At 47.6% G+C, this 127,709-nt stretch overlaps 5 protein-coding genes across 31 annotated transcripts; 2 read left to right on the top strand and 3 right to left on the bottom strand.

Moving 5' to 3' along the window:
• The first annotated feature begins 10,610 nt into the window (after nt 1-10,610).
• On the top strand, nt 10,611-14,197 carry Rasl10a (RAS like family 10 member A). Of its 4 annotated transcripts, none has more exons than XM_087198118.1 (3): nt 10,611-11,948; nt 13,262-13,386; nt 13,584-14,197. In XM_087198118.1, the coding sequence occupies exons 1-3, from the start codon at nt 11,730-11,732 to the stop codon at nt 13,924-13,926; spliced, it is 687 nt and encodes a 228-aa protein (XP_087054244.1). In that variant the 5' UTR covers nt 10,611-11,729; the 3' UTR covers nt 13,927-14,197. The 4 variants fall into 4 exon arrangements, with proteins under 4 accessions (XP_087054244.1, XP_004843453.1, XP_021112830.1 ...); XM_004843396.3 differs by having other exon boundaries at nt 11,200-11,948; nt 13,659-14,197; XM_021257171.2 differs by having other exon boundaries at nt 11,482-11,940; nt 13,248-13,386; nt 13,659-14,197.
• A 161-nt stretch (nt 14,198-14,358) lies between these two features.
• On the bottom strand, nt 14,359-19,673 carry Gas2l1 (growth arrest specific 2 like 1). The gene is made up of 6 exons (XM_004843397.4): nt 19,546-19,673; nt 18,024-18,676; nt 16,594-16,701; nt 16,412-16,508; nt 16,158-16,329; nt 14,359-15,672 (listed from the first exon to the last, which is right to left on the bottom strand). The coding sequence occupies exons 2-6, from the start codon at nt 18,654-18,656 to the stop codon at nt 14,646-14,648; spliced, it is 2,037 nt and encodes a 678-aa protein (XP_004843454.1). The 5' UTR covers nt 18,657-18,676; nt 19,546-19,673; the 3' UTR covers nt 14,359-14,645.
• A 6,052-nt stretch (nt 19,674-25,725) lies between these two features.
• Ewsr1 (EWS RNA binding protein 1) lies at nt 25,726-55,043 on the bottom strand. 6 transcript variants are annotated; one of them, XM_004843380.4, is made up of 18 exons: nt 54,865-55,042; nt 50,675-50,711; nt 50,491-50,542; nt 48,470-48,593; nt 48,050-48,067; nt 44,065-44,251; nt 41,581-41,748; nt 39,759-39,970; nt 38,354-38,534; nt 35,557-35,594; nt 34,992-35,024; nt 34,006-34,124; nt 29,636-29,765; nt 28,460-28,582; nt 27,840-28,002; nt 27,316-27,413; nt 26,379-26,631; nt 25,726-26,118 (listed from the first exon to the last, which is right to left on the bottom strand). In XM_004843380.4, exons 1-18 carry the CDS (start codon nt 54,875-54,877, stop codon nt 26,079-26,081), a joined length of 1,989 nt encoding a protein of 662 aa, XP_004843437.1. In that variant the 5' UTR covers nt 54,878-55,042; the 3' UTR covers nt 25,726-26,078. The 6 variants fall into 6 exon arrangements, with proteins under 6 accessions (XP_004843437.1, XP_004843438.1, XP_087054234.1 ...); XM_004843381.4 differs by having other exon boundaries at nt 35,557-35,591; XM_087198108.1 differs by lacking the exon at nt 35,557-35,594 and having other exon boundaries at nt 38,385-38,534.
• A 185-nt stretch (nt 55,044-55,228) lies between these two features.
• Rhbdd3 (rhomboid domain containing 3) lies at nt 55,229-61,064 on the top strand. 8 transcript variants are annotated; one of them, XM_013071987.3, is made up of 7 exons: nt 55,229-55,472; nt 55,651-55,801; nt 57,601-57,793; nt 58,763-59,146; nt 60,126-60,288; nt 60,371-60,658; nt 60,741-61,064. In XM_013071987.3, the coding sequence occupies exons 3-7, from the start codon at nt 57,646-57,648 to the stop codon at nt 60,916-60,918; spliced, it is 1,161 nt and encodes a 386-aa protein (XP_012927441.1). In that variant the 5' UTR covers nt 55,229-55,472; nt 55,651-55,801; nt 57,601-57,645; the 3' UTR covers nt 60,919-61,064. The 8 variants fall into 8 exon arrangements, with proteins under 8 accessions (XP_012927441.1, XP_004843452.1, XP_087054241.1 ...); XM_004843395.4 differs by lacking the exon at nt 55,651-55,801 and having other exon boundaries at nt 55,326-55,472; nt 57,604-57,793; XM_087198115.1 differs by lacking the exon at nt 55,651-55,801 and having other exon boundaries at nt 55,340-55,472.
• A 289-nt stretch (nt 61,065-61,353) lies between these two features.
• Nucleotides 61,354-108,170, bottom strand: Emid1 (EMI domain containing 1). 12 transcript variants are annotated; one of them, XR_002394441.2, is made up of 17 exons: nt 107,963-108,138; nt 100,475-100,588; nt 99,945-100,048; nt 91,480-91,563; nt 90,349-90,410; nt 88,918-89,005; nt 88,582-88,632; nt 88,410-88,499; nt 87,688-87,834; nt 86,600-86,698; nt 86,418-86,470; nt 85,950-86,012; nt 85,802-85,846; nt 73,078-73,122; nt 67,427-67,511; nt 66,431-66,521; nt 61,354-62,164 (listed from the first exon to the last, which is right to left on the bottom strand). XR_002394441.2 is itself a non-coding variant. In XM_004843375.3 (16 exons), exons 1-16 carry the CDS (start codon nt 108,061-108,063, stop codon nt 62,037-62,039), a joined length of 1,365 nt encoding a protein of 454 aa, XP_004843432.1. In that variant the 5' UTR covers nt 108,064-108,133; the 3' UTR covers nt 61,354-62,036. The 12 variants fall into 12 exon arrangements, 10 of the variants coding, with proteins under 10 accessions (XP_004843432.1, XP_004843433.1, XP_087054235.1 ...); XM_004843375.3 differs by lacking the exon at nt 67,427-67,511 and having other exon boundaries at nt 107,963-108,133; XM_004843376.3 differs by lacking the exon at nt 66,431-66,521 and having other exon boundaries at nt 107,963-108,131.
• Between the last annotated feature and the right edge of the window lie 19,539 nt (nt 108,171-127,709).

The raw sequence follows: 127,709 nt of genomic DNA, 5'->3' as shown, positions 1-127,709 counted from the left end.
TCCCTGCAAACCAGAGGTACAGGGTGCTACACCCTTGAAGAGAATGTCACCCTGGCCTGTTGTGTCACTTGCCTCCCCTACCCATACATTGAATGCAGTCTCAGGAGCAGCTGCAAGGTTCACAGTCATGGCCTGCTTCCCTCGTCATCCAGGGGCCTCATAGGCTTCCTGTCTCCACCCCTCCACCCCTGAGGCCAGGAGAGTTGAATTATAGGATGACTGTCCCCACTGGAGTGGCAGTGGGCAGCTGGAGGCCCAAGGCAAATGGCCTGTTTGGATGGAACACATGGACTGTCGTTGGACACATTGGATTCACCCTCCCAGTCTGCCTGTGCCCACATTCCAGGTGATGTTGGATAGAATTACCATGAATCTGCCCTCAGCCACCCACACACACAGCACCCAGCAAGGTGGACTCAGCTTACATTGAATAGGCTTAATATACACAGGGGAAACTGAGGCAGAAGACCTCAGGCTCCCAGTTTCCCAAGTCTGGGGCACCCAGGGCCACCAAGGCCTTTAGGAGAAGTGCTTTAAGGGTATCCAATCCATGCCCTTCCATTTCCCTGCCCCTCCACATGCCTCCTCTTCCCCTCAGCTCAGGTGTTCCTGCCACTGGGCCCTGGGTGTCCTGAAGCTTGGTGAACTGCCCTGGCTCTCCTTGAAAAGGTTCAGCATCAGCCAGGCATGGTGGTACATTCCTGTAATCCCAGCACTAGTAAGGCTGAGGCAGGAGATCACTGCAAGTTTAAGGCCAGCCTGGGCTACAGAGCAAGACCCTGTTTCAAAAAAAAAAGATGCAGCATCTTGGATCTTCCCAGCCAGCTGCATGAAGCAGCAGCAACATTTTCTGGAGACAGACACCCAAGGCCTAATAGGTTCCCCTTGAGTGCCAGTCATTGCTAAGGCCTGTACTATTACCTCTCTTTGCTTTTGTTTTGTTTTTTGAGACAGGACTGGCTATATAGTTCAGACTGGGTTTGAACTCACTGTGTAGCCCAGGCTGGCCTTGAACTCATGGTCATCCTCCTATCTCAGCCTTCCAAGTGCTGAGATTACAGGCCTCGGGGGCAGGGATTTAGCTCAGTGGCACCGCGATTACCTTACAAGTGCAAGGTCCCACTTCATCCCCAGTACCAAAAAAACAAAGAACAGAGATTACAGGCCTGTGCCACCACACCCAGCTCATCTTGCTTGCTTATTTACTTATTTATAGGGAGGGGATGAGACAGTCTTGCTATGTAGTCCAGGCTAGCCTTGAACTCACTATGTAGCCCAGGCTAGCCTCCAACTTGTACCAGTCCTCCAGCCTCAGCCTCCCAAGTGCTGGGATTACAGGTGTGTGCCATCACGCCTGGCATCCTCTTGTGTTTTTAAATCTTTGAATAGTGGTTTGTGTTCTTTTTTTTTTTTTTTTTTTTTTTTTGGTTCTGGGGATCAAACTTGGGACCTTGCAATTTCAAGGCAGGCGGTGGAATCACTGAGCTAAATCCCCAGCCCTTGTGTTCATTTTTAGGGAGAAAGTCAGGAGACAGGAAGGTCAGCCATACATGGGATAAATTTCTCCCACCATTCCTCAGTCTTAGTTTTCCTCCCTGGAGGCAAAGGTTGCTCCTAGATTTGGTTTTTGTTTTTGTTTTTTTAGGTACCAGGGATCAACTCAGGACCTTGCATTTGCAAGGCAGGTGCAGTGCCCCTGAGCTAAATCCCCAGCCCTAGATTTGGGTTTTTTAAGGTCTTATCTGTCAGGAATTTCTGGAGCTCTTTCCCTATCAGTACAAACAGACCCACTTCATTATTCCTTGGGTGGATGAGCCAGTTCCTGCCAATGCATGGACAGTCAGGTTGGTCATCTTCAAGGAGTCCCAGGAATGCTGCAGCCAATATGTTCCCACCTACATCCTTGTGGGCACGAATCCAACTGTAGGATCTAACACCAGAATGGGTGCACCAGAGGTATAAACAGTTTCACATTTAAATTGGAGTTCTAAGGCTAGGGAAGGGATGCAGCTCAATGGAAGAGCACTTGCATACTATATGCAAAAAAACCTCCCAAACAATCCAAAAAGAAAAGACAGGAACTTTCCTTTTCTCCCAAAGGAAACAAATGTGATGTACTTTTCCTTTGTACACATATGGTAGCACTGAATATGCACTGTTCTGCACTATACTTGTATCTTGGAGGTTTTTCCATTACAGAGTGTCCATGTGCCTTTTTTCTTAAGACGATTGTGTGGTATTCCATTCAAACTAGCACCCAGAAATGTGCATGGACTTGTCACAAGGTGATGTTACAGTGATCCTGCAAAGAATATCCTTATCGTGTGCACGCATATATCAATTCCTCAGTATAGGAATTGCAGGGACAAAGTGAGGGGCATTTGTAATCTTGGCAGCTGTTGCTAAAATGTTCTTCAGGATTGAAACTAGACCCATATCTTTCACTATGCACTAAACAAATCAAATGGATCATCTACTGGAAGACAGAACTCTTGAAGACATTGGTCTAGGCAAAGACTTCATGAACAAAACCTCAATTGAAATATCACAAGGAATATCACAGGAAATATCAGAAAGAATCAACAACTAGGATCTCATTAAAAAAAAAAAAAAAAGCTTTTGCACACCAAAATAAAACATCAACAGAATGCAGAGACAATCCACAGTATGAGAAAAAATTTTTGCCAGCTGTTCCTCAGAGGACTAGTATCTAGAATATATAAAGAGCTCAAAAAAATCAGACCCCCCCCAAATTTAAAGATCCAGTCCAAAAATGGACATCCAAAATGAACAGAAACTGCTCAGATGAAGAAACAGAAATGGCAAATAAATATATGTAAAAATGTTCAACATCACTGGTCATTCAAGAGATGAAAATGCTGAGATTTAATCTCTTTTTTTTTCTTAAATTCTTTTATTGGTACATTTTAGGTATACAACACAATTACATTTCTCATTGGGAACTTGTACCTTTACATGATGCATCTTGGTTCTTATTGTTTCCCCATTCCTAGCCCTTCACCCCCTCCAACCTTCTCTATTTACAAAGACTTCATTTCCATTTTTTCCATTTCTCATCATTTTTCCTTTTCCTTCTTTCCTTTCCCCTGCCCCTCCCACTACCCCTACCCCTTTGGAACTTTTCTTCCTATTTTGTATTATCGATTATTCATTCTAATCATTGGCACATTTTAGGTATACAATATAATGACATTCATCATTGGAAATTTGCACCTTTACATAATCTCTCTTGGTTCCCATCTTTCACCCTTGCCCAGCCCTCCCTTCAACCCCTCCATTCCTCCCTATTTACAGATTTTGTTTGTATTTTTCCATTTTCTCATATTAATTCCACTCCCTTCTTTCCTTTCCCCTACCCCTCCCACCTCCTTCCCCTTTGCCCCTTTTCTTCCTATTTCACATTACCTATCATACATTTTAGTCCTTATTTACACTTTCAGTTTCTCACACTAGAGAAATTATTTGGTATTTGTACATTTGTGTCCTATTTATTTCACTTAAGAGTATCGCCTCAATGTGCATCCAATCTCACTCCAGAAAGAATGGCTATTATCAAAAAATTAACCAATAACAAATGCTGGCGGGGCTGTGGGGGAAAAGGAACCCTTTTACACTGTTGGTGGGAGTGCAGACTGGTGCAACTGCTGTGGAAATCAGTGTGGAGATTCCTCAAAAAAGTAAAACTAGAGGTTCCATTTGACCCAGCCATTCCTCTTCTTGGTATCTTCCAAAAAGAATTGAAAGCATCATACCACAGTGATATATGCACACCCATGGTTATAGCAGCACAGTTTGTAATAGCTGAATCTTGGAAAAACCCCAAATACCTATCAACTGATGAATGGATAAAGATGTAGGGTTTTTATACAATGGAGTACTACTCTGCCATCAAGAAGGATAAGTTGAGACATTTCTAACTAAATGGATGCACCTTGAGACCATACTCTAACAGATAAATCTGACACACATATTTAAATACCACATTGTTTCTCTGGTGTAAGAAACTAAAAGTGGAAATAAGGACCAAAATGTATAATACATATTGAGAAATGAGGAAAAAAATGTTCAAATGAAAAGGGGAACAAGGGAGGGAGGAGGGGGAAAGGAAAGAAGGGATAAGGAAAAAGAAGACAATAGATGGAAAAAATGGGAACAAAGATTTTGTAAATAAGGGAACGAGTGGTCGATTGGAGGAGGAAGTGGGGGGGGGGAGCAAAATATATCATGTACAGATGCAAATTCCCTATAAAATGTCCTTCAGGTGGCTCTCTCACCACCAGGATAGAGCTTTCCCATGCCCTTGCAACTCAGAATATTACCAACGCTAGCAGGTGAAAAATGGCATCTGTGTTTTAAATGTACCTCTTTCTGTGCGTTTCTGAGCCATTTACCTTTTGCTGTGAGCTCTTTTTTTTTTTCCCTTGTCTACCTCTCTCTGGTTTTTGCTTCTTGCTGATTTGTCATTATTTTTCCCCATTTTGTTACTGCTTTTTTTGCATTTCCATGCTGACACTGGGTTTTCATGTAATCTTTTCTTTCTAGTACTTCTCTGGTTTTAGTGTTGCATCTTATTCCTGTTCCATCTGAGCTGTATAGTGGAGTGAGGTAGGGATCCAACTTCTCATCTTCTCTTCTCCCCCAGATGGTTGCCAGGTTGTCTCTACACCATATACTGAATAATTCATCTTTCTCCCACAGACATGAAATGTCATTTTTAATCATATGCTGAATTTCCCCCATATATTTGGGTGTTTTTCTGAATGCTGTTTCATGCCAGAGAATTTGACTATTCATTTGCTTCTGCCTTTTACAAAAAGTACTTTCAACTGCCACATGCCAATACTGCTAGAACTCTAGGAGGATGAAGCAGGAGGATCACAGCTTCTTGCTCAGCCTGGGCAACATAGTGAGACCCTGAACCCTAAATACAAAGCAAAATTTAATAAAGGTTAGGTATGTAGCTCAGTGTGAAAGCATACCCAGTACCAAAAAGAAGGACCTTTATGTTTTTGAGACAGGGTCTCGCTATGTAGTTCATGCTGGCCTTGAACTCACAGTGATCTTCCTGCCTCAGCTTCCTGAGTGCTGGGATTACACGCATATGCCACCATGCTTGGCAGTATTTATGTTTTTGCAACTTACAATACTCTCTTTTTTTGTTTTTGTTTTTATTTTGAGATAAGGTCTGCTACGCAGTTCAGACTGGCCTTGAACTCCTGGTGATCCAGCTGGCCTCAAACTTGCAGCAATCCTGCCTCAGCCTTCCAAGTACTGGGATTACAGGCAGGCACCACCATGCCCTCTTTGTTCCATTTGAACTTTAGAACTAATTGTGTTTTTTCTTTGTTTTGTTTTGGGGTTTTTTGTGTGTGGTATTGGGAACCATACTCAGGACCTTCAGCTTGCCAGGCAGACATGGCGCCACCGAGCTACATCCCCGGCCCCAATTGTGTTTTTTAAAAAATGATGGTATTTTTATTTGGATCACATCAAATGTTTATATTAAGTTATGGAGAATTGAGCTTGCCTAGCATGTGCAAGACTGGGTTCAGTCTCCAGTACCACAAAAAGAAAAAAAAAGAATTGACATCAGTAATAATATAGGAGAGTGAATGAGGATGTAACTCATGTGCGAAGCCCTGGGTTCAAACCCCAATGCCACAAAAAAATACTAATAGTAATAGTAATGGCCAGGTGTGGTGGTGCTTGGCTGTAATCCCAGCTCTCTGGAGGCCGAGGCAGGAGGATCACCACTAGTTTGAGGCCAGCTTGGGGTACACAGTGAGTTTGAGGCCAGCCTGAACTACAGAGCAAGACCCTGTCCAAAAATTAATAATAACAGGGCTGGAGATTTAGCTCAGTGGTACTGCCACCTGCTGCACAAGCATAAGGTCCTGAGTTCGATCCCCGGTACCAAAAAAATATATAATAATAACAATGATGATAATAATGGATCTTTACATACACATACAGAAATACAAACCTTTTCATTGATAGAGGTTTCTTTTATAGTACTCTGTAAGATTTTAGGTTTTCTTCATTTAAAAGTTCTAAGTCAAGTGTACTGGTATGTACCTGTATTCCCAGCTACTCAGGAGGCTGTGGTGGGAGGATAGCTTGAGCTCAAAAATTCAAGGCCAGCCTAGGTAACACAGTGAGCCCCTATCTTGAAAAAAGCATCACTCATAAATATTTATTGGTTTGTTGATTTGTGCTGGGCATGGAACCCAGGCCCATGCACATGCTAAGCACATGCTCTACCACTGGGCTATCTTCACAGCCCCATTTTCAATGTATTTATGAGTATTTTCCACTCTGGGGTTCCTTTTGTAAATGAGCTCTCTCTCTTTATTTTCCATATATCTTTATAATATAAATGTGTATAAATATATAATATGTGACTATAGAATTAATATATTTAGCTGCGCAAGCACAAGGACCTGAGTTCGATCCCCGGTACAAAAAAAAAAAAAAGAACTAATATATTTAGCCAGGCATGGTGGCACACACCTGTAATCTCAGCACTTAAGAGGCTGAGGCAGGAGGATTGCTGTGAGTTTGAGGCTACCCTGGGCTACATAGTGAGTTGAAGTTCAGCCTGAATTACACTGCCAGACCCTTTCTCAAAAAAAAAATTTCATGTATTTATAATATAAAAATAAGTAATAAAAAATAAGTAATAAATTTATAACATCGTTTTAAAACTTTATTCAGACATTATTCAGATTTCAGCAGTTTTCCTGTTCATGTTCTTCTAATCCAGAACGTCACATTCCATGTCATATCCTCATGCCTCCTTGTGTCTGTGACAGTTTCTCAAGGACTTTGTTTCTCATGACCATGACAGTCCCAAGAAGGACTGGTCAGCCACTTTGTAGAATGTCCTTCAATTTGGATTTGTCTGATGTTTTCCTCATGGCCAGCCTGGGGTTATGGCTTTTTTGGTTTTGGTTTGTGGTTCTAGGGATGGAACCCAGGGCCTCATGCATGTGAGATAAGCACTCCACCACTGAGCTACATCCTCAAACCTATTTATTTTTGGAAAGAACTTCACTAAGTTGCTCAAGCTGGCATTGCATTTTGATCCTCCTGCCTCAGCCTGCAGAGAAGCCAGGGTCACAGGCATATGTGCTGCCACACCTGGTGGCTTCCGGGTTTTTAGGAAGAAAAGCACAAAGGTGCCCTTCTCATCCTCATCACATTGTCTCACAGGGAGCTGCTAACCCTGTCACGGCAGGGCAGCCTGCATCCGCCCCTGAGGGAAGTGTTTGAAGGCTGCCTTACTTTGAAACTTTTCCACATTTCTGTCCCCTTCTCTTGGGAAGCAAGACACTGCATGCAGCCTACACTCAGGAAAGGCGTTGGGGGTGGGAGGAGCTACATAATGTTTTTGGAATTCTTCTGTAAGAAAGACTTCTTTCACATTTATCTATGCAGTCAAACATTTCTATCAGTTTGGACTCTTGGGTATTTATTTTATAACTTGACTTTAATCCAACAGAATGTAATTTATTTTGTTGCTTGATATGTTTGTTTTGGTGGTCAGGGAACTCTTCCCTGCAGGCTCTCTGTTCCTTTGACATGCCACCATCCTTTTACTTATTTATGTGCAGCACTTCCTTATTCCTGACAGTACAAGATACTTCAAGCTCATCTTGTATTTGTCCTCACTACCAGCCATTTTTCCAAGGGGCATGGTTCCTGTCATTGGAGAGTGATATTAGAAACCAAGATCCAGGGCTGAGTGTGCTTACTAGTGGAAAATATACTTACTATGCTTACTGGGGAAAATATATGTGTGCATGCTTATCCATGTATATGTACATATCTCCCATTATATCGTATAGCTGGTAGCTATTTACTTATAAAAGTGGAATTTGCCAGGTGTGGTGATACATACCACACTGTAATCCAAGCTACTCAGAGGCTGAGGCAGGAGACTCCAAATGCAAGTCTAGCCTGAGAAACCTAGCAAGATCCTGTCTCAAAAATAAGGGGAGGGTATAGGGATATATCTTAGCACTCTCTGGGTTCAATCTCTCCTACTCTACACACATGCACACACACAAAAAAAGTTGAATTGTTTTATATATGTAAATTTTTTTCTCCTCAACCTAAGCTGAGGCTCAGAGACTTCAAGTAACTTGCATAGGTGACACAGCTCTGGGAGGAAGGTTTTAAACCCACAAAGTCTCATGCTCGCTTCGGCAGCACATATACTAAACCCATGAAGTCTCACTGTGCTGCCTCCTTGGGTCCGGATGGCTGTAAGACCTGGCATGGCCTTCATGGCCTTCACTGTGATGATGGCAACATAGCGCTGGGCATCTGGGCCACAGGGCATTCAAGAATCTGAGCTGCTGCCAGAACAAGTGGGGTGGAGCCATGATAAATGGCAAGACAGGCTGTAATTCGTAATCAGTGGTGTGGCCCAGAGGCACCCAGGACAGATGCCTCCTGGGGGCTGATGGAGTCCAGGATGCTTGACCCCAGGGAAGGGCTGGCACCAGGCCATCCGGGAAGAAGCCATTCGAGAGGAGGCCCTGTAGTGGAGGCTGCCTGCTGGCTGGTACTGGAGGCTGTGGGAAATGAACTAGGGGAAGTAGAATCCCACACACACTCTGCCTGCCCCTGCCCAGGGCTGCTCAGCTGCCTCCCCGCCCTTTCCACCACCTGGGATTCCATCCTTCAGGGCCAGGCTTAAGTGTATCCCCAGACCCTTCCCAAGCCCCTTGCCCTCAGCCAGGCTAGTGCCTCCCTTAGGCCCCTCAATCCCACCCTCAGCCAGCCCAGGGCTCCTGTCTCCATCTATCTGTGCCTGGCTGCAGGTCTGTCTCACATGACAGAGATAAGAGCAACTGGCCTGGTAACTGTGTACTCAGAACCAGGTCCCCTCTGCCAAGGGAGCAGACGTTGATGTGTTTGATGGGTAGTCCCTGAGACTCTGGGCAGAAACCTGTGAGGAGGGCAAGGGGGGCCCCTGGGGGAGTAGGGATTGGGGTGGCACAGCAGGCAGCAACCCCACAGCCTCTCTTCGGGGAAGGAGAGGGGCTGATGAGAGAGACTGAAATCCACATCCCAGGCAGCCCAAGCTGCCCAGCTTGCTAATCTTTGGGAAGCCTGGTCCAGGGCCACCCACTCCATCATAGCTCAGCTCAGCCACCACCGATGACAGAGGCCTCTCCCTACTCGGACAGAGGGGAGGTGATCTAGCAATCACCTCCTGAACCCTTTCTGGCCCCCGGGTCTAGAAGAAGCTAAGATTCTTAGAAAGTGAGGCCCAGGAGCCCAGAGCCTGACTTCCAGTCCTCTTTCCTTCTGCACACCACAGTCAAATTATGACATCACTTTGGGAGCCTCTGTGAGCAAGTGGCTGGGGATCGAGCTGCATATCACAATCCCTGCTGTTGGTGATGCTAGTGTGAGTCCCCCAGGGAATGTCACCCTTGCACAGTGTGCAGGACTTTGTGGGAATCTTGGGACACTCCCAGTCCACAGTGCCTTCCATGATTCCAAATGCACATGTTGAGAAGCCACGCTGGGCCTGGAGGGGCCTCACACAGTCCTCCTTGCCGTTTTTAGAGATCCCCTGCCCAGGAAGGTTCTGTATCAGGACAGGAAATGAGGGAGCTTTCCAGAGAAGAACTCAGAATGGACTCTGCTCCTGCAGCAGTGATAAGAGATTAGCAAGACCATTCTGGTGTCTACCCACAACCTGCTGCACGCCAAGTGAGAAGAGGACTGAGTCTATTCCCTGCTGTGTTTCTCCAAAGGAAGGGACGAAGTTCACAAAACCCAGAAGCCTAGCTGGGCATGGCGGCACATGCTTGCAAACCCAGCTACCGGGGAGGCTAAGGCAAAAGGATTGCAAGACCCTTTCTCAAAATAAAATAAAAAGGGCTGAGGATGTAGCTCAGTGGCAGACCACTTGCCTTGAATGCATGAGGCCCTAGGTTCCATCCCCAGTACTGCAAATCAAAACCAATACCAATACCAAAACCAAACCAAATCAGACACACAAAACCAGAAGTCTGAAAATTTTTAAAATTCAGAAGTCTGAAAACTACAGTGTAAGAGGGGAAATCGAGTGAAGGGAAACATTCAGTCATGATGTCACATGCCTATAATCCCAGCACTTGGGAGGCTGAGGCAGGAAGATTGCCCAAGTTCAAGGCCAGCCTGGGTTACATAGTAAGTTCAAGGCTAGCCTGAAAGCAAAACTCTATCGTGAAAAGACCAAAAAAATCCAAGCCAAAACAACAACAACAACAACAACAACAAACTCCAGTCAGTGCAGAAACAGACACCTGTGCATTTCATCCAGTACCTGGGTGAGGGCAGAGATATGGGAGCCCCCCAGTGTACAGGGGAGGGTTCACAGCCACACCACGGGGGTCATAGTGGAAGGAGCTCCCCCACCAGCTCTGGGAATCTGAGAGGGGTTTGAGCTCTGGGAATCTGGTTTAGAGGTTGCACCCCTTTTCAGGGAGGCTACAGGTGAAGATTCCTGTAGGAAATATGGTCTTTGCAGCAATGGGGGCGGTGTTGCTAATTTTTGGATTTTTCTATATTTATTCACCTCCAGCCTTGTTGAGGCAGGGATTTGGGGCTGAGCTGCTGTGTGACTCAGTGTGTGCCAGACTCAGTCCCTCCTGTCAGCCCCTACCTCTCCTCCAGGACAGCCGTTTGAAATATTCAGTGTGGCTATTTACCCCTTGGGTGGGGGATGGCGGGCAGGTGTCAGGTCCCTCAGAGGAGATGGCAAGGCCGGCCGAGGGCCTGGGGCTTCCCTGCCCTTCTAACCGTGGAGATCTCCTTCTCCAACCTGTCCCACCAGGTTGGGACAGAAGGTTCAAGGATCACATAGCTTAGAAAAGGGTCTGGCACTTAGTAGGTTCTCACAGAGCCCGTGGAGGTAGGTGTCTGCTTTTGTTGCTGCAGAGCAGGGATCCAGCGCAGTGCGGTTATTCATCAAGGTCACACAGATGGGACCCGATACGACCCCGGGCGGCCTGACTCCAGGGGCCAGGTCTTGTCTGGAGGCAGCTTGGCCAAGTGGTGTCTGGAGGAGCAGACGCAGAGGTGGGAGGGAAGGGGCTTCTGTTTTGGAGCGGTGAGAAGAGGGCGGGTCGGTGGGGGTTAGGCCCCACCCGGCTCCCCGCCCTCCACTCACCTTCAGGACCCTTCCCGGGAGGGGCGTCAGGGGCCGAGAGGGAGGTGGGAGGGACAGGCGGGCCGTTACCTCATCGCTGCCTCCGGGAGGCCGGTCTCGCTGGGTCGCGCCGGCGGCTGGGGCGGGCGGCGACTCCCCGCGCGGGAGCGAGAAGGACAGAAGGACCCAGGCGCCGCTGAGGGACCCGCGCTGGGAGGAGGCCGGACCTCGGGGCCCCGCGCTGCCGGTAGCGCCTCCGTTCGCGCGCTGCGGGCGGAGGCGGTGTCTGCGCGCGGCGCGCCAGGTCTGTTCTTTCCCGAGCTTCGGCACTCGCCGGAGCTCCTGGTGAGTCCGCTGCCGTCTGCCCGCTGTGTTGTCTGACCGCCCTCCCGCCGCCAGTCTGGTCCTTGGGCCTGGTCTCCGCCGGCCTCGGGTGCTCAGGTGGGCGACGACGAGCGCGGCGGGGTCGGAGCGCACTGGGCAGGGCTCACGGGGCGCACGGCCGGGCGCGCACGGTTCGGCGCCGGCCCATGAGGCTTCCCGGCACAGGCCGGCCATGGGGGGCAGCCTGCGAGTGGCTGTCCTGGGCGCTCCGGGAGTGGGCAAGACGGCCATCATCCGCCAGTTCCTGTTCGGTGACTATCCCGAGCGCCACCAGCCCACGGACGGACCCCGCCTCTACCGTCCCGCGGTGCTGCTCGATGGCGCTGTCTACGACCTGAGCATCCGCGACGGCGACGTCGCTGATCCCGGCCTGAGCCCTGGAGGTCTGGAGGTAGCGGTTCGAGGGGCGGGCAGTAGCTGTGCCAGTGTGTGGGGGGGTGTGTGCTTGGTGCACATGTGCAGTCCACGTGGACTCCCCCGGGGCGCCTGACCAAGACCAGGGTTTGAAGGAAGAACAGGAGGGCTGATCTATGTGCATTTGAACCCTCCCAGCCGGCCTGGAGGTGCCCAAGCCCAGGGACCCTAAACCGGGCGATTTTTTTTTTTTTTTTTTTTTGAGACAGGGTCTCCCTATGTGGTTCAGGCTGGCCTTGAATTCACTATGTAGCCCAGGTCAAACTTGCAGCAATCCTCCTGCCTCAGCCTCCTGAGTGCTGGGATCACAGGCGAGCTCCACCATGCCCGCCAAACGAGGCGATTTTGCTAAATGGATTTTTCTTGTTCCGTGGGCGCTTTTGTTTTCTTTGCCTGCCTCCGCTGGTGGGTTTAGATCACCGCATGGTGCAGCATGATGGTGTCGCCTTGAGGGCGCAGCTTGTGTTGGGGCCCTGAGCAGAGCCACAGTGGGAGAGATGGGCATCAGGCAAAGGGGTGGACTTTTCTCTGTTCCCTTGTTCCTGTGACCTGGAGTGAAGACTCATTTAGGAGTTGTGCAGAGTCCAGGACCAACCTCTAATCTGTGCAGCTGGACGCTTCCCAGAGGTTGAGAGGAAAAAGCAGGCAGGATTAAGTTGGGCTTTTGGAGGGGGTGGCAGTTGACCTGAACAGGGAAGGCTGAGTGAAGAGTTGAGTAAAAGAAGTGGTGAAAGCATTAGAGATGGAGAGAACAACAGGGGCCAGAGGCTTAAACATGCATAGCTGCCGACAATCCATAGTCCCGGGCACTGGTATTATGTGGGGGCTCCTGGCCAGGGGCTTGGCAATTACTCTAGAGGTGGCAGCTAGGAAGAGTTGCGCTGGGGAAAGGTGGGAGGAGCAAGAGGCAGATGGGAGTGGGGGGATGGAAGTGAGGATTGAGATGAAGGACGGCTGGTGGCTGACAGGCTCCAGGGGCATTTTATGCTGGTAGCCATTGGTAGGGACCCAGGGAACTTGGGATGGAGTGACCGAGGCCTAAGGATGAATTGTGAGTTATTTTTATTTTTTTATATTTTTGAGACAGGGTCTCACTATGCAGTTCAGGCTGGCCTTGCATTCACTATGAACTTGTGGTGATCCTCCTGGGTCAGCCTTCTGAATGCTGGGATTACAGGCATGGGCCACCACGCCTGGCTGAACTGTGGGTTTGGTGTCAAACTCCTGTAGAGGGTTTGGGTGCAGGAGAGTGAAAGGAGATTCTGTCAAACCCCAGCCTCCCACCCCCAGGAGCGGCCAGACCCTAAGGACTGGAGCTTGCAGGATACCGACGCCTTCGTGCTTGTCTACGACATCTGCAGCCCGGACAGTTTTGATTACGTGAAGGCCTTGAGACAGCGAATCGCGGAGACCAGGTGAGGGCGCGGCAGGTGGTGATGGTGGGGAACTGTACCCTATGGGGGCGAGTAGTCTCCCTCGGTTGTCGTCGGGGGCCGGGTTTTGGATCAGGCCTTTCTTTGTTTATGGGGAGGCCTCCAATTGCGTGAAGTCTTAGACCCACATGGGCCTGGGGTTGATATTTACGGGGGGGGGGGGTTGTCTCTGGCTGTAGGGGATGCGCCTGCGTGTACAACTTCTTGGTGGGAGGATTCTCGGATCCCCAACATTGTGTCTGTCGGGCCCCCAGGCCGGCGGGCGCGCCCGAGGCTCCTATCCTCGTGGTTGGCAACAAGCGGGACCGGCAGCGGCTGCGCTTCGGACCTCGACGAGCGCTGGCCACCCTGGTGCGCAGGGGCTGGCGCTGCGGCTACCTCGAGTGCTCTGCCAAGTACAACTGGCACGTGCTGCGTCTCTTCCGCGAGCTTCTACGCTGTGCTCTGGTGCGCGCACGTCCTGCGCACCCGGCCCTGCGCCTGCAGGGGGCGCTGCATCCAGCGCGCTGCAGCCTCATGTGACCTGATTGGATGAGACTGCTCAACTTCACACGGACTGGACAAGGCAGTCTCCTCCCTGACTGGATAAAGAATCGCTCCTGGGCGACAGGCCTCTCTTTGAACTTCATTGAACACCCACCCTGGACAAAGATAACTTCTTTCTGGGACCTCATCAGATCAGTCCCACTGGATAGAAAGGGCTTGGCTATGAATCCGATTGGAAGCCCTGAGGCTGCCCCTGACACTTCACTGGACACACACTCTAGCGAGGTAATAAACAATTTATAGTGCACTTGGTATTTCTGTTCTGGGATGGGCAAAACAGCTTTAACTCTAAAGGTCAGAGCTCCCAGGCTTGGCCCCCTGGCAGTTAACTCCAGAAGCCCCACTTGTAATGATAGTGGTCAAAAGAGTATGATGGCCCCAAGGCTGAGTCCCCAAGAAACAGACAGGTGGCTGGAGCAAAACTTTACTGTCAGAGGCTCTGTTGGACCACAGGTCCTCAGGACACCGGGCTTGCCGGGCCTCCTCTAAGGCATTCAATAATATTAGTAATTAAATAGCAATGCTCATTCCCCAGCCGGAATGTACAACAGAGGTCCCATTGTGCCATGTCATCCCGAGGGGTCTGGTCCCATGAGGTCTGGTACTCCAGAGTGGAGGGGGCTCCCTGATGCAGAGGGGGGGTTAAGGCCACAAAGGAAAAGGGATCTGGGAGCAGCTAGGCTGGTCCATCATGTTCAGGAATCTGGCTTGGCCCTTGGGGTGACCGAGTGCAGGGCATGCCAGGCCCCAAGCTGCGTGAGTTCAGATGGACGGCGGGGGCCTCGTGGTGTGGGGATACGTGAGGGTTTGCCATCTGGCTGTGTGTCCATCCGACCCCGTGCCCAGGTCTGTGAGGGCTCTGGGCCAGCCAAAGAGCTCCCAGATGCATCTAGTGACACCCCCATGCCAAGACAGGGGCTGCCTTCATCAGAAGAGCTGGACAGGGCTTGGGTGCGGGGCCCAGGCAGCCCATTGGCTGTCCGGCCAGAGTCCCCAGGTTGGCCACACTTGCCACCCAGGATGCTGAGGGAAGAAGAGGAGGAACTGGAGGAACAGTAGGCTGAGTCAGGAGCTGGAGGATCTGGAGCTCGAGCCAGGTCAGGGGCTGGTTCAGGGGTTTGGCTAGCAGCTGCCTCGAGGGCGCGGGCATTGGCCAGGAATTCTTCTTCCAGCCGACGGAACAGCTGCTGTTCTTGCTGTAGGTCAAGCTGCAGGGGTGTGCGGAACACGCTGGCTGGTGTGGCTCCCAACTCTGGCCCAGGGCTGGAGAGCCGGGAAGGCTGCCCTGTGGCAGGGCTTCGGGCTCGGGGAGCTTGAGGGGTGCTCCTGCCAGAGCCCCCACTGCCCTTTCCCCGAGGGACCCAGGAGTGTTGCCCATCTCGGTCCCTGCGCACCAGCAGTACAGCCTGCTCCTCACGGCTCTGGCTGCGGGCCCGCCGGGTGGGGCTAGGGGCGGACAGCTGGGCTCCTCTGCCTCTTGGAGCTGCTTGGGGCTGGCCCGGATCCAGCCGGTCTCTGGACTGGCTGCGAGGGGCAGGCGGCCGTCTCGGAGAGGCTGGGATGCCAGTGGTCAGCCGCCGGCTAGGCCGCTCCCTCCGGGAGCCAGTGCCTGTGTCGTCACTGCGGGCACCAAGGGGCCCACTCTGGGCTGAGGAGGCTGAGGAGTCACTGTCACCGGAGTAGCGGCGGGAGCGGGGGAGAGGGGGCAGCTGATCTCGGGGCCTGGGACAGGGGAATGAGAGAGGGAGCATCATTGGAATGCAGAAGGGACAGGGAGAGGACCCGAAGGGCAGGTAGTTCCTGGACAGATGGGGAGAGCTGGTGGGAGTGGCAAGGGATCCATCTACCCTGGGGACTTCCAGGGAGAAGTGAGGCTTGGCGGCAGCTTCCTGTGGCCACTCAGATCCCGGAAGGCAGCAGAAGAAAAGAGGTCTGCTGAGCCTGTAACTCCTCCTCCCCAGGCCTTCGGTCTCCCCCAGGGTGCCCAGAAGGAAGCTGGGGGTTGGATTGCCCGCTGCCCAACCCCCAGGGCCCGCCCCAGCTGTTGTTGGCTTGGTTGCCATGGAGATGGGAAGCCAGGCCTGCCCCCACCCACAGGAACTTTTCCCAGGGTGTGAGTCACTTTGGAGCACAGGCAACTTCGTCATATGGGCCAGTCTGCCTCTACCCCAACCCTCTGGGCAGCTCTCCCAAGTCCTGCACCTCACCTGAGTGGGGTCTCAGGCTCCTCCTTTGTGCTTCGTAAACTAACAGGTGTCACTTCTGGACGAGAGCCCCTTCGCTCACTCCCTGAGACTGGGCTACCAGGACGGGGGCTGGGGGTTGGAGACACCCTCTGGGGGGAGAAGGTTCGAGCCCTTGGCTGGGATGGGCGGTGGGCTGTGGGAGGACAGGCAGGATGTGAGTGAGGGACACAGCCAGGGAGAAAAGCCCCTGCCTATCTGCCCAGCCCAGCACTGACCAGTGGAAGAGCAGCGGCAAGGGTCATGCTTGTCCAGGTAGTGCTCCAGCGTGTCCCAGCCGCCACCCACGCGCACCATCACATGGCTCCTCAGCACCTGTGGGAGGCGATGTGGTCATGTCACAGCTGTATCCTGTGGGCCCACCAACCCACCCTCTTGGCTGCTGCTGCTGCCTTCTCACCCGCACAAAGATAAGCAGGCTGGAATCTCCCACTCGGTACTTCCCCTCGGAGACCTTGATCATGGGGAACTGGTCTGGACAGGTGCAGTGGCCCAGGATCTCCCTCACCTGAGGCCAGAGAGGAGAAGCTGTTGGTCAGAGGTCAGTCCTTCATCCTGGGCTTATTGTCAATAGATCCAGGGTCAGGAGGAAGTAAGTCCTTCCGGGGAAATGGGGGTGGAGATGTGGGTACAGCTTCCACACAAGACCTCTCGATAGCTCCTTTTCCTGGCCCTCAGGGTCCAGGAAGCAAATCAAGATGAGATGATGAGGCTGGGGTCAGGCCAGGACCAAGGACCCCAGTAAGGGATATCCTTGTAGCCCCTAAGCCAAGGGGGCCCCTGAAGCTGGTCCTCACTCCCCTTGTCACCCTGAGAGGAGATAGGTCATGCAATACCGGTACAGGGGAGCCCATCCCCTGGCTGAGCACTGATGTTGGGAGTACCAAAGATACAATGGGACGACACATGTATACACCAGCACTTAGACACAGGCCGCCCGTCTGGTGAGCACACAAACTGCTCACGTTACCCCAGGCCTGGAGCTGCCAGGCTGGCTCTGTGGGAGGCCCTGCCCACCTCCCTGCCCACAGCGGCGCCAGAGGAAATGAGCAGGTGGGGCCCTGGGTGACCCAGGCCCAGACCCAGGCTGGGGGTGGAGTGCCTGCCTCTGCCTACAGCTATACTGCTGCCGGCCTCCTGGGCAGGCACATCACAGTCTAATCTCCTGATAAGAAAGAAACTCTTGGCTTAGCTGTGGGGGAGGAAGGAACACCTAGGTCCTGGGATGGGGGAGGGAGCTGGGGGCCTGGCTTGCCACCTTCTATGCTCCAAGCAGGACTCCTGCAGCTCCATCAGGGCTTCCTGTTCCTACCACCAAGCACAACTGGGCAAGGCTTCCCAGAAGTGTGCTGGAGCATGCAGGTGATCCCTCCCAGGCACCTTGCCCAGGGCCTTCCACACTTTGTCTTAGCCAATTGCAGCACCCATGGAGCTGGGGGTTGTGGATATATCTGTCTAGCACCTGAGAGCAGGGAAGACATAGAGGAGGTGCCCAAATCAAGAGGCCCCCTCAGATGGACTGCACAACACTCAAGTGGTGGACATGTAACACATGAAAGGAGAGATGGAGCTGTGAGCCAGGATTCTGTCTCAGGACCAGATGGGCTGGTGACGCGACCCTTCCTGGCCGACCTGTTTCCTTGGGGCCAGGCATACATTTGGCACTCAACATGTGCACCCTTCCTTTGGTGCACCCTGTAGATGCTGTACCAAGGTGGGGCCACAGGAGGGTCAGAGATAGGTTATGGGCACTGATTTTGCCACTTGGTCCCAGTGTTGGGGAAGCAAGCAGGAGCCATAGCCTCCCAGTGTGAGCATCAGGGGACTCACCAGCTCATCGAGGTTGCGCAGGTCACTGGGTGTCATGCGGGGTCCTCGGGCAGGAGCCCCTGGTGCAGCGGTGGTTTCAGTGCCTTCCTCTGAAGCACTGGGGACATTGGGGGCTGGGGGTACAGCATGTAGCTCCTGCTCGATCTCCTGCTCCAACTGCACGAGGCGGGGGGCGAGCAGGCCCAGGCGGGCCCCACGTCGCGCCACCTCTAGCAGGCACAGCACCACACTCTTCTCATTCTTGCGCAGCACCAGGTCCTCAGTCTCAAACATGAGCACCTCGGGCACACCCAGCTCCGTGCGGCACCAGCCGATGAAGGTGGCTACATTGTCCCGGGCCATGAAGGAGCCAGGTGCCACGCTGTGCACCTGAAAGGCCACACCTCGGGTTGGGCGGGCGGCAGCCAAAGCACGGGCAGCGTCAGTGACAGCGTTGGCATGTTGGCACAGGGTTGTGCCTGTGGCCAGTCCTGTCAGGAAGCCATCACCGCCGCCCGGCAGACCCAGGCCATACAAGGCATTGAGCCACTCGGCCAGGTCTTCCTTCATGGCCTCCACGTAGGCCTCACTTGAGCGGAATGGCCGCACACTCTTGGCCGCTGAGCCCGCGATGCTCGCCACTGGGTCTGCCATCTCCCGGGCCAGCCAAGTCACTGTGGGCAGGGACATAGGTCAGGGTTGCTGTGAGGACCCAGCAAACAGTACAGACCACCAGGACCAGCCTGTCACTCAAACCAAATACCTGGTTTAAGTGCAACCTGAGAAATTCTCTGGGCCTCAGGTGCCTCATCTGTGAAAGGTAGTGAATAACACTGCTTGCCTCAAAAGATTCAGTGGGATAAACATTCACACCTAACTTAGTATGTTTGCTGTTTGTCTCTTTCTTGGGGTGGGGGGTGGGGACTGGCTGAAGCTTCCCTTCCAGCCAGGCTGGTGACCATCATAAAAGTTGGGACAAGCCAAAGACCTGGGCCCCAGTTGACGAAGAGGAACCAGGTGTGGACCTCAGGGAGGGGCCGTGTCCACTGCTCAGCGCTGGTGCCCATCCCATCTGCTGTCCCAAGGTCCCCTGCTCCTCCCTCGACGGCCCCCTTCTAAGGGAGTGTGCCATTATAACAACCACATAACCACAGTAATAACAGCAAAAACGGTGGGGAGACTTGGGTGGGAGGTGTCTTCCCATTTTACAGGCGAAGAAACTGAGGCGCAGAAAGGGTACGAGCTCGCTGAAGGTCGCAAAGCAGAGGGTGGAGGAGTCCAGCGCCTCTGGCGTGGTGGTGATGCTGGTTTTGGCCCAGGCCCCGCCTCCCTCTAAAAGCCTTCCCAGTGCCCCAAGCCGGTGCAAGCAGGGCCAGGATTCTTAATGGCCTCTACGAGCCTCGGTGGTCCTCCGGGGCCTAGCCCAGAGAGGGTGCAGGGCCGCCCAAGGTCACACAGCCCGGGCGAACAGAGGCTGAGGACGCCGCCACTAGGCCCCATCAGTGAGCACCCGGGAGGGGTTGCTGGGGGTCTCCGAGCTTACCTGGCTCATCCCGCGGCCCCGGGGAGCATCGCAGCGGCGGAGGCCGGAGCCAGGTCGGCCGCCGCAGGGAGGCGCCGACCGCGAAACCCCGGTGCCGCCGCGGCCTCCGCGCCGCCCGCCGTCTCCGCCCCGCCCTCCTGGAATTCGGATCCGGCGGGGAGGGGCCGGCGGGGAGGGGCGGGCGGGGCCCGCGCTCTTAAAGGGGCCTCGCCTTTCCTGGGCGCCTTTCCTGGGATGGGGGAGGAGATGAGTCTCCCAGCTGAGGACAGCCGGGAACCTGGGTCTCCGAGCGGAGGGTTCCTCAGGCGACAGCGGTCAGTCTGGATATCCAGCCCAGACGCAGGGTGGTCCCCATTGCCCCGTGCATCTTCTTTGGGAGGGGTTTGGACCCTCCGTCCGCCTCCCCAACAGCGACCTTCCCGGGCGCGCCGCGGCACCGCTGCCAGAGATGAAGTCAGGAAGTGATAGGGGCCGGGGGCTGCAGAGTCACCTCCGTCCCGGGTGGGTGGAGCTCGGCAGGCCAGATAACCAAGGCGACCCGCCGAGGCCGGCGGCGAGGGGGAGGGTGGCACAGTTTTATCTCTGAGGACACGGAGGTTCAGGGGCTGGTCAGTGGCCAAGGCCCGAGTCTGCTGCTGCTGGGGCTCCGGGGCCGAACAGAGGGGCGTTGGGGGCTGCCTGGGTCGGCCGGGTGCGTCAGGGTTAACCCAGCCCGGTCCTCTTCGAACTGCAGAGGAGGGACCTAACCCACACCAGCGGGAAATCCTGCCCCCTGCTGCTGCCGGCTGGGCGGGTCACTGATGCCAGGCTGGTCTGGGCGGCAGCCCTGCTGTTGGGCGGCCCAACCATCCGCATGCCCAGAGCTTTAATAAAGTTCCCACTGTGTGCCAGGCCTGCTCTGTGTCCTTGAGGGACAGTTATCGTGCCTGAACGGGGATGCAGGCCCAAAAGCTGCTGGTGGAGCTGGGATTTGAATGTGACTATTAATGGGAATCCTCATTCAAGGATCAAGGCATTTGTTGAGCACCTACTGTGAGCCAGACTTCTTGGTGTCAAGTTACTGACATTCTGTTACTGAGTCCTCAGGACTTATTTGGAAGGTGGTTTCAAAAATGCCCTTAACCCAGCTATTCCCTGCTGGGTATCTTCCCCAAAGAATTAAAAGAATCATACCACAGTGATATATGTGGACCCACGTTTATAGCGGCACAGTTCTTAATAGCTAAAGCTTGGAAACATCCCAAGTGCCCATCAACTGGAAACTGGATAAAGAAGATGTGGGGTTTTTAAAAAAAATAAAATGGAGTACTACTGAGCCATAAACAATGAGAAACTAGAGACATTTGTAGCTAAATGGATGCATATTGAGGCCATACTCTTAAGTGAAATAAATAGGACACACGTGTAAATACCGAACAGTTTCTCTAGTGTGAGAAACTGAAAGTGTAAATAAGGATTAAAATGATTAAAACGAATAATTGATAATAGGAAAAGGTCCAAAGGTATAGGGGTGGTGGGAGGGGAAGGGGAAAGGAAAAACTATGAGAAAAGAAAAAGGAAATGAAATCTATGTAAATAGGGAAGGGTGGAGGGGCTGAAGGGTGCACAGGTAATGGGGAAAAAATAAGAACCAAGATACATCATGTACTGTATATCTAAAATGTACCGATAAAAGAATTTTTTTTAAATGCCCTTAATACTTTAGATGACACGTGCCCTCCCTTTCCTCTCTGGAGTGAGGAAGCAGATAGCAGTAGTAATGGCTGGTACATGGCACCTCTTCTGACACTGAAAACCCACAACACAATGGGAGACTGACAGAGGGAGTTCTCAGGGATTGCAGTATGGCAGGGATACTGAGTCAGGGATGAAGTGCCGAGGAGAAGAGAAAGGTTGGAGCCAGGTAACAGAGGGGAGGAGCCTGTGGCTGTGTAGGAAGGCTGCAATTTTATTTGTTTGTTTGTTTATTTGTTTATTTTTGCAATTTTAAATCAGAGATCAGGGAAGGGATGAGACAGGCTTATTGGAGGAAGAGTGTTTCAAGCCAGGGAATGGCCAATATAAAGATCTTCAGGTGGGCATGTGCCTGGTGTGTATAAGAAGAGCAAGGAGGCTCCAAAAGCTGGAGTGGAGGGGTCTGGGGCAGAGACACTGGGGCAAATCGAGGGCCTTGTGGGCCTTACCTCTTGAGGGATATGGGAGCCATAGAAGGATTTGGAGCAGGGGAAGTTGGTGTAGGTCTCAACAGGATGACTGTCACTGTGGTGGTGGGGGGCAGGAGTCAGAGGTCTTTTTTTTTTTGGTACGGGGATTGGGGCAGGCAGCGGCACCACTGAGCTAAATCCCTGGCCCAGGGAGTCAGCGTCTTGAGGAGACCAGGTGGTGGTGGTAGTAGCACTGGGGCTGGAGAGGTGTTGGATTTGGCTATTTTGAGGGAAAATCTACTGTGCCGTGCTAGTGATTGGGTTGCCAGGACTGTGAGGTCTGACTCCCAAGTTTGGGGCTGAGCCTGGGAAGAGAACTGCTGCAGGTAGGGCAGGGATGCAGTTTGGCAAGGGAGGGAATCAGGGAGTGGGTATTAAATAATTTTTAAAATAACTTGATAAATGACAGTATTTTTATATGTTCTCATTTTATAATTTTGTAATTTGGAGAAATAGGCCCAGAGAAAGTGAGGTACCCAGCAACTGTGCAGGAATTTTTTTTTTTGTACTGGAGAATGAACCTGGGACCTGGTGCATGCTCAGGAGCGCTCTACCATTGAGCTATATCCTCAGCCATTTACAAAATTTTTATTTTGAGACAAGGTCTCGCTAAATTGCCCAGGCTGGCCTCAAATTTACAATCCTCCTGCAATCCCTAAATAGCACACCACACCCGGCTATGTGCAACAGTTTGTGTGTGTGTGTGTGTGTGTGTGTGTGTGTGTGTTGTACAGGATTTTTTTTGTTTTTCTGAAATAGTGAGTTGGCCTTGAACTCACTACATAGCCCAGGCTGGCCTCAAACTTGCAATGGATCTTCCTGCCTCTGCCTTCTGAGTGCGGAGATTACAGGCATGCACCACCATGCCTAGCCTTTTTTGTGTGCAGGAATTTGACTCATGCTTGTACCTACCCTGCAAACTTTGGGGTTCTGGTCAGAGGAGAGATGGGACAGAATCCAGACCTTGCTATTGGTTGTTGGGTGGGATGATTAAGCTGAGCTTCAGTTGTGCCATCTGTAAAATGAAACAATGGTAGTAATCTCATCATAATGTAAAAATAATAGCCTAACTCATCTCATGTGGCCCAAAGGATGGGGTGCGCTCCCAGTATTCCTCTAGAGGGGATGACAGAGGGATGTTTCTCCTCTCCATTCCCATGAGATAGGGGCCTGTGATTAGACCAGAGGCCTGTTCCAGACCATAGCCTCTAGTATTCTGATTCTAGGACATGTAACAGTGTTGTGCAGACCTCACTGGTACAGCCAGAGCCTGGCGTAAGGCCTGAAAGGCCTTGGCCCTGATACCCTTTTGTGAGGTAGCCCAGGGCCCACGAGGGCACCTCTGGAAAACTTGTCTCTGCAGGGCATCCTGAAGAATCAAGGGAAGTGACTGAAACAGCTAGAGACCAGAGTGCTGGATGCTGGATGCCTGAGCCCATTGCATGGAGTCTAGAGGCACCTGTGTGTGCAGTGCAGTGGCTGCTGTGCCAATTCATTCTGGCTCCTGCCGTGGGCACATGGCCGTTTGTGTCAGCTGCTGGTGCCAGGGAGCAGCCTGCTGGGTCTTAGGTTGCAGCTAGAGGTCTGGTGGTTTGTGGAGTCTTCTGGCTAAGGCCTCACTGGCAGGCCACAGTCTGGTACTAACACATCTTTTCAGGCTGGATTGAGTCTGTAAGCCCTGTGCAGGATGAGTGAAGGAAAGGCAGGTCTTGGGCTGCTTTGTCCAGATGTGGGTCCAACTGCAGGAATTCATGCTGGTCTGCTTCTGCCTTGGCTGTGGGACAAGTAACCCAGAGCTGCTTCCTGTGCCCTCCCAAGAGAAAGAAGCAAAACAACGCCTGAGTGGGCCACTTCTAAACCTGCCCCATCACACTATGCTTGTTGCTCACCCTAGGCCCATCTAGAGTGGGGTGGGATGGGGCAGCATAGGAGCCAGCTCCTGGCCTTGTTCCTGACTGCACTGTTCTCAGCCCCATAGCCACTTCAGCCTGAGCCCCACGCTGTTTCCTGTTGGGGAAGGGAAGCTACTTCCTGTTGAGCCTGTCCTTGGGGTTCCATCTTCGCATTGGCCCTACAACCTTTGCCCTTTGTGAGGGTACAGCCTAGTGGGACCAGAAGGCTGTGCTAGAATTTTTTTTTTTTTTGGTACCGGGGATCAAACTCAGGTCCTTGCGCTTGCGCAGCAGGTGGCGAAACCACTGAGCTAAATCCCCAGCCCTAGAATTTTTTTTTTAAAGGAGAGGTTTAACTTGGTTCACATTGGAATTTTTATTTTAAGTGTTGACTTACCAGGGGACTTTGGAACAGAGTGCTGGACTAAGACTGTTGTCTTCCTCAGAGAAACACCTCCATCAGGGCTAGTGTGGACAAGCCACTCAATGCAAGGACTTACAGCCCCTCCTGGGCAGCCTTACACAGTGCCTCCTGGGGGATGTGATCATCTGTGTAATGGCAGCATCCTGGGAGGGCTGCTGGTCCAGGGGCCCTTAGCACTGGTCACACCTTTGCTGCTAGAGCACCCAACCTTTCTGGAACAGGGTCCCGTAACTCTCCCCTTGGGTTTTTTTGTTATTTCAGGCTGGCCTCAAACTCATGGCGCTCCTGCTGCCTCGGCCTCCTGTGTGCTGGGATTACAGGTATGCACCACACTTGGCCCCTCAGGGTCCCAATGGCAAGTCCCTTGACCTCTCTACGTTTATGTCCAAGAAAATGTGAGGAGGCACTTGGTGCAGTGCCTGGCACAGGGACCTGGTGCTGAGGCTCAGCTGAGATGGGAGCAACCATGTCCCCTTAGAGAAGCAGCACTGTCCTGTGGAATTAGACAAGGAGCAAGACAGAGCAGGGCAGCTGGTCACAGGTGCCTCGTGGCCTACAGCAAGCATGGTGGGACTTACAAAATGGTTTTTAGAATCATGACTGGTGTCCATAGTCACTGGCATCTGAGGAAAGTCTAAGGGGCTGAGGGGAGCATGGGGCCCAGGGTGTCAGTGCAGAGGCAGTAAAGGAGGTAGGGGTGTGTGGATGGATTTCTATATAAGCTGACAGGCGGGGGTAATCACAGGACAAGGTTTGCTGAGATGGGGCAGGCCCAGGCCCATGTAGATTCCCATGCAGAGAAGGATGCAGGTCAGCTGTGGGATAATCTACAACCACAAGGCGGGAGATCAGCTAGGCAGTGGGGTAGACAGCAACATGGCCTTGGGGGCCTCTTGCTATTAGGGGTCAGAAAATAGAAAACAAGGAACCACCACCCATTTACACCTGCAAGGGATGTGGGTGATTTTCAGAGCTGTTTCAAACTCCTGACAAAGGGAGGAAGAGGGAAAGAGGGAAGATATGCACTTCCTCCTAGGAGGGAACAGGAACATGGCTGACAGCTGCAGGGACTGACAGGATAGGGTTTTCCAAAGATGGGAGAGCAAATGCACACTAGCGTAGAAAATGGGAGATGCATGTGAAACCTCTGTCCAAAAGTCAGTCCCAGCCTATCTGCGGGAGGGCTCGGGGAGCTATTACTGTGGCCCTAGAGATGCAACCCCCCCCCCCCAGAACATCTGGGCCGCTTCCTAAGAACCTGCTTCCATTCAGCAAGGGATAAAAGGTGAATCCGTTCCATGTTTACATCTCCCCTTTACCCCAATGTCTCCCAGACAGCAACCATTTTGGTTTTTTCTGAGACAGTGCCTCACTATGTAGTTCAGGCTGGCCTCAATCTCAGGGCAATTCTTCTGCCTCAGCCTCCTGAGTGCTGGGATCACAGGTGTGGGGCACTACACCTGGCAACAACCAATCTTTTCTGATTAAAGGTGTGTCAGGCCAGTTTGTTACTGTGACAAACAATGTTCGGGTCCGCTCTTTCATGCCATGACCATTTTAGATTATCCCTCAAATGACATTTACACAAGCTGTTTATCTAGATGGCACCCTACTCCCTGGGGGCCAAGGCATGCGACTGTGGAACAGAGGCTGAGAAGGATGACTGTTTATAAACATTTGGAATTTTATTTAAAAAAAAATCACAACCATGAACATTGTTACAGTTAGAGGCCCTCTTGGTTCTCCACAATGATAACTGAGCATGCTCACAAGGGTTCCCATTGTTAAATCTTAGTTAAACAACCATCTTTAAAAGAAGGAAAAAAAAACTCAGCACACTACCATTTAACTTGTTTTAATGTTTCTTCACAAATGGTGAAAAATACTAAAGTACAGACAAGGAATAATCATAATGTTGTGGCCAACATTATAAATATGGAATTATAAATTTAAAACATTTTCTGGTTTAAAAAATAAATCTGGTAGTCAATGCAGCTCTGCGGGTCTCTGCGTCTAGTAGGGCCGGTCTCTGCGCTCCTGACGGTGTTCACCTCTGCAAGTCAAAGAGGGCTTCGTTAGAAAGGGGGGCCGGGGATTTAGCTCAGTGGTGCTGCTGCCTGCCTTGCAAACGCAAGGTCCTGAGTTTGATTGCTGGTACCAAAAAAGGGGGGAAAGGACGGCAGTTCCTGCCAGCACCCAAAGGTGCCCGGCCACTCATCCGCCCCCACACTGGCACCACAGCTCCAGTTAGAGCTAAGAAGGGGCTGTGTTCTCCCTGAGCCCCACAGCCTGCAATTGTTCCCCACCACGTACTTATCCATTTTCCCAGGTCCTCCACGTCCGCCTCTTCTTCCTCCCATTTGTTCCATCAAAGGTCCAGGGGGGCCCCCTGGACCACCTCGTCTTCCTCCACCAAAGCCACCTCGGTCCATGCCACGGCCACCACGGAAGCCACCTCTGTCTCCACCACGGCCACCTCTGAACATTCCACCAGGACCGCCACGGTCCATTAGGCCACCTCTTCCTCCCCGCATGCCACCAGGGCCACCTCTGCCGCGATCACCACCTAAGGTGAAGAAGAGCAACAGTCAGTGGCCAGAGGCTCTGAGGACATGCTGCACAGGCGTCTACTTCCCTGTCCCAGAAAGCAACTCAGACACAATCTCAACATTTAAGGTCCAAAAGCATATACTGAGAACAAGAAGTCAGAGCAAACTCAGAGTCATGGAAGTGAGGTCTCCTTTTTGGGGGGGGGGGGGTACAGGGATTGAACTCAGGACCTTGCGCTTGCTAGGCAGGCGCCAGAACCACTGAGCTAAATCCTCGGCCCTTTTTTTTTTGGGGTACCGGACATCGAACTTGGGACCTTGCGCTTGCGAGGCAGGCAACAGAACCACTGAGCTAAATCCCCGGCCCTCCTTTTTCTGAGACAGTGTCTCACTCTGTAGCTCAGGCTGGCCCTGAACTCATGGTGATCCTCTGCCCTAAACCTCACCCTTTCTTGAGTCTCTTTGTCAATTTCCCAGAAATGCTTACACAGAAAATTCTTCCTGATTGTTACCTGGCTTCTACCCCCACCCCCGATCCTACCACCTCCTCAACCTCAGTATCTGGGTGACATTTTAGAACTGATAATACAATTGTAACTAAGGTTCTTAGTAATGGGCAGCTGGTTTCCCAAGCCCACTAAGTCAGCACAAGAGGTTCAGCACCAGAAAGCTGAGATGATGTTCACAAAACCTTTACCTACCTGGGGGTGGGAAGGGTGGTGGGAGGAAGCCTTCAGGTTTTGGGGCCTTACACTGGTTGCATTCTGTTCTCCAGGCAAAGTTCTGGTTTCCACAACCCCTGAATAAAGTCACAGCACAGTAGAAATCAAGAAGTGAACTAAGGAAGTGGAATGAGCAAAGGCAACATTTGCACTCTATACCATAACCATCAGGTCTGGGTCCCAAAACATTGAGAGGATCTGTCCTCTCACAGAAAATAGCTTGAGTCACAGCCTCAGGCAGCAGTGCACCCATAGGACCAGAGGGAGCACTACGGAGGGGCAGATTGTTGTTCTCACCTGGACAGTCACTGAAGTCTTTTTTTTTCTTTTTTGAGACAAGGTTTCACTATGTAGTTTAGGCCAGCCTTGAACTCACTATGCAGCCCAGGCTGACCTCAAACCTGTGGTGATCCTCCTGCCTCAGCCTCCCAAGTGCTAGGATTACAGGTGTGTGCCTCCGCACATGGCAGTTATTACACTACTCTAAATAATGAAGTACATACGGATTGGGACACTGCCAGTCTCCAGCTCGATGCTGAACATTTCCTCCTCCAGATGGGTTTCCTCGGGAACCCCGGGGTCCTCTTGGAGGGAAGCCTCCTCTGTCTCCTCCACGACCTCCCATGCGACCCATGGGTCCCCCAGGACCTCCTGGGCCACCTGGACCTGCAATAAGAAATAGCCAATCATCTTTTTATAGAATCAGCTTTGCTATAGAAAACAAACTCTCCCACAGGCCCAGTGACCTAGACAGGCATTAGCATCATCCCCACAACTACCAAGCCATGGACCAGAAGGCTGTCCATGTACAATACTCTTTCCATGTGTATTATTTCACTTCGCTCCCAACAACCCTGTGACATTTTCATGCAATGAGACCAAAACAGAAATCGCAGTCCCAGAGCTGACACCAGGCACTACACACATTTTTTGGGTACTGGAGATCAAACTCGGGTCCTTGCGCTTGGCGAGGCAGGCGCTGGAACCACTGAGCTAAATCCTCGGCCCTCTACACACATTTTTATTACTTCATCTCCACACTGATCAAGTTTCTCAAGGGCAAAAGTTGGGCTGAAAAACACTTACAGGAATAAAGAAATAGATCAGAGGAAAGCATAAATACCTCCACGTAGTGGTGGTGGCATCCCTCTGCCCTCACGGGGCGGCATGCCACCTCGCATGCTGTTCATTGGAGGCTTCTTCCGCGCAAGGGAGACTTTAAGTTTGCTTCCTTGAAAATCTTTCCCTAGAATAAGGTAACATCAATGCACCCCAAACTCCAACTCCTCCCTCACAGAGGGACTAGAGTTCCTCCTTTTCCATCAATTCAATCACTTATCAAATTTGGTGTCCCCAGAGCCATCAAGCCTGCCTCCTCTTGTAAATCTCCAAGATTTTTACCAATGAGTCCCCATGACCTGAAAAGGCTTTAAAGATATTTAAAAATCCCTCTACCCCCAAACAAATCCCACCAAGCAAACAAACCCAAACAAAACAATACCTCACTATTTAAAGAATAGCTAGCTGAAAGGAGCAGAATGTGTACTAGGATCCTTGCAGTACATAGGCTGAGAGACTGGACAAGAGCCATGAAAGGAAAGCCAGGACTTAATGGCTGACACTTTCAAGTAGGTTGTGAAATTCTAGCATTGATGTCCAGGCTTTATTTAAAATATAGTCACTCTCAAATATACACTGGCTATTTCTTTTTTTTCTTGTGGTGCTTGGGACTGAATCCAGGACCTTGTGCATACTAGGCAAGTGCTCTACTACTGGGCTACATTCCTAGCCCTGAGATGTTTCTTATGAAGAGTTTTCTGTACGTTCTGATAATGCAAGGAGAGGAATCTGCAGTTTTAAGTGAGGCTGACTTATAAAAACACCTGAATATAAAATGACTTCCCAATCCTAGGTGACCTGGCCCTCCCAATATTAAAGAAAAATAGACAAGCAGCTTTCTCCAGAAATGCATTCCTTTTGCTCCCATGGTTCTCAAGTTTCTCCCTCCTGTCAAGCCCTATTGTGATGTAGAGAGTATTTCTGTCTCGTCCCTAGATCTTCCAGAGAATGATACTCTAACGGCATCCCATATTAACAGGAGCTTTTCTTTCCTGCAAATTGACACCAGCATTTATTTGCTCAAAGACCTTATGCGAGGCTGGGGATTTAGCTCAATGGCACCGTTCCTGCCTCACAAGTGCAAGGTCCTGAGTTCAATCCCTGGTACCAGGAAGAAAAAATAAAAGAACCCAAGTGTTCCTGGTGAGCAGGGTTTTGACTGCTAGCAAGCACACCCTACCATCAAACCACTCCACAGCAGCCTTGGCAGTCGGTGGATCTTCATAGGACACTGTGGCATCACCTTTGGGCTTTCCTGTTTCCTTGTCCAGGTAGATGTGGATCATGGGTTGCCCAGTTCTCTTGTTAATCTACACATAAAATTAGCACAGTTAGGATGTGACTATAATATACTAGCTTGGGAGTACAAGTCCATGTGAAATTCACAGTCCCACAGACTGTTGAAAGCATTAACTTTTCACAGACAGATAAGCATCTACTAAGACATCAGTATGTTTGTGTTTTAGAATTATGGGTGTCTTTAATCAGCCACAGTGGTTCGTGCTTGCAATACCAGCACTTGGGTAAGAGAGGCAGGAAGATTGCCATGAGTTTGAGGCCAGCCTGGGCTACATAATGAGTTCAAGGCCAGTCTGAACTACATAGCGAGTCCCTGTCTCAAAACACCAAAAAAAGAATTTTGAGTGTCCTATTTCCTCCTGTTTTTCTGTTTTTAGGTACTGGGGATTGAACTCAGGACCTTGCACTTGCGAGGCAGGTGGCACCACCACTGAGCTAAATCCCCAGCCCATTTTGTTTTTTTGAGAGGGTCTCACTATGCAGTTCAGGCTGGCCTTGAACAGGTGGCTAATCCTACTGCCTCAGCCTTCTGAGTGTGGGAATTACAGATACACACCACCACTACCACACTCGGCTGGCAAACATTTCTATTTTTTTTTGAAATGGTCTTGCTATGCAGTTCAGGCTGGCCTTGAACTCATGGCAACCCTCCTACCTCAGCCTCCTGAGTGCTGGAATTACAGGCCAGTGCTGGGATAAGAATGCGCCACCATGCCCAGCCAAACACTACTTTCTTTTTTTTTTTTTGGTACCAGGGATTGAACTCGGGACTTCCCACTTGCAAGGCAGGCGGCGGAACTACTGAGCTAAATCCTCAGCCCTAAACATTACTTTCTTAATTGGTACAAACCCCATATACCTGGGCAAACAACATATATACGCATAAAAAGAAATCTTTAAAATACTACCTTAAAGCCCACTGTGGGGTTCATCTTTTCTTCTTGGGTGGTACTGGGGAATGAACCCAGGAAACCCCTAACACCTCCAGCCTTTTTAAAGCTAGGGTCTTGCTAAGGCTGCCTAGGCAGGACTTGAACTTGTGATCTTCCTGCCTCATCCTCTCAAAGTAATGGGATTACATGCGCATGATACCTTCCCGGCTGTGGGTTTCATCTTTGGGAAGAGTACATTATGAGAAACTGAAACTATGTAGCTTGTGTAGGCATATATGTAAGCATAAACAGAGAAAAATTATCTTATATAAGATACCAAAATCAACTAAGCTTCTATATAGCTCTCACCGGGAAATATCTTCGTTTTTTTGAGACAGGGTTCCACTATGTAGTCCAGGCTGTGATCCTCCTGCCTCAGCCTCCCAAGTACTAAGATTACAGGTGTACACCACCATACCCAGCTGAAAATATCATTTATCTCAAAAAAAGGACTGGGGGATATAGCTCAGGGGTAGAGCACTTGCCTAGCATGCATGATACCCCAAATTTAATCTTCAGTACCTATCCCTCTCAACAATGCAACACTTTCTCTTCTACATATAGTTGGTCCTAGTATTCACAGATTCAGTATTTGTAAATTTGCCTGCTTGCTAAATAATTCTGTGCCATTCTCTATGGTACTTTCAGTCATTTACAGATATGAGCAGGGTGGCAGAAAATTTAAGATGCCTGATGTGCTTGTTCCTAGCTGAGGCTGAATAGTGTGACAGTTTGCCCTCTAGTTTCAGCTCTCTGAAAAGATGAGCAGAAAGCTGGGCATGGTGGTTGAGGCAGGAAGATTGGCATGAGTTTGAAGCCAGCCTGAACTAAGTAGCAAGACCCTATCACAAAATGAACAAACCAACAACAACAAAAACAAAAACCAGAGTAGGGGATAGGACAAGGCACTCTAAGAAAGAACAGTTCTTGGGCCACCTGGACACTGTTAGTGGGTCAGCCTCAGGCAGTTACTTAATGCTTCTAAATTTTTTTTTCTCTTTTGTAAAATGAAAACAAGAGTCCATCAGCTAAGTTGTTTTTATAATTTCAGATTAGAATCTGAGATATGTATATACATAAATCAACCTCCCCTGTACAATAGTCCAGCATTTATTAATTCAGTATTTGTGGCAACTTTTTTTTTTGTTTTGGTAACCAGGGATTGAACTCCGGACCTTGCGCTTGCAAGGCAGGTGCTGAAACCACTGAGCTAAATCCCTGGCCCTTTGTGGCAACTTTATACAAGTAGTAAGAATCAACTAGACATACTAAAGAAACCCAGGTACCAGGATCCATATAAAAGAATGCCTGCAGTATAAAAACACAGAAATAATCCAGACCTTTTAAAAGAGTATCTAAACTGTCGTGTGTTTTTTTTTTTGGTACTGGGGATTGAACTCAGGATCTTGCACTTGCCAGGCAGGCGCGGGAACCACTGAGCTAAATCCCTGGCCCGTCTAAATTGTCATGTATGTAGAGGTCCAAAGCACTGTTCACCGAGCCACAGGGCCATCTTATGATATACTTATGAGCAGAATACAGAATTCCTATGCTTTCGAGCTAATGACCTACCTCTTTCCCCCAAACTGTTTCTCCTAGTACCTCCCATGTCTTTTTTTCTTGAGACAGCATCTTGCTAGGTAGTCCAAATTAGCCCAGAACTCACTATGTAGCCCAGGCTGGCCTTAAACTTGCAATCAATCCTCCTGCCTCAGCTGCCCAAGTGGTGGGATTACAAGTCTGTAGCACCTTGTTGGCTCCCCATATCATTAACACCTCACCATTATGTTCCAGGAGCTCAGACCAAAACCTAATCACATCAGATCCCTCGAACCTGCCAAACTCCTGCCCCAGGAGCTCTGCTCTCACTGCCCCTCCATTATCCCACTCCAAGCTATATGGTGCCATTCCTTATTTAATCTCTCTACCTTTCTTGTTTTATTTTCCTACCTAATATTCATAACCTAGCATACATGTCTATTTTTACTATAAACTCCAAGTATTACTTGTTTAGTTACTGGTATATTCCCAGTTCTTAGAATCGTCATGCCATATACCAATGTCTAATAAAACTAATATGTGAAACAAAGCAGTCCTGAAAATACATCTTTAAGAGATGAGAATAAAATCCAGGACGGGGGCTGGGGATTTAGTTCAGTAGTTCCACTGCCTGCCTCGAAAGCGCAAGGTCCTGAGTTCAATCCCCAGTACAAAACAAAACAAAAACAAAACAAAACAAAATCCAGGATGGAGAAGGGAAAATGGGGATTCAACAGGGTATATATAAAGTGATGAAAAACTACTGTACTCATGAAACTCTTATGCTGGGAGGTGGACAGAAATGTTTCCTATTTAAAAAATTCTGTACATTAAGTTGTATATTTCACCTAAAGTTGTATTTGCACAATTAACTAACAAATGTAAAAATGACTTCAAAGCTGGGCAGGTGGTGCACGCCTCTAATTCCAGCACTCAGGAGACTGAGGCCTGAGGCAAGATCACTGGAGTTGAGGCCAGCCTGGGCTACACAGTAAGTTCAAGGCCAATCTCAACTACAAGACCCTGTCTCAAAAATCAAAAACAAAACAAAAAACCCTGAAGCTATCAACTCTGTTTAAACTGTATTTGGCATCATTTCTATCAGAAAATGGCTAAAGTCTGGGGAAAGGGGGTATTTTAAGCAGTAAACAAGACATCTAGAAACACGTTAGAGAATTTCACAAACTCTGAACATCAAATTAGTCTTTTTTGAAATAGGGTCTCATTATGTAATTTAGGCTGGCTTTGAACTCACTATGTAGCCCAGGCTGGCCTTGAACTCACGGTCATCTTCCTGCCTCAGCCTCCCAAGTGCTGGGATTATAATTGGCTTCTCTTTTGTTTTTTGAGTCAGGGTCTTGCTATGTAGTTCAGGCTGCCTTGAACTTTATGAGACAGAGTCTTGCTACTTAGTTAAGGCCAGTCTTTTTTTTTGGTACCGGGGATCGAACTCAGGTCCTTGTGCTTGCAAAGCAGGCGCCGAAACCACTGAGCTAAATCCCCACCCCCTAAGATGGGTCTTGAACTATGCTGAACTCACTAGTTGAGGCCTAGGCTGGCCTCAAACTTGTGGCAATCCTCCTGCCTCAGCCTCCCAAGTGCTGGGATTACAGCTGTGTGTCACCAAGGCCTGCCTGGCTTTGAATTTCTTGATACTCTTAGCTTTAGCTTCCCAATTGCTGGGATTATAGGCGTGTGTCACCTTGCCCAGCTTTTCAATTTCTTTAAAATGTTCTGTGGTCTGAATTTCTGCCCCATTAGCTGGTTACACTTTACTTACCTTAACAACCCCACATTGCTTAAAGAAGTCTGCCAGATCATCAAGTGTCACATTGTCATTTAATCCTTGTACGTAAATTGCACTGTTGTCAGAGTCTTCATCAGGATCTATGGGAGGGCCTTTCAGAGAAGACAGAAGGGAGTTACTGTTTTGTATAAGGCTGCCTTTACTAACTGCTCACAACTATCCAATGGTGCTTACCACAAATCTAAGTGAACCACCAGCCACCAACAAGAATCCCACGGAACTCTGGGTTTACTTTGTTAGTTTTTTTTTTTTTTTCTGGTACCAGGGATCGAACTCGGGTTCTTGCGCTTGCGCAGCAGGCGGCAAAACCACTGAGCTAAATCCCCAGGCCTGTTTTTTTTTTTTTGGTACTGGAGATCAAACTCAGAACCTTGCGCTTGTGAGGAGGCAGGCGACAGAATCACTGAGCTAAATCCCTGGCCCTAGTTTTGTTTTTTGAGACAGGGTCTTGTTATGTAGTCCAGGCTGGCCTTGAACTCAAAGCAATCCTGACTCAGCCTCCCAAGTGGTGGGATTATAGGTGTGTGCCACAAGCCCAGTGGGGTTTTTTTGGTAATGGGAATCCAACTCAGGACCCTGTGCTTACAAGGCAGGCACAGCACCACTGAGCTACATCCCCGGTCCCCAGTGAATCTGTTTAAAGTGATGATGAACAGATGCTCACAAAAAGGGAGCGCTAATCTGCCCATGACATAAAGAGTAGCACATTGGTTTATAAGGCTGCTCAATTCTAGCCTGTCCTTAATTCTGTCATTTTTTATTTTTTTGGTTTTTTGAGACAGGGTCTCCCTACGTTGGCTGGCTTTGAACTCATTATGGGGTCCAGGCTGGCCTCAAACTCCCAGTGATCCCCCTGCCTCAGCCTCCCTAGTACTGGGATTGTAAGTGTGCACCACCACGCCCAGCATTGGGCCATTTACTTATAAAGCACAACATAAAGTTCAAGAATTCAAAATTACCTAGATCAAGATCTGGTCCTTCATCCATGGGTCCTGCCAACCAGGAAAGATCATATAAAATATTATTAGTGCACGTCTTGCAAGCTACAAACCTTACAAACACACATAGCTATCTACTACACCACCATTTGATGGGGATTCATTAAATTCAAAATGAACCGCACTGCTAAAATGGAGCAGTGCCTCTTTAACATTGGTGGAAGGTTTGCTAGGGTTTGCTTTTTTCTTTGCTGGTTTGCTTCTAAACCATTACCAAATACACTCTCAATGCTCATGTGCCAAATTAGTGTTAATTTAAGTCAATTTTTTTCTCTAAATAAACCAAATTAAAAAACTGTAATCTCCCCCATATTACAGAAGCAGATGCTCAATACTTCAAGTTACCCTTTGTTTTGTAACCATAGGTTAATCTTATTACCCCTAAGACAATGCCGGCAGTACCCATTAGTCTCTTTTGTATAGATCATTTTAAAACCGTTTATGAAGCTAATAAAAAATTATAGTTTTCTAAAAACTGACTGTATTTTTTTTTTAACACTATCCATGGTAATACTCAAAAACTTACCACCAGGCTTATTGAAGCCACCTCGCTCTCCAGCGCTGCTGGGGGGATAAACGAAGAAATGAAGGCCTTTCCCTTTAAAAGCCAGTACCGCTCTGAGCCTTGGGGGGGCTCGTGGGGAAGAAGGGCACTGGCTAAACACATCTCCAAACAATGCATCTCTCTCATCTTGTCACTATGCCTTTCTTCAGGGCAGCTTGCTCAAATTTTCTTAATATACAACCTTGCTTGTCTGATTGTACACACCAGTGTGGCTGGTTCCTTTCATTTCGGGGGCTGGTATTAATAGTGCAATACTTGGCAAATTAGGAAGTAAAGAAACTAGACCCCAAACACCCACCCCATCAGTTGAAAATACCAGGACACCATGGTATAGAGAGGAGCAGCAAGCAGAGGGAACTGCTCTGAGGGACCTTTCCATGTTCATAAAGATGCACCCCCAACGTCTCTAGGGGAGAGCCAAACCAGGCCCTGGGCTTCTAGTAAGTCACAGTATAATAAGGCAGGAGACAACCACATTAAATGCCTACAACACACATCAGGACGCATCCAGCCAATCTTCAGCATAAAGCCATACAGTTCAGGAAACTAATGGATCTAACAGTCGCTGTGAAAGGAGAATTTACAACAAATACCAAGGCTCAAAGGACTGAGGGTGCAACTTTATAGACATATGTTAAAAATAATGACTATGGCAATATAAAATTATATATTCTAAAGAGAGGAGGGAGGAATACGAATTGGGCTTTTTTGAGTTAGTTTTAAAGAGTAAATAAAGGCAGCTCCCCAGTGGGAGGCCCTGCGTTTTTTATAACCAGTATTGCACCTTTAATACCTTAATATACAATTTCAAGCTGTTGCATGCAGCTTTGCGTCCTTTTTAAAAGTACACACCATAAAATGTTCTCTCTCTTTAAACACAAAAGTTTACACTTTAATGTTATACAATTCTAGAGTATTATACCTCCTCTGATTCATTACCAAACAACAGGTATGCAGTTACCAAAGTTACAGAAGGATTCCATTTATACAATGAATACATTTTGTTAAAAATATTCTATGTATATTTTTCCTCTCCATATGGACACCGTGTCTAGTCCCACTTTTCATTATGCTGCCGGCTGAGTACTGAGTACGGGTACTTTTTAAGTATTGAAGTGTATACAAGGCTCTCACTTTGTAACCTGTAGCATATAAATGCGACAAAGCATGTTAAAAAGTTTCCACGTTTAACAGCCAATGAAAATATCAAAATACTGAGGCAATGAAAAAGGGCATGTTAACAACATTAAGTGCCTTACCTGTAGAAGACACTGAAAACCATCACCACACCACAACAAAAAAGGGGAAGGGGAAATGCCCCTGTCCTGTCCCCACAGGCTCTAACAGACTGTAGCATCAAAGTCTGCTGAAAAACCTATGGGGAAGGCCATGGTCTCTTCTATGGCTCCAGGAGAGACTTCTCATCCAGAAAGGGGGGCCCCCTCTAATAGCAGTCTAGCAAAATTGGTAGAATCATTACTTTTGGAGTATTAAAATGAATAAACTTGAAATTGCTTTTGATATTGAAAACTATTAAGAATTCTAGGTGATCTGAGACGTGATGATAGTAATTTCAAGTGTCTAGGTCTAATTAAAAACATCCATAAAGAAGTGAAACCTTTATAATGGAATGATACTCTCCAAATTAATGATTTTACTTTATATCAATTTATTCACAATTTTTTGTATGTTATAAAATGACTTACTTCCAATAAAGATTTCACTGGACTTTTTAAAAAGTTATGCAGAATATGCAAAACAGTATTAGCTATCTTTAATAATAAAGAGATTTGCTAGCATGAAATTAAAAGATCAACTTTTTGCCTAATTTGGAAATGTCTGTAAAAATAAATGCTATTTAATTTTTTCCTTGAAATAACAGTGGCATCAAATCCAATTTATAATATTCTGCATAACTTTTTTTTAAAAAAACTAGTTTATATAGGGACAGAACACACACAGAACTAAGCCTTCTGGATTATGTTAACCATCGACATTATACCTCACCTTCATCAAAGTACAGAACCAGAAAGGGGGTAGGGAGTGGGAGGAGGGAGGGGAAGGGCAAGCAGAAGTAGGAGGGTCATGTTATTAATCTAAACAAAGTTTTCTAAACCAGATTGGGCCATCAATCAAAATGGTCAAACTGATTTAGGCTTTTAACAACTCCAATGGGGAGCAATTCTATACTTAGATACATTACTCTGCAAAAGTCACTGGATTTTTCTGTGCTTCAACCAAACTTTGTATCAGGTGTACCTCAGGCCATAGTTTAAGGATTATGAGATCAAAATCTTCAACAATTCTGAGCACAAACAGAACTTAGGGACAAACACTGTGGAAAACAGCTGCATTCCTTTTCTGCAGTATATATATACCAGGTATTTCAAGACAACCATTCAGAGGCATTAGTTAAAAACTTAGGGTTGTTAGAAGGATTGTGTGTGTTCCATCCCAAGTCTATTATCCACAGAGGCTTTTCACCTCTGGAAACCATGAAGGGAACTGAAAGCTCTAGTTTCAAAACCATTCTTTGTGCTCCCCAACCCAACAAAGTACACTGGCAGGGAAAAAAGCAAACTGCCAATTGATATATGCCATAAATATGACATTTCCATGTTTTAGAAGATGACTTGTGCTCAACAGATTGTCCATGGAAATGTAGAATAAATTTCTTATGTCTTTCAGTCCCTTCTTTCCATTGAAAATCCTATGGATGAAACAAAATTAGGTAAAAGGAGAAAAGGTTTGCTCTTACCCCATTCCACCGCGTCCTCCTCCCCGCCCACCTCTGCTCATGCCTCCACGATCAAATCCCCCTCTTCCCCTGCCCCGGTTATCAGGGCCACTCATGCTCCGGTTCTCTCCTGGTCCGGAAAATCCTCCAGACTCCTGCCCATAAACACCCATGCTACTGGGGTGATCCTGTCGGAATGAACCTGAGGAAAGAGTCACATCTGTAAGCCATGAACCAGCATTTATACCACTGCCTGATGTTTTTTCTCCTGGAATCACAGAATTCTCAATTGTAAGGCACTAATCAAAGTATCATCTTCATTACACCATGATAAAGCACTCCTAATCAGTAGGCACTCATAAGTTCAACACAAACTATTAGTTCATCAAGGCTGAAACAACCTTGCAGAGTTAGCCTAAACCACCTACACACACACACACACACACACACACACACACACGCACACACACAGAGAGCAAGGAACCTCTAACACACAGCATAGAATTTTGTTGATCCTAAGATGTTTCCAAAAGCAGCTTCTTTAAGCTACACTCTAGAAACAAAAATTAGAGCCAGGTTTCTTAGGGCTTTAGCACGTTCTAAGAGCTGAGCTCCACTAAGCAGCACTACTCATTTTATAGTCATAACAAAACATGCCCATAGATTGAATTAAATACAAAAATCCAGGTCGAAATTCCTGAGAACAATTTCTCGGTTTTTGTAACTTCACACACAAACTGGGACTGGAGATATAACTCAACAATAGTGCACACGCCTGTGAGCTCCTGGGTTCAATCTCCAGCATCAAAAATACCTCATAAAATTAATTTAACCCCTCCTTCAAAACTACAAGTATTCTGGGCTGGGGATTTAGCTCAGTGGTTCCGTCGCCTGCCTCACAAGCGCAAGGTCCTGAGTTCGATCCCTGGTACCAAAAAACAAAACAAAACAAAAACAAAAACAAAAAACTTACAAGCATTCTGTAAGTTGATTTTTCTCCCTTTAAGGATATAAAATTTTTTAAAAAAGGATATAAAAATTTTTAAAAGTATAGTTTTTTTCTGGACAATCAAAATCATTGTAGCCTTCAATAGCTGCCTGCCCATTCTCTTTTGATGACTTGGGATGGGTAAATTATAAAGAACTCTGGCTTCATATAACCTGCCCAAAGAAAACAGGGCAGTCGAAACATTTTTTCTGGTCTGTTACAGTATCTCTTTTCTTTCTTTGTAAGATTTTATTAAGAACAATTAAATTGAAGAAAAGAAAGTACTGAAATCATTATGGGGACACCCAAGCTGCTAGGCAGAATGTTAGGCCCTAAAGAGTATCCTGGATTCCAAAGAAACAGCGGCAAAGAACATTTCCCAGTTCAGAAACTCCAAACACAATCAATGTTATTTGGTTTTCTCTCTTAGCAACTCACTCTGCTGCCCGTAGCTGCTGCTCTGCTGGCTATATTGACTTGGAGCCTGGCTGTAGGATCCAGTCTGGGGGGGGTAACTAGTGGGAGGCTGCTGCCCATAGCTGCTTTGTTGACCATAGCTACTCTGCTGTCCATAGCTGCTCGGCTGCCCATAGGTGTTCTGCTGAGAGTAACTGCTCTGATCATAACTAGTCGGCTGTGTAGAGGAATAGCTGAAAGAAAAAATAAATAAATTAAAAAAGGTTTTAGGAAGGAGAAGGCTTGTTACTTTCCCAAACCCCTGAAAAGATATTCACAAGGGTCACAGACATCCTTAAAAATGCAGTTATTTTCTACATATCAACAGTATGAATGAAAATAAGTTTCATATTTAGACTAATAAGCTTTAAATGGGAAGGAAGGGATAATTAAAACCATTCATCTATATACTCTTTTACTTTCATTTAAAACAATAGTTATTTTCAACTACATTTAATGCAAATTTGGGAATTCAGACACTTCTGTATTGACAAGACTACACACATGTGTACTCAGAGAAGACTGACCCAGGGAAAAAAGCACTGAGAAAACCTAGAAGAGTTAAGTGAGGCAGTCAGTTCTAAGACTGCCTCTGAGGGACGACAGCAATTCCCTGGAGAGATAAGGCTGCTTGGTGGTACAGTGTGTGTCTCGTGTGTGTAGGAGACACATCACATAAAAAATGGTAATTTTCTTTCAAAGATTCACCTGAGTACTCAAGACTGCTCTGCTATAGTTTCAGCTTTTCAGAAATGCCTATCTATGAAATCTAGGTACTAATCAAGAAAAGACAAGGAATTTTTAGAATGAAGGTACTACACAAAAGATACTAGTTCAACATGACAATCACACAGCAGGGAAATTACCCAAAAATATATTCTGGGGGCCAGGGGTTTAGCTCAGTGGCTCTGCACGTGCCTGGCAAGCACAAGGTCCCGAGTTTGACTCCCGGTACCAGAAAAAAAAAAAATGCAACACTAGAAATATATTCTTTAATTTAAAAAAAATTTTTTCCTGTTCAGATAGGATCTTTTTCTTTTTTTTTTGGTACCGGGATCAAACTCAGGACCTTGCGCTTGTGAGGCAGGTGCCAGAACCACTGAGCTAAATCCCTGGCCCTCAGATAGGCTCTTGATGTGTTTGTTGCCCAGGATGGTCTCAAATTTGTAAACTCAAGTGATTCATTTGACTCAACCAGGACTACAGGTATACACAATTTGTATGTCTTGCTACTAGGTGGCTCTAAAAAAAAAAGACAGGGTCTTGGTATGTAGTTCAGACTGGCCTTGAACTCTCAGCAATCCTCTTGCCCCAGCCTCTCGAGTGCTGGGACTGTAGGTATGTGCCACTATACTTGGCTGATTTAACTTTATTAGTAAAAAGAGCAGTAAAAGTGATTAGATACATTTGTACCACCAATAGTATAAGTCACCTGATGGGACAGTCACACACATACCACCTGTGGTTCAAGACAGTGGGAATGTTATGCCCTGCACACTCTACCCCTTGAAGAAGATGGCAAGATGGCTTCTATGGTTTGGTTCTTATCCTTCTCAGTTAATAAAAACAGCCAAATTAAAGGGAAGAATCTATATTTGTCTGTATTTAGAGAAAAGTTGCTGGCTGGCAGGTAATGTTATGGGAACCTCAGACTGAAGCTTTAATGTATCTATACATGGTCAGAATTATCACTGATAGAGTCAGACAACAAATCTTACCTGAGGGAGCCAAAGCAAGTTGGTCAACAATCTGAAAAACACTTGTTATTCCACTACCTCACTAGCCACAAGACAGAAAGACTGACCTGGTAGGAGGATAGGATGGAGGTGCGGTGACTGGCTGCATCGGGTAGCTCCCAGGAACCTGGGGATAACTGTAGTTACTCTGTCCATATCCTAGGCTGGGCTGGTTATAACCCCCTGTGCTAGATTGAGGTTGATTAGTCTCAGTAGGCTTGTTACCATCCTGTGGTCTAAAAGGAGAAATTTAAAAGACTTTCTCAACCACAAAACTCTTAGATAAGAAACTTACAAATCTCTGGACAATATGTGATATTAGAACTGAGCTTGGAAATATAAACAATAGTAAACTACATCAAACCACCCAACTGTATTTGGTGGGAAGAACAGCAGAGAATTAATCATATTCACAGAAGATATTCCAACATGCTCCATCCATTCCATATTAACAGCTATAAAACGCAGTATCAATATTGTTTCCAATTTAATTGATCTGGGAGGGGAGATGGAAGAAATGCTTTTTCTCAAAGCAAACTGTTGAAGACAAACAAGAAACTAACAATATAAGTTTTAGGTTAGAGCAATACTTTTTTTGAGACAGGGACTCGCTATGTATTCCAGGCTGGCCTCAACTCTGTGACAATCCTCCTGCTTCAGCCTCCTAGTGCTGGGATTACAGGCATGCACCATCATGCCCATCTCAGAGTAACATTTACATAAGCCCGCCCATTACACATGTCAAGTATTTGTGGATTTATGTTTAACAGATTACCAAAAAAAAAAAAATTAATTTGGGTTGCCATGAATTAGCTTAACCCTGCTTCAAAGTCTCCATACTGGGCCGAGGATTTAGTTCAGTGGTTCTGCTGCCTGCCCCGAAAGCGCAAGGACCCTAGTTTGAACCCTGGTACCTGGCCCCCCCCCAAAAGTCTACATACTGACAAAGAGCACAGTAAGGCAGGGATGATGTGGGGACTCCCCGCCCGCCCCCGGGAAGTCCCTGTCAAATGATGAAAATCAATCCCAGTCCCAAGGAAAAAACTCACGGGTTTCTACTACCTCTTATCCCCAATAGTTTATACCAAAGCTGCAGCACTGTGAGCTGGAGTTATTTTAAGCAAAGGGACAAGAATCAGTAGGCAGACCAGAGCAGTACTGGTTTTCCCATTGAGCTGAAGCGGATCACAAGTACCCTCTTTTCAGTGGAAAAGAGTAGGTTGTCACTGAATAAGAGACAGACAGCATTTTTAAAATCTCAAGGATTGAAAACTAAGAAAAAAAGGATAAAAACCTCTTAACAAAATCCACTTCATATATAACCCCCCCAACCATGGCTTGGATAAACTTTTGCATTAGAGCATCAAACGGTTCTCTGAAAGTCCCGTAACACCCTGAAATACCCAGGTCAATGACAGTAGGGCCCTCCTAGGAATCAGCTTATTTAAACACAACTATTACACAGGCTATAATAGCAGCTGTAAACTACCGTGTGGCTGATTACTCACTGTACATTTTAGAAGTAATTTCAAGAGTGTTTACCAGGGCCAATTTCTTCCTTCTATAGCAGACACAAAGTCTGTAGTTGATCTTGTTTATTCCCTAGAAAGGCTACATTCAAAGAATTCTGTATGCAGAAGTCACCCAAGTGTATTGTCTAAAGCAAAGACCTGATATCTTCTGTTAAGTAATAATACTGTTTATATGCTAACCAGTCATAGGGTGTGAGTCCTGTTGGACTTACTTACTGTTCACTCTATAGGTGGGCACCAAGTTAAAATGATATCACCTATTTAAGCTAAAGCACTGTTTGACTTCCTAGATATGGATATAGCCTTTACTAACAATTGGATCACAGGACTATTTATTTTTATTTTATTATTTTTTTAAGACAGGGTCTCACTATGTATTTCAGGCTGGCCTCAAACTCATGACAATCCTCCTGCCTCAGCCTCTCAACTGCTGTGTTACCACACTTGGCCAGAAGACTATTTCTTTTTTTTGGTACTGGGGATCAAACTCAGGACCCTGTGCTTGTGAGGCAGGCGCTGGAACCACTGAGCTAAATCCCCGGCCCCCAAAAGACTATTTCTTGACTCATATGAAGCTACTCTCCTTCCTGTTCAGTAAACTATCATGTTTATACCAAAAGAGCAGCTGTTACCCATTTATGGAGTCAAGAACACCAAAGATAAAAGTATTCAAAGTGTAATTTTATGAGTAGTTCAGTTCTGAAAAAAACATAATTTTCTTTTGGGTTTAGGAGAATAAAAACAATAGCCTCTTCATACCCAAAAAATATGCCCCCAAACTAGGCAATCTATTGAGTGATAGCCCTCATTTTGGCCCTTGAATGGTACCATTTCATTGCTAAATGGAGAATACTTTTGTGGTATGGCTTAGAACATTAGTTACTATAATGCTTGTAAGAACACAATCAACACTTAAAAAGAGTAACTATGTCATGGATTCTTTAAGTGTATTGAGCTGCTGTTTCCCTCACACCTGAGGTTGATGCAGTACAGAATTAGGAGTAGGGAATATAGCCTTACCTTGCAGGTGCAGTAGCTGCTGGCTGCTGTCCATAGGCTGGGTAAGCAGGCTGAGTGCCATACGCAGACTGAGCTGCATAAGAGGCCTGGGTAGTGGTGACCGTAGCAGTGGTGGTGTCGTAAGCACCAGTGCCGTACCCTTGGACAGGTTGGCTATATGCCTGGGGGGCAGTTGGAGTAGTATAACCTAGGACAAAGAAGAGCTGGGTCAGATTTCTGGCCCTTCAAAGATCTGCCTAGACACTTTTTCATTAACAGAACAATTTGTAAACCACTCACTTTAAACCATTACAAAATTTAATCCCTTTAAATATTTGCCCTTCAGCCAGCGTAGTAACCAATATTTAAAGCCTAAGTTCTCTGAAAGGAGTCAGTTTTTAGTAAAGTACTATCTCATTTGTTTTATTATTTTTTCTTCAGTTTTTGAGACAGGGTCTTCCCATGTAGTTCAGGCTGGCCGCCAACTCTCAGTGATCCTCCTGCCTCCACCTCCTGAGGGCTCGATCACAGGTGTGCGCCACCATACCTGGCTATCTCATTTGCTTTAAACTCACATATAATGGGGAGAAAGAACATGCTATAGAAAACCATTATTAAACTTTCTTCTGCCCCTCTGGAAGGCTTTCAAAGTAAACAAGTTTGTGTTTTGCTGATTCTGCTATCAGATTTCCTTAAATCTCTCAACTAACAAGCTTAAGCACCTCAAAAAATCTTTAAGCAGGAAGCAGAATGTACCAGAGAGGGGTAAAATGCAAATGACACAGCATTTCAAAATAGCTAAAAAATAATGATCTGGGTCTAGGTGGGTTTAAGCACTAAATCCTTAAACTTTGGGTAGTAATTTATTACTTTCTTCCATTCCCAGGCTCTGTACCATGGGCAGTTCATGTTTAAGAAAACTGAAGTTGGGCCAGGGATTTAGCGCAGTGGTTTCGCTGCCTGCCCAAGTGCAAGGACCCGAGTTTGATTCCCAGCACCAAAAAAAGAAAACTGAAGTTACAGAGAACATGTGTTTCATCTGCACTGAGATATATTAACATGTGATGCAACATTCTAAGAACTAATTTTGTTTCAAGTAACAACTAAAAAACTTTGTTATGAGGCTCATTAATGAGTTACCCAGCTCCATTCTTCTTACTTACCTACCAAAGACAAAAGGACCCTTTTCCTATACAGCAATATTAGAGGTGTAATCTAGTCTCTTCTCCCCCACTTCAGTACTTCCCTATCCAGGTGCCACAAAGGCCTGCACTTACAAGTGTGCTACACATCACCAAGATTATTGCTTTTTCCTTTGGGACCTGGGCTTAGAGCATGACCAAAAATTCAAAGTCTGTATAGCTCTTAGGTCTTGTCCCTCGGAGGTGTTATGACCTTTCCTGGTACTGGGCTCTTTGACTCCTTTACAGTCACTGAACCATAAAAACCTTAGTCTAGACATCAGCATTTAGAGCCATCAAAGGAAAATCTAATTTCATTAAAATAAAAAAATTTCAGTCTTTAAAACAAACACTGGATTAAGACTGCTCATTTTAGTTAACATTTAGGGACCTGGTTTTGGTCAGAGTAAAGTGCCCTCACCAAACACACAACAAGCTAAATGAAAACAAGATCAACTTGACACAGCAATTTCCTTGTCAAAATGGGTGGATATGTGTAAAAGTTCACAATGGAAATTATATATTATTACTTTTTGTGGTACTGGGGATTGAACCCAGGGCTTCTGCAGTGAGCTACCTCCTAGCTCTTTGAGTCAGGGTCTTGCTAAGTTGGGCTCCAACTTGCAATCCTCCTGCCTCAGCCTTCCAGAGTACTGGGATTCCAGATGTGTGCCACCACATTTGGTTTGGTTTGGAAAATTAATTTTGAATTTGTATGCTGTTCACTTGAACTGTTTTTTTGTTTTTTGGGGGGATAGTACTGGGATTAAATTCAGGGTCTCACAGATGCTAGGCAAACGTTCTGCCACTGAACTACACTAGAGCCCTGTGTATTTTGTTTCTTTTTTCAGGTACTGGGGATCGAACCCAGGACCTTGCACTTGCCAGGCAGGCACAGCACCACTGAGCTAAATCCCTGGCCCTAATTTAAAAGTTCTTTGCACACTCCTAAGGTTAACTATACAAAGCACTCATTTATTTACTACTAACTAGAATCTAATTCTACCTCCTTTATCATTTTATTTATTTTTGGTACCAGGATCAAACTCGGGTCCTTGCGCTTTCGAAGCAGGCAGCGAAACCACTAAGCTAAATCCCTGGCCCCTCCTTTATTATTTTTATAGGTGTTTTTCTCCTACATGATGACAGGCTGTCTATAAAATTCACAGGAAGAGCAGTTAAACAACAAAAACGACTGATCAGGGCATTAACTAATATCATAAAACTACGTGGCAATAGTTAGAGCCCTGTAGTGTTAAAGACTCTACAGTAACAGACACTAGGTTAATAATCTTTTAATTAATCTGTAGTGCCCATACAAGCAGCCAAGCAAAATGAGCAAAAAAATCAACAGAGCAAAATGATTTAATGACAACAAAAAAAACCAACAGAAGAAAAAGACAACAGATCTACTATGTGTTAATGGCCTGAAGGAAAAAGGTGGTAAGAAACATCAAACTAACCAAAATCTCTGTTCAATCTGAACAGTAAAAATGGAAGTTTAAGAACTCTATTTTAATTAGTAAATAGCCCCTTTTATCTGAAGCTCAATTTAGAAAAAATCCTAAAGAGAACAATGTATTTTCATATATTTCTTCTGATAATTATTCAATGATTTTTATATCTAAAGACTGCATGGGATACCATATATTGCACTGTGCTTCTTAGCAGTCCCCTCCACATCACCACTGCTGTTCCTCGTTCTTCTGGACATCTTGGGCTCTGACTGAGCACTGTACTACTGTACACTAAGCACACAGCAGCACAACTGTGACAAGCCCAGTAGATACATGAGCTAACATCTATAAATGTATATCATGTGAGATCTGTTTTTATCTGTCTGGCAATGTTTGTTGGGGAATTACTGTAAAGGATATCCCATAAACTATCAAGTCTATACAAACATTACTACCAACAGCATTCTCCACCTTATCAAAGCTACTGGTTTCTGTGTTGTCCTACGCTTTATGGGCCTACATTGATGATGGGACTCTCTCACAGTTTCAGTTCTTCCAGCTGCTACTAGAAAGTTTAAACATTTCCCATCCAATTCAACATATACATTACTTAGGAAGCACTTTCCAGCAAATTCACAGCACCAGTACTCAATGAGATAAATGACAGTTATTTCTCTTACTAGACTATAAATAATATGGAGAAGTGAAGATAGTTGGAAAATAGTTTTTACATCTTTAACAATTCCTTATATTAAAATCTTTTATGATAATAAAGGTAGGGGTAAATAGCTTGAATCATTACATATCACTAAGCAGAAAAAACTATTACAGACTTTTCACATACTCCATTCAATCTCAGTATCAGTATACAATTTATGGTAATTCTCCAAAGTTTTTTTTTAGCTTTCTAGAATGCTATATATAAAATATATGCTGAAGACATACTATGGATTAAAATAATTAACACTTGAAACAGAAAAAAAGATGTGTCTGAAAACCAACCAACAGACAAACATGATACATGCAGGGTGGTAGTCTGTTCCTCTAAATAAATCTAATCATGCAATCTATCCTTTAGGGAATAGGGGCAAATCAGCTGGGAATAATCACCTGAAATACCTTGGCGAAGGTGAATATTATTAAGGCTTGATAAAAACTAATGTTAAATAAAATCTTTTCCAAATCATAAAAGAAAAGGACACGAATCTGTGAATGGCACCTGAAGCAGTTTTTTCATTAGCACCTGTTTGTGTGTGATGTTAGAAAAATCTGGGGGTTAAACAAATGAAAACACCTAAAGGGTTAACATTACAAGGTTAGACAAGATGGAAAGCATTTCCCATGCAAGAATGAGCAGGATAGTCAAACCTGTACTGGTCCCTTCTACTGTGGAAAGCACAAAACAAAAAGTAGAGGGTACACTATCAGAGGAAGCAAACACGAAAACCAGTTTGATTTTTAAGCAGTCCAGTTTAAGAATGCTCATTCTTAGTATTAGCATTAGCACAATCTTTTACACAGTCTCCATTTTGTTGTCAGATTATTTAATATAGTTTATAGAAGTTAAAAGTTCTTCTTCTCCCTTGAAGTTTATCCCACCCACATTCTATTAGGTATCCCTCAAGGAATATTTAAGGGAAAGACAAGAAAGAAAAAAAAGTCTCTTCCTTAACAGTAAAAGATCTCCAAGATACAGATCAGAATATACATCTAAGAACATGAGTAATAAGTCTCTTAGCAAATGCCCTAGACACCATGACCCAAAAATCTCTCCAAGGCAGGCCTTACCAGTGGGAGGCTGTCCATAAGAAGTTGCATATGCAGTCTGCCCATAGGTGGCGGTGGTCTGAGCCTGGGTATAGCTGACATCAGTAGGCTGTCCATAGGTTCCATAGCTTTGTTGCCCATATGCCTGCTCCAAAGAAAACACACATGTAAGAACTCTGTATGTGAATCTTATATTTTAGCATAAAATTGACTTATCTAAGGGTTTCTAAATTATAGAATCAAAGATTAAAATAGGCATAAAATTATTAGACAGGGTCTCGCTATGTATTCCAGACTGACCTGGAGCCAGCTTCAAACTTGGTGCAATCCTTCTGCCTCATCCTCCCAAGTGCTGTGATTATGATTATAGGCGTGTGTGACTAAGCTCAGCTACTCAGCTATCGCTTGAGCCCATTATCTCTTACCCAGATTATTCTTATTTTGGCAAAGATAAAATAAAATTCTAGAGATATTTAGGCAAAACCTCTATATAAAGGAGGTTAACAGGACACTCCCAAGGGAAGAGCAGTAAGGGCACAGGTGTGTAACTGTCTGTACTTGATGTAGCCAGTTTCAGTAACTAGACACAAATTATTAGGAAGATAAATGGGCAAAAAGAAAATGGAAGATAAGGCTAAAATCTTCCAGGCAATTTTGAAAACTATATTTTCAGCATGGCACAAAGATTAAAACTATTACATTATTTCAAAGGAAATGGAACTAGAACACTGCATGTTTTCTTATGCTTAGTACATCAAGACTTGTCTTTTTAACTTGGACACCAGTTAACACTTAAAATCAAGTAAGGAATGAGCTGTTCTTTCAAATTTTAACATGATCATATTCCGGTTTGTCTGTATGGCCAGTTATGTAAGATATGCTAGAGATCTCAAAGTCTAGGCCAGGGATTTAGCTCAGTGGTTCTGCTGCCTGCCTCATAAGCACAAGGTCCCGAGTTCAATCCCTGGTATAAAACAAAAACAAAAAAACCCACAAACCGCCCCCCAAAACAATGATACACCACATTCTATCCTAGAAGATAGTTTGATGGCAGTAATTAGTATCCACTTTATGGTGTGATTCATTCAGAATTTGAGGTGCTTTTTTTTTTTTCTTTTTTAGTACCAGGGATCAAACTTGGGTCCTTGCGCTTGGAGGGCAGGCAGCAGAACCACTAAGCTAAATCCCTGGCCCCAGAATTTGAGGTGATCTTGAAAACACTAGAAGGCCTATTTCTAGACTAGGTGGCCTAGGCTTTTTTGGGGGGTGGGGTGGGGTGCCATGGTCCTGGAGATCATGCATGCTAGGTTAGCACTCTATCACTGAGATACAACCCTATGCCCTGACCTAGGTTTTTAACCACAAACTCATGTATTGGAAAGTTTGGGAGCTCCTCAAACAGGCAGCAACATTTCTTAGAAGTGATCCTACTACTTACACTGTAATCAATGACAAGTTATACAGTTCCTATGCACTGCAATGATCTCATCTGCGAAATGATCGTATCACCATTTTCCTTTGCAGTACTATGATGATTAAGTAAATTCAAACATAATAAACAGAAAGACCAACCATGGAATAGGGCAACTGGAGAAATGGTAAGAGTCGAGAAATTTATTTATTTATTTTTTAGTGCCGGAGATCGAACTCGGGTCCTTGCCCTTGCGCAGCAGGTGGCAAAAGCACTGAGCTAAATCCCTGGCCCATGAGTCAAGAAACTTATAAAAAGCCAATCCCCTGATTTAATACAGTTTCATTTAAGATGGCAGAATGAAGCCCTTTGTAATTCACTGTAAATTCCTGGGTTTTTAATTATTACACACAAAATATTACTCGTTTTACCTCATTTTATTTTATTTTTTTGGTACCAGGGATCCAACTCAGGTCCTTGTGCTTGCGAGGCAAGTGGCAGAACCACTGAGCTAAATCCCCAGCCCTTACCTAATTTAAAAAAAGATCTTTGCTAGTCATTGTTTTAATGGCTAACAGAAATATTTTACCTAGAGATGCAGCTACAGTAATTACTGTATCTTAAAGATTACCTGGGTGGTCTGTGCATATCCTTGAGTTGGCTGGGCGGTGTAAGCACTGTAGCTGCAAAAAAATTAAATGCAAGAACTGAACAGAGAACATTCTGATTCTATTACTACAACTGCTACAACTACATGAGGCTCCATACTTTAAAAACACTACTTAGAGACAAAATTTGTTATAAAAATGACTTACCCCTGCTGGGCTGCAGCTTGGCTGTAGGTACTATAATCTGAAGGAAACAAGGAAAGAAGTGTAAAGTTAACAAACAGAAGGTAAAGAGATAAAAGCAACAGAAGGAATTTAGGTGGCAAGAATTCTTTAAACTTAAAGAGGCTGACACAGTCTAAAAGAGAACCTCTGCTCTTTCAATACCCAATCAAATTAGGTCTAAAACAGTTTAACTCAGAAAGTCTGAATACGAATACAATGCTAGCTAATGAGGCCAAGCTCAGCTGACTTGGCAGGGATAGTCTGCACGTTCCCATGACCATAAACCCCCTTTAACCACAGGCTACTATTTTAAATGTAAGATCACCATCCTAAAGCTAACCGAGAACAAGACCCTAAAACAGGATCAGAAGCTTTATGTTCATATAAAGAAGCTATGCCACAATATTACAATGTTCAATATCAGACTGATTAATTACATTAGTAGTTTCATCTCCTCAAAACAAGTTTTTCTAGCACTTCCTCACGTTAGCAAGTAAGATCAACCGTAATTCTCTAGCAAAATAATACTGAAATGGAATGTACAAAACAAGAGGATAGTCATTAAAATCTAATGTTCTAAAGAGTCTGTTGACTCAGTACTAACTACATCAATAACTCAAGCTAGATATCTGGGAATAATTTGGTTTTACGTTACATTACTGTATTTCTGTCCTAAAATGCAAAATGATTTGAACTTAAAAAAAAAAAAAAAACCCTCACAAATTTTCTTTGCTCTACATAAACCCTCCTACAACTTTTTACAACATACGTCAAAAGGGACTAAAAACTGATCCATTAAGTTATCTAATATAAGCAGTGGAAAGGAAAATGGCTGAGATATTTTCACAGGACTACTGAATTAAAGTTAGAGAAGTTTTAAGATTTTTTTTTAAAAGGCCGTTTATTTTTAAAAACTTTGCCTAGTTATTTCCTCTGCACATGAATATATATCTTGTTCAAAGTTTGAATACACTACTGCCATTAAAACAGAACAGAAGAGTCCTTTCTTTCTTTCTTTTTTTTTTTTTGGTACCCGGGATTAAATTCGGGACCTTGCGCTTGTGAGGCAGGTGCTGGAACCACTGAGCTAAATCCCCGGTCCAAAAGAGTCCTTTCTTTTTCAGTCAGAAAGAGTCAGAAAGTCTCATGCAAAAGCAACTGTCGATATCTCAGTTCTTGGAGGGGTAGAACCCCTTGCCATGCAATCCAAAGCTTGCCTCACAATCTACTGATTTGGCCTCAGAGTTTGAGGCTGTGTACATCTCTTTTAAATTTGGTTTGTTTCTAGCTCCTCTTTCACCTACCTTTTCTTCATTTGTATACCCTTAACTCAGAACCCTGAATCAACATTATAAAATCAACTGCTCAAAGGATATCTTAAAATGAAAGAAATCAATCCATTCAAGTCAAAATCTTGAAGCATTTTCAGCAATGCTCTAAGTCATATTCTTTATCTTTTCTTTTTTTTTTTCTTTTGGTACCGGGGGTCGAACTCGGGTCCTTCCGCTTGTGAGGCAGGCGGCAGAACCACTGAGCTAAATGCCCGGCCCTCTAAGTCATATTCTTTACGACACATAAAAATTAAATGTAGCCAGATGCAGTGGTGCACGCTCATAATCTCAGGTTCAAGGCCAGCCTGGGCAACTTAGTGACATTCGGTCTCAAAATAAAAATAGCTCAGTGGTAGATAGAGGACTTGACCAGCATGCCCAATGGCCTGGGTTTAAGAGCCCCAGCACTGTAAACAACCCCTTCTCCATTAAATGCAAATTGGCATTCACAAAACACAAGAAGCACCAAAACCAATGATTTCAATCAACATTTTACCAAGGTTTCTGTATGAAAAATAATCTAAAATCACTGACATGTAAATTCAATGTTTGTGAGAAGTCTTATACAAAAGCAGTTATGTAAAACATAAAAACTGATACAGGATAGCTAATGATCGCAGGTCAGTGTGAAACCAGAGGATTTGGCCCTTACGCTGTTGGGCTGAGGCAGAAAATACTTTTCAGGAGAATTTATTTACCTACAGCACACAAACTTTACATGTTCTCAAACTATAAAAACACACTGCTCAGATTATTAAACCAATTGTTTATTTTTAATTTCCAAACGTGCAGTTAAAAACCACTAAAAACACCACAGGCCGAGGAGAGAGTTGTGATGCAGGGGCTCTTTAGAGTGCTAGCAATATTCTGTTGCTTGGTCTGAACAGTGGTTGTTTGGAGGCTGCGATGTAACTGTGTTTACTGCACGTAGCTACACAGTGTGGGTACTTTTCTACATGATTACAGGAGAGCGAGGGGAAAACATGTTAACATTACTCAAGGCAGCAACTTAAGACATTCTGGGTCAGGCACTTTCTAAACTGTAGAGATTTAGGGCGTCAGACTACATAATGCATTAAAGTCAGCACGGGGTAATTTTGTTGCGACTGAAATACTTTGCTGTTAAAACCAGAAGGGCTCAAGAAGCTTTTAAAAAGTATACCTATTCTTTTACATTTTGCAGAAAAGCAAACTAAGTTTCTGATAAGATATGTGATTCCCTAAAGATCCCCTAGTGGGGCCTAATATTCTATGTAAACCGTGCTTGTAATTTTTTTTTTTTGGTACCGGGGATCGAACTCAGGTCCTTGCGCTTGCAAGGCAGGTGACCATACTTGTAATTTTAATACAGTAGGTGGTTACCAGCAAAGAGGGTCTGAGCAAAGATGACTGAAAAAAGTCATGTCCAGCCACATAAAAAATTTCAATGTAAACACTTTGTCTCCTCAGGCTGTAGTAGGCAAGATGAGGGTGGAAAGGGCACAGGATGTGTCTGTATTATCTCTTGGGAGCGTTTTCTTTCAGAAACACTCTCGTTTAGGAGCACTCCTGATAGCCTGGCACCAAGAGCCAACATTCACCTGTTTACTGACCACACAAATGGACAGTTACTAAGATTGTCTTTCAGTTGTTAGATGCTAGAGTCTTTCTAAATTAAAATTCTGAAGGACTCAAGAGCTTTCCCCATCTTCTCTGTCATTTTCCTCCAGTGCCTCCAAAGCTCGGAACCAGGCTGGTCTACGAATACCGCCAAAGGAAAAAAAGCTCCACCCTACTAACAATCCCCGGTTAAGTGCACCAATCTGGCGGTAAAAGGCCATACAGTACTCTCAAACGCTCCAGGCGGTAATGACCACCTTACCCATCACATTCTACAGTTCCCACACTGGGCTTTCTTTTGAAGTCTACCGCGGGCCTGCTTTTCCTAGCGTCTACAGGTTCACTAAATAAACCCTGTAGCCTAACGCAGGCAAATATAAATGTGCCAGGCGATGGTTTAACCATAGTTTATATAAAGGCTCGAGCTTTTGTTCCTCCTAGGTTAAAGAGATCAGAGATTTCCTTCTGGTAGGATTTCTGACTTTCAGATCCAGGGTGGCCTTCTTATACAACTGATCTCCCTATGCGTTTAATAAAAAATGGCCCTGGGAAGCAGATTTGGGGTAAGGCCCGAAGAAGGAAACACTATGTCTTAAGGCCAGGCCTGTGTAAGTTGGGTTCTGGGATGGAAGGCATCCAGCCGACTGGGCCTGAAGGATGACTGGGCTCCTCCTCAGAAGCTGCAGCCCCGCACCACATAGATCCGCGACAAGATCCCCCCCCCCCCCCGATTTCTCCCTAAGGAAGAGTTGCCCTCGGGCCAAGACCACTTGCCCTGTGCTCTGTTAAGATAAGAGTGGAGGGTCACACTGGCAGGCGGGCTGCAGCTTTTCGATTAACCTTACGGGTCCCCCTCTGCTTTCGGGGTGACGGGCTCGAGGCCAGGCGGCGTCCCAGCTTCACGCGGGACCTAAGAGGCCACAGGCCCCGCCCACGTGGCGGGCCGCCGGGAGCGCTGGGGCCGACGATCGCAACACAATGGAGGCCAAGGCAGGGCGGCAGGGCGGCGGGGCTCAGGCGCCCCGTCACCGCGAGCCCCCAGCGCGCCGGAAGGTTCCAGAACCGGCCCGCCCGATGGGGGAGGGGAGGGGGACGCGGGCCCCCCAAGCCCGTCTGGGCGCGGCAGGTACCTCCAACCTTTCTCTTCAACTCCAATTATCTTGACCACACCCAGAGGCAAGCAGTCCCCGGTTTCGGGGGTCCCAGCCATCGCCAGACCGACCGCAGTTCCATCACACTCACCCGTGGACGCCATTTTCTCTCCTTCCTCCTCGTTCTCTCAACGTCCGTCACCCTCTCGCTTTCCCTCTAAGCGCCGCACTGCGCAGGCCCGAAACCCGCAACCTCGGGCGCTACCATTGGTACACGCCAATGGGGGTGGAGGAAGGAGGGCTGAGCCACCAATTTCTCGTTCTTCACATCTGAAACTGTTGTCCCAATCCTTTCTAAAGCTTACTGAACATGATGCGTGGGACAAAGTAGCACAGAAAGGGCTGAAGCGCCTGTGAGCGGGTGTCACCATCGAACCGAAGGGATTCGCGAGGCTGGGTCGTTCCGAATGGTTACGTCCGCCAGCTCTAGGGACCGTCTCTGAAGAGTCTGCCCTGGAGGAGAACGGAGGCCGGCGGGAGGGCTGGGGGAAGGGATCAGGGCCTAGAACAACTGCTGACTAATAGGCGGGCACCGGGGGTGGCGGTGGCGGTGGGGGTGGGGTTGCGCGCCTGCTGGTCGGCCAGGGTCACACGCCCGGGTGTGCGCGCAGTGGGTCTGGGGCACCTTGGTGTTCGACCCGAGGATTCCCAGCGGGGGGCCCCCCCGGCCTTCCGGGGTGGTGGTGGGCATGCTCCGCAGTGAGTACCTCGGACGCGTGCCCGGGCCGGCGGGGGTTGGGGCCTTAGGCCTGTCGGTTGGGTGGGAGGCCCTGAACGCCGTGCCCGGCCCCGAGGACTCACCCCCACCCCACCCCTTAACGGTCAGGCTTGAGAAAGCCCTTTAATCACCTCTCGTCCTATATCCTTGTTTTAACAGCAGTGGAAACTGAGGCCCAAGAAAATTGAGTACTTTTCCCAAAGTCACAAAGCTGAGTTCGACCTAGACCTCGAAGGCTCCCCTCCCCCTCCATCCCGAAGAGTCTTCCCGTCCTTGACTTCCTATTCTGTACTCCTGGCTCCCCAGCGAGGTAGGCAGGGCTTGATGGTGCACAGCTCCATTTTATAAATCCAGAGGGCTCAAGGCATAGTTACGAGGCCCTGGGCAAATCCTTCACCCTTGCTAAGGTGCATGGGGTGGGAGTGGGAGTGATTATGAGGTTGCAAGAGGAAGCATGCAGTGGGTGTCTTGGCCCCAGGCAAGGTTGGTATCTGCCCACTTTGCTGAACCTCAGCTCAGCTGCATAAGTGGGTGCAAGGGCCCAGTGAAGGGCAGGGCTCACCCCAGCTTCCTGAGCTGGACCAAGAGCAGTGTCTTTCAGTGAACACATAAAAATCACTGGCTGTGTACTGGGGAATTTGGCAATAAAAGGAGTGCCCCTTCCCCATAAACTCAGACCACCTGCCAACTGAAACAGGCCAACTGTGCTCAAAAGACCAGATCTATGATGTGGGAAGGGGAGAGGAAGAGGACATTTGAGCTGGGCTTCAAAGAATGAGTAGGTGTTTGTCTGCCGGAGAGATGGAGAAGGACCTTGTAGGCAGAGGAGATGTCCACATTTTTTTCTGCAGGAAACAGGCAGATACATACAGGAAGCCTTTGGGATAGAAATGGCTTTATTTTGCTGGGACCCTGCTTTCTGCCCTGAATCAGCTCAGCAGGAGCTCTGGGACAAAGAGGCCTGGCCAGGGCTGAAGGGGCTACAGGCTGGATGTGAATTGAAGGAGGAGCACAGAGGAGGAACAGCCTAGCTTTGTGGGCAGGGAATGGCCACGTTGGGGGCCAGAGCTTCAACCAGCTAGTCTTGAGCAGCCATCTTGAGGCTTTCTCTTGGTGAGTGGGTCAGGTGATGGCCACAAATACCTCTCACGGTCAGTGGGGTGGTTACACTTTCTTGAGCAGGAGCTGTGGGCTGGGGCCTGCTTTGGCCTATTCCTTTTTCTCATCCTATGAGGAAAAGATTTTCTCAGTTCACTGATGAGAAAGGAGAGGCTTAGAGTTTGAGAACCTGCTTAGGGACATACAGCAGAAAGAGGAAGAGCAAATACTAGAACTTTATTGTGAAAAGGGAGGCTAAGGCCAGGGGGACTATGCTTAAGGCTGAGGAGGAAGATGCTCAGATGTGGGACCCCTGCTGCCCCTCTTTCTAGCCCTTTTACCCCATCCCCTCTCCAATCTGCTTGCCTATTGGTTGGTCTTGGCACCTTGCTCTAGGGCAACTGAGGCCACTGGGACTCTAAAGCTGAGCACAGTGGCAGGGAGGAAGTGGAGGGTGGCAGCCTAAGGGAAGGGAGAAACAGAAGGTGCCTAGAGATGGCTCTGAATTGGCCCTAGGGCAATGATGGTGAAACTTTTAGAGACCTAGTACCCAAACTGCAACCCAAAACCTAATTATTTATCGCAGAGTGCCAACACTGCAATTAAACCTGAATACTGAGGTTTTAGTTTAGAGAAAGCAACTCACTTTTGGCTCGCATGCAGACAGAGAGCACTCTGCGTGCCTGCTGTGGCACGTATGCAATTGGTTTGCCACCACTGCCCTAGGGGGTTGTACCCATTTTCAGTAGCCCAGGGCCCCAGTTCAACTTTTCTGGCCCTACACCTCCTATCTGAGACCTTTCTTCAGGGTCAGTCTGGACTCAGGACTCAATGCCTGTGCTATTCCCATCCTCACAATGGGCAGATGGCTAATGGTTGGTTCTAACCACTGTGGCTGAGCTGTCTCTCCAGCCTGCTTCTACTTCTGTAAAATGAGGCTGTTGGTAAAGTAGCTGAGGGAGTCAATGAGATAAAGCTACAATAATAACTGTTGGTGTTTTCTTTCACCAGCAGCACACAGTCCCCGGACCACCCTTGACCATCCTCAATCAAACCATGCATGCCAGGGATCCCCCTGGCCTACTCTTCCCAGCGCTGCCTCTTGCCTCCTCTGTCTTAATGCTGCTGATGACTAGCCTGTGGCTGTTGGGAGCCGGCCCCAGCCTCACCTTGGCCCCGGAGCTGCTGCTGGACCCCTGGCAGGGTGAGGGCCAGCCTCATAGACCTTGGAGGAGACTGGAGACTTGTAGGGCCCAACACTAGTTGATAGAAGCAGCATATACTCTGCAGTGGTCAAGCAGGGATGAGACCCAATGCCTGGGGGGGTGGTAATAGGGGAGTCAGCCTTAGAAATGATCATAGGGAGTTCATCCACAGCCATGAAGGACCTAGCAGATGGCCCAGTAGAGTGGAGAGGGAACCTGTGGGAAGTTTTGTGGTTTTTTTCCTTTTTTTGGTAGTACTGGGGGTTGAACTCAGGCCCTTCACAATGAGTTACATCCCCAGCCTTTGAACATTTTTAAAAATTTTGAGACAGGGTCTTGCTAAGTTTCCCGGGCTGGGTTGGAACTTGCAATCCTGCCTCAGCCTCCCAGAGTGCTGGGATTACGACTGTGCCACGAGGCATGGCTAGCACTTCTGACACCCTTCCTTTGACATAAAAAGTGAAGCTAAAATAGGCTTTCAGCTAAGTAAGAGGACAGGGAAGGGGTGCTGGGGGTTTGAGGAGTGACCCCAGATGAACTCCTGTTTCCCAATAACTGCTCCAATTTACATTTTAGGAACTCAAATGATGCTCAGAGAGATCCAGGGATTTGTTTAAAGTCACAAAGTTGGGGGAGTGAGGGACTCCGGGAGTGATGCAGGCAGTCTCATCAGAGCTTGCATTCTTACCCAGGTGTGAGGGATTTGGTTAATATGAATGCAGCACACCTTCACTATCTCTGGGGCAGAGTGAAAGCTTAGCAGTTAGTGAGAAGACTGAGTGATGGATCCCATAAACACAGCAGAGGGGTAACCACAGTGTTTGGAACCCCCTGGTCCCCTCTACCAGTCATGCACTGGCAGTGGGCACATTGCCTCCTGGTGGGGGAGGTTTGCTCAGCTGGTGTCCCTGGTGGGTAATGATAGCCCTGCTTCCCAACCTGGTACATGAACCCCTTTTCTCTCCCAGTACACCGGCTGCTGACCCATGTCTTAGGCCACGTCACCCTGCCAGGCCTGCTCCTGAGCCTGCTGCTGCTGCCCACTCTGGGCTGGTGGCAGGAGCGCCACCTGGGTACCCTGCAATTCCTTCATGCCTCCACTCTGCTCTCCCTGGCCACTGGGCTGCTGGCAGTGCTGCTGGCAGGCCTTGGTGTGTCTAGTGAGGGTGGTAGCTCTGGATACATGCCAGTCCATCTGGCCATGCTGGCAGGGCAGGGTCACTGCCCTCGATGGTTTTGGGGGGTGCTGCCACCAAGGCTGTTGCCCTGGCTGCTGCTTGCCTTGACTCCATTGCTCTGTTCTGAGCCACCCTTCCTGCAGCTCCTTTGTGGCCTCCTTGCTGGCCTGGCCTGTATCCTTTGCTGGAGCCTCGAGCCTACATAGCCTTGTGGGTTCTGTGGCAGGGCCCCTTGGATGTCTGGGAAGGAAGTGGCACAGGAACATCAGGCCCCCACAGTGCCAGGTGGTTGTGCACACACATAACAGGAGCAACTCTTGAGTGAGGACTGGGGTGTCGTGACCAGGTGGAAGTGCCATTTTCTTTCTTTTTTTTTTTTTTTGGTACTGAGGATCAAACTCGGGACCTTGCACTTGCAGGGCAGGTGCCGGAACCACTGAGCTAAATTCCTGGCCCACCATTTTCAATTTAAAGCACTCCTTGAGGAGTCTGGGAGGGCTGAGGAAGCACTAATCTGGGCCCTGCCATAATCTGAACTGAGCCATGAAAGAAAAGGTTTGGGTGGAGGGAAGTGGGACGGACCATGGACCAAGCACAGAAAGTGCAAAGGATTCTTTGGGAATTGAGAGGACAACCTATGGCCTGTTGTACAGATGCCTAAAACATGGGGATTTGCTCCAGTGATGTTTAATACTGGTTGGGGAAAGCAGTGTCACCAGGGAGAACAGGCTGACCCCTTGCAGTATTCCAGGAGAGGAATCTGTTTCTGACTGAGGGTACCAGCTGGCCAGGCCTGTGTGAATGGGGAGCATGCTGGTCTGGTGGAGGGCAGGAGGTGGTCAACAGGACTTTTCCTGGAAGTCAGAGACCTGAGCAGACACACAGCCCTGAGAACAGAGCAGGTCAGGGTGGCTGAGGGTGGAAAGAGCCAGATTTTGATGGGGAGGCACATGTGGCTCTTCCTCTTTGGTCAAGTAGCTTCAGGCCGGTTCCCTTTTTCTGAGCCTCGGGTGATGACCCTTTCCTTTAGGGCTTGAGTGAGATACAAGGGAATGCCTAGCACACACTTGGCAAGGGGCCTGGTATGTGGAGCTGGCCAGCCCCTGACTAGTTTCAGTTTTCCTTGACCAGCTGCCCTGCCTTGGGCAGACAGATACCACTGGGGTCTTCCAGTGGTTGGAGCTCTCAGAGCAGCGACTACTGATGTTGCAGGAGGGCATCTTGTGCCGGACCCTGGCCCGGTGGTGGCCACTGAGGCTCCTTCCCACCCCAGGCAGCCTGGCTGAACTGCCTGTCACCCATCCCTCTGGAGTGAGGTGAGGGGGATGCGTGGCCCAAGCACTGGTGGTGGAAGCCCCGGAGGTGGCTGGCAGTCACACCTTCCTTCCATCCCTGCAGGTCTGCTGTCCCTGGCCCTCCTTACCTGGCTTTCCCTACCCCCTGGTCCCACAGTGAACGTCCAGCAAGGGTCCCACCAGGCCTGGAGCCTGGGCAGCTGACCTGGGAGGGTTCCTCAGAGATGGACCTGGAGTGGCCCAGGTCCACCTTTGCTCCAGGGACCTCACTGTGGATGGCCTTGGACGAGCAGATGCTGCAGGAGGGGATTCAGGCCTCACTCTTGGATGGGCCAGTCCCAGGGCCCCAGGGCCCATTGTGGCTCCCTAAGTCCTCCGTTTCTTCTCTGCGGTAAGGTAGGGTGGGCGGGGATGGTGCCCCTGGTGTGGAGGCTGCCGTGGTCCTGACACTCCTGTTTCATACAACCTCACAGGCTGCAGCAACTGGAGCGCATGGGTTTCCCCACAGAGCAAGCTGTGGTGGCACTGGCAGCTACAGGCCATGTGGAAGGTGCTGTGTCCCTGCTGGTTGGAGGGCAGGTGGACACAAAGGCCTTGGTGACTGAAGGGAAGTGGGTACCTGCCCACCCAAAGGGTCCTGGGGCCCCCTAGCAGAGGGTAAGGGCACAGGCCCTGCCTGAGGGCAGATAGCCTGAGCCCCTCTTCTACCCAAGGCCATAGTGGGTACAGGGCATCTCCCCACCCCACTGGCATGCTGTCTTGGTACTTGTTTAGAGTAAAAACCAGTTTGTTTTACAGCCTGGACTCCTTGGACGTATTTCTGACTTCTGTGTTGGCATTGGGGATGAATGAATGAGTAGTGAATGAATGACCACTTGTGGGAAAGCACTCCTTCATGTCGAGACACCAGGCTTTTGCTCTACAGCCTCTTCCACAGGAAGCTGTGTCCTCTAGGGCTGGGCTGGACTCTCCAAGGTGCATGCTCCATCATTTGTTTCCAACCGATGTCTACCCATCCTTGGGCCTCAGCTTAGAGAGACTCTTCTGGGCTGCCCCAGTCTAAGAACACAGTGAGACCACACTGGGTGGAACTTAGGTAGGGGCCTTTATTGGCCAATACAGATCTACCTCCCAGTGTCTGTCACACACTTCAGGCAGCCTCTTCTCCATGTCCCCACCCCTGACCTGGGACACTAAGGAGGGATTAGAGGCTTGAGGGGCAGAACTAAGACAAGAACCCTCTCACCGTTGTCAGAAATTAGGTGGCCCAGTCTTGGGGGTGGGAACCCAGCACCAGAAAACAAGGAGAGGAGGTTGTGCAGGGGGGCTCTCCAAAGTTTGCCTGAGGAGGAGGACAGAGACTGCCCCCACCCCCAGCATCCCTGCACATACTGAGGGTGGGGCAGAGCTCTGCTCTTGGCTTCTGCAGTGCCTCTCAGCTGGGATGCTGATGAGACAAGAAGCCTTGTACCGCTACCCTCTTTGAAGGCCTGTATCACCCCATTTTGCAGAGGGAAAGAAAGACTCAGGCCCGAGTGGGCTGAGTAAGCCTGTCTAGGTTGTCACCTCTCTCTCAATCCCTAGTCTATGATGGGTTTCAGGTATGTACAGGTGTCAGGACTGAGACCTGCCTACCCCTAAGGCCTAAATGGCAGAGGGACCCTGAGGACATTAATAAATAGGAACTGGTGATCCCTGGAAGCAGCTGGCCAAGTCCAGGCTGGAAAGGGAAGCCTGGCATGGTCCACCCTGAGGGGCCACCACTGCCCTCAGCCTCTCTCATTCCGGCTCCTAGGCTCGATGATCCGGTAGTTGGCTGTGTGTCCTCCCCTCTTGCCCCGAAGGAGGCCGGGGCCGCCCATGCCACCAGGGCCTGCCCCAGACCCCAGTTCTGGCTCTGTTGGAAGGAATGAGAAGGAGAGAGGCAGTGTTAGGAAGTCCATATGGGGTGCCCACCTCCTCCTGGCTCTCTGGCAGGGGGCAGGACAGCAGTGTACCCTGGCACCTGGGAGGCAGAGCTTCAGGAAAAAAGGGCATCTGCAGGCTGGTTACTACCTTCCTTCGGGACTTCTGAGTCCCCCAACCCAATGAGAATACTCAGGGCCTCTATTTGATTCCTGCTTTCTCAAGCAAGGATAACCAGGGAAACCATGTTTACATGAGATGTTCAACACGTAGCAAATACTCCATTCAAAGTTCACTTCTTTTTTTGGTACCAGGGATTGAACTCAAGACCTTGCGCTTGCAAGGCAGGCAGTGGCACCACTGAGCTAAATTCCCGTTCCATGAAAGTTCAGTTCTTAACCAGGCACGGTGGTATATGACAGTAATCTCAGTTCCCTTCAAGGCTGAGGCAGGAAGATCAAAAATTTGAGACCAGTCTGGGCAACTTAAACCCTGTTTCAAAAAAAGAAAAAAAATTTGTTTAGAGGGCTGAGGACGTAGTTCCATAGTAGAGCACTTGCCTAGATTGTGTTCAATCCCCAGCACTGCAAAAACAAACAAACACAACAAAAATCATCTCATTTCATTGGAAACAGATTTACTGCGTCTGTCCCTCTTTCCTTGGGCTAGAGCACCAGTTTGGGGAAAGGGCCTAGGAAGAGGCCAGGCTCTGCCCCGACCTACTGTGCAGTTTTGGGCATGTTGGACCCCTGTCAGGACCTCAGTTGACTTATGTCTAAAATCAGGGATATTTCCAGAGAGATTCTGAGGGCCAGGCAGCTCTAACAATGAAGTCAGTTCCAATGGGACTATGGTGATATGCTCCAATCTGGAGTGAAATAATAACCGGCATTTTTGCCACTGGAAAAGTCCTGCTTATCCTCCCAAACCCAGAGTGGGAGCTATGTTCTTTAGGAAGCCTTCCGAAACTATTATCTCAGTCCCTCCCAGAGTTAAATGAGCAGGTCAGGCAGGGCAGGATACGCTGTTTTGGGCTGGAGATTTAGCTCAGTGGTTCCAGCACCTGCCTCAAAAGTGCAAGGTCCCAAGTTTAATCCCCGGTACCAAAAAAAAAAGGATAGGCTGTTTTTCTACTCAGGGGAGACCCCCATGATGGAGGACTTGGCTGAGCCTCTAGGGCCATTTCTAGGAGAGATGTTTGGGCTCTGCTGAGCACCAGGTTCTCACTGAGGGCAGTGCCAGGGAGAGGGATGCACCTCATAACACTTAAATGCTGAGCCTATGGACCTCTGGCCTGAGAATGGGGACATGGAGCAGGCAGGTATGTGTAGTCATGAAGGATATTTCATGCGCAATGAGGGAGCATGGGAGATGATGGCATAGAGGACCAGCTTCTGTGTCAACTAGGGTCAAGTCCTGGCCCTACCACGTTCAAGTTAGGTGGCCTTGGGCAGTCCACACACCTTGGAGGCTCATCTGGAACATCGAGATAATACTCTTGCCTTGTCACACCTTTGCCATAAATGGGTTTAATGTTACCAGGAGTGGAAAGTAGTTTTTACAGTAAATCCTGGATTATTAAGGTTACTAGGTTGGTGTGGCTTTGACCCAGGTCTCCTGTAGGTCTGGTCACTATGAGTCAATCATGATATGAACAACTCTGGGGCCTTGGTTTTCCCAAGCCCTACTCAGTGCCTGGCCAGGCAGAGGTCTCAGCAAACCTCTGCTGGAGGAGTCAAAGGAGCCAGCACTAGAGAGGACAGACCTAGGGTGGACCCCTGTGTCTTACTGTCACTATCCCTGTGACCCTGAGGTCTTGTGAGGTCTCTGATCTGTTTCTTCATCTTTAAAATGGGTGTTGCTCACCTGACAAGCTTGTGTTTTGTTTTTTGAGACAGGGTCTCGCTATGTAGCTCAGGCTGGCCTCAACTCATGGCGATCCTTCAGCCTCACCCTCCTAAGTGCTGGGATTACAGGTGTGCAGCACCATGCCTGGGTTTTTTTAAAGCTCATTTTAAGGACTGGAAATGATTATGTCCCCCAGCCCAGGTGGCCCACAGAGGTGGTAGCTGTTACTGTCATCATTATCACCAGCAGCAGGGCCACGGATTTTGCTCAGTGGCACTGTGCCTGCCTTGAAAGTGTAAGGTTCTGAGTTTGATCCCTGGTACCAGAAAAAAAAAAATCTACTTATCAGAAGCAGCATTTGGTGCTGGGGATTGAACCTAGATTCTCACACACAGTCTGTGTTGATTATAACCTAAACACGAGCATCAACTTTTTTTTTTTTTTTGGTGGTGGTGGTGCTGAGGATTGAAGCCAAAGGCTATGTATGCTAGGCAAGTGCTCTACTACGCTACTATCCCCAGTCTTTTAAAAATTTTATTTGGAGGCTAGGTTTGACTAAATTGCCCAGGCAATTGTGATCCTCCTACCTCAGCCTCTCAAGTAGCTAGGATTACAGGTGTGAACCACCATGCCCGGTGCCATCTGGGTCTTTAGGTAGCACCTGTTGAGTATGCTGGGCTAATACAGAGGGTTCCAATCCATTCTCTGTTCCCCTCCTCCTGTACCTCTTCCCCTAGGGCCCAACCCCTGCTGGCTTGAAGGGCCATTCTCCTGGGTGTGTGGTCACTGAAGGGGGAACAGGCCTTCTCAGGTGCCTGGCACTTCCTCCCTCGGCTGTCAAAGGGAGAGCTGGCTGAAGGCAGGCAGGCCAGGCCAGATCTTGGGCTGCAGTGGCACAAACATGTCCTTATTAGCTCTTGCCCCAGTCCTCTTCAGAGGTAGTAGGGGACACCTAAGAAGTGGGGGTTTCATACTTTGTTCCCAAGAGTCCCCTGGGTTCCTTGGAGCATCTCCACTCCTGTATCTCCACTGAGGCCTCAGCCTCATTTCCTAACGAGGAGACAGGGCTTCCCTAGCTCCTCAAGTGACCAGATGAGGGCAAGGGAGGTCTGGGAGGTAGTCCTGATGTCTCCAAAAGTTAGAGAAGTCAGGTGGCTTGTGGGGGGCACTTTGTCAACAGACCACACACACTTTCCAACCTAGGCCTTTGGCCTTTTGAGGCTGCCAGGATTGTCCCTTCCACCTTCTCTACCTGGCATACCCATGAATCTTTCATGACCCAATGCAAGTGTCCCCACTTGCAAGAAGTTGTCCCCGACATTCAGTGCGAAGTGATAGTTTCCTCACCCACGTACTTGGGTGCTCTCTTTCCCCAAACCTCTATAGATATTGAGGATTCCCTGCCACTGATGGGTAGCTCCCCAAGGCAGAGCCCCAGTTGCTCTGTAAGGCCGCAGCACCCACCCCAGCCTGGCATTCGGCACATGTGCCATATGATTTTGCTGAATGAAGGAGGCTTGGCTTTAACCTTGACCCTCCCTCCTTCTCTTAGTTTCTTCCGAGGTTGGACATGATGTCAAGGCCTGTATCCAATGTGTTCATGAACTGTGAGATGGAGTGACTAGAAGTAGGCAAAGAGCAGCTGGGGACCTCTTAGTGGGTTGGTGAGGAACAGCCAAGCCCTGAGGGCAGTCAATCCCTTCCTCTCCCCAGTGCCAGCTATGGGCTCTGGTTTTAGGGGGAGAGATGTCCTCAGCCTCATCTCCAGGACAGGGAGGGGTACTGCCTTCCTGGAATCTTACCTTCTCCCATGTCACCCCAACCTGCCTTCTAGAACCTTCTCAGTTTGGAGCCTGTCAGATTCTCCAGCCTTGGCTCTCACCTTTCAGCAACACTGAGGAACAAGTCCTCTAGGCTCTCTCTGCTCTCTTGGCCTTTGCTCTTCCTCTGCCTGTTCACTCTTCCCTGATCCTTGCCCTTCAGGTGTCCACTGAGACATCACTTCTTCCAGGAAGCCCTCACCACCCCCACACAGATCTGAGGCAGAAGCACTTCTGTGTTCTCCCAGGTGCCTGTACTCACTCCACCATGGGATATCTCACCTTACGCTCCATTGCCAATGCCAGGGCTCTCCCTGGCCCCCAGCCCCCTACACTCCACGCGGGCGGGACTCTGTCTAATGTGTTGGAGCCAGTGCCAGCAGGTGCCTGACACAGAGCAGATGCTCCTTCACTGCAGCACTAGTTACCAGAGCCTTCTCTGTGCCAGTCACCATCTTCTGGATGGATGGAAGGATGAAGAATGAATGTCTGCTGGCCAAGTCAAGCATTGGGAGGTGCCTCCTGCATGCCCGGGCCCTGCCCAGGCCCTTCCTGGAAGGGTTGCCCCTGCCTGCCCGCCCTGCCATTACCTGGCCAGATGATGGCTTCCAGCAGGGTGACCCGTCTGGCCAGGAGCTCCAGCTGAGCCTGCTGCTGCAGGAAGCTCTGTAAGCTAGGAGCCTGATGGGAGATTGAGAAGAGCAGACGGTGCGAGTCTGGCCTCCGAGGGCTGGGCCGGGGAGCTGAGGTAGGGATGGGGGGTAGGTGACGGGACCTCTGTCTCCCCTCTTAAGGTGGGGTCAGGACTTGCCTGGTTCCTCAAGTGACCAGCTAGGTGGGGAATTTCTAGAGAATACCGGATTGAGTGTCTGGCTCTCCTGACCCCCTAAAGGGACCTGCAGGGCAGATTAGGAGGACTAAAGTGGAAGCTGCTATGGGGATACCAAGGGCCAGGAGGGATTATGGGGGAAAATGATCAGACCTGGTAGATGGTGAATTACCCAGATTTCCCTGAGGTCCAAACCTGGTTCTGTCATACCCAGGCCCCTGCATTTCTGGAGTCTAGTTCCGTGACTGATTGTCCTGTGGGTCTGCAGCCTGGTTCTGTCACCCCTGATTTCTCTAGAGCTAAAGACTATGAATCTAGATCCATTACCCATATTCCTCATGTGGTCTTGGGCTCCAACTCTATTACCCCATGATCCCTTGCACTGCTGAAGTTTGGCTCTGTTACCCACAAGCCCTTGCTGATCTGGAGTTTGGTTTCCGTTGTCTATAATTTTTTCCAAACTCAAAAGCTGTCATCTTTGGTTCCGTGCAGGCCTGAAAAACCATGTCATTCACAATACCTAGAGGCCCAGGTCTGACCCCTGGGGTAGGGGCTGCATTTCTAGGGCCTTCACCTGTGCAGGAGACTACTGGTCATTGAAAGATGAATGGTTTTGGCCTCTCAGTCCACACCTGCTTGGCACAGGTACTTTCTCCAGCCTCATGACTGGGCCTGGGCCAGTTGTTCCCCAGGAGGGTTTGGGGAAGGCTGGCAGGCAGGGGCTGGGCTGTCTGTCCGTCTGTCTGTCTCTACTCACCATAGAGCCCAATCATTGTTTCCAAGATTAAAACCCTCTCAGCTAAAATCTTCAAAGCCTCGCGTAGTTGGTGCAACCCCTCCCCCTGTGGAGGAAAGAGACAGATGCAGCCGTGATGGGGGCAGGGGAGGGGGCCCTGCAAAGCCTGTTGGTGGCCCATGCCCCACCCGGGACATGCACCTGCAAGCCCATACCACCTGCCACAGCCCAGGGCCCATGGACAGCCAGAACAAGACCAGGAGAAGACAGGAAAGGAACAAGGCAGGCAGAAGCAATCCCTGAAAGGCCCCTCAGAAAGACATCTGATCCCAGCTGGCTTTGGGCCAGGGGGATGCCAATCAGCAGGGGCAGAACTGCTGTCCCAGAGCCTGCCGTGGAGCCCACCCCATCCTCTCATCTCTGTTGCCCAACTCCAGCTGCTCTTGCATCACCTGTATGATTCCTACCACAGTCGTCTACTCTTGTTTACTTCCTATTTTTTAATTTCACTTTGTGTCTTAAATTACCAATTTAGCCTCATCATAATTAACTCTTATCAGTGAAATCAGGCTGGTTGCTGATATTTCTATTCACACCAAATTGAATATAAATAAAAATTGAAAATGTTTGAGGAACATTGCTGTTGGGGAATTGATGCTTAGAGTGCTGACAGACCTGTGGCTCTAAGCCAAGTGTGGTGGCACATGCCTATAATCCCAGCACTTGGAAGGTTGAGGCAGGAGGATTGCCAAGAGTTTGAGGCCATCCTGGGCTACACAGTGAGTTCGAGCCTAGCTTGAACTACATATCAAGACCCTATCTCAAAAAACAAAATGAAACAAAATAGACATCCCCATCCCCCCAAAAAACTTGTGACTCTGGTCCAGAGTCCCTTTCCAGAAAATAGTGCTCATACCTGCCAGGGCCATGAGAACAGCCCATATTCTGGCACATCTTGGTGCCCTGCCCTCAGTTCTATCCCCTAAGCAGTACTGGTCTGCACCTCTGCTTTTCAGGCTTACACCTCCCAGCTCTCAGGGATGTAGCAATGGGTCCTCAAAACTCCTCCTCCAGGGCCTCCTGGTTTTCAGGCTCCTCACCTCACAAGCAGAGCTAGCTGCTGTCAGAGACCTCAACAGCCAGGGATCAACTTGATTTCCTCCCAATCTGTCTGTCTTTTCCTTCTCCCGCATGGAGCCTTAGCATTCTCCATGCTTCCTCACTCCTTCCTCTTGCTTAGCTGAGAACAAAGGTATTTCCAGAATGTAGGTATCTCAATTTCAACAGAGACCAGGATGAGAACTATTCCAGTTCTGACAATGTCTAGAATTCTCTCTTGGAATCCTTTACTTGAACTATAAAGGGATGTCTAACATGCACATTGGTATAATTATAATCCAACATTTTAAAGTAGTGTTCTTCATAAAAACATCTAATCAACCAAGAGGCCTCCTAACATTTCCATTATGAGCAAGTTGCTTCCTGTGTTTGTTCCTTATCATCCAGCTGTCCTGTACAATCAAATAGATTGGGATATCCTCATGCCACCAAATGGCCATTTTATCCATTTCCCAGGGTCACAATGGGTTGCATGCCAATGTAACCCTCTTTAAGTATCACAGGAATAGGATCTAAAAATGGATGACCTGCAAAAATTTCATTAAGCCATTCTCAGCATGGACAATGGAATATTGGGATCCTGATGAGATACAATCCAGAGCACCACATCCACCACAAATGCTCCATCGAGTACTTAACCTGCACTGCATCACACCATGAAGAAATCTAGACTCGAGACATTCACTAAGAGACAAAGTCAGGCCAGGTGTGCTTGTGGATGCCTGTATTCAGCACTTGAGAGTTGAGACAGGAGGATCACCACAAGTTGAAGGCAAGCCTAGGCTATTTAGTGAGTTCAAGGCAAGTCTGGATACCTAGCAAGACCTTGTCTCAAAAACAAACAAACAAACAAACGAACCAAACAACAAAGAAGCAAAGCTAGGTGTGGTGGCGCACACCTATAGTTCCCAGTGCTCTCAAAGGCTGAGTCAGAAGGATTGTGAGTTTGGGCCTCTGCCTGGATAATTTAGAGATTTAGTGAGACACTGTCTCAAAATAAAAAACTGAAAGAAGAGCTGTGATGTAGTTCAGTGTGAAGGTCCTGGGTTTAATCTTCAGTACAGGGGAGAAAAGGTCAAGAAAAGAAGAAAGGGACAGAAAGTCTGTTCTCGACTAAGAGAGACCAGAGACATGACAACCAAATGCAACATGTCAACCTTAGTCAGAATTTGAATTAAAAAAAAAAAGAGCTTTTGGGATGGGGGTAAGCTCAGTGGTAAAGTGCTTGACTACCACGAGCCCTGGGTTTGATCCCCAGCACTGTGAAAGTAAACAAAATAAATGGATAAATAAAAAGAACTCTTTGGGGACAATTGGTAAAGCTGGTATGTAAGTTACACATTAAGTGGCATCATGTTACTTAACTAGTGTTAGTTTCTTAGCATGACAGTTGTATTACAGTTATTTGGGAGAATCTATATTATTTTAGATGCATGCTGAAGTTAGGGAAGATGTGGATGACATTTGCAGCTTACTTTCAGATGAATTAGAAAGAAAGATATACAAACACATAAAGAGAAAAAGAGTAAATGTGCAAAATACTATTAACTGGTTGACATAAAGGAAGGGCAGGTGGATGTCCATTATATAAGCATTTTGGTATATTTGAAAAATCTCAAAGTAAAAATCAAAAGGAGAGTATTAAAAAAAAAAAGCCCCTCCCAGAAGGATGGCTTGGTGTGTGCACTGGTGATACTTCTGGCCTGGTTTGCATCTGTGCTCTGGATCTAAGGGTCCAGGGCCTGTTGGAGACCCTCACTGGGCCATAACACAGACATGTCCCATTTTTCCAGGGACAAAACTCAGTGTGCTTGCTTTTCGTGGCTCTCTTTTACTATCTTAAATCTTTTTTTTTAACTATCTTCAATCTTCCTGACTCCTCACTCCCCTTCACACCCAAAGCAGCACCCAAGAGTCTCTTAGCTCCAAGAGTCTGCCCCTCCTGCTCTCACCCCCAGTTCCAGGGCCCCAGTCTCTCACAAAGATGACCACAGCAGCTTCCTGCCAAGGCTCTTTCTGCTTCTCCTATGCTTCCCGCCTCACTCAATCATTCTCCACCTGGCAATTAAAGAGCTATTTTGCAAACAAAATCAATTAAGTTGCTCTCCTCCATAGGAATACTTCCATGACTCCTCACTACCCACAGAACAAAATCCAAATTCCGTAATATGGCCTCCTAAGTCCTGAAAATCTCTTTGGGATCTGTCTCTCTCCTTTCCAAATATTTGCTACTCCAAATATTTGCAGCTTTTCAAATACCTGGGGTCTATCTTGTCCCAGGGTCTTTGCATATGGTGTTCTCACTTCTCTGTCAACATCCTGTACCTTATGCATCTTTTGTGCCTAGTCCATCTCCTCCAGGAGGGGACTACAGTGTCTGCTATCAAAGCCGAATTTCCCTCACTCCTGTGGCTGCTGACTGCAGGTCTTTCCTTATCCGATGGTAACCACCCTAAGGATGGGGACTGTCTACATGGTATATGTGTTCACAGTGCCAACTGGGCCAAGTCGAGGCTTTGCCATGGATTTTCTCTGCAGAGTTGGGCCTGTGTTTCCTTGTTTGAATAAGGAACGAAGGGCATCAATCTACTGAGATAGACTGCTCAGGGCGATCACTCAGTTCCTACAGTGGAGTCTGTGACCACTGGGTGTCACTGGTGAGCCACAGGCAAGCCAGGCCAGGGCGCCTAAAAGCTGCAGCAATGGGGCAATGGTAAGTGGAATGTACACAGGAGCCCTCAGAGACTTGCCAGAACTGGGTCCCCTCTTCCCCATCCCCATCTACCTCCAACAGAGCTGGGCCCCAGCCTCAAAGCTTCATGCAACTCCCAGCCCAGCAGGTCCCTTCCTAAGCAGGCAGCAAGCAGGGGAAGAAGTGCAGGGGGATGAAGGGCAGGAAGGAGGATAAGCAGGAACAGGGGCCCTGCTACTTCTTGGGTGGCTTCTCCCAGGGGTAATCTTGTGTTCAAGGCCTGGTCTGGGTTGCCCAGGCATTTTGTCCCCTTATCAGGGCCCCCCATGCATGAATGGAACTGCATTGCCTAATTCTACCTTGACCTCGCCTCTCTCACCTCTCCTGGGCTGGAAAATGTGTTCCCAGCCTGAGGGTCTCTAGGAAAGGAGAGTGAGGGATCTACCTGTCCCCCAGTTCAGCTCATGCCTACTTTGGCTGTAGCCTTAAGAGGCCCTGGAGCCACAGTGGTGGTGGTAGGTGGACAGCAAGAAGCTAGGCAAGGTAGCAGAGCCCCAGAAGTCATGGAGAGACATGAGGGGAGGACTCATGCGGGATAGGGGGCTCCCACGGCTGTATCCATCACTGACCCCACAATCAGTAGCCGAGAGGGTGGGCACTGGGGGCTGCCCGTATCCTCACTAACTCATGACTGCAAGTTAGGGTGTCCTGGCCAGACTACAGGGGGAGGAAGGTATGGGGGAAGGAATATGATACCACCCTCCAAAAGGGCACCCAAGGTATCGCTTCTGTGGGGGTCTGCCCTAATCCTGCCCATTTTCCAAATGTCTCCTATGTCATTGGTTTCCAGGTCCCTGTATTGTAGAACTTAGGGACATGGTACATTTGTTCTAGGCTCCTGGTCCTTCCCTCATGTGTCTCCTGGAGGAGCAGATTTTTAGGTCCTGAAATTCATTCACTGTAATTATCTCCAATGATTATAATGGTTTCTAGGAGCCCACATGAGTTATGGGATTTCTCAGTGTGTGGTACCTAGGACTCTATTCTTTTTTATGTCTCTTGTGTATGTGACAATTTTTAAGCCCCCCTTCCTATTCTCCTTTCCTTTGTATATAGTGGTATCTAGATCCCCTGATCCCATTTTTCATAGTTCTTCTTTACATGTGACAATTTCTAGGCTTCCCTTGCCATTCCTAATAGATCTGCTACTTGTGGGATGGTATCCAGGACCTCATGTTATTCATAGATCTTTTGGGTATAGTGCCATCAGGTCATTTAAACCTGATATGATGGTGTTAAAACCTCCCTTCCCAGGCTTCCTAGATTTCTTGTGTCTATTGTGGTGTCTAGATTCCCTGTCCCTTTTGCTGTAGGGCCTCTGTGCACCTCGCTGTTTCTAGGTCTTTCACTTTCCTGAAGTTCCCTATTCTGTCATTCCAAGTTGATACTGTCTTCATGCTTTCCCTTCTCCTTGACAGGAGAACAGAAGCCAAAACTCTTTCTAGGAGGGTACTATGGTGGCAGGGGATGCAGTCTGGCCTGGGTCAACCCAAACCACCCAGCAGGAATAGACAGAGCCACCCTGGCCCTGAAAGGCTACAGAGCAAAGGTGGAGACAGGGACAAAGACAGAGAGAGAGCAGTGGGGTCTGCTGATAGGGCTGGTCCTGCCCAGTTGGGAGTGACAGGATGGGGAAGGGACTGAGGCAGAGAGCTGCCCAGGTGTCAGCCTGGGTGACCAGGCAGTAGAGGGAATGTGGATGGGGCACCCCCACTCCCAGGGCCTACTGGTGAGAGAATTCTCTCCTGAGCACCCAGGGTTGGAGAAGACAAGGGGAGGCCAGGGCTGGACCAGAGCTTACCCAGTGGCTCTTCTCACCAGGGTCTCCTTTGGGGCCAGGTTCTCCCTGCAAGGAGAGACAGAGATAGAAGTAAGGGAGGGAGGGAGGGTGGGAGAGAGGGAGAGAAGACAAAGAGACAAAGACTTAGAGAAACACAGGAAAGTGGGATAGGGATAAAGTGCAGTGGTACAGTGCTTGCTTAGCACCACCAAAAAAAAAAGGAGAAAGAAAGAAAAAAAGATAAGTTTAGAGAGTAGCTTATATTGAACTAACATTAGACAAAACACAAAAAACTGTTGAAGGCAATGGAAATTAAAGAACAGCCAGAAGCCCTTGGAAGAATGTTCAACCAATGGATGAAGTGAACTCTACTGGGTAAAACTCATATATGTACATTTTTTTTCTCAGAGGGTACAGCCTAGCAAATAGAGCTCAAGCAATAGCCTTCAGTTATATTGGCTTGAGGAGTAATAGGCTAGAGTTGAGGCTGCCAGAGAAGGAGGAAATTGAAGGAGAATCCTGAAAAGCAATGAGCCACAGAAGGGGAACAAAATCTGCATAAATGCTCCTGTCTAATCCTTGGAGGATCTCTGAACTGTCCATCCACAAGGGAAAATTCCAAAGAGTCCAGGAGAGAAACAACAGGTTAGCAGAACTAAGGATATATTTTGACAATTTCCTACACATAGCAGACAGAGTTTGGAATATATGTGGCTTTCTAATGAAGCTCCAGAAAGTCCATAGTTTAGGAATAAAGACTATATCCTAGGACTAGGAATTTTTCCTAGGATCAAGGGCAAAGTTAAAATAGACTTTCTCTGATAAGCCCCAAAACTAAGTCTCTAAAAGAGCAACATGATCAGTAACAACTGTGATAGATGAAAACTCAACATTCTTCAGAGGAAGAATTGAATTCAGAGTATCTTTAATGTATTATCCATATTGTCCAGCATGCAATAAAAAATTACTAGATGTGAAAAAAATGTGTCCCGTATTCAAGAGAAAAATCAGTCAATAGAAACAGATCCATAGCTAACTCACATATTATAATTAGTAGATAAGAAATTTAAAATAACTATGATAAAAATGTTATAGAATCTACTGAAATTGATGTGATAGATGAAGAGATACAGAATTTTGGGAGAAATGTGTAAATTGTAAAAAAGAAGTGAGAATTCTAGAAAAAACATTCATTGGATGTGATTAACAGAAGATAATATACAACAAAAAATAATCAAATTGAAGGTAGACTAATGGAACAATTTAAACCAAAGCATGGAAAGAAAAGGATTTCTAAAAACCTGGACTATGGGTGAAGTGGAGTAGTAAAGTGAATGCTTAGCAGTACAAGACCCTGAGTTCAATCTCAGACAGAAAGAAAAAATTAACAGTACCTCAATGACTCATGGGAAATTATCAGTTGGAGTTGAGAAGGAGTGAAGAGAGAGTAGAAAAAAAAATTTTCTTTTCTTTTCTATTTTTTGTTAGTAATGGCAAAGTTTCACATTTATTAAAGGTAGAAAAAAAATAGGCCCTGTAGCGAGAGTTTGGGCCAAGTACAAGTAGGAAAAGGGCAGAAAAAAATGCAAAACACCCTACAATGTAGGTTGAAGAAACACAACAGCCAAAACAGAAAATTTTCTACTGAGAGCTGGAAATGTAGCTTAGTGGCGGAGCACTTGTCTAGCATGTATGAGGCCCTGGATTCCATCCTTGGTCAAAGAAAGAAAAAATAGGCCAGGTGTGGTGGTACATGCCTGTAATCCCACCACTCAAGAGGCTAAGGCCGGAAGATTGCTGGAGTCTGAGGCCAGCCTGGGCTACATAGTGAATTTAAGGCCAGCCAGAACTGCATAGTGAGACCCTCCCTGTCTCAAAAAACAAAAGCAACAACAAAAAAACCCCAAAATCAAACAATCAAGCAAAGAGGGAGAAAGGAAGAAAAGAAGTTTTTCTATTGACCTATTTCTTTCTTTCAAATTTGATTTGAAAAACAAACTTCCAAGTTCTGAGTCTGGCATGTTAGGAGTTTAGGAACTGCCACTCTATCCCATCAAGTAAAGAGCTGATAAAATGGAAAAATCAACAACTTTTAGTCAGAGAAGTGAGGCCACAGGCAAACTGCTGCCTCAAACATGGAGAGTCAAAGAAGTAAACAGAGAGAATCACAATTTAGAGGAGAGGAACTCATGAGCAAAAATCTCCACAGGAAGGACCAGAGATTTAGCTCAGTGGCACTGCGCCTGCCTTGCAAGCGCAAGGTCCTGAATTTGATCCCCGGTTCAGCGAAAAAAGAAAAAATTCTCTGCAGGAACTATTTCTAAGATAGGAAAACCTACAGTATAATTGACAATTTTCTGAAGATTCAATGTAGACAAGTCTGAGAGTTAAAAGTCCAAGGGGACTCAGTTATTTCCCACACATACTATGTTCTCTCAGTGAATATCAGTGAAAAAGGCCCTTGTGCTTGCAGTAGAGAGAAAAGAAAACGAGCCATTTTGAAATATGCCAGGATATGCTGTTCTTTTTTGGGGGGGGGACTGGGGATCAAACTCGGGTCCTTGCACGTGCACAGCAGGTGGCAAAACCACTGAGCTAAATCCCCACCCCTCTTTCTTTCTTTTTTGAGGTACTGGGGATTGAACCCAGGGCCTTGTCACTGAGCTACATCCCTGACATTCACATTCTCTCTCTCTCTCTCTCTCTCTCTCTCTCTCTCTCTCTCTCTCTCTCTCTTTCATTTTGAGTCAGAGTCTCACTAAGTTGCCCAGGTTAGGGTACAACTTGTGATTCTCCTACCTTATCCTCCCATAGTGCTGGCATTATTGGCATGTGCCACCATACCTGACTCAGAAACATTCTCTTCTTGTTTTTCTGGTAGGGGGAGAGGGGGCGTGGATCAAACTCAGGACCCTGTGCTTGCAAGGCAGGCAGCGGAACCACTGGGCCAAACCTCCGGCCCTGAAACATTCTCTTCTTAATAAAGCCTACTCTCAGGAGAAATTAATTTGCCTGAGCCAACATGCTGGGGTTTTATTAGGACCTAACCAACATAGAAGAATGGAAATAATTCCTGTTCTCTCTAGTTTTCTATGAGGGAAAAAGGAACTATCTAATTCTTAACCCCCCCCCCAAAAAAAAACATCCTGGGAGGGGTAACAAAACAAAAACATACAAGTGCCCCATTAGCACTGGTGAAGTTCATAGTTCAGGAGCACAGGCTGACACAGAGACTAATTATCAGACTAGAGAACACTTCTCTCATCCCCACACCTTGCCACTGCATTACTAAAGGCCTATTTATCATCATTCATTTTACAAAGTATATCATGTCCATCTTTCAACAAAAAGTTACAAGGCACAGCAAAAAGCAAAAACACAGTTTTGAATACTGAATAAACATCAGAACCAGAGCCAGAAAGGACAGGAATGTTACAATTAACAGAACAAGAATTTTTTAAACCTATGATATTAAGGGAAATCGTAATATGCTAAGAGAGTTAATGGAAAAAGTAGACAACATACAAGAAGTGACTGATTGTATGGAGAGTTATAGAAATTCTAAGACATAATAAAAAAGAAGTGCTAGAGACCAAAGGTACTGCAACAGAAATGAAGAATGCCTTTGATGGGCTCATTAGTAGGCTGGACATGGCTGGCTAAGCAAAGAATCTCCAAGCTTGGTAATATAACAATAGAAATTTCCAAAAGAGAAGAGCAAATAGAGAAAAAAAAAAAAGAAAAGAAAATTCAGGAATTGTAGGACAACTATAAAATGTATAAAGATACAAAATGGGAATACATGAAAGTGAAGAGGGAAAACAATGTAAGCAATACCAGATATAATGACAGAATTTTGCACAATAATGTCAGAAACAAAACAACTTAGGAAGCTCAAAGAACATAAAGCAAGATGTATATGAAAAAACAAAACAACCAAAACCCTGATAGCTAGGCATATGTCATAATCAAACTGGAGAAAATCAAAGATCAAAAAAAATATTAAAAGGAATTAGAGGAAAAAACACCTCATTTATAGGTAAAAAAAAATTACACTAGACTTTTCCTTAGACACTATGAAAGCAAGGGCCGGGGATTTAGCTCAGTGGTTTGGCCGCCTGCCTTGCAAGCAAGTGCAAGGACCTGAGTTTGATCCCTGGTACCAAAAAAAAAAAAAAAAATGGGGCTGGGGATTTAGCTCAGTGGTGCCGTGGCCTGCCTCACATGCACAAGGTCCTGAGTTCGATCCCCGGTACCAAAAAAAAAAAAAAAAAAGAAAAGAAACTATAGGGCCAGGGATCTAGCTCAGTGGTTTCACCGCCTGCCTTGCAAGCGGAAGGACCTGAGTTCGATCCCCGGTACCAAAAAAAAAAAAGAAAGTAAGAAACTATGAAAGCAAGAAGCGAATGGAGTGCAGTATTTAAAGTGTTGAGAGAGAAGAAAAACCTCCCAGAGTGCTGAGTTTACAGGTGTGAGCCATCACACCTGGCTAATGGAAATATAATTTTTGGTTAAGAAAGGAAAGAAAATAAGACTCATATAAAGTTGTCAATAAAAAACACAAAAGGCAAAAGACTGGGAGACAAAAATAGGAACAAAGAGCAAGATCAAGAAATAGAAAACAGTGGAAAAAATATGGCAGATGTTAATCCAATTATCTCGATAATTGCTTTAAACATTGGTGGTCTAAAAATGTCAATTAAAAGGTGAAAACTGTTAGAGTAGCCCCTAAAATGAGACATGGCTATGTGCTGTCTACAAGAAACTCATTTTAAATATAAATATATGTTTAGATTAAAAGTAAAGCGACAGAGAACAATATACCATGCTAACACTAGTCAAAAGACAGAGCCAACTTCAGAGCGAGGAAAGTTATCAAGGAACAAGGATAAGCACTGCATAATGATAAAGAGGTTAGTTCTACAAGAAGACATAAAAGTCCTTAATGTATATGTGTCTAACATATGAATGAATCCTTGAACAGTCTCCACTATTACAGTCAGAGACTTTAATAGTCTGTCAGAAATGAACCAATTCAGGAGGCAGAAAGTCAGAAAAGGACACTGAACTCAATAGTGTCATCAGTCAACTGTTTGTAATTGACATCTATAGATGTATTCATTTAACAACAGCAGATGGACACATTCTTCTCAAGCTCAAGAAGAACATTAAGCTAGATCATGTAGGGCCATAAAACAAATCTCAACAAATGAAATGAAAATGAAAACATAATTTACCAAAATTTATGCAGTGCAGCAAAAGCAGTACCAAGAGGGAAATTTATAGCATTGAATGCATACATTACAAAAGAAGAGAGATCTAAGACCAATAATATAAGCTTCCACCATAGGAAACTAGAAAAAGAAGTGAAAATTATACCCAAAGTAAGAAAGAGAAAATAAATAATAAAAATGAGTGTAGAAATTAATGTAATTGAAAATAAGAAGTCAATAGAGAAATATCAACAAAATAAAAAACTGGTTCTTTGAGAAGATTAATAAACTCAACAAGTTTATTAGCCAGGCTAATTAAGATAAAAGAGAAATACATATTACTAGTATCAGAAATGAAACAGATATCATTGAATAGCCTATGGATATGGAAAAGATAATAAAAATTCTATGAACAACTCTATGCTCACAAGGTTTATAACCTAGATGAAATGGACTAATTTCCCTTCCCTCCCCTCCCTTCCTTTCCCCTCCTCTTCCTTCCCCTTCCCTTTTCTTCTCTTGCAGTGCTGTGAATTGAACCCAGGGCCTTGAGCATGCTAGGCAAGTGCTCTACCATTGAACTATATCTTTAGCCCATGCATAAATTTCTTTTCTTTCTTTTTTTTTTTGTGCCGGGGATCAAATTCAGGACCTTGTGCTTGAGAGGCAGGCGTGTGGTGCCACTGAGCTAAATCCCTGGCCACCTTACATTTTTTTGTATTTGTTTTTGTTTTTCCGGTATTGGGGACTGAACTCAGGACCTTGTGCTTTCAAGGCAGTTGTGGCGCCACCGAGCTAAATGCCCCAGCCCCAAGGATAAACTTCTTGAAAGACACAATTTGGCAAAATTCATACAACCACCTTGTTATTCTAAAAAAAAACAAACCAATAACAACAACAAAAACTCAAACAAGAAAGTCTGAATAGATCTATATTAAATAGAATCAAGAACCTTTAAAAACAGAGAGTAGATATGATCAAATATATTAAATACATTAAAACGCAATTTAAAAAAATAAAGAGAGCAAATATCAGGTCCAGATGGGAGTTGCTACTGAATTCTACTGAACATTTAAGGAAGGGATTATACCAATTCTCTAATCTCTTTCAGAAGATAGAAGCAGTAGGAATACTTCCAAGTTCTTTTTTAATCCCAGGAACTCAAGCATGCTAACCATGTGCTTTACTACTGAGCTAAACACCCAACTCCTAATATATTTTATGAGGACAGCATTACCCTAATACTAAAACCAGAAAAAGACATTGTAAGAAAACTACAGACCAGTATCTTTCATGAACATAGACACTAACACTTCTCAACAGTGTAGTAAGTAACAAAGTAATGACAAGTTCACAAATGCATAAAAAAATTAACCCAGTTATACAAGCCTGGTTCAACATTCAAAAATCAATTAATGTAATCTCTCACATCAACTAGCTAAAAAAACCCACGACACAATTATAGCAAAAGATACAGGAAAAGCATTTGACAAAATCCAGCACTTTTTCATGATAAAAGCTCTTAGCAAACTAGGAATAGAGAGAAACTTCCTCACCTTGATAGAGAACATTTATTTTAAAAAACCCTAACACTAATATTATAATAGTGAGAAATTAGAAGAAGATTTCCTGCTAAAATCAGGAAGAAGGGCAGGATACTCTCTCTTTTTAATATGGTACTGGAAGTCCAAGGTAATACAAGAGGACAAGAAAAGGACATAAACTGTATATGGATTAGGACACAAGAAATAAAATTGTTTTTGTTTGTAAATACATCATTTATGTAGGAAGCTGGAAAGAGTGGGAAAAAATACTTGGAATTACTAAGTGATTTTAGGAAAGTTGTAGGATGCCATTTAATATACAGAAGTGAATTGCTTTCCTACATTTCAGCAATGAGCAAGTGGAATTTGAAATTAAAAGCACATTACTATTACATTACCACCCCTCAAAATAAAATACTTAAGTAGTAAAAAATATATATGAGAGATATATGAAGAAAACCATAAAAACTTTGATGAAAGATATCAAAGAAGGACTAAATAAGTGGAGAGATATCTACCCCATGTTCATGGATAGAATAAAAAAATGTCAAGATGTCAGTTCCTGCCAATTTGATCTGTAGATATATCTCAATCAAAATTTCAGTTGCCAGGCTTGGTAGTGGATGCCTGTAATCTCAGCACTTGGGAGGTTGAGGCAGGAGGATCACCATTGAGTTCAAGGGCAACCTGGGCTACATAGTGAGTTCAAGGCCAGCTAGAACTACATAATGAAACCCTGTATCAAAAAAAGAAAAAAAACAAACAAATCTCAGAAAATTATTTTATAATAACATACTGATTCTAAAGTTTGTACAGAAAAGCAACACCTCAGAACAGCCAACTCACTATCAAAGGAAAAGAGCAAAATAGTAGGACTAATGGCCAACTTCAAGACTTATTGTAAAGCTACACTAATAAAGATAGCATGATACTTGTGAAAGGATAGAAAAATAGGTCAGTGTGACAGAATAGAATCCAGAGGTAGAGTCATACAAATAGAGTTAACCATATCTTTGACTAAGGAGCAAAAGCAATACAATAGAGCAAAGCTGGTCTTTCCCAGAATTGGTGCCAAAATATGAATGCAAAATGTGGCCATCGATTCATGTGGATGCAAAAAAATGAATCTAGACAGGTGTAGGAGCACATGCCTATAGGCCCAGCTACTTGGGAAGTTGAGGCAGGAGGATTCCTTGAGTCCAGAAGTTCAAAGCCAGTCTGGGGAACATAAAAAGATCACAGACAGGGCTAGGGATTTAGCTCAGTGGCACCGCTCTTGCCTCACAAGAGCAAGGTCCTGAGTTCGATCCCGGGTATCCAAAAAAAAAAGAAAAGATCACAGACAGACAGACAGACAGAAAAAAGATGATACATGGACCTTACACTCTCACAATAATTAACAAAAAATGGGTCACTGACTTAACTGTAAACACAAAATTATAAAGCTCTTAGAGAAGATAATGTGGAAGAAAACCCAGATGGTCTTGGGTATGATGATGACTTTTAGATATAATACCAAAGTCATAACCTGTGAAAGAACTGATAGTTAGGTTTACTTAAAACTAAAAAATTCTGATTTGCACAATGTCAAGAGAGTAAGACCAACCCAAGCCTGGGAGAAAATATTTGAAAAAGATATATCTGAATAAAAAACTCTTAAAACTCAACAGTACAGAAATAAACAACCCAGCTAAAAAGTGGTCAAAAGACCTGAAGAGATACCTTACTAAACAAGACATATAGACAGCAAGTAAATATGTAAAAGGATGTTCAACAACATACATCATTAATGAACTGGACATTAAAACAGTGAGATAAAACAAAAACAACTTCCCCCCAGTAAAATACCACTACATGCCTAGTTGAATGGCAAAAATATAGAATAGTGAGTGAAACCACCAAAACTGGCAAGGACGTGCAGCAACTATAATTCATTCCTGGTGGGAATGCAAAGTGGTTACAGCCACTTTCGAAGCCTGGCTGGCAGTTTCTTAAAAACTAAACATATTCTTAAGCTGGGTGTGGTGACGTCCCAGCTCTTTGTGAAGCTGAGGCAAGAAAATCAATTGAGCACATGAGTTTGAAGACAGCTTGACTCTGTCTCTTAAAAAAACAAACAAAACAAAACAAAACAAAACCTTACCATATGATCCAGCAATCTTGCTCACTGGTATTTTCCAAATGAACTGAGAACTCATGTCTACATAAAACCCTCCCCATGAATGTTCACAGCAGCTTTATTCATAAGCGCCCAAATCTGGAAGCAGCCAAGGTGTCCTTCAATAGGTAAATGGATGAATAAACTGATTATCCAGACAATGAAGTATTATTCAGTGCTCAAAAGAATGAGCTATCAAGCCATAAAAAGACATGAAAAGTCTGAATGCACATTACTAAATTAAAGAAGCCAATATGAAAAGACTGTGTGATTTCAACTATATGATATTTTTTTTTTTTTGGTACTGGGGATTGAACTCGGGTCTTTGCGCTTGCGCAGCAGGCGGCGAAACCACTGAGCTAAATCCCCAGACCAACTATATGATATTCTTGAAAAGGTAAATCTATGGAGACAGTAAAACGATGAGTGGTTGCTAGGGGTTAGACAGTAGGGAAGGATGAGAAGGCAGGGCACAGAGGATTTTTAAGGCAGTAAAACTATGCTGTATGATAGTAAAATGGTAGACACATTATATATTTGCCAAAAGCTACAGAATGCACAAAACCAAGAACCAACTCTAATGATGTGTCAGTGTAGGTCCACCAATTTTAACAAATGTCCCCCTAGGGGGTGGGGATGTTGATAGTGGGAAAGGTTGTATAGGAGTGGGGACAGGGAACTCTGTACTTTCCTCTCACTTTTCCTGTGATTTTAACATTGCTTCCAAAAATTTTCTTTTGTTAAAAACAACAAAGCCAGGTGTGGTGGTACACACCTGTAATCCCAGCACTTGGGAGGTTGAGGCAGCCTGAACTACATGGTGAGATCTGTCTGAAAAAAGCAAACCAATCAACCAACCAACCAACCAACCAACCAACCAATCACCCCTCCCCAAACCACCAAACAACAAAATCCACATTGTACACTGCTACTATTTCCATTGTGAAGCTGACAACAAAATGACTAACCAAAATCAAAACAAAACTTTACATATCCAGGAATCACAGAGGAATCACAAAGCAGAATAAACACAAAGAAAGTCACATTTAGCCACATCAAAATCAATCTACTGAAAACTAAGAAGAGAAAATGTTAAAAGCCAGAAGGGGGGAAAACATTTTATATACAGGGGAACCAATGAAAGTCAAGTTTGTAATGAGAAATTATATTACCAAGAAGACCACGGTATATAAAGTGCTAACAGGAGAGAAACCCAGGGGCTTCACAATGAGCTATGTCCTCAGCCCTTTTTTATTTTTTGAAATAGGGTCTTGCTAAGGCACTGCTATGGCTTATATCTAGATGCCTCCCAAGGGCCTCATGCTCATAGGTGGGGCTTTTGAAAGGTGACTGGATTCTGGAAGTTTGCAGCTGGCTTGCTGTTAAGACGTGGGGTCTGGCTAGAAGAGGCAGGTCATTGGGGGCATGGCCTGGAACAGTTTATTCCTTTGCTCCCAGTTCCTCCCTTTGCTCTCTGCATTCTGGTTGGCAAGACCTGAGCAATTTTTCTTCTGACATACCCTCTGTCGTGCTGTTTCTTCTTGGGAGACTGCTGACCATGAACTCAAACGGCCAAACCCTTCCTCCTTTAAGTTCCAGATGTTAGGTATTTTGTCCCAAAGACAATAAGAAGTGACTAAGACAGTCACTGAAATGCCCAATTTGGGCTTGAACTTGTAATCTTCCTACCTCAGCCTTCCAGATTTCTGGGATTACAGATGTTCTCTACCAGGTCCAGCAAAAATACCTTTCAAAAATCAAGGTAAAGTGAAGAAAGTTTTCTCAGGAGACTTATACTATACAAAAAATTAAAGGAAGTTCTTTAGACTAAAGGGAAAAATTACTAGGTAGGACTCTGGATCTCTATGAAGGTATAGCATATTAGAAAAGGTAAATACATCAGTAAATAATATTACATTCATCCCTGGTTATCCATAAGAGGACTAGTCCCAAAATCTACAGATACTCAAGTCCCTCATTTAAAAACATGTGGTATTGGCATATTAGCTACAGATACTCTTGTATGTAAAGAAAATTTAAATCATATTGGATTATGTATAATACTTAATGCAATATAAATGCTATATAAATAGTTGTTATACTATAATGGTTAGAAAGTAATGACAAGAAAAACATTTATACATATTCAGTAGAGACACAATTTTTTCAAAAATTTTTGAAGCACAGTTGGTTGAGTATGTGGATGTGTAACCTGTGGATACAAAGGAACCAATGTACTTTCTATTTTTCTGTTTTTTTGAGTCAGGGTCTTGCCATGTAGCCCAGGTTGGCCTTGAACTCGAGGTGATCCTCCTGCCTCAGCTTCCTGAGTCCTGCAATTACAGGCATGTGCCACCATGCCCAGCTCAGGCCCAATGTATTTTAATTTGTTCTCTTTACTTCTTTAAAAGTGAACTAACTGTTTAGAGCATTAGTAATAATATAGAGCTGAGGGTGTAGCTCAGCGTAGAGCACTTGCCTAGCATACACAAGAACCCAGGTTCAGTCCCTAGTATTCCCCATTGCTCAAAAGTATTATAGCATTTATAACAAATGCAGAAAAACAGTATAAGGCAGCAATACCACAAGAAAGAAGCGGTGAAAATGGAATTATTAATGTTTAATGTACTTACAGTATTATAATGTTAATTAAAATAAATTGTGAAAAGCCAATGACACAAATTGCTACTTTTAGGGCAACCATAAAAAACATAACATAGGGCCGGGGATTTAGCTCAGTGGCCCTGCCGCCTGCCCCGCAAGCGCAAGGACCCAAGTTCGATCCCTGGTACCAAGAAAAAAAAACCAAAAAAAGACCCATAACACAGGGGCTGGGGATTTAGCTCAGTGGTTCCGCCACCTGCCTCATAAGCACAAGGTCCCAAGTTTGATCTTCAGTACGCAAAAAAAAAAAAAATAAAATAACACAAATAAGCATTGCTAAGAAGTTAATAGAGGAGATAAAATGGAACCTTAAAAAGTACTCAATCCAAAAAAATAAAAATTAAAAGAAAGAAAAACAGAAGCAAAGAAAAAAATGAGATAAATAGAACATAATTGCAATATGACAGTCTTAAATAGGACTATAATAATACATATCTTTAAATATAGATGAATTAAATGGTCAGACTGAAAAAAGAAAGACTGAAGTTATATTTTGTTTACAAGAGATAACTTTTTTTGGGGATTGATCTCAAGACCTTGTGCCTGCAAGGCAGGCATGATGCCACTGAGCTAAATTCCCGGCTCTTATGAGAGATATATTTTAAATATAAAGGCACAAACAACTTGAAAGAAAAAAGATCAAAACAGACATACCATGCAATCACCAAGCATAAGAACACCAGTGTGGCTACTGTAATAGCAAACAAAGTAGAATTCCAGACAGACAGTATTGCCAAAGATAAACATATTAATTCCATAAAGATTAAAAAGCCAAAAAAACCCACTGAAATCCTAAACATGTATGTGCCTAATAGCAAAGATTCAAAAACTATAAAGCAAAAATTGACCAAACTGAAGGAAGAAATGGAGAAATCTGTTAGAGTTGTAAAGATAGAAAATAGAGAACCACAGTGTCAAAAAGAGACATGAAGGGGAAGAGAGAGAAAAAGAAATAGATACAGAGCTATGGATAGCCAGAGGGACAGAGATGGAGGCAGCCTGACCCCAAGAAGATGCTGGGTCCCAGAGATAGGGAGCGACTGATCGACCAGAACTGGACCACAGAGGAGGGTTAGAGGTTCTAGTTGTATTGGGTGAAACCAGCGCAGGGGTCTGGATCTGTGGGTTCCTGAAAGGGTGGTTACAAGGTAGACATCATCACTTACCTGCTGCCCTGTGAGCCCTTGGGGGCCCGGCTCCCCACGTGCTCCCTTTGTGTGAGAGAAGAAAGGAATGAAGTTAGCTATTGTGACCTTTGATTTAGGGCCTCTAAGGTTCCCCAGAACCCCCTATCTGAGCCATCTGGGTACTCACTCTTTCGCCCTTTTGTCCTGGGTGGCCTGGGATTCCTTTGAGTCCAGTAGGGCCTGGGGGTCCCTGAGCAACAAGATAGGGCCTTAGTCTTGTGCTGGGGTAGGATGGACTTTCGGGGAGAGGGGTTGGGGAAGAGTCTCAGCTTGGCCTGGCTCTCATATACCTAATGCCCAGCACACAGTGGGCAGTTCATACAGTTCAGTATTAAGAGAACTGGGCCAGACAGTCTCTACTCAACCCACAGATGTTGCCAGCTCCTGGCCACAGCCCCAGGACAAAATTTCTACTTTTCTTGGCCTTAGGCAATAATAATGCTTCTTGTTACATGAATTGAATGAGAAGATGTGTGGAAAGGGGTTTGCATATCAAACGCTCAATAAGAACTTGTTGAATGAATGAATTAAGGGGAGGATGAATAGATGGATGAATGGATAGAAACAGGGTGGGAGTACTTGGAGAATGACTCACCATGTGTCCAGGACTCCCAGGTACCCCCATGGAGCCAGGAGGTCCAGGGGGACCTAGAATAAAACAAGATGTCCTCAGGACTGGAAAAGAGTATATGGCCAGCTGCCTTCTGATAGCCACAGGACTAGTTCTTCTGCAATCTACCAATTTCAACCTTCACACCAGGCCAGGGCTCAACTTACCCATGGGTCCTGGAGGGCCAGGGGGACCTGGGGAGCCAGTGGGTCCCTGCGGCCAGTGATTGCTGGTCTCAGTGAAGGTGTTGGACAGTAATGAGTCTCCTGCAAAAGAAAAGATAGTGAACAGAGTTGGGTAGAGTATGGCAGTGTTCACCAGCCACCTCTGTAAAGTCAGCCCCTATGGCCCTATGGGCAACCACCAGCATGGATGGGGCCCCCAGGCACCTGCTCCCAGGATGGAGAGCAGGGACAGTGTAGGCCACATAGGATTAGAAGGCAGGGAGACCTGTGTTCTAATCTCAACACAGTCTAGATGGTGACATCCAGAAAGTCTTTCTACACTTTATTGAGCCTAAACATTGCCTGTCAAATGAAATAAAAGCTACCACCTATTGACCATCAATAGCATGCCAGGCTTGTATGTGTGGGTATCATGGAGCTCTGGGAGGCTGGCACTGTCACTATCTCCATTGTGGAAATGATGAGTACAAGGCTAGCAGAAGGAGAATGACCAGTGAGATGGAATGAATGGTGGAATGGGAAAATGAAGCACTGAATAGTACCCATTCATGTACCAAAGACCTGATCTAGATAGGGTGGAACCTGGCACTCCATACTCTAATCCCTGGCAGCACAAGGAGAAGGCCAGGGATGCACATCAGGGCTCAACTTGGTGGAGGAACTGGGGCCTCTCTGAGGCCATAGTCACTGCTGTGGCCTTGATTGCTTGGAGTTCACTTCTTGCTGCCAGGATTTGAGCTTCCTGGGACTCTCAGGCCTGAATTTTAGCCAGTTCCAAGTTTGGGGCGGGCCTGATGCCTGGTAGTTCTGAGCAAGTATATCTGAAGCCACTCTCCTACATTCTAGCTGTGTGATTGTACCAAGTGATCTCCTCTCTCTGGCCCTCAGTATCCCTCATCTATAAACAAAGAACAAAAGTGTCTATTGGATAACTGGGTGACAAGTGATCTATGCTGGACACATCTGGCACACAGAAGGTACCTGTCAGATGGTAGCAGGCACAGTGGTGATGGTTACTTTAGCCTCCCCCCACCCCTACCTCAATCTACCAACACCCCACAGGGACTCACCATGCTGGGATATGCGGGCATGAGGTGGCCCAAGGGGGGCTGGGGGGCCTGGGGGGCCAGGAGGCCCTGGTGGGCCTGGAGGTCCCCTCTCTCCAGGGATGCCTGCAGCTCCGGCCTGGCCAGGGTTCCCTGGCGGACCCTGTGAACCTGCAATGAGATTCCAAGAGTTGGGGGTATATAGGAGGCAGGGAGAACTAGGACGGCTTCAAGGGGGGAGGACAAGGTAGCCTGGGCCACTGGGGATGAAAGAGGGGTCTGGAGTCCACAGGCCAGATCTGTCTATGAGGGGCATGAACACAGAATCCTGTCTTTTGTCCCATCCTGCTGGGTTTCCTTTCTTGGGGCCCCATCCCACCACCATCCACCATAGGGACCCTGGTCACATGGGGGGACACTGATGTTTCTCCTCTGCCTGGGCTTCCTCCCATTGGTCTGGGAACTCCCGATGGGCAAGCACTGGGCTGACACCCAACTCCTAGTACCCAGCTCAGAGCCTGCTGAACATAGCTGCCCAAGGAGCATGAGCTGAGTGAATCAAGAGAGAGGGTTTTAGAGAGCCCAGGAGTGGGGCAATCCAGAGAGTGGAGAGTAGAGAGGTAAGTGGGTGAGAGGGGCCAGGACACCTGGCTGTCAGGGTTGGGGGAAAGGCCCTAGCCTGGGTCCATGTGGCTGAGCAGATGGCCAAGGAAGTTGGAGGAATGGGCATCATTCTGGACACTCACCTGGCAGGCCTCTCATTCCTGCTGGGCCCTGGCTACCAGCATCTCCCTTGGGGCCGATGGGGCCAGGCAGCCCTCGAGTACCCAGTCGGTCTAGGGATAAAGAACACGAGGTTGGCAGCTCTGGACCTTCTTTTGAACCATATCCAGCCCTGGCCCCTCAGCCAGCACTCACCATCTTGAGGGAGCAGTGGGGCCCTCACAGTCTCTCTGGCTCCTGGCAGCCCTGGGGTGAGGAGGTGGAAAGGGGTCAGTGCCCCTGCTGGGTCTTGGGGCAGGGAGAGTCACCCCATAGTCCCCTCCTGCAGCTCCACCCTGGCAGGGTCTACTGGGGCTGAGTGGCCTCCCAGGACTCCATGGCTCAGGAACCCCTGAGATCATTCTCTAAGGTTTACTGAAGAGATGGGAAGACTGAGGCCTTCAAGGGGGCAAGCAGTTCATGGCAGAATGGGGACCAGATTCTTGCTGCCCTGATTCCCACATGGGAGTGATTCCCACCTGATTCACTCACCCTGAAGGCCTCTATCTCCAGGGCTGCCCTGAGCAGCTGGGGAGCCCCAGAGTGGGGCAGGGTCTTCAGTGACAGTCAGTATGGCCACCTGTGGAGGAAGAGGAAGACAGGGGTGGAATGGGTGCCAAGGTCTCATCAAAGATAGGCCAGCAGAATGGTCCTGGTGTGGGTGGTGGGAGGCCCATGGTGCTAGTAGAGCTCAACTGGGAGTGGACACCTGGGCTCAGAGGGCCCAGAACTTCATCAGAAGTGACTGTGTCCCTCTCCCTAATGGTGCTGGAGATTGAACCCAGGGCCTCTCACATGCTAAGCAAGTACTCTACCACTTAGCTACATCTCCAGCCCCAAGAGTGACTGTTTTGCAAAGTGTACAATTCATTACATGCATTGTAGAAAAGTCATTATGTACCATCACTGTCGGTTGGCTGTTCTGTGATGGTGTTTGCTGGCCACATAGTTTTTTCTGCTCATCCCATAAATAATATGATGCTTCTCTTGGTCAGTTAAAGCTCCACAGGAATATGACTGTGAGGAATTTTGCTAATTTCTCTCTCTATCTCTGTCTCTCTCTCTGTCTCTGTCTCTCTCTGTCTCTGTCTCTCTCTCTCTCTCTGTTGGGGATTGAATCCAGGGCCTCCTCTACTACTGAGATTTTTATTGAATTTGAAGGAAATGAAATAGAGTAGGAAACAGTGGAGCAAAGTATACACAGATTATATACATGTCTATCTATGTTTGTTTGAAAAATATGAAAGACAAAGATGACTGGAAAGTGACAGCAAATGCCTGTAGCCCCAGCTACTTGTGAGACTGAGGTAGGAGGTTGGCCTAAGTTCCAAAGTTACAAGCCTGTGTAACAGAGCAAGACATGGTCTCAGGAAAAAAAAATGGTGACAATCACCCTCTATGTGTGCATGGGTGCCTGCTGCAAATCAGTTTCTGGAAGGTTTTCCACATTTCTGAGTTTTTCATGTTTCCACATTAAGAATCTTTGTGTACTGTTATATTTCACAATTTAAAAAACCTTCGTATCTTGAAATGATTTCAGATGTGTAATAGATTTGCTGCTAAGTTGGAAGATGGTACTATTATGGGCACACGGTCGGGGGGCAGGGAAGGAGGGGTTCCAGCAATAAGCTCTGGGGAGTGTGCTCATCTGGCTGGGCCTGGCCACACAGGAGGGAGTATCATGGTCTCTGGACGATGAGCAGGGCAGGCCATCTGACTGAGGGGGCTTCTCAAGGGTGGCACTGGAGGACATGGTTGCCTAGGAAGCTGCCAGTCAGGTCCAGGAGGAGCCCCCAGGGCCATGAGTGTGGCAGCTCAGAGCTGCACTGTGGGAATAAGAATATCAGGACACGGGGGTACAGGAAGGGGTAGGGGATGCCAGGGAGCCTGAGGGCAGGGGGCCAGGGGCAGCTGCTCACCCACCTTGGCCTCTAGTGCCTTCAGTCGCTCAGCCAGCTCTGTCACTTTGCTGCAGTTGAGACAACCTGTGGGATGGAGGAACCTAGAACCCTGGGTCCCCCCTAGAGCCCTGCAGCCCTGGGGGGAGGGATGGTGGAAGGAGACAGACACAGAATGATCCCAACCCAGGAGGGAGCTGAGTGCAGGGCGGGCGCTGCAGAAACACTTCAGGCTCAGGATGTACTGTGCCCTGTAGGTTTTCTTCCACTCCAAAGCCTCCAGAGTGGACTTCTTTCTCCCAGAGCAGAATCCAGCATCCCTGCACTTCCAAAGTGACCCCTTTCCCAGAAGCCAGGGCAAGAAATCTTGTTTTCCGCTGGGTGGGGCTGGGGCCTGGGCCTGCCAGCTCTAGGGATCATTCTCGATGGGGCTGGCCTCCGAAGGGCCACCCTTCTGATCCTCACATACAAGCACAGCCCAGTTCCTCTGGCTTACTTGGTGATACCCCTAACTTATTTATGACAGTTCTGGCCAGGTGAGGAGTCTTTAGAAGCTGGACTCACTGGTCTTGGGTCAGGGGAGCATCACCCCCGTTCTTGCCTGAGGAACCTGGGCTCATTGGAAATGTACATCGAGTGTCTCTAGAGCATAACACAAAAGTGCCAGCCCCGGTGCTGCCCTCTCCTCGCTCAGGTCCTGGGGCGGGTAGGGCAGGGTAGAGCAGGGCAGGGCATGTCTCCTCTCTGACTCCCAGTTTCCTTTTCTTTGAAATGGGGTCAACCAGGCCTGGGTTGGGGGTGGGTAGACAGCTGCGAAGTTTAATGAGCTGGTGACAGAAAGCACCTGGCTGGGACCTCACACAGCGCAGACACTCAGAAAAGCAGAGTTTATAGAAAAAGACAAAATTCAGGGCCTCGACCTGAATTTGCAAGAGATCAGGGGTCATGGGTCTTGAGACACCTGGCCCCAGGTCAGACTCCCTTCTGCTCCTTCCATTCTGGCTTAAAGCTCTTTTCAGGCTGGGTGGTAGAGAGTGTGGGGTTCTATCCAAGATGCTTCACTGCTAGACCCAGCTGGATTTTAGACTTACTGCCCTGGGTCCCTCCAGGTCTACCCCATGCCAGGAAGTCACCAAGAAGCTGCCTCAGCACCTACCTGAGAAGGCTGTGGGTCGAAGGGCCATCCGCCGCATGGTGTTGCCCGACCACAGGGGCTCCACAAAGCCAGAGGCACCTACAACTGAAGGATGGAGGGGTGAGAACCCTGCTGGCCTGTGCTGTTCTTGCCTGGTCACATACCCCTGCCTGTTGATGTGCAGGGGCAGACAGAGGGCCAGAGATGGGGAGCAGTTGAGCTGGGTCACACAGCATGAAATGGTACCTGATGGGCTGGTAAGAGCAGCTGGCCATAGGGTGGGACACGGGTTAAGAGGTTAGAATTAGGGCTGAGGATTTAGCTCAGTGGTTCCACCGCCTGCCGGCTGCCTTGCAGATGCAAAGACCCAAGTTCAATACCCGGTACCCAAAAGAAAAAAAAAAAAGAGGTTAGAGTTAACAGCAGGCTTCTGTCACAGTGCTGACACTTATTGACCATGTGTCTCTTTGGATCTGCCAATTTTCTTATCTATAAAATGGGACACTGAGGCTTCTGTCTGTTCCTCTCAGGCTGGTGTGAGCCTGAAAGGATGTGATGTGTTCAAAAGCCCCACTATACACACACAGGGCCTGGCACACAGTAGGTGCTCGATAAATGAGGCTGTGATGGTTGCTCTCCTTGTTTTCCCTGCCCTACTTGGTAAGAAGAGACTAAAGTGGATCCAGCTCTGGTTCTAAATGAAAACCAGAGGGAGGCTGGCTGCTTGTTCCTGGAGCCCACTCCCCCCACTTCCCAGGAGGAGCAGCCTGCCCTGGCTGGTCTGGCTTTGAGGGCCTGGATTTCGGCACAGCTACAGGGACAGGCTGTCCAACCCAATGGCAGGGACGCAGCTGGAGGGGCTCTCCAGCCAGCAGTGGCAACACTTTCCTCTGCCCCCCAGGCCTGCCTTTTAAGGTCATGAAGTGTCTTCTGTGGGGGTAGGTGGGGGAGACAAGATCCAAATAAGGCACAGGCCTGGCAGCTTGGGCTGTGGGTTGAGGCAAGGAGCATGAGGCGCCAGGAACTCAAACCAGACGGGTCCTTCTGGCCAGTCCCCAGTGAGGAGGCTGCCAGGCCCTGCTCCAGTCCCACCATAGGCCTTTGCTCAGGCTCAGCTGCAACTCTAGCACATGGTTCTCAGGGGCCTCTGACTTGGTCAGGCACAGAGGGAAAATCTCCCCAGGATGGAGGAAGGTGGGTTTCCCACCCAGGACTGAGGCAGGGAAGGGGAGACACCACTGTGAGCCATGCCCCTTGCTAAGGGCTTACATAGCCCAGCTTGGTCCTACAAGGTAGGCAGTAACAGTATCTAAGCTGTGCTTAGCCCCCACTCTCTGACCAGTTCCTGCACATTCTAAGAACTTACTATATACAGTATATTTTATTGATTGATTGCACTAGAGCCAATCTCAACAGATGGGGAAACTGTGGCATGAAGCATCTCAGTACCACTTCTCCTTTGTCTCCCAGGTGCAGACGAACGGATGAGTGAATGAGACTTTTCTTTCCCCTATCGGGAAACCAAAGAAGAGAAATGAAGTGACTCATTCAGTCATATCCATGGAGTTCTCCAGGCTGGATCTGAACCCAGGAAGGTCTGACTCCAGGGCTTGATCTCTTTTTGGGGAGGGGGACACCTGGCCAAGTGTCAAGAAGGACTACTGGTGCCTGAGAGAAATGGCTTTGCTAGCTAGCCCTCTTCATCCTTTTTGTTCCTAGTTGAGTAAATGGTCACTTTATTATTGTTTGAGGGTGGGGGCCCAAAGCAGTGGCTGTAACTCCAGCCCTATGTAAATTTAGGTTTTCTCTGTGATGAAGTATTGGCTTCTTCCTGCCCTCTCTGCTACACTTCTATTGTCTTCCTTTTTTCTCATAGTTTTGTTTATGTAACACTGGGGATTGAACCCAGGGCCTCACACATGCTAGGCAAGTGCTCTACCACTGAGCTATATGCCTATCTCAAATTGAATGCAGGCATGCATTTTTACTAGATCCTAGTTTTTGTTTTGTTTTGTTTTTTTGTACTGGGGATCGAACTCAGGACCTTGTGCTTGCAAGGCAGGTGAGGTACCATTGAGCTAAATCCCCAGCCCTGTTTTTTTTTAATAGCACTTTCCTCCCTCTGATATATTACTGACTGAGGCAGTTTCTCAGCTGACTGCCTCTTCTCCTGCCCTTGGATGGAACATCAACCTCACCAGGACAGGGACCTTGGTCTGTCTTGTGTGACCTCACTGGGTACACTAAAAGTTCTGTTTATAAACACACAAAGCATAGGCTGAAAATAAATTTCAAGTAAGCAAAAGCAATGAAAGGCAAAATAATGTGGACGGCAGACACAAACGCCTTGAAAAGGAGCATGAATGTTTCAATGTCACGTGAGGGTGTCTCTGAGTTGTTAATTGGTGGACTTGTGGCTGGAAATTCTTTTTCAACCAATTTAGTTTTGGATATTTCACCAGGAGCCAGAGAGAACTAGAAAAATGAGCAGAAACACAGCCAGGGCAACCATACAGACAGAAGGGGCTCAAAGCAATTTTATATTTCAATTTTGAAAAGAGAGCTTAGGGCTGGAAGTGTAGCTCAATGGTAGAGGGCTTGCCTAGCCTGCTAAAGACCTTGGGTTCAACCCTAACACCACCAAGAAAAGAAAAGAAAGTTTAAAGAAATAACAGAACTGTTCAAAAGGCAAGGAAAATGTTGATTCTGGATTCAAGATTCACAAAAATTACCCCAAACTTCCCCCCTACTCAGTTAAATGGATAGAAATACTTTGAAAGATGAACCCAGTTATAAAAGGACCCTTTATAAAGCACACAAAATCCTAGTAAGGCAGAAGCTGTGGGTTGGGGGATGGCCTTCTGCAGGACAAACATGTTCCATTCCCCCTACTTCTGTCTGGCCAAGGACCCTAAGCAGACTACAGTGGGCTGAGAGAGGCCCCCATCCAAGCCTAGTGGTCGCTCCTGAAGGGCTCTTCCCCTGCCCTGTCTTTGCTGTCCCAGGAGGGCCGAGGCTGGTCCCAGAACACAGACCTAAGCTCTACTCCAGGGCACTTCTTACCATCTGGGAGGTTCCCAACCACTCTACACAGAAGCACACCATGTCCTCCCCCAATCCCTATAGCTGTGGCTCCCATATCATTTATATTAGGAAGCTTTCCTGGACAGACCAGGGCACCTGGTCCAATACCAAAGGCCCTCTTCACACCCTCGTTACTCCATCCCGACCTTCAAAAAGCCAGTGGTCTCTGTAGTTTCTAGTTCTGTGCCTCCTAAAGCAGCCCCTTCTTTCTGCCCAGTGCCAAGTCTATGTCTCTTCTTGTTGGATTCCCATGGCACACAGAACATTAAGAACCAGGCATGGTAGACTACTCCTGTAATTCCAGCTCTCTGTTGTGAGGCCGAGGCGGGAGGATCACAAGTTTGAGCCCAGACTGGGCAACTTACTGAGACCCTGTCTCAAAACAAAAAGAAAACCTGAGGGGGGCCAGGAATTTAGCTCAGTGGTGCCACCACCTGCCTCACAACCACAAGGTCCTGAGTTCGATCCTGAGTACCAAACAAAAAAAAAGAAAAGCTGAGGATGTAGCTCAGCATGAAAGATTTGTATTCAGTCACCAGTACCGCAAAACAAAACAAACAGAAAACACTGAAGCCCAGGAAACAGGAGGCCTACTCTGTCTACACAGCAGGATGTGGGGGACTGGATTCTGAGCCTGCCCCAAATTAGGAATGGAGCTGTGAGGAGTTTAAAGAGTCCTTGAGCTCCACCCCCGTGTCTCTCCCTCCATGAGAGAATCCAAGGGAATGGTCCCTCATTTACATCCCTCCCTCCACCCCCAGGTCAGCACAATTCAGTGACCACAGGCCACAAGGATGCAGCTGCCCCAGCCCCAGCCCAGGTCTCTTGTGGGAATTTGCTTTGCAAATGTAAATATTTGGCGCTGGCCAGCTGGTGACTTGATCCAGGGTCAGAGGTACCTTGAAAAGAAACCTGACCAAGAGGCCTCTGGGAAGCATTGGTCTATGTCTGGCCTGGCCCTTCTGAGGGGTGAGTGGTTTCCATTCAATTCTGTGCCCTTTTCCTTATGCTGGGCTGTGGCAGGCACTGGAGCTATGGGAGTAATATGGGCGGGGTAGGAGCACCAAGAAAGTGACAGGCAGGGGGGACAACCAATTGCCAAGGCCATGGGTGGGCAGAGGGTAAGAGGGAGGGAAGGTGGAGCTGGGTGTGATGGAGAGCAGGGAGGGCAGTCATCCCTCCTGGGTGGGCAGGATGGGTGGGTGGGGCAGTGGGTGACTGCAGGGGCTCCCAGATGGGAGCAGGAGTGGACAGGTGGTGGACAAAGAGGACTGGCTCAGTGTAGTCCTTGGGACTCCGCATCTGCAAAGGGCAGGTCAGGCTCATGCCTGGTGCCTGAATGTGTGGGAGCCCCTGGCCTTGATGGTGGGAGAGGCTGGGGGCGTGGAAATACTGGCTGGAATCTCCCGCATATCTTCTGAGGCTTTTGGGCTCTGTGGTCTCAGGCAAACATCCCTACTATGGTTCCCCACCCTACAGGACAAGGGCTGTGAGGGTCCACGGATGGGAAAGGGACACTTAGGCTGAGAAAAGTGGGACCAGTGAAGGGGAAGTGTAGGCAGCCTGGCTCCAGGAGAAGAGGGTGAGCCCTGGCCCCTCTTTCTACTGGGAGATGCCGGGCTGAGACTGACTCACACACTTCCTAGGATGTTTTCAGACAGCCCAATGCAGAAGAAAGACCCCTGACTCCACAATCAGGGTGACCTGCTTGAATCCAGCTCCTCTGCTCAATGCTCTCACCCTGAGCACAGCTTTCTCCTCTCTGAGCCTCACTTTCTGCATGTGAACATTCTGTGCCACGATGTGCTGGCACTATGCAGGTGGGTCAGTGTTGTATAGCCCAGGACAGAGGGTGGTGGTGGCTTTCCTTGTCCTTGTCATTATTACCATGGAAGGGTCTGAGGCAGGGGGATACCACAGACCTCGGACGAGAGCTCTGGAGAGAACCTGGATGAAATGCTTACCTGTTGTGTGATCGAGACCAGCACCTCTCTGTCTTGATCATCTAGTCAATGAGGCAAATGGGCAAGAGACCTGTCTGCAGAGCCCCAAGAAGCAGGGTGACCACAGGGGTGGTCGAGGCAACCCAACCCCTAGCAGAGCCCACCAGCCCAGGGCACTCAGGACTCAGGCCCAGGCCTAGAGATGATTGCTGGGCTCTGACTGCCTTCCTGCCATGGCCTTGGCACTGTACCAGCCCTCTGACTGCCCCTCCTATGAGGTACATTCGAGATTTGGCCCTTTCTCATCCATTGTTTCTGATGAGACCCACTGTTTCCACCAGCAGGTGGCTGGGGGAGAGCCTCAGCCAGTTCCTCCCAGTGATGTCCCGAGTGACCCTAGGCCAGTCTCCTTACCTGTCTGAGTTCCCCCTCAGTTTTCCCTTATGTACCATGGGGCCCATTGTAGCTCTGTCCTCTAAGTGGTCATGAATATCCACTGAGACTGTCCTCCCTCATTGTCACAAAGTGAACATCCCCATTCCATAGATGAGAAAACCAGGGCGGAGAGCGGTGAGGTCCTGACTGGATTCCACCAGGCTCATGACTAAAGTGTGAAGGTTCAAGGTCTGTTTGTTGAGCAGCTAACTGAGGAGCAGATCTCAGAGGTGGGAGGCAGGGCTGTGTCTCCTGGGTCAGCAGAATCCCCAGCACAGGGGTGGAAGGGAAGAGGAAGACATTTATGGAGCATCTACTATGTCCCAGTTGTGACAGCCCATTTCTGACTCCCAGGTAACTGGCAAAGCCAAGGCTCAGAGAGGTGAATGAGTTGCTCCAAGCCACACAACACAGTATAACAAACTGATGCAGGGCTAGTTTTGGAATGACAGGTGTTCCCTCTTATTTGTGGCTCACTCCATGCTGCTCTGGGCACAGTCACTCATGGTGACGCAGCTCTGTGGTCCCAAGGTCACGTCACAGCAATGAGCAGGCCATAAGGGCAACCACCAGTAGGGGAAATAGAGGATGGAGCCCAGCCTGAACCCAGCTGTGAGGAAGGGGAAAGCCCAGGATGGGCCAGCAATGTCCTCATGCCTCCCAACTCCCCAGTGCAGGCCTCAGTGGAGCAATTTTCTGGAGTAGTCAGGTCTGGCATCTGGTCACCACTTCCTTTTCCTCTGTTCCAACCATGTGGGTAGGAGAAGCTCTTCCTATCCCATTGGTCATCATGCAGTTTTCACCTTGGACTGCTCTGGCAACTGTGGACTCTTTACTGCATTATCTCATCCCAGGAGCAGCGCTGAGAACCACTCTATATTACATGCATACTTCACAGGGTGAGGACCAGGAAGCCTGAAGCTGTCACAGAACAGCTTGGTGTCTTCCCTCCGAGTGGGCAGAAGAAGAATACTGCCTGCACTGAGAGGCCCCAGCCCAGTGCTCTTGCACAATGACTTGCACAATGCACAGGGAGTCCCCGGCCCAAGGCCACACAGCTGGTGTGTGGCAGAGCTGGCCTGGCCTAGGAAGTCCTAGATACCCTAGTCCTCAGGCTGAGACCTGAAGGCCCTGCAGAGGGAGCCAGCAGGCCTCAGGGTTGGCCTGGCCCAGCACCACCCCTGCCTCACCAGTGGCAGAGCCCCAGGCTCTCAGCCCAGGCCCGGGACACATGGGTTCCAGCAGCTGGACTCAAGGACACACTCCACGAAGGCCCAGGAGACTAGGTCTGCCCTTGGGAGGGGAACCAGGGACAGAGGACTCTCTGGCTGGGCCCCACACCTGGACGATTCACCCATGGCTCCTCTGTGGCCTCCTTGGCAGCTACTTCTTCTGGCTGGCTGTCCTCTTGCCCCTCCAGCCCTCCTGCCTTCCTCTCCACTGGGGAGGAGAGGGTGCTGTTCCAGGCCCCCAGCTTCCCGTAGTGGGGCATGGCCGCCTCTCTGCTGGGCTGTTTGGCATGAGGACCCTCAGCTTCCAGCCATCTGGTTCCTCCTCAGCTCCACCCGAGACTCCTCCCCCACATCACAACCTGCCAGAGCGCCCCCTTCCCCACTCCTTGGTGAATTCTGTCCCTGCCTGATCCCTGTGCCACTCTGGGCCCCTGACTCGGTCTCTGTGGCTCAGTTGTCCCATCTGTGAACTGGGCCGTAGTAAATCTCTCTCCAAAATCACCTATGAGCAGCGCCCTCTGCTAGCACCACACTTCCTTGACTCAGAGGCTACATTTTCCCATGTCCCTGCTTCTGGAATCAGGATACATCCTATTATGACAGTCAATTCCTGTGCTGCCTGGGGCCCTGAAGGCCTCTATTTAGGAGGTGGCCATGGGTCAGCTTGTCAGGTTGGTCCGAGGTCAGCTCAGCCCTTCACAAGACCATGCTCATGAACTCAGCTCCTGGTGCCCCTGGATCTGCCACCTGTGGGATCAGCTAGGTGGGCAGTGAGAGTCAACAGTAGCCCAGATGGTTCTGCAAGTTCAGCAGGGAGTGGGCTTCCAGGGAAGAGTGAGGCCAGGCTCCAGGGAGGCCCCAGTGGGTGCCAGGCCCTGAGTCACACAAAGCTGCACACAGAGAAGGTAGGTGGGGTGGGAGATGGGGGAGGTGTCCCTGTGCCTGGGCCATACTCTACATATTGAGTGCACAGCTCAGTCCACCCTCGAGGCCCTGAAGAAATGGAGCCAGGCAGACAGGGCCTGAATTCTGACACTGGCACATAGGAGCTGCGTGTCCATCACCTGCAGGGTGGGTCTCACCATCCCTACCTCTCTGACTGTTGAACTGACTGACACAGCCCTTTGCTTTCATGCAGTGTGTTACCATGCCCCATGGAAACATCCAGATGGGGTTTCCCTGGGTGCTAGTGTTTGGATCTGTGATGTCCCCCAAAGACTCATGTGTTGATAAACTTTTATTCCCCAGGGTGGTGTTACTGGGACATAGTGGGACCTTTAAAAGGTGGGGCATAATGGGAGGTCTTTAGGTAACTGGGGATGTGTCCACCCCCAAAGGGATTATGGGACCCCAGCTCACTGTCATTTTTCTTTTTTTTCTTCCGGGTCATGAAGTGTGCTCCCTGTAACATGTGGTACCTTGCCATAGGTCCAAACCTGCACAGCCAAACAATTAGGAGCCAGAAGTTCCAAAATAAACCTTTTTGTTTTGCTATGGGTAATTGACTGACACACCAAGTTTCACAGACAGACTTGGGATGGTGTGACTTAAAATGTGAGCAGCCCAAAAATGTAGAAGGCCCTGAGAGTCTCTGAGAAGCAAATGGCAACCAGGAGGGAACAGCAGGCTGAGCTATGCCATGCCCAGCAGGTCTGTGCAGTGGGCTCCTGCATGCCCGGTACTGTGCATGTGGTGTATGGCAGGACTTAGCAGCAGGTGCCTACTCCTGTGCATTCCCGGGAAGCATGTGGCCCACGTCATAAGGATGCATGCAATAGCCAAACAGTCCTACCTTCCTCGCAGCTGACTCCTGAGTGCCCAGGGCAGCATCTCCACTCGCGGGCAGTCACTGTCTTGTACATCACCTTGTATGTGGGTCTCACCACAGCTCTGTAGCTGAAAAAGTGTCCCATGGCCCAGTTCAGACAGAGTCTTCTACCACCTTCCTTACTGCCCTGGATGTCTATGGGGACAAACCCAGAGTCCCTGGAGCCTCTGCCACCTCCAAGTCCCTCTGGGATCTCTTTCTTCCTGTAGTCTGGGATTTCAGCCAATGGGATCTGGAAATCAACTGGACAAAGGCCCTGCAAGTGGGGCTGCTGGTGCCTGGCAGTGATACTCACCAAGTGAAGGAAAACAGGTGCATGGTGCTAAACAGCAGAACTGTCCTCCCTTCGTTCCTCAGGAAGCCCTTGGGGTTTCCTCCTGATACAATGCTGCCTTTGCTGCAGCCTCTCCTGGGGTCTTAGCCTTTATCTGTATCCCTACGCAATTCTACCACTAGGAAAGCCATGAGGTCCTTCTCCACCATGGCTCACTTACCTGCTCCCTGGGCAGCTCATGGGCCAGGGGCAGTTCTGCAGCACTCGCTGAAGGTAAGTTCCATTTTGCACATGGCATGAGATGGTACGGGTCACCACATATGAGCACCAGTTCCTGAAACGGACCCAAACAGAGGAGGTTCAGGTGTCAGGTGCAGCCCCTTCCCAGGACTCTGGGAGGATGGGTGAGATGATTTATGTCTTCTCCAAGAGCCCCAAGTCCCCAGTTGGAGAGACCCTTGGGCTTTCAGGATCCTTTGGGCCCCTTTTGATGGAATCTGCACAGCATGTGGCTCAGGGGTGAATTCTATGGCCCTCGAGAGGGTGGTCCATCTGGGGGCTCTCAGTAGGCCTTGTGGAATGAGTTGCAGGGCAAGGTGTGGGCAGCACATCTTTATCAGGGCTGTCCATCGCAATATCTCTTCCTTCCAACCTTGCCCCACCTAGGCCACCATTATTTCCTGACCCCACTATGCCTGGCTGAGGCCTTTGGAAGAGAGATCCCAGAAATATATCTTTGAAACTTACAAAAATCTCAACTACTCATTAGGAGAATCATTTCCAGCCTGGGGTTAAGAGGGAAAGCTCCGGTTTCGGATGGACCTGTGTTGAGCCTCTCATCATGGATGTTCTGGGCAGGTCCCAAACATGAAAGCCTCAGACTTCTCATCTGGGAAATGGCACTTGTAACAGTGGAAAAATTCAAATGAGCCAACATGTGGAAGACCTGGGCACAGCTCCTGGTACGCAGCAAGTATGAAAAATGGAGTCTGCTGTAGTCCCAGGAATGGACAGAATAGAGGGACAGACAGCTCTCCTTGCCCCAAGGTGCCAGTTTGATGAGAATGTAATTTTTTTCTCTAAGTATAGTTATTTGCTTCTGCTTCCCATCTCTGCTTCTTCTCTTTCTCTCTTCCTCCCTCCCTCACACCCTCTCACTTTAATAGAAATGCAACTGTTCTGTAACTCTTCTTTTTTTTTTTTTTTTGGTACTGGGGATCGAACTCAGGACCTTGTGCTTGAGAGGCAGGAGGCAGAACCACTGAGCTAAATCCCCGGCCCTGTTCTGTAACTCTTGGTCTGGGCTTTCCCTTAACCAGATGTGACAGCTGGCTCTCAGGTCAGCACATAGAAACACTGGGTTCTGTCACAGAATCTAGTTTTGTGCCTGTGGTCCCATGGCTATTTAGGTTGTTCCCAATTTTGAGCTGTTCCCAGAAGTGTGATAGGAAGCACCTGTCACCTGTGCCATGGCTGGCTGGCTAAGGACTCTGTTGACCTCCTGCTGTGTCATGGGCCAAACTGAACTGTTCCTTCTGCCACTTTTACTGCCCCCCTACCCCTGCCTTTGCCCAGGCTTTTCTTCCTCCTAGACTGATTCTAGTGTGGCCCAGAGAGATGGAGGGACTTCCCCAGGGTCCCACAGCCTGACTGGATTAAGTCCTGGTTCTTTCTCTTTCTGGTGGGCCAGAGTGGGAGTGGACAGCAGCTGGGGTGTTGCACTGCAGTGGGATTGGAAGTCTCTTCAATAGCTGGGACATTCCAGGTGCTCAGCAGCCCTCAGCCCTGCATGGGGTCACAGGCCCAGTGTTCTTGGCCAGGGCCGGGGAGGGAGGGATGGTTTCAGGTGACCTTTCTCAGCCTGGGCTCCCTGACACCATCAGACTTTCCTTCATGACCTTGAGCTCAGGGTCAGCAGGTTCCCAGGATGGGACCTTCACAGAGCCACAGACCATGGCTTGCTGAGATGGGAAAGGGATGAGAACTGAGGCCTCTGGGAAGGTGTCAGAGGTCAGGCTGCCCTATCCATATTCCAGCTTACCTTCCTGAGCCTTAGTGCCCCCTCTACACCACGGGAAAGTGCCTTTCTCACTCACCATTGGAGAATGCCGTAAATATTCTTAGTATTCAGTAGGTGCTTACTATGTGCAGTGCAACATGGTTTTAGTGGGCATTTGGAGATGTCAGTTCTCCATGCGAGCACACTGATTGTGTAGCCTGGTGTCACACAGGGAACACGAGGACAAAGCAGACAGGGCCTGTCCTTTTCACATACCAGTAGAGGGGGCCAGGCATGGTTACCACTTTATTCTGCATGACAGGTGTCCAAGAAGCCAGAGGATCCAGGATGGGGAAACCACTGGATCTGCTCAGGTTGGGGTGGACATGGGAAAGGGATGGAGGAAAGACGTGACAGCACAGTGGGCTCTGAAGGTAGGAGATGGCACACAGAGAAGGGAAGGAAGCATGCTCTAGACAGTGGGCTTAGGGCAAGCAAAGTCTGGAAGGGAGGGAGCTATGGTAGGGGTGGGTGTAGCAGACCTAAGGGCTGGGCATAGGGGGCTGTGGGGGAGCATAAAGAGGAAGGGACAGGGGCAGGTTTCCACTTTATGACACTATAGTCAGTGTGATGTCACGCACCTGTAGTTCCTGCTACTAAAGAGGCCGAGGCAGAAGCATGCTGAAACATGGAAGTTAAGGCTTACTGGGCAACACAGTAAGACCTCAACTTAAACAGCAGCAACAAAAGACTCCTATCCTGTAGAGCCTCAGATTCCTAGAATGGAGGTTTTGAATCCATTGGAGTTTTTTGTTTGAAGGGTTGGGGCACAAGCACTTTTGGGAAATTAATGTGAATTGGGGCTCTTCCCCTCAAAATGCTTAAAACCTGGTGTACAAGTTCAGAGGGCTCAGAAGCACCCTGCGAGCGATGTGAAGTCTTCAGACTAACCCAGTTCTCCTTGAGTTAAGGGGAAGGGAGGGAGCACTTGGGCCAAGGAAAGCTGGAAGCTCTTCATACAGAGGGAGGTCCTGGGCACAGAAGGAACTCTCCCTTCTCAGTGTGCAGAAGCACACAAACCTTCACATGTGTGTAAATGCATGCACATACAGGAGCAAACAAAGACACACACGGAAACACAAGAGCATATGCACCTACAATGATGGACACATGCATGCACATGTGCACACGCACAAATCCATGGAAGTATATATGCCCATGCACCAGAACAAGGCAATCCAGCAGGACAGACAGCTACAGACACAACCTTCCTTCCTGTAAATGTGTCTGAATGTGAACACACTCACACACATGTGCACACATGCTTTCTCCTGTGGACACAGGACATTTGTGGTTGTGTCCTCTACAGTGCCCACAAGCACATACAGGGCGATGTACCCTCATCCATGTACTTAGGTGCACACACGTGCACACACACACACCTGTCACACACACAACAGGCAGAGACAGGCCAAGCAGAACACAGAATGCTGATGCTCTCCCTCACATGTGTCAACACACACATCCCCCCACTCAGTTCCTGGACTAGGACAGAAAGGCCTGTAACTGTCCACAATTCCCTGAGATGTCCTTTTTATTAGTGATGGGGGTGTTGAGAAAATTATTTTTTTCTTCCTCTTTAATTAAAATCTCCCCTATGAAGGTCCCAGCCTGGTCCCTTGGTTTATTTCCTATAAGCGTGACTTTGCTTGAAACCCCTGCTCAGGGAAGACAGGGAGCTGTTGGCTGGCCAGCCAGACCTTCTAAACAGGCAGAGACCCTCAAGCCAAGTGGGGCTGTAGATCAGCCAGCCGGTCCCTCCACCTAGAGGTCATCAGTTACCACTCCCATGCCAGCTTTGAGGACACATCCCATTCATTGCCTCTCAGAATAACCCCAAGCTCTGCTATAGGGCCCCACCCCTCTGTCCACATTCCAGGGGTAGTAGGAGGCTTTGTGTAAAGCATGGCCTAACATTGCCAAAGTCCACCATGGCTCCTCATTGCACTGCAAACCCTGCCTCCTCCATCCTTCATCCTACATGCAGCTCACATCTGCCATACACTCATGCTGTCCTTTCTCTCACCTCTCATCTTTGCAATTGGGGATTCCTCTGCAAAGGCTGCCCCCTTGCCCTGGAAAACTCCTAATTATGTTTTGGGTATCAACCCCAAGGCCCAGGTGGGACTGGATTTGTCCATGGGGCCACCTCAGCCTTTCACAGTCACCCTGAGCTTTATGGGTTCTGAAGGGACGGCCTGCGAAGAGATCCAGTCAGGTTAGGGATCAGTTCACAGGAGCTCAGGGATGTTTGCGGAATGACTGAATGAGAGAAAACACAGCTGGGGAGCTGAAGTAGAACCTTAGGTTCCTAGAGACAGATGCGGTACTTGGACACTCTGCCTCCATCCCTGCTGCCCCTGGGGCCTCCTGACTGGGGTGTGACCAGCAATAAGGCACCCAGGAGCCAGGTGAGGTTGGATGGTGAGGTGGGGCAAGGGCAGGGGCTGAGAGACTGCATATTCCTCTTGGTCCTGCCACTTCTGCCCACTCAGAACCTCCTGGGCCTCCACAGGGCTCTGGGAGAAGAGAAAACAGGACGACCTGCTCAGCCTGGCACTGGTCACCCCCATGTCCTCACCTCCTCCCAACACCAGCCCTCCACTCCCTGCCACAAGGGGCCCAGGGGACTTTGTCTCCACTGGGCCCAGGGCTGCGATCCGGAACAGTGATAGGGGGTAATTGCAGGAGGCAGCCAAGCGGGCCTGGAGCCAAGGGCCCTTATGAAAAGGAGAGGAAAGAACAGAGACAGGAGGAAGGGGGCGGGGTGACAAGAGCCAGAACCCCACACTGGGGGTGCCGTTCCAGTCCTGGCTCTGCTGCTGTCCAAACTGGTGGCCTTGGACAAGGCCCTGACCCTCTCTGACCTCGCTTTGTCCATCTGCAAATGGGGAGAGCAGAAGAATCTCCTCCGGACAGGAAGCTTCATGAAAAGTACTTACTTAGCATGGTTCTCAATGTGATTGTTAATTCTTGTTCCTGGGCTGCGATCCCATAGTCAGACACGGGCACCCTAGCTGGTGGCTGTGACCCAGGAGCTTCCCTTTGGCTTGAGGACACCAGCCCAGTCCCTTCTCCAAAAGGACAGACTGTCAGGCTCTGCAGTTTACAGAGCGGGAGACTGAGTCTTCAAGAAAAGGCACCTGCCTGGTTCCCCATGTGGGCACAGACGTGGGATCTGAGCCACGGAGAGGGGCTGGGGCAGATGCCATCATGTTACAGCTCTTTACTCCTCCTCACCCTTGATTTCCCCAAAGGAAGTCAGGACTGCAAGGGTTAGAGGCCTGGGTCAGGACACCAGTGACAATGATGGTGACTGCTCCAACTCTAGAGCCACTGTGCAGAGATGAGCAGATTTTTTTAAAAAATGGAGATTCAGGCTGAGAAAGACCTCAGAGGGGCAGGAAGCAGCCCCATCAGGGACTGGGGCTTTGGAGGGGGCAACAATGAGCCAAGGCAGCTCTAGATAGCCAGGGGCACCCTGACTGGGGGGGATCTCAAAGTCTCACCACATTCCTGCGGCTGGGGGAGGCCCCTTGGATGCCTTCCCAGGCCTCCCCCTCCCCAGGGACAAAGCGCTTTTCTGCCTTCGGTCCCTTGGCTGCCAAGGGGTGCCTGGGGCGCCTGGCTGGGAGTGGGGAGAGGGCTAATGGGGCGTGACATCCCCATGCTGTCTCCAGTGATGCTGGGACAGGGCCACAAGGGGAGGTCCTGGCAGCCGAGGACCATAGGCTCCTCTGGATCCAGGTCCCTCCCCACAGTGAATGCTGGTGATAGCAGGAGTGCTTTACAGGAGGTTCCATGCTGGTCCCTCGGGGCACTGTACACTCTCAGAACAGACTCCCCAAGCAGGAATGAGAACAACAAAGAGGAAAAATGAGATAGCCACAAAGTTACCTGCTTAAGGTTGCACAGTGAGTGACAGAGTCAGGAATAAAACCTTGTTGTGCCCAAAACCAGAGCCCTAAACTCCCAATTATGACCTCCAAACCTTCTGAGACCCCCAATCTCAGACAACCTCTTTCCCTAACACAGAGGACTGTTGGGAAGGAAGAGATGCTGGATTTGCAAACTTCTTGGCCTGGACTGTGATGCCCCTTTTCCTCTCTAGGCCTCTGTCTCCTTATTTATAAAATAGGAGGAAGAACAATGCCAACATAGCTTGTGTGACACTCAGGCCACTGTGACAGCCTCTGTAAACAGATGAGATGGCAGTCCCCAGTGACTACTAGATACCTACCCACATTTACTGTCCCGTTCCTACCCAGGGAACCCTGGGTGAGAGGAGCCCAGTTTGGGAGGCTCAGCCTCTGACTAGCTTCAGGGAAGGCCAGTTCTTACACTCTCTGCATCCTTATCATGAGCTGGGATCCTGATGTCTCACACCCACACTCTGGGCAGGCTACTTTCCCTTGTGAAGCCTTGGCATTCTGCTCTATGAAACAGGGATCTTAAAAAGCAAGCCTCAAATGGAAGGTGGGATGATTCTGGAGATCAGGGATGCAGAAAAAGTGCCCAATCCGAGCCAGCCCTGGCTAGCTAGCACACAGTAGGTAGTGGCTGTGACATGCAGTGACAAGTCTGTCGCTGTCTCAGAAAACTGTTCTTCTGACCTCTGATGCCTCAGCCATCTCCTCCAGGCCTGCCCATGTCACCTGCTTTCTCTCGCCCAGCAGGGGCATGCTGGCCCCTGACCACTGGGAATGAGGAATTTCTGAAAAGAATTAAAGAAGTGAGGCCTTAGGAGGTGGGAGTCAGGCTGGCCTTTGAATGGGTTGAAAAGCCCTTGAAGGGACCTCGCTAGTTCATATTGTCTGCCTTAGACAAAGCAGGCTGGTCCTCCCAAGTGGGCCTGGGCAGGGGCTGCAGGCCAACCAGGGACTACAGCAGGTTCAAACTCTGTCATTAAGGCCAGAAAGTCAGATTTGAATCCCAGCTTTGCAAGCCCATAAGCCTGGATGATTATGTCAGTTTTCTGGTCTCAGTCTGCTTATCTGTTGAGTGGGGATAGTTTTCTCTAACTTCTTCAGTCTTGAAAGATTAAAGATGACCCTAACTATAAAGGGCTTTTCCACAGCACCAGATGCTGGGAGAGATACTCCATAAAGTTCAGCAGCAACAATGTTCCTAGCAACATGTTAGAAAAGCAGCAGGAAGATCAAATGCTCTGTCCCTCTCTGTGGAAAATGCCAGGTCCCCAGAGAGCCTCTGACACTGACCCACTGGGCTAAGTCTCCACCCCAGTTCTTCCTTTAAGGGAAATAAATAGCCTAGGTACTAAAAAAAAAAAAAAGCCAGGAGCAAGGAAAAGGGGCGGAGGTCCCCTAAGTGTGCTAAGAGGTGTGCCCGACCTTTCCCATGTGCAGGGGGAGGGGCCCTCGGGCCAGGGTGACAAGTCCTTTCACCCCTCCCCCTCTAGTCGTAAACTGAGGCTGCCAGCTCCGGACACATGGGTAGGGAACTCCGGAATCCCAGGAGTCTCGGCCAGAGAGCTCAGTAGCTGGGTGGCTTAGGTCCAGTCTGGCACTGGGGTTGGGGACGCAGTCACCTTCCTAATCCCGCGAATGCATGGAAGTGGTGGTGTGTGAGTGCCCGGGCTCCTGGCTCTCATGCTGGCCTGGCAGGGGACAGGGTTGGGAGAGCCCTTACCTGCGTCCGGAAAACGGGGCGCCTCCGACGGACCACGCGGCGCCGCCTCCCGTGAGCAGCAGTCCGAGGCAGAGCAGCGCCCAGGCCCGCGGGCCGCCCATGCTGTGCCGGCCGCCTCTTGCCGCCGGCCCCAGCCTGCCGTGCCCGCTCGCCGCGCCGCCAGCCTCCAGGACACACAGAGCCGGGTTCCCAGCACGGCGGGCGAGGGCGGCGCGGAGCGGGCGGGGCGGGGGCGCGCGTTCCCAGCCTCGCCCGCCCTCGGCGCGGCCCCCCGCCCCCTGCGCCGCCGCCAACCCGGAAGGAGCCCGTGCGGGGCGCCCCCTCCAGAGGCCTGCTGGTGCCCACCTGAGTCCGCGGCCCTTTTGAGCGTGGGTCGCAGCTCCGAGGTGCCCTCCTACATGTTGCAGATGGGGAAACCGGAGCTATGGCTCATGGTCGCAAAAGTAGCCAGGACCTGAACCCACCACACCTAAGTGAATGATGGGAGCTCAGCCTTTCTTCACGCTATCTAGTTCCTGAACTATGCAAGATATGCCTCTCCATCCAACAAAGGCAAGAGCAGCATTAGGCTTAGGGTTAGGGTTGTATGGGGAGCATGTCACCTCCGCCTGCCACCTTGTCTCAGTTTAATCTTCAGATCTTTCTGTGCAAGGTGCACACGATTATCCCCATTTGAAGATGAGAAAAGTGAGGCCCAGGCCCTCATGGTTGCCCTAGGAGAGCTGGGCTAGCCACATAAGTACCGGGTCCACTCTAATTCCCATTTTACAGATGGAGAAACTGGGATGTCATCCACCTAAAGCACCCGGACAGCGGTTGGCAGAGCCAGAATTTGAACCCACATCTAAGATAAGGATTGGCTAAGGGTGGAATTTCTTCATCTGGGACATGGATGAACTGGGAGGAGGGCTGTGTGTCCATCAAAGATGTATGCAAATGTGTGTGTGTGTGTGTGTACAACGTACATGTGCATGTGTGCGATGTGTGTCTCTGTGATAGTAGTGTGTGTTTGGGGGAAGAACCAGAGTTCTCATTATCAAAGGAGACCTAGAAACCCCCAGCTTCCCAAAACAGTCTCTACCCTGACTGTCCTCTTGCATTGTTGTGTGGGAGGCAGCCTCAGGTTGGGGAGCCCCTTTCTCAGCTCAGACAGGAACAGAGGCCTACTCCTCCCATGGCATCTCCACACCCAGGACCTCTGGGGTGAAACGCTGGAAACCTCCCACAGAAGGGATTTGTCAGCCCCACTCTGATTTCTACAGCTGCATCTCCAGGACTCAGAGTAGCAGCACCAGGTCCTGGCCTAAGTTAGGATGAGTGAGACATCAGCAGTATGTACACTTGCTGGAAGCTGATGTCTTCTCCTCCCAGAGGAGTGGCAGTAAGGGATGGGTTCAAACTCTCCCTCTGCCATTTCTGCCCCTGGTAGCTTGGGCAAGTCATGCCCCTCTCTGAGGCTCAGTTTCTCTTTTGTAAGGAGGACAATTGCATGTTCCTTTCAGGGGTGTGGAGTGAATGGAGATGTCCCCTGCTTCACATGGTCCCCCAAGAGCTCCCCACTTCCTTGGATGGCATCATAACCATGCCTCTTTGGGGGAACTGCCTCCTTCCCTTCCATGTGAGATTATTAAGTGCTGTCTCTCTGACCCTGAAGAATTGCAGCTCTGTGCTCCTCTGGTTAGCTCTTGATTTTGACACAGCTAGGTGACTCCACCCCACCCCTATATGACTTGTCACTCTCAAGGGGCCATGGCCCAGCAGGATCCCAGGCCTGTCTGAAGTCCCAGTCAAGTGCCCAGGATTAAAACCCATCACCCCAAAGGACACTTTAAAGAGCATGCAGGGGGTGAGGATTTAGCTCAGTGGTGCTGCACCTGCCTTGCGAGTGCAAGGTCTTGAGTTCGATCTCTGGTACCAGAAAGAGAAAAAAAAAAAAAAAAAAGCATGCAGCTGTTTAGGAAGGACAGGCATTGGCCAGTGGCTTCTGTCCTGGAAGGTTTCTTGGAGGGACTGAGAGGTGTCTGGACCCCAGATGGGTGCCACGGAATGTGGAGGCACCACCAGTTCTGTTAGCCATGTGTCTGGGTTGCTCCTGTGGTGAATAGCTTCCACGTCCCTTAACCAATGACACTGAACTTGTAGGAGCTTTAGGCAGCTGCGAAAGATCCATTTCCCAGCAAAGGACTCTCTGTGTAGAAGCTGTTAGCAAGTTTTCACATCAGAGAGTGGCCTGTCCTTGCTGAGGCTGGGATCCCCTGGTTCAGAATATGTATAACTATAGTCAGATCCTGTGTCAACGAAGCCTGGTAGTCACCGCATAGGCTTGGTACCCCATAGACCTGAGTGTCCATTCCAGAGTGATCACTGAGAGCTGCATGGACCTGATTCAGGTCCCTCCCCAAGCCAACTTTTCTTGCCTGAACAAACAAACTATAGGGTCTTTTTATGATCTATTCCCCTGGCTCAGGAGTCTTAGGAAAGTGTAAAGCTCCCCATCTCCCTGTGGTGTTTCCTGGGCACAGCCATCAGTTTCTTGATGGATTTTAGCATGCTTTCTGGTCTAGTCTCCCTTTGAATGGAAAGGCAGGGAATGCTGCAGGGACCAGAGATTTGGTCCTTTGAGGTTTCAGGGTTTGCTGAGACAGAGAGGAACCGGGCCGGGTAGCTTCAGGTCTCAGGGCCTGTCCCTGCATGTAGAGCCTCCCCCCTGGGAGCCTGGTCCCTTCTACTGCTAAGACCAGACCACAGCTGCCAGTAAAGACAGCAGCTTCCATTCCCGACAGCTGACAGTGTGCCAGGCGCTGTGCTAAGCATTTTGCTTGCATTGTCTTTTGCCCTCTTCTCTGCCACTGGGGAGGCAGCTTTATTGTCTCCAGGTGTGGGGCTCAGGGGTGAAGGGGGCTCTCTCTCCAGGCCCAGGCTGGTGAGTGAGGGGTGCCAGCTTGTGTGCTATCCACCAGAGCACACTGCCACCCTCTGGCCAAGCCCTATAGGGGACCTTTTTGGGGGGTAAGAAAGAACTTGGCTCTCATTTGAGCTCCCATCTGGAGGCAGAAGAGACCAGCAAAAACACATGGACACATATGCAGACCTGGACCCACACACTTGGGAACCACACAGGGACACACCCAGGCACTCTCCCCTGGAAATAGCCATGGGGTCTGGGAAACAGCCTGTCTGGTGCAGATTTGCTGACCCATTCCCTCAGCCTAGTTCAAACAGGAAATGCTTTTCTCCTAACAAACAAACCTGGGCTGAGCTTCCTTCCCCCGTGAACTCCCTCTGGCTTCAGCTCAGGGTCTTTGTCCTCCTGCTGTGTACCAAGGGACACCCTTCCCAGCTAGGCTAAGGGTGTAAGGGTGTGTGTGTGTGTGTGTGTGTGTGTGTGTGTGTGTGTGTGTTGTGCCCACAGTGCCAGTGCTGTTCACACAACAGTGGCCCAGGTGCCTGTGATTAGTACCCAAATTATAGGTGAGGAAGTAGTCCAAGGGGGCTCCAAGCCTGGAGCCTGGAGCAGCAGCCCCCAGGGGCCCAGGCCTCATGGCTGGGGCAAGGTCCGAGGCCTTGAAAGGCAAGGGCCTGGAAGTGCAGTCTTCAGAGCTCTGCTCAAAGGGCAGGGCCTAGGGCGGAGCCTTCCCAACTCCTTCCAGGTTGGTGAACAATGTGAGGGGAGGGGATTCTCCTTACAGCTCCTCATCTCAAAGCCAGCGGCACCCCACCGGGCCAGATTGTTGTGCGAGCCCCAGAGCCTGCGGCGGCCGCTGGAATTATTTATGCTTCCTAGAGCTGCCCTCCTCACCCAGCTCATTCCTTCCTCCAGAGTGGGGACTGGGGACAGAAGCTGGAAGGGAGTGAGGGCAGGAAGGAAGCTGCCAGAAAATCATAAATTAGGGCTCTGGGAGGGCCTTTCTAGCCTCCTCAGGAATCTTGCAAGGAGAGTTCTAGGTCTTTTGGGTTGGCAGTGAGGGAGGGAAGACACCAGAATGATTGGGCCAGACAAGCAATCACAGGAGGACGGAGACAGCTTTCAGAGTTAGGGGACCCGAATGATCTGTGTCGTCAAGAGAGTCCTTTCTCGGTGGCCTCAGTTTCCCCAGTTAGAAAATGATGATATGAGGACTTGGGGACTTTTTTGTGACCACGTTTTGTTGACTGCCAAGAAATAGAGAAATGAGAGTTCTCCTCAACTGTATATGTTCCCTTCCTCAAGTAGCTTTCCCGAAATCCTTCCTTTCCAGTTCCCAGCCACTGGTACCTCTGACCCACCTGCCTACTCTGGAGTCCTTTACTTCTCTTTCCACACCTCTCCCCATGCAAAAATGAACTAATGGGGCCTCATTATTCAGCATCCACCTATCTAGTAGTAGAGGGAAGGGCTGTTGGCTCATTCATACTACAGTATGAATGACGTTTCAGTGTCTGATGTGGGAGGATGGGGCCTTAACAGAGATCCCTCTTCATTTAAACCCTCAATCACTGGTAGTAGGCTTTTAGCCTGGTTGGGGGGATATTTGGTTACCAGAGGGCTAAGAATATGGTCTTCAGAGGAAAAGGTATCTATTTCCCAGCCCCAATGAGGAGAAGCCCAGCCCCTGCTGGATGCATCTGGAGTGGCCGCCTTGACTCTGAGGTTAGAGGGATCCTGAAGGAGCGAAGGGCAGAAAGAAGACCACCCTGGAACCAAGATCCTAGAGCTGCTCATCAGCTCTTCCAGTCCCAGGGGGCACCAACTGGTCCACGAGCATGCACCCCCTCAAGACGAATGCCCTCTATTTCTGGGAAGGAGCTTCTGAAAGGAAGGAGTACAACAACAGCAGGGAGGGAAGGAGGGAGAGAAAGAAAGAGAGATTCAGAGAGCTAGAGATGTAGTGAGAAAAGCTGAAAAGGGAGCATGAGCCAGGAAGCCAGAGATGGAGGGAGACCAAGTGAGCCAAGGAAATGTCGGAGACAGATAGAAAGGCAGAAAAGGAGTCAGACAGGCAGACAGGTGCAGAAAGGGGGACTTTGGGAAGAGGACCCAGGTCGTTGGATTTGGCTCCCATGGGAGCCTGGCAGAGGGTGTAGTTCCGGGGCGCTGGCCCAGTACTGCCCCTGAGCCTCATCTGTCCCTCAGCAGTGCGCAGGCTGTGGCCTTGCCCAGATCCCCGCCCCAGCCCCCACTGTGGGAGCTTGTCCTTCCTCCATTGCCCACCATGCCTGACGCTGGCTGCTGGCTGAGCTCTGGGCAGGATGTGGCCAGGGGAGTCCTGAGCGGGTGAGCCGCTGTATAGGAGTATCCTCCCCGAGCATCTGGACTGCAGGCTCCCTGCCACCCCTTCCTGTTCAGCCCTACAGGGCTATGCTTTCTGCATGCATGCGCTCCTCGGCTCTGTCCCATCCAGCCTCCTCCTCTTGTGGGATGTGTCAGTGGTCCCCTTTGAGGTCTCTCACCCCCTCTCTGACCCTGCAGGGTCTTCCCAAAGGCAAATGGAGCCAAGGAATACTAGGCAATCTCCCTGCTCCCTTCAGGTTGAGACCTGCTTATGGCCTGGCCCACTGTCTTCTCTCTGTTCCAGATCCCGGGACACCCAGCATCTCTCAGTCCCTCTGCCTGTACGGCGCTGTGCATAAGATTGCAGGGCTCTCCCATTCCCCTCCCCTCTGGCTACCCACACCCCCTCACTGTTCCTCTCATCTCGGACATCTCCCCTTCCACCTCTAGGAACATGTCCCACACCCCCAACCCTGGGTCATGTCCACCATGTCCACTGAGCTCCCAGCCACGGCATTCCAGGCTGGAGCCATCTGTTGATTCGTCTGCTTCCTGTGATGGATGATAAACAGGCATGATGCTGGGCCTTTTTTGGATCCTTTCTAAGAGTTCTAGGAAAGATACAAATCCAGAAGCCATACAAGATATATTTGGGTACAAAGTACAGAAAAAAGTAATCTGATTAACAGATTAGATAAAAATCCTAATTTCCTCTACATGTAAAGAACACTTAAAAACATTTTATCAATGACCCAATAGCAAAATGGACAAAAGTTGTGAAAAGACAGCTATCTTGAGATGAAAAGGCATTCAGCTACATTCAAAAGAAAAGCAATGCAAATGAGAAACCATAATGAGACAGCAAAACTGATGGGACTACAAATTTTTTTATAAAGTAAGTTGACAAAGTGTGGGGAAATGTCCCCTTCATAAATAATATCTTTGGAGCACAGTGAATAATATATAATAAAATGTAAAATGTACTTCCCTTTGTCCTAGCAATTTTACGTTGAGAAAGTTCCTCAAAGGTATACTTGCAAAGTATAAAAGGAAATTAACTACAGCACTGTTTGTAGTAACAAGAAACTAGAAACAAACTAAAAAAAAATCTATCACCAGAGACTGGTAAATTAAGGCACATCCATTCATGGAATATTATATTGCTGTTAAAAAGAATGAGGAAGTAAACAAAATGTGCTATGGACATATTATGGAAGGAACAATAGCCAGATACACAAAGGAACACAGTACAAATACATGGCACCCAGTGGATGCATCTTGAAAACATTATGCTAAGTGCAAGAATTGAGTGTCCAGAATAGGCAAGTACAGAGGCAGACAGTGGAGTGGCAGCTGCCAGGCACTGGGGACAGGGGACAGAGAGTGGGTGTACACAGTAGTGGGGTTTCTTTTTAAGGTGGTGAAAATGTTCTGCAGTTGCAGAGTGGAAATAGCTGCATAACTCCGAATAAACTAAAACCCACTAAACTGTACATGCTAAAGGATAAATTTTGTGATATGTGAAATATATGTGTATATATAATACATGCATGTACTATACATATATATGTGAGTGTGTGTACATATGTATACAGTCTCAGGAAGTATAGCATTTCTTTCAACAGTGAATGCATATGAAACACTGGTTCCCCCCCGCCAAAAAAAAGAGACACTGGTCCCATGTGATAATGGAGCTGAAAAGTTCCTATCGCCTATCGATGTAGCCATTGTAAAATCATAACACATAATATGCTCATATGCTTGTAGTGACATTAGTGTCAACAGACCTACTGTGTTGCCAGTCCTATGAGAGAATGGCATAATCCAGTCACAAGGATACATGGCTGTAGTCCCAGCTACTCAGGAGGCTGAGGCAGGAGGATTGTGTGAACCTAGGAATTTGAGACCATCCTGAGCAACAAAGCAAGACCCCATTTAAAAAAAATGTATGGCATATACAATGTAGAGTAGGTAGTACTTAATGATAAATGATAAATAATAAATGAATATTTATTCATATTTTCACTGGTTTATGCATTTACTATAGTATTTTTTATTGCTATTTCAGACCATCCATCTATTTATAAAAATACTGTAAAGCACTCTGCTGTGAGATGCTGGGAGAAGTCTTATCTATTCTGTTTACTGTGTCTCTTGGTCTCATCAAAAGCCCACAGCGAGTGATAGACCCTCACCATGCAGGCTGGCATACATGCACTCTCTGCTGTCCCTACAAAGACATGTCTCCTAACAGCACCCTACAAAGACATGTCTCCTAACAGTGCTGTTCTCACAGAGCATCCTTGAGAGTAAATGATGCATGGCTATAACTATTTCCCAAGAGCCTCTGTTAAGTGAAAAATGTTTAAAACGCTAGTGCCATTGTGTGGGAGAATTGCACAAGAATGTGCTCACACACGGTTTAGTGATGCACACACCTTCTCTGGGAGAATTCATGAGAATCTGCTACCGGTCCACCCTTGGGAAGGTGAACTGAGGGATGAGGTTGTTAGTTTTCTTTCTTTTAAAACACGTTTTTATTGGTGCATATTTGTAACAGTGATTACATTCATCGTGGGGAGTTAGTACATGTACATAACACATCTTAATTCTTTTTACTCCTCCTTCCCCCCCAACAGTGTTAGTTTTTATTGTGAGTCCTTTTGTACAGCTTGAAAAAAAAAAAAGCTAATACTAAAAAATATGCATAGCACAGTCACCCTTTGCCCTCAGAATGAAATCATGGGTGTGTGTGTGTGTGCACACATGTGAGTGAAAAAGAGAGAGAGAGAGAGAAGGGGGAGACTATATGTATAAAATGGCAGCTTTTACCATTCCAGGCCAGTCACTATTGCCAGCAGCAGCATGGGAGGTCCCTGGGTGCTGGGTGAGGCCTCTGTGTAGACAGATCTCTACCTCAAGGGAACACAAACAGACAGGCAGAACATCACAGGCCAGGACTGACTCAACAGCTGTCCCTCTGGGTGAGGTCTGAGCCCCAAGCCCTGGGGAGGCCACGGGGAGGCTCCTAAGGGCAGCCCCCGCCCCCCACCCCCATGAGGGACACTGTACCCTTGTCCTCAGGAGGCCTGGCCCCAGCCTTCTATGTGCTCAGGACACTTCTAAGTAGAGGCCTTTCAGAGACAGATGGGGAGATGGTGCCGGTCCTCAGAGGTTGGGCCTGCAGCAGACAGCTTGGTCCCCCCCGCACCACCCCCGTGTCTGCAGCTGGAGCCACATGAAGCTGGAGTTGGCCGTGTCCTCCCCTGACCCCCTGGAGGGAGAAAAGGAGAAGGAAGCTGGGAGACATGGAGAGTAGGAGGGCGAGAGAAACAGGGAGACTGAGGCTAAATGTCAGACAGAGATAAGATAGAGAAAGCTGAATCCTACCAGCAGGACCAAATGATCACAGAAGGGTGGAGAGCGGGGAGCAGGGGCAGAAAGAAGGGCCACACTGCCCATTTCCTCCATTGGCTCTGGGTTCTCATCTCTGTGATTCGTGCATTAGCCCAGCCACAGTGAGGAGGAGTTTTACCCAGGAAAGGGTGGCCCAGGAGGGGCATGAACCACCCACAGCCCCCATTCCCCAAGCCAGACTCAAACTTGGGCTAGAGCAGGGGGCCAGGAGGGTCAGGTCCGGAGTGGGCTTGGGACCTTGCCCCCTTCCCGTTTCCCTCCGGGTAGGGTCCCATTGGCTCTCCTTTGTTGCTTGTGCCTGGCCTCGGTGGGACACAGCTGGCTTGTCTTGGATTCCTCCAGCAGCAAGAAGAGTGGCCTGTGGTCAGGGAGGGGTCCAACATTGGGGCCCACCTGGCTAGGAGAGAGTTTTAATCCCAACCCTGTCTTCCCTGCAGTGTGACCTTGGTCAAGTTGCTTTCCCTTTCTGATTCTCAGTGATCTCTCCAGGAAAATGGGGATAACAACCCTTGTCTCAGGGGAGCATTTGAGTCAGGCATGTTTATCTCTGCCAGGTACATATACTGCTCAGAAAAGGGTACCAGTGTGAACTCAAAATTCAGTGTTACATGTTGTGTGAGAAGTGCGACATCTGGGTAGCCTGGGACTGAGACAGACAGAGGGTTTGCCCTTGTCAGAGATAGCACTGGGGAAGAATCTGAGGTTTCCTAAAGGTCCTTTGCTACCACCTGTTGCCTGAAATGCTTCCACTAGCCAGTCTCTTGGGCTAAAGAAAGGGAAGCCTGTGTTGAAGTTCCAAACTGTTCTCTAGGAGGGATATTGTGTTTATCCAAGACTAGCAAAGCACTCATCCACTCACCATTCCTTTGACTTTGTGAAGGCGCTCAGGAAACGTGCTTTTTCAACACTCTGCCTGCAGTTAAGAAGCTCTGCCACTAGGAGACTTGGTTTCGCACCTCTATTAGAGAAATGAGCAGAAATGAGATTTTTTTTCTCCCTTCCCTCCCCTCTGTGTGGCCTATGATGCAATCCTAGAAACTGCCTTTGAAAATAGAAAGGGATATAGAGACAATCTTTAGGTTGGTAGAAGAGAGTGCTGTGATCAGCTAGCAATGTCTGTGCTGGACGAAGGAGGGGAAGGCAGCTGATTATACACCAGGCATTCTGCCACTTCGTCTATCTAGATTGCACCTCTGACTAGATAGTTTTCCTATTTAATAGTACTTTTTTTGAGACAGGGTCTCACTGTGTAGTTCATGCTAGCCTTGAGCCCACTATGTAGCCGAGGCTGCCCTCAAACTCACAGTTATCCTCCTGCCTCAGCCTCCCAAGTGCTGGGATTAAATAGTACTTTTTAGAATAAGTGATGCTCTACTTTTTTAAACACTTGAGCATAAATTTCCAATCACTGTTTAGAAAAGATGCGTGTGTCATTTTTGTTATGAAGAACATATAGTTTGTGAATAGATGCCTATACAGCAGGTTACTTAAGGAAGCAAATACTAAAGAATTTCTATGCTAATCACAAATGGTAAAGAATTTCAGATTTTTGTTTGTTTGTCTGTGAGATGGGATTTCATTATGTTATCCAGGCTGGCCTTCAACACCTGGGTTCAAGCAGTCTCCTGCCTCAGCCTCCCAGGTAGCTGGGACTCCAGGCATGCCACAGCACCTTTGGAATTTCAGATCTTTCACGAGGATTTTGTTATTTATTTATTTTTATTTTTGCAGTGCTAAGGATTGAATCCAGAGCCTTGTATGTGCTAAGCAAGTGCTCTGCCACGGAGTTCATCCTCAGCCCTTCACAATGACTTTAAAGAAACATTTTGTGCACCTGCTTTTTCTTATGTGGTCCCAATCAAGTTTCATTCCTGGAGATCAGATGATTGTAGCTTCCCTCTGCTCACTCAGCCTGTGTTTTAGTGAGCCAGTTCTTGGAAGAAACTATAAAGGCGAAGGAGAGCCTGTTTGGCTCTACTCTTCTTAAGAATTGCTGAGTTGCATAAAATTGTCTTTTGTCATCAGTAATCCCTCAGTGGCTTTTCGTTCTTTTCAGTGGTAAAACATTATAATAACAATGTAATGTTACTAAAGCAGTTTTTAAAAAGAAGATGAATCACCCGTAATCCATCCACCTTAGTATACTGATTCCTCAGGTTTTTGTTAGAGGGCTTTTTGGGGGTAGCCTTTATTTTTCTCCAGAGAAAAAAGAGGTCCCAGCCCTTTGACTATCTTTCCCTGCCCCCATCCAGCTGAAAATTCTCTCTCGCTTGTAGCCGTTTGTCCTTTGAAGTTAAAGCTGGTTTTATTTCTAATCTGCACTGAATGGTTCTTTCTTGACAGTCACGGGGGGATCAGAGGGCTGCCTCCTGCACAGGACGGAGGTGTCACAGTTTCCACATACCCTGCTACCCTGTCATGCCTGTGTAAGTTCACATGAGCAAGGGAGCCCTTTCAGGGTTGGGCTCCAGATATCTCTATGGACATTATGGGCATGTCAACATTTTCTTCTTTCCAGCTTGTTACTTTGGTGATCGTTAATGTATTACTCTTATAATTAAGAATGTAAGCTATTTTGGGGCTAGGGTTATAGCTCAGTGGTAGAGCACGTGCCTAGCATGCACAAAGCCCTGGGTTTGATTTGCAGTACTGCAAAAAATACATGAGTTATTTTTCATTTAAAATATGTATTTACCACTCTCAGTTGTATACCTAGTGAAATGAAAACATAATGGTCACACAGAAACTTGTGTGTGAAGGTTCATGAAGCAATTCATAATAGCCAAAAAGCAGAAGGAACCTAAATGTCTCACAACAAATGAGTAAAAACAAAATGTGGTCTATCTATACAATGGAATATTATTCAACTCTAAAAAGGAATGAAGAGTTGATTCAGGCTACAACATGGATGTGCTTTGAGAACAATGCTAAGTGAAAGAAACCAGACACAAAAGCCTATATATTATGAGTCTACTTACATGAAATTCCAGAATAAGCAAATCTACAAAGATAGAAAGCATTGGTAGTTGCCAGGGGACAGAGACTGTTAATGAATAAATGGTTTCTTTCTGAGGTGATGAAAATGTTCTAAATTTGTAGTGATGAGCACACAACTCTATGACTACAATAAATGCTATTGAATTGTACACTTTTTTTTTTTTTTTGGTACTGGGGACCGAACTTGGGCCCTTGTGCTTGCAAGGCAGGCAGCGAAACCACTGAGCTAAATCCCCGGCCCTGAATTGTACACTTTAAATGGGTGAATTTTATGGTATGTGATATATATATATCTCACATGTATAAACTTTGTATGGTATATCTATTTTGTTTTATTATAAACTTTGTATGGTATATCTATTTTGTTTTATACATATATTTATTTATATTTGTATTTGTGGTACTGGGAACTGAATGCAGGGCTGCCACATCCCCCGCCCTTTTTATTTTTTATTTTGAGACAGGGTCTCAGCATGTTGCCTAGGCAGGACTCAAAGTTTGTATCCTCCTACCTTAGCCTCCCAGAGTTCTGGGATTATAGGTGTGCATCACCACATCTGGGTTGTGAGTTATATTTTAATAAAGCTGTTCTGTATGTTTAAAATCACTCAAACAGAACTTGACTTCATTCTAGAAGCCCTCTTTCATGTCTTCTCAAGGTGTAATAAAAAATATGGTGAATGGTGCTGCCAAGTGCCATCCAGTGAAAGGCAAGATCATAAAAAGATTATGGTACGTCTCCTCATCCACCTTATTTATCATATCTGGCACAGTATAACTCCTGGCTCCTCCCTAAAGTAAAAATGACAATGGAAGGTAAATGTGTCGAATTGATTTAGGACATGAATTGACAGCACAATTAAAGACACTCACAAAAGGGGACTTCTGAAACTGCTTCAGAAAATGGCAAGAACAATGGAATAAGTTTGTGTTTAAACCAAGAAGGAGTATTTTGAGGGGAATTAATGGCAGTGTGTCTTTTACTATAATAAATTTTTAAAAACTAAACATTAGCTATATTTTTGATCCCCCTTGTACACATACATACATACACACACATTCACACATATATACCTATATGCATTTGGAAATAGAAACAGATATGCAAAGGGGGAAGTACTGGGAAAAGATGGCCACGTGTAAGCCAAGGAATGCTCAAGGGCACCAGAGGCTTGGAGAGAGCCATGGAACAGTTCTCCCTCCCGGCCCTCAGAATGAACTAATCCTGCCCATACCTTGATTTTCAGACTTCTAACCAAACTTGTGAGATCAAAAATTGCTGTTGTTTGGGCCGGGGATTTAGCTCAGTGGTGCCACTGCCTGCCTCGAAAGCGCTAGGTCCCAAGTTTGATCCCCAGTACAAAAAAAAAAAAAAAATTTCTGTGTTTAAGCTACCCAGTTTGTGGTTATGGAAGCCCCAGCAAAGGAATCTAGGTAGGGATGAGATGAATGTCACCTTCCAGGGCCTGTGGGAACACACAAGGAGACTCAGAGGAAAATCAACTCTTCAGCACCTTTCACTCTCCAGGCCTATGCCGAGGCTTGGGCACCTCCTGCCCCCACTGTCCCAGCAGGAGGGCACCAGAGACGTCCAGAGCAGATGTCTGGGATGCATTTGGGAACTTTGGCAAAGGGGTTCCCAGTTAGGGCCCATCCTGGTCAGTGCGGGAACCGCCATCTGGATCCTGTTTGCTGTCTCCCTGGCAGGGAATTTGAACAGAATGGTGAGAAGTGTTAGAGAAAAGGGTGACTCCTTCTGTGGCCAGGGCCACATGGCAGTGGTGGGAGACAGCAATTCCTGGAGTCAGTGGTCCTTGGGTTGAATCCTGGCCCTGTTATTTGCTGGGTAACCTCATACTGCTCTTGTAATGTCACTGTCTTGGTTTGCTCCTTTGTGAAAGGAGGACAAGAGTAGAACTTACCTCAAACGTTGCTGCCAGGATACAATAATGCTAACAAACACCACCGCTGGTGAAGAAGGACTTAAGATCCTTTTTTACTATTTGTAAAATATGCCATCTTAATCTGTTTTCTCTTGCTATAGAAGAGTACCTGAGCCTGGTTAATTTATAAAGGAGAGAGCTTTATTTGGCTCATGGTTCTGGGTGCTGGGAATTCCAAGAGCACGACACTGGCAAGGGCTTTGTGCTGCACCAACTCAGAGCAGAAGGTGGAAGGGCAAGTGGGTCTGTAGGGCAGGAAGAAAACATGAAAGCGAGCCTTGCTTTTTTAACAACCCGCTCTCATCTGGGCATGGTGGTACCCTATTGTAATGCCAGCAGGCTGAGGCTGAGGCCGGACAATCACAAATTTGAGTCCAGCTTGGGCAAACTAGCAATTTAGTGACCCTGTCTCAAAATGAAAAATAAAAAGCTGCGGATGTAGCTCTGTGAGAAAGCTATGGGTTCAATCCTTACACTGAAAGGAAATAAAAAAAGAGCACTGTGGTGGTAATTATGCAGTCCCAAAAGAGCATGAACTCAGGAGGATTAGCCCAGCCCCAGTGAAAGCAGCATTAATCCCTCTTAACCACTCAATCACCTCCTAAAGGCTCTATCCCCACAACTACCGCACTGAGCATTAAATGTCAACATGAATTTTGGTGGGGACAGACTACATCCAAACCACAGCATGTACATAACACAAACTGATCATTTTAAGCATAGAATTCACTGGTATTAAGCACATACACATTGTACAACTAACACCACCATCGGTCTCCAGAAAATTTTCATCTTTCCCAACTGAAACTCTGCACCAGTTAAAAAATGATTCCCCATTTCTCTTCACCCAGCCCCTGACAAATACCAAATTCTTTTCTTCTCAGTGAATTGACTACTCATTCCCTCAAGGGTGGAATCCTGCAGTGCCTGTCTTTTTGTGGCTGGCATATTTCACTTAGAGTAATTTTTTCAGGGTTCATCTATGTTGTAGTATATGTCAGTTTTCTTTTAAAAAATTTAAAAGAAATTATTATTGTTTATTGTGGTAAAATATACATAACATAAAATTTGCCATAATAACCAGTTTAAAGTGCACAGTTCTGTGTTATTAAATACACTGAAAATATTGTGCCACTACTCATCCCTAGAACTTCTATATCGAAGCTCAGCACCCATTTCATAGTAACTTCTCAGGTCCTGGAAACCACCATTTTACTTGCTGTGTTTATGATTTTGACTACTTAAATTATCTTATATACGTGGAATTGTACACTATTTATCATTTTTCCAACTAGCTTATTTCACTTAGCATAAAGTTCTCAAGGCTCCTTCATGCTGAAGCAGGTGTCAGAATTTCCCTCCTCTTTAAGCCCGAATGACATTCTGTTATATGGACAGACCATACTTTGTTCGTCTGCTCATCCATTGATGGACACTGGGCCTGCTTCCTCATTTTAGCTGTTGTGAATAGTGCCACTATGAACATGCATGTAGAAGTATTTCTTTGAGACGCTATTTTCAGTATTTTTGAGTATACACCCAGAAGTGAAATTGTTGGATCATATGGCAATTCTGTGTTTGTTTTGAGAAACTATCGTATATTTTCCACAGTGGCCACATCATTTTACATCCCTATCAGGACTGCACAAGGGTTTCAATTTCTCTCCATGCTTGCCAACATTTGTCCTTTGCTTTCCTTCCCTCTCCCCTCCCCTTCCTTTCTCTTCCCTTTTCTCCTTCTCTTCTGCCCCTCCCCTCCCTCCCCTTCCCTCTCTTTTCTGTACTGGAGATTGAACCCAGGTCCTCACACATGCTGGGCAAGTACTCTCTCACTGAGCTACCACTTTAGCCCTTTTTACTTTATTTTATTTTATTTTTTTGAGACAGAGTTTTACTAAGTTACCTAGGCTGGCCTCAAACTTGCAATCTTCCCACCTCAGCCTCTGAAGTATTGGATTATAAGTGTGTGCCACCATGCTTGTCTGTTTCTTGTTTTTTAAAAAATGGAAATGGGTGTGAGCTGGTAGACTTTTTTCTTTTTTATGAGACAATTTTTTTTTTGTATATTCTTCTATTGGTACATTTTAGGTGTGCAACATAATGCATTCATCATTGGAGATATGCACCTTTACATACTCTCTTGGTTCTTATTTTTCCCCCTTCGCCTACCCTCCCTTCAACCCATCCATCTCTCCCTATTTGCAAAGGCTTTGTTGCCATTTTTTCGTTTTTCCATTCCCCTCTTTCCTTTCCCCTCCCCCTCCCCCTCCCACTTCCCCCCTCCCCTTTGCCCCTTTTCTTCCTATTTCACATTATCTATTATACCTTTTAGTCCTTATTTACACTTTCAGTTTCTCACATTAGAGAAACTATTCGGTATTTACACATGTGTGTCCTGTTTATTTCACTTAAGAGTATCGTCTTATGAGACAAATATTATAAGCTGCTTTCTGCTATAGAGAGTCCTCAGCCCCCTTGGGTGGAAACATGAAACTGCCTCTCTACTTATGGGGCTGAGGAACAAGTGGGTACCAAGAAAGAGTCCAGGGGACAATGTCTGCTCCTGGGGGACACCTGCTTCATTATTCTTCCTCTGGAAACCTGAAGGAATCATTTTTCTTAAGGATACCAGAGCTTGTGGAACCCTGATCCTACCCTCTTATGCATTTCCATAGTTTCTAGCAGGAGACCCCGGGGTTCTAAGGGAAACCCACTGTATGGAAAGGATGTGTCGGGAGCAGTGGCCTGGGGCCTACCCTGGGCTGGGGGAATCAGGCTGGTTCTGGGCATGAAGGAGTGAGGAAAGAGCTGTGTGCATAAATGCTACGTATATGGACCTGAGTGAACTAGAATGGGGGAGTAGTTGAAATGCTTGGAGGACCTAATCTGGGAGTGGTTCTGCCCCAGATTCTGGGGTGATTATGCCAGCTTCTGATGGGAATGGAATCTCACCCTCAAATATAGTGCCTGAGAGAGCCCCAAAGTTCCCAGCCACACAGCAGGAGTGAGGGCTGATGCTACAGGCAAGACAGACCCTGCTCATGATGGATGGCAGCAGGTGGCCTCCCCAGGGCCAGACCCAATGAGTGCTCCCAGAGGAGGAAACCTTGTCCCCTGGGTCAGCCTCACACTGGTGATTTGAGTCATCCGCTGACCTGGACAGGGATTCACCCCTCAGGCCCAACTCACCCACAAGGTGCAGAGAATAATAACCGTGACAACCTGATCGGCCAGGTGAGACCCACTGAGGCACGAACAACATCCAGCCTGTGCATGGCACGTCATAAGTAAGTGGTCTCTTTAGCACTGGAGGGAGAACTGCTGGATGTGCCTCAGGACCTGCCCTGGAATGCAGCCTTGGATGCAGCAGCTTATTCCCTACTCACTGGTTTTTCTAGAAATTGCACACAAAGAAAAGGTCCCTATTAATGAGGATTCTGGTTAAAGTTTTAAAATTCACAGCAAGCCCACTCTGCATAATAACGTGTCAGAAACACAACAATCCTTTAATCTAGAGGGAATTAATTGCTGGGCCCAGGAATTCAGGGTGCGCTAGCAGAATCCGTAATTTCTTGAGCTGATGGTTTTCAAAAAAGCGACTGATTTCAGACTGGCTTCCCTCTATGCGTCAGTAAGACTCCCACAGCCCTGACAAAGGGCAAGATTGTCTTGATGTCTTACTCAGTAAGAATCATGTATGTGAGGTCTGAATTAAAGGCAGCTCTGAATTTCTCCTGCCGGGTGGAACGTGGCTGACTTTAATCCCAGGAGATTTAATGACGGCTCTGTAGCACAAGGGCATCCCACAGGGCATGTCCTCACTCATCCCACATGCGTTTGTTGAGCACCCACTCCTTTCCAAGCTTGGGTTCAGTGTCAAGAAGGCAGAAAATGGGTATGGCCAGTTGCAAACCCAGATCAGAAGCCATGGCTGTCCACGGTGAGTATGATAGTATGATGGTAGATACCTGCCATATCGTGTCTGCCAAAAGCCACAACAAACCCTAATAATGTGTCACCATATGCCCATCGAACGACACAACTGTACCCTAGAGGATGAGGATGTCCTTAATGTGAGAGGTTGTGCACGTGCTGCCATTCAATTTTTTTTTTCCAATAGGGGAAATTCTTTTTTTTTTTTTCCATTTAGTTTATTGGTACATTTCAGGTATACAATAGGGTTACATTCATCATTGGGATCTTGTACCTTTATATGATGTATCTTGGTTCTTATTTTTTCCCCATTCCCCTGCCCTTCCTTCACCCCCTCCACCCTTTCCTATTTACAAAGATTTTGTTTCCATCTTTTTCCTTTTCTCACATTTTTTCTTTTCCCTTCTTTCCTTTTATCTTTTGATTTTGGACTTCCGACCTCTAGCCCTGGGCCCCCAGAATATTCTTATAAAATGCTGTGACCTTCTCCCAATCCAGCACTGCTACGGCCACATGACTGAGTCGACCCAGGTTCCATACAGGACCTGCCATCTGATGCCGGGACTGTGACGCGGAGAAAGCTCTCACTGTTGGGGGCGCTGTGTGCAGTCTAGAAAAGAGCCCTGCCGCCCCCTGTCGCCCCCTGCCGCCCCCTGCCGCCCGCCGCTGTCCTCAGCGCTCCCGCCATCTCCAGGAAGCCACCTCTCGACCGCCGGGCTTCCCTTCTTTCCTTTCCCCTACCCCTCCCACTTCCCCTACTCCTTTAGACATTTTCTTCCTATTTCATAATATGAATTGTACATTTTGATTCTTATTTATACTTTTAGTTTTTCACACCAGAGAAACTATTCGGTATTTACACGTGTGTCCTATTTATTTCACTTAAGAGTATCGCCTCAATGTGCATCCGCTTAGCTACAAGTGTCTCCAGTTTCTCTTTCTTTATGGCTGAATAGTACTCCATCTTATTAAAACAAACAAACAAACCATGGGGCTGGGGATTTAGCTCAGTGGTTCCGCCGCCTGCCCCGTAAGTGCAAGGGAGTTCAATCCCCGTACCAAAAATCCCCCCAAAACAAAAATAAACAAACAACCCCCCACATCTTTATCCAGTCTCCATTTGATGGGCAATTGGGCTGTTTCCAAGTTTTAGCTATTACAAACTGCGCTGCTATAAACAGGGGTGAGCATATATAATTGTGGTATTATTCTTTTAATTCTTTTGGGAAGATACCCAGAAGAGGAATAGCTGGGTCAAATGGGACTTCCAACCCTAGTTGTTTGAGGTATCTCCATACTGACTTCCACAGTGGTTGCACCAGTCTGCACTTCCACCAGCAGTGGAGAAGGGTTCCTTTCTCCCCACACGCCCGCCAGCATTTGTTATTGGTTGATTCCATAATAGCAGCCATTCTTTCTGGGGTGAGGTGGAATCTCAGCGTTATTTTCATCTGCATCTCTCAAATGACCAGTGATGTTGAACATTTTTTCATATGTTTATGTGCTGCTTTTACTTCTTTACCTGAGAAATGTCTGTTCATTTCAGATGCCCATTTTTGAATTGGGACTTTATATTTGGGGCGTCTGGTTTTTGGTTTCGGGGTTTTTTTTTTTGGTACTGGGGATGGAACTCAGGACCCTGCGCTTGCAAGGCAGGCGGCGGAACCACTGAGCCAAACCCCCAGCCCTGATTTTTTTTTAGTTCTTTATATATTCTAGATAGTAGATCTTTGTCTGAGGAACAGCTGGTAAAAATTTTTTCCCACATTGTAGGTTGTCTCTTAGCTCTGTTGGTGGTTTCTCTTGCAGTGCAGAAGCTTTTTAATACGATGAGATCCCAGTTGTTGATACTTTGTGCTAGTTTCCCTGCTATTGAGGATTTGTTCATAAAGTCCTTTCCTATGCCAATGTCTTTGAGAGTTCTACCTAACTTATCTTCCAGCAAGTTTAGTGTTTCTTTTTAAATATTTAGATCTTTAATCCACTTCAATTTTAGTTTAGTGCATGGTGAAAGATAGGGGTCTAGTTTTTATTTTATTTTATTTTATTGGTACATTTTAGGTATACAATATAATGTAGGGGTCTAGTTTTAATCTTTGACATGTTGAAATCCAGTTTTTCCAATACCATTTATTAAAGAGGGTGTCTTTCCTCCACTGAGGATGGTTGGCTCCTTTGTCAAAGATGAGGTAGCTGAGTATGTCTG

The sequence above is a fragment of the Heterocephalus glaber genome, unplaced genomic scaffold, assembly GCF_053883595.1.
Source record: "Heterocephalus glaber isolate CG9 unplaced genomic scaffold, H.glaber_assembly_v1.0 deba00001687, whole genome shotgun sequence".
Taxonomy (NCBI): Eukaryota; Metazoa; Chordata; class Mammalia; order Rodentia; family Bathyergidae; genus Heterocephalus; species Heterocephalus glaber.
Note: the sequence above shows the minus strand (reverse complement) of the source record. Positions and strands in the feature narration are given on the sequence as shown.

Excerpts from the sequence above, each read along its gene's own strand:
- Rasl10a (XM_087198119.1), top strand. The coding sequence starts at position 11,730 with ATGGGGGGCAGCCTGCGAGTGGCTGTCCTGGGCGCTCCGGGAGTGGGC. Across the intron at positions 11,941-13,247 it reads TCCCGGCCTGAGCCCTGGAG|CCTCCCACCCCCAGGAGCGG; the intron begins GTCTGGAGGTAG and ends GTCAAACCCCAG. Across the intron at positions 13,387-13,583 it reads CAGCGAATCGCGGAGACCAG|GGGATGCGCCTGCGTGTACA; the intron begins GTGAGGGCGCGG and ends CTCTGGCTGTAG.
- Gas2l1 (XM_004843397.4), bottom strand. The coding sequence starts at position 18,656 with ATGGCAGACCCAGTGGCGAGCATCGCGGGCTCAGCGGCCAAGAGTGTG. Across the intron at positions 16,702-18,023 it reads TGCGCAACCTCGATGAGCTG|GTGAGGGAGATCCTGGGCCA; the intron begins GTGAGTCCCCTG and ends CTCTGGCCTCAG. Across the intron at positions 16,330-16,411 it reads TTGCCGCTGCTCTTCCACTG|CCCACCGCCCATCCCAGCCA; the intron begins GTCAGTGCTGGG and ends GTCCTCCCACAG.
- Ewsr1 (XM_004843380.4), bottom strand. Across the intron at positions 50,543-50,674 it reads CAAGCTGCAGCCCAGCAGGG|CTACAGTGCTTACACCGCCC; the intron begins GTAAGTCATTTT and ends ATTTTTTTGCAG. Across the intron at positions 34,125-34,991 it reads AGGACCAGATCTTGATCTAG|GCCCTCCCATAGATCCTGAT; the intron begins GTAATTTTGAAT and ends CTTCTCTGAAAG.
- Rhbdd3 (XM_013071987.3), top strand. The coding sequence starts at position 57,646 with ATGCATGCCAGGGATCCCCCTGGCCTACTCTTCCCAGCGCTGCCTCTT. Across the intron at positions 59,147-60,125 it reads CCTCCTTGCTGGCCTGGCCT|ATACCACTGGGGTCTTCCAG; the intron begins GTATCCTTTGCT and ends TTGGGCAGACAG. Across the intron at positions 60,289-60,370 it reads ACCCATCCCTCTGGAGTGAG|GTCTGCTGTCCCTGGCCCTC; the intron begins GTGAGGGGGATG and ends CCATCCCTGCAG.
- Emid1 (XM_004843375.3), bottom strand. The coding sequence starts at position 108,063 with ATGGGCGGCCCGCGGGCCTGGGCGCTGCTCTGCCTCGGACTGCTGCTC. Across the intron at positions 88,633-88,917 it reads TGGAGATAGAGGCCTTCAGG|GGCTGCCAGGAGCCAGAGAG; the intron begins GTGAGTGAATCA and ends TCCTCACCCCAG. Across the intron at positions 85,847-85,949 it reads CAGGACAAAAGGGCGAAAGA|GGAGCACGTGGGGAGCCGGG; the intron begins GTGAGTACCCAG and ends TCTCACACAAAG.